The sequence below is a fragment of the Leptinotarsa decemlineata genome, unplaced genomic scaffold (assembly GCF_025532065.1).
Source record: "Leptinotarsa decemlineata unplaced genomic scaffold, Ldec_3_MD MMD2_tig00000882_RagTag_RagTag, whole genome shotgun sequence".
In the NCBI taxonomy this organism is placed as follows: domain Eukaryota; kingdom Metazoa; phylum Arthropoda; class Insecta; order Coleoptera; family Chrysomelidae; genus Leptinotarsa; species Leptinotarsa decemlineata.
Window position 1 is genome coordinate 171,470 of NW_027412556.1, and position 120,343 is coordinate 291,812.

The 120,343-nt window shown below is 34.9% G+C and overlaps 12 protein-coding genes and 1 long non-coding RNA gene across 19 annotated transcripts; 6 read left to right on the plus strand and 7 right to left on the minus strand.

Moving 5' to 3' along the window:
• Window positions 1-711: 711 nt before the first annotated feature.
• On the minus strand, window positions 712-2,440 carry LOC111509951 (small nuclear ribonucleoprotein-associated protein B). Its single transcript, XM_023165808.2, is given in 4 exon segments — window positions 712-877; window positions 880-1,133; window positions 1,915-2,221; window positions 2,276-2,440. Coding segments are annotated over 4 exon segments (639 nt in total). The 5' UTR covers window positions 2,279-2,440; the 3' UTR covers window positions 712-802.
• Window positions 2,441-7,952: 5,512 nt separating this feature from the next.
• On the minus strand, window positions 7,953-20,096 carry LOC111502646 (uncharacterized). The gene is made up of 5 exons (XM_074174705.1): window positions 19,659-20,096; window positions 18,821-18,985; window positions 17,525-17,887; window positions 9,657-10,592; window positions 7,953-8,315 (listed from the first exon to the last, which is right to left on the minus strand). The coding sequence occupies exons 3-5, from the start codon at window positions 17,808-17,810 to the stop codon at window positions 8,257-8,259; spliced, it is 1,281 nt and encodes a 426-aa protein (XP_074030806.1). The 5' UTR covers window positions 17,811-17,887; window positions 18,821-18,985; window positions 19,659-20,096; the 3' UTR covers window positions 7,953-8,256.
• A 2,590-nt stretch (window positions 20,097-22,686) lies between these two features.
• Top1 (DNA topoisomerase 1) lies at window positions 22,687-35,022 on the plus strand. 3 transcript variants are annotated; one of them, XM_074174706.1, is made up of 7 exons: window positions 22,687-22,846; window positions 23,112-23,751; window positions 24,622-24,920; window positions 27,201-27,493; window positions 28,184-28,656; window positions 29,336-30,160; window positions 32,737-35,022. In XM_074174706.1, the coding sequence occupies exons 1-7, from the start codon at window positions 22,805-22,807 to the stop codon at window positions 33,117-33,119; spliced, it is 2,955 nt and encodes a 984-aa protein (XP_074030807.1). In that variant the 5' UTR covers window positions 22,687-22,804; the 3' UTR covers window positions 33,120-35,022. The 3 variants fall into 3 exon arrangements, with proteins under 3 accessions (XP_074030807.1, XP_074030808.1, XP_023012538.2); XM_074174707.1 differs by lacking the exons at window positions 22,687-22,846; window positions 23,112-23,751 and adding an exon at window positions 24,386-24,531; XM_023156770.2 differs by lacking the exons at window positions 22,687-22,846; window positions 23,112-23,751; window positions 24,622-24,920; window positions 27,201-27,493 and adding an exon at window positions 27,610-27,913.
• A 3,326-nt stretch (window positions 35,023-38,348) lies between these two features.
• On the minus strand, window positions 38,349-41,525 carry LOC111502644 (ATPase WRNIP1). The gene is made up of 5 exons (XM_074174708.1): window positions 40,468-41,525; window positions 39,793-39,940; window positions 38,891-39,074; window positions 38,582-38,827; window positions 38,349-38,445 (listed from the first exon to the last, which is right to left on the minus strand). The coding sequence occupies exons 1-5, from the start codon at window positions 41,361-41,363 to the stop codon at window positions 38,369-38,371; spliced, it is 1,551 nt and encodes a 516-aa protein (XP_074030809.1). The 5' UTR covers window positions 41,364-41,525; the 3' UTR covers window positions 38,349-38,368.
• Window positions 41,526-42,717: 1,192 nt separating this feature from the next.
• LOC111502641 (SET domain-containing protein 4) lies at window positions 42,718-45,368 on the plus strand. The gene is given in 3 exon segments (XM_023156764.2): window positions 42,718-43,010; window positions 43,850-44,269; window positions 44,272-45,368. Coding segments are annotated over 2 exon segments (1,260 nt in total). The 5' UTR covers window positions 42,718-43,010; window positions 43,850-43,851; the 3' UTR covers window positions 45,114-45,368.
• Window positions 45,369-46,243: 875 nt separating this feature from the next.
• Rsph3 (Radial spoke head protein 3) lies at window positions 46,244-55,020 on the minus strand. Of its 4 annotated transcripts, XM_074174709.1 has the most exons (8): window positions 54,755-55,020; window positions 52,908-53,364; window positions 52,108-52,375; window positions 51,471-51,557; window positions 49,504-49,558; window positions 49,136-49,186; window positions 47,897-48,184; window positions 46,244-46,849 (listed from the first exon to the last, which is right to left on the minus strand). In XM_074174709.1, exons 2-8 carry the CDS (start codon window positions 53,305-53,307, stop codon window positions 46,610-46,612), a joined length of 1,389 nt encoding a protein of 462 aa, XP_074030810.1. In that variant the 5' UTR covers window positions 53,308-53,364; window positions 54,755-55,020; the 3' UTR covers window positions 46,244-46,609. The 4 variants fall into 4 exon arrangements, with proteins under 4 accessions (XP_074030810.1, XP_074030812.1, XP_074030811.1 ...); XM_074174711.1 differs by lacking the exon at window positions 51,471-51,557 and having other exon boundaries at window positions 54,755-55,018; XM_074174710.1 differs by lacking the exon at window positions 49,136-49,186 and having other exon boundaries at window positions 54,755-55,010.
• Window positions 55,021-59,323: 4,303 nt separating this feature from the next.
• Window positions 59,324-62,408, minus strand: LOC111502638 (medium-chain specific acyl-CoA dehydrogenase, mitochondrial). Its single transcript, XM_023156761.2, is given in 9 exon segments — window positions 59,324-59,767; window positions 59,950-60,090; window positions 60,485-60,593; window positions 60,657-60,868; window positions 60,944-61,044; window positions 61,576-61,635; window positions 61,638-61,742; window positions 62,099-62,192; window positions 62,249-62,408. Coding segments are annotated over 9 exon segments (1,260 nt in total). The 5' UTR covers window positions 62,267-62,408; the 3' UTR covers window positions 59,324-59,347.
• A 2,318-nt stretch (window positions 62,409-64,726) lies between these two features.
• Ssu72 (Ssu72 CTD phosphatase) lies at window positions 64,727-66,217 on the plus strand. The gene is given in 4 exon segments (XM_023156762.2): window positions 64,727-65,164; window positions 65,166-65,216; window positions 65,535-65,793; window positions 65,842-66,217. Coding segments are annotated over 4 exon segments (585 nt in total). The 5' UTR covers window positions 64,727-64,991; the 3' UTR covers window positions 65,944-66,217.
• Window positions 66,218-74,565: 8,348 nt separating this feature from the next.
• Window positions 74,566-78,859, plus strand: LOC141482108 (uncharacterized). Its single transcript, XR_012465345.1, has 2 exons — window positions 74,566-75,374; window positions 76,167-78,859. It is a non-coding gene; the product is annotated as an uncharacterized lncRNA (long non-coding RNA).
• LOC111505712 (uncharacterized) lies at window positions 75,372-90,015 on the minus strand. 2 transcript variants are annotated; one of them, XR_012465344.1, is made up of 6 exons: window positions 89,563-90,015; window positions 89,394-89,509; window positions 88,927-89,230; window positions 88,366-88,571; window positions 82,072-82,230; window positions 75,372-75,510 (listed from the first exon to the last, which is right to left on the minus strand). XR_012465344.1 is itself a non-coding variant. In XM_023160565.2 (6 exons), the coding sequence occupies exons 1-5, from the start codon at window positions 89,843-89,845 to the stop codon at window positions 88,009-88,011; spliced, it is 1,155 nt and encodes a 384-aa protein (XP_023016333.2). In that variant the 5' UTR covers window positions 89,846-90,015; the 3' UTR covers window positions 82,091-82,230. The 2 variants fall into 2 exon arrangements, 1 of the variants encoding a protein (XP_023016333.2); XM_023160565.2 differs by lacking the exon at window positions 75,372-75,510 and adding an exon at window positions 88,009-88,254 and having other exon boundaries at window positions 82,091-82,230.
• Window positions 90,016-91,403: 1,388 nt separating this feature from the next.
• LOC111505713 (uncharacterized) lies at window positions 91,404-94,937 on the plus strand. Its single transcript, XM_074174714.1, has 4 exons — window positions 91,404-91,588; window positions 91,642-91,707; window positions 91,838-92,288; window positions 94,363-94,937. Exons 1-3 carry the CDS (start codon window positions 91,576-91,578, stop codon window positions 91,987-91,989), a joined length of 231 nt encoding a protein of 76 aa, XP_074030815.1. The 5' UTR covers window positions 91,404-91,575; the 3' UTR covers window positions 91,990-92,288; window positions 94,363-94,937.
• Window positions 94,938-98,445: 3,508 nt separating this feature from the next.
• Window positions 98,446-105,030, plus strand: LOC111505710 (polygalacturonase). The gene is given in 5 exon segments (XM_074174715.1): window positions 98,446-98,818; window positions 102,098-102,305; window positions 103,761-104,091; window positions 104,630-104,676; window positions 104,679-105,030. Coding segments are annotated over 5 exon segments (1,155 nt in total). The 5' UTR covers window positions 98,446-98,459; the 3' UTR covers window positions 104,889-105,030.
• A 529-nt stretch (window positions 105,031-105,559) lies between these two features.
• On the minus strand, window positions 105,560-115,581 carry LOC111505709 (uncharacterized). The gene is given in 16 exon segments (XM_023160563.2): window positions 105,560-106,951; window positions 108,056-108,451; window positions 108,454-108,492; window positions 108,495-108,542; window positions 109,098-109,356; window positions 109,358-109,695; window positions 109,698-109,940; window positions 109,943-109,990; window positions 109,993-110,106; window positions 110,232-111,172; window positions 111,707-111,947; window positions 111,950-112,116; window positions 112,118-112,245; window positions 112,247-112,367; window positions 113,265-113,534; window positions 115,443-115,581. Coding segments are annotated over 15 exon segments (3,585 nt in total). The 5' UTR covers window positions 113,408-113,534; window positions 115,443-115,581; the 3' UTR covers window positions 105,560-106,592.
• Between the last annotated feature and the right edge of the window lie 4,762 nt (window positions 115,582-120,343).

Consider the following 120,343-nt stretch of genomic DNA (forward strand, 5'->3'; position numbering starts at 1 on the left):
CCTATAATCTTGAAATATGCAGGTAGGTTCTTTGTGTAGCATAAATAAGCATCAAGAAAGGAAATTTCCACCCCTCAAGGGGGAAAAATAGTGGTTCAAAGGTTGTGTTGAATTTCGTCAGTTTTGAAGTTGGAAACGTGAAGTTCAGCTGAGCTTAATATTGTTCTGTCCATATACGCTGCTCTCGTCTTATTTTATAGCTTGAATTTGTTAATTTAATATCCAATATACACGTTTTACTTCACTAGGCTTTGCCAAGAAGATGTTCAAATCTTGATTTGAAGAGTAAATCAAAGGAAAGTTTCCTATTTGAGGAGATAAAGAAATGTTTTCTACAACTGAAATCATCATTCAAAAAACAAAAATTGGCATTTTTCGAGTTAAAGGCCAAAATTTCGAGTTTTAAAACTTCAAATACCAAGAAACAGGATTATGTGGCTCTTTTGTGTTTCGGTAATGATAATAATCTTCTTGAAAGAAATTTATAGATAAGTTGTGTTTTGTGATCTTGAAAACTAAATTGAAGCCTCATTAGTGTCTGAAAATACATAAATATAATTACAAATCTCCGAAAAAATTATATTCACTGAAACTTTTCTGAATTGGGTTTTTGGGTACGAACCTGTACGCTTTATGAATTTATCCGATTCCAAAAATAGTCTTTGTACTTTGAGAAAGTTGTGTGTATCACGTAAAACACCATTCAAGATTAAAAAGTCCAGAATTTATTTCATACACTCTACTGCGCAATCAGCATCAAAAATACATTGCTTATACATTTGAACTTAATAATAATAAACTCCTAGTATGGCCTTGGTGGCCCAGGAGGTCCTCCTCTCATCATACCAGGTGGAGGTCCTCTCATTCCCATCGGAGGTGGGGGCCTCCTCGTCCCATGCCCATTTGAGGAGGCATTCCCATCATTCCAGGAGGGGGCCCCATTACACCTGGTGGTGGACCGCCCATCCTTGGGGGACCTTGATTCATTTGGGGTGGGGCAGACACCTGTCCTCTTCCACCTGGTGTCATGACTTGCTGCGATGGTCCACCGACCCCTCTTACCGGTCCCTGCAAACCAACGGGTACTCCTCCCATTCCTGGGGGCATGCCTCTTCCGGAAGCTCTACCTATTCCTGGAAAAATTATAGTTATAATGCAGAGATGGAAACAAGATAAATAGCAGAGAAAAAAAGCAGTGGAGGCTAGTTATTCTTGAACGTTTCACATTCACAATTTAAAATGCAAAGGTTTCAACATTTACTCACAAGTATTATCACAAGTCAAAGAGTGAGTGCAAAAGAGAATTGAAAACTGCATCTTCTTTGAAATAACCAATTATTTCCGTCAACAATATTAGCGAGGTTAGGTTAATTCTTGCGCAAGAGGTCCATCTTCAAATGAATTCACGTTGGATTTGAGTCACAGTTCTCCAAATGAATGAGTCTTTTTCTTTCAGTTTGTCTCTGAAAGAGATTTCTTTGTACGCTGTACAAATCTCCATGAAGGTATATGATGGAATTGGTCGATACTTGATGAAAGATATGCCTGAAGAAGCCATTGTGGCGAAACAAGTGTTGCGTTTTTGTAAAACTGTTTAGTGAAAATCTCATTTGGCCAGCGAAACAAACAATTATAGATGTAATTTTGTAATGGTATGGAAAAAGGGTTTCCTATAAATTGATATGATGTAGTGGATACAATCTGCATGTGGATTGTATACAAAAGTCAAGTAACGACCACTCTTTATTATCAAGTATACATTTCGTAGAAGCTCTTAAAAAGCTGCCAAACTGAATCGAACCAAATCCAACGAAGAACATATCTACCCTAATTAGCTTTGAATTATATCCGATAAATACTTGTGATACGTTCAACGACAGGTATACAGTTCAAGTGCTTTCAAATTCTTATTACCTGGTCCAGGTGCTGCTCCTGGAATAGGAACTCTGGGCAAGCCCTCTTCAGGAGGTGGCGGGCCTTCCACAGTTAATGAGACAATACTCTCCCCTCTCACCAAAACAAACCCTAAAACTCGTTTCTCTTCCCTTTCCACTTTTGAATTCTTGGGTTTGATTTTACGAAATTCTTCACAATCACCTAGGATCATGTTCATATGTTTATCGAAAGCTTTGAAAGTTCCAATAAATGTTCGGGAGTCCTGTAAAGTTACTCGTACCCTGTAGTTGAGGTGAGCCATCATCTTATTATTCTTGCCGATAGTCTAAAAAAAAAATTATTGAAATACACGTATTATTAAATAAAGTACTGCATTTACCATTTTGAAAGGCTCGTATGGATCGCCGTACAAGTTAAATAGTCAAATTTCTGCAAAACTGCCGATAAAACCTAATAAACTGAAAATGAACCCTCACACATCAAACATTAATTGCCGCATTAACTATCGAATTCTTCTTCTGTTTTTGTACAAATGCCAAATTGCCAAATCAAAAACAAGAGTCTTCTAACGATTGGAATTTGACTCTCATGTACTGGATGAGATAAATGCCTTACTTTTTATTATGTAATTCTCACTTTGAACTCAAAATTCAGACGTTATCTCATATAACCCAAAAAACCTGATTATATTTATAAGTGATAAATCTGATATTATTCAGAGTTTAAAGTCAGGAAACTAGAAATCAATGTCGAAAAATATTAATTCGATATTGAAGTCATGACAGAAATGAAAACGAAAGCAGAAATCATTGTCAAGTGATGTATAACAAAATGAATGTCTGGAGTGTTTCTTTCCAAAACATGATGAACAAGTGACGAGAGCCAAATCTCAACTGTGACGCGAGCTGAGTTTCAAATATAAAGGAAGACAAGTTTCAACTGTGACGGGTGCCCATTTCCAACTATGACGGTGGCCGAGTTTCATAGAAAGTGTTATTGATTGTAGATTGTAGATCGGTGGCGAGAGCTAAGCTTCAAAGTCCAACTGTTTGGCGAGAGCCAGAGTCCAACTGTTACAGGAACCGAGTTACAATTGTGACAGGAGCCCAGTTCCAAATTTGACAAGAGCCATGTTCAACTGAGAAAAGGGAACAAGTTTTAATTGTTGCGGGAGCTGAGTTTCGACTGTGACGGAAGCCTAGTTAGGTTAGGTTGCGAGAACCGAGGTTCATAGAAAGTGTTATTAATTTCCATCAAGTAATGAATTAGTATGATGATAACAACCGAATAATTCTGTTGTAGGCATCTTCGACCGCTGAAGTGAGGCAAAAGTCATTGTGGCATTGAATTGTTGGCTTATGCATGAATCGCCTTGTATTTTCTGTGGTACATCTGAATCAATTCTTTTTTCTTCACTTGGATGAGAAAAAGGCTTTACTGTTTATGATATTATTGCAATTCTGAACTCAGACGTTATCTCAAATAATCCATATAAAACCCCTGATTATATTCATAATTTATTATTGATCTCAGATTATTTGAAGTTTAAAGTCAAGAAATCAGAGGCCAATGTCGGAAAAATATAAATTCTAGATTGAAGTCATGAAAAAAAATTAAATCGAGAGTAGAAATCATTGTGAATCGATGTATAACGAAATAAATTTGAATATATTGAATAGAAGAAAGTGATACGAATCATAAAATCGTGAAACAACCAAAAATGAATTGGCGAACTGAAAGTTGGGAGTAATTGTCACCAAATATTGTGAATCATTGACGAGAGCCGTGTTTCAACTGTGATAGGAGCCCAGTTTAAACTTTGACGGAAGTCAATTTTCAAGTGGCAAAAGCCAAATTTCAACTGTGACGGAAGCCGAGTTCCAGCTGTTACGAGAACATTCATAGAAAGTGTAATTTAATTTCCACCAAGTAACGAATCAGTGCGATGATAACAACCGAATAATCATTGGAAAGAAAGTGTTTGGCTTTCTACCACTCCATCTTGATACAAAAAAAATAGTGGGAAACTTCCAAAGAAAGGAAGAAAGCAATCAATTTCAAAAGTACTAACTCTGTACATAGATATGAATCAATCAAACCGTCATATATGAAAATGTCGTCGATCTCCTTTGAAAATAAACATTCCTTTCAATTTAACGCGTTACACAGCACGTAAGTGCTGAGATATTCCTAAATGAAATGGAAACAGATTTTTCAGTAGTTTCTCTTTTAAAGTTTGAATCGCGTTGTATTTTCTGTGGTTCGATTGAATACAGATATAAGTGAGAACAACATCATTTCAATTTTTGCAAAATGTCGAGCAAAGTTTCGACTGTGAAGAGGACCAGTTTCAATTTTGACGGGAGCCCTATTTCATCTGAGACAAGAGACAAGTTTCAACTGTGGCAGGAGCCGTGGATTTCGTGAATGTTTCTTCCAAATATGGTAAATCCGTGGCGGGAGCCAGGTTACAGCTGTGACGCGAGCTGAATTCCAACTGTGATGAGAGCAAAGTTTCAACTGTGACGTGAAGCCAGTTCCAACTGTGATGGGAGCCAAGTTCCAACTGACACAGGAGTTGAGTTTCAACTGATGTGAAAGCTGAGTATCAACTGTGAAGGGAGCTAAGTTTTAACTGTGGTGGGTGCTGAGTTTCAACTGTGAACGGAGCTGAGTATTCAACTGTGACGGGTGCTGACGGGTCCCAAATGATATGCTATTCACTGGCTCGTGTCATCGTTTATTCCTGAAAGAGATGGATATTGAATCATTAATAAATTGGTGGATGTAGCCGTCACTACGTGGTAGGAAATCATGATGAAGAAAAGAGAAATGAAATTTTTTAGTTTTTTACCGCTTTTATTTGTAACTAACGTTACTGCAGTTTCATCCTATACGGTGTTACGGTTTCATTTTGTCATTTGTTCTGTTTTGAGGTCGACGACTATTTAAACCTGAAATGAATACTTCCTTGAAAGTTTTGGGATATTTTAATACCTCGTCATTCGTTTAGTTCTCATTCACTGACAAACAACTATACAAGGATATATTCGAACGCATTAATTATATTTGAACACATATTCGAATCCATTTAAGGATTCTGTGCTCTGACGGAACACGGAACGGTGAATTGACGACTTTGGTTCCATGAATGTCTTGCCGCCGAGATTCAAAATTTGTTGTGGTACTTTTGGTAGCCATTTGCTCATTTTCGAATTTATGTCTAAACTTCTCGATTTTTCGGATTAACCAAGTAAGATCGTCTTTTATAAGAATAGGAATTTTTTATTCTTCGCATATGGATGCTGGTAAAACATTCAACTCACTTGTTGGATTCAATTTCTCATGGAGAACAGAATGTTACTGAATTGAATTTTGGCTTCTTGGGACAAAAGTAAACCTATAGGCCACACGATTATCTATTATCTCACGATCTATTATCACGATCTATTATCTCAACAAAGATTTATGTTCTTCAAACCTGCCCAAAGGGGAAGAATATTAGTGTAGGATATATGCTTTTATGCCTATGTAGATGAATTCATTCTCTCAACCTACTGTAAGCTGGCGATATAGCCATATCTAAGGTAAAGTATAACTTCAAAACAGCGACGTCTCAAGTATTGAAGAGACGTCCTCCTTTTTTCCTTGGGGAGCTTGGGTTCATTAAAGTCCCCTTAGAATTGAAACATTTGTGCTATAGGTGTAATATAATTTATATCTTATGAACATTTTGGTATTGTTTACAATTAGAAAAGTGAAATCTTCTCACATTTGAAACTTAGAGGCCTCAGGAGCTCAAGGCTCCCTGCCAGTATTATAGGGGGAGTCCTATAATAACGGTTGAATAAAATTTATAAACTGACAGATAAATCAAGGGATTTGTTAACAAATTTGGAATCAACTGAGAAAGGTGTAGATGTTAGGGAAAGGAATTATGAATATTTTAACTGGATTCGAGTTTGATTCGATCGGTTACCGTTTAGAGTAAATTTCCCGTTTTTGTTTTGTATAAGCTCCAGGGTTGATCAAGCGGGTGGCGCTCTACCCTCCATCTTATCCACGCCCTTCTTCACTGTTAAAAAGCTGGCGGCCTACCCTGGGAGCTACGATCTCTCTCTATCTAGTCTAAATTTTACTTTGTTGAAAGTGAAGTTCACGCGGACGCCACCTAGTGTTCACTAGCTGAACTTATTGGAATACGGATCCAATAGAAATGTAGAAATTTTTCTGGCTATGGAATGTTTCATTGTCGGGGTTACATAGTTCGTACCCTCACAAACAGATGGCAAAAAAGGTGCCAAATCAATTTTTTTCTTTCCGTGATTTCGTTTTTGGAAATTACATCCGATTACATTACTCAAAGCATTGGGTATCATTATGAAACTATACTGTGACGCAACTCCCTCTCCTAACCCTTGAATTTTTTTAGTACAGAAGAGTCATTGTAGAAGCCGAGTATTCCTATCAAGTATCTAATTCTTTTGGTTCGTTTACAAAATGATATGCCATTTAATGGCTTGTATTATCGTTCATTTCTGAAACAGATAGATATCAAGTTGACAATGTTATTGAATTTTAAAATAAGATTCGTTGATAGAAAAGTTTACGCGGACGCCACCTAGAGTTGACTAGCAGAACTTACCGGAATGAAGATCCAATGGAAATGTAGAAATTTTTGTGCCTATGGAATGTTTTTATGTCGAGGTTATATAGTTCACACCTTCACAGATAGATGGCAAAGAAGGTCCAATAGGTCATATGCATGTAATATAAAATAGCTCATTTTTATTTGTTTCTTAATCTATTTTGATACCAGATCAATGTAAATGGGTTCACATGACTATATACTTTATAAATTTTGAATAGTTCATAATTGAACTACACACATACAACAGAAGTACATCTATGTTGATTCTCTTCTTTTACTTGTATGAGACTGAAGCTTTACTTTTCATAAAGTTATTTTGTCTGAACTCGGACGTAATTTTACAAAACCCACAAAAAATCATAATTACTTTCATAATTGATAATGATCCCATGTTATTCAAAGTTAAAGTCAGGAAACCGAGATTGAAGTCATTGAATAAAATGAAATCAAAATCATTGTGAAATGATATACAACAAAATAAATGTCAGGAATAATTCTCCCAAAATATGGTAGATCGGTGACCAGAGCCGAGTTTAAACTGTGATGTGATCTAAGTTTCAACTGTCACAGGAGCCAAGTTTCAACTGTAAAGGATGACGAGTTCCAAATTTGCGAAGAGCCCAGTTTTAACTGAGACAAGATTCAACTGTTGCAGGAGTCATGTTTCAACTGTGATATGAGCCCAGTTTAAACTCTGACGAGAGTCAAGTTTCAGCTGTGACGGAAGATCAGATTCTACTAGTCATGCCGTGTCATTCGATACCCATATTGATGTAATTGTGCAACAATTTTGTAGCTGCGGCAATCTTGGATGTATGATGCCAAATAGACAGAAAACAGAACAAGTTGAATAAAACCCTTTAATAATTTTATGAGTAAAACGAAAGTACGTCACAAGGATATCTTGATATCTCAATACTCATGGTAATATCTCAAGGGCATCTATGGGATGTAACACATTTTTGTTTCCTGCCAGTCACTTGAAAATGTAGTAAAAAAAATATTCCTACTGAATATCGTCAATCAACTCTGCATAGTAGCTGAGGTATAGAAAGCTGAAGATTTATTAGCAACAAATGCCAAGTGACATTACAGAGAATGACTCCTAAGAAAATGGTTCTATTGAAACATTCACAAATAGTTAGTATCAGTTTGATTGTAACTCGCAAAACGAGTGGATCAGCTATTTGGTTTTGTGCTACTGATATAAAAGGTCTACGAATTATCGTAGCTGAGTTTAAGAAATTGTTCACAGGAAAGATTACCAGTGAACTGATTGTTACTAATGTAATGGTGATGTAAAGTCAGGCAGTTTCACAAAGTCATTTCATTTATTCTATTTGCAGCTCTGACCTAGGAAACAATCTGGTTTTGTGTAATAAATACTTTTTAAAAAGACACTCTCTCGCGAGTTATTTAATTTCTATATTATTCAAATGAGGCATTGTACACTATTTTCACATTTTTTGTTTGTTAGTCCACCCGCTAGAACTCTTCTTCATGCTTGTTTCACCAAATTGTCATGATGTTGAGAGCGAATTTCATCCCTTTTTTCTGAATTATGTTTCCTTCGGGGAACTCTCAAAGACTTCAAATTTATAAGAAGTTGAGCAGATAATACACTGAACGAACGGCCTGATGTTCAATCAAGTGGTAACTGCTCTTGAAAGTTTTCATGCATATCTTACATTCATGTGATTTTTTTCCTTTCATTTAAAAAAGGCAGGTTTAATCTCTATATCTTCTGTTACGAGCTTCAAATTAGATTCTGTAAAAGACAAAAAAACATTAACATGATCAATGTTTTGTACAAAATAGGGAGATAAGTTGTATGCATTCAGAAATTGATAATGCTATATTCACATTAAATCATAAAGCATTGATTATAGACATTACATTAGTTTATTAGTCGGTGGGCTATGCTTGAAGACTGGCAGTAAACAAATCTAAAGAAATTAACTTTAAATGTTCAAGCCAGTCTCGGATATACCTAAACAGTAGGTTGAATAGACTGACGCCTATCAGAAAACAAGGACTCCCCTGGCTAATACCACAAGGGCGTTGGATTATATCCGACAGGCGTCAGTGCAGGAATTATCACAGAAAATTTCCTGCATATGCAATTGGCAATACAACTGAAAGAGTCGACTTTCAATTTTGGAACGGGCACACTTGCAGACCGGTTTCGGGCTCAATAGACACTCATCAGTGCAAGATAATGGCCATCATCGACCTAAAGTCAATGATGTTCCATAATTGAAAGTCGGAATTCTTTCACAGTATTTCATTCTTCTTCCTAAGTTGGAGCGAACCACAAAATTTCACCCCATCTAGTGGATGAGGTACTAACCAACTGCATATCCGAAATTTGCCCGATTCCTCTGAATAAGGAAGAAAAACTTTCTTATTAGTTAGAGGGCTATGTTTGAAGACTGGCAGTAAACAAATCTAAAGAAATTAACTTTAAACGTTCAGCCCATTCAACCTACTGTGTAGGTATATCCAAGACTGGCTTGAACGTTTAAAGTTCATTTCTTTAGATTTATTACATTAGTTATTGATTTTAATAATTCACAATTTTTTCTATGAAATTTACACCGCTAAATTTTTTAATCAACTGATGATTTAGGTCATTGTTCAATATTCCAAGTTCATTTAAGTTTGATGCCATATTTGGTATAGCATCAATTTATTTAAAAAAAATCAATAAATGAAAAAACTTATTAGAGTGGTTGTTATTCTTTCAGAAGAATTGATCAACTCGAGCAAATAAATCAAATTTTAGTGAAGAAGGAACTTTATTGACGTTTTTTACTATTTTTCAATCTTCAACTGACAAATCTTGTTTCCAAATCAAATGAACACAAAATAAACATACAGAATGAGTAAATATCCAGTGATTTTTAAAAAGTTCTATTCTTAAAGTTTGTAATGCAGGATGAGTGCCAGTTTTTTGATGACTTGGACAGTAATATTAGAACAAAATAAAAATTATGATATATATCTACATTGAAAAAATGTTTCGTCAATTTTTGATCAAAAAAATGTGTGAGTAGTTTCAAAAAAGGATAAGACTTGATGAATGTTTTGGTTGAAATATATATTTTACCTCGTGAATAATTGGATTTCACATCCAGTGTAACTTTCTCATCTCCTACATCTTTGCTTTTATATTCATTCTCTTCATGAATTTTCAAGTCATCCTTAATAACTTCTTGAACATTCGAATCATCCTTGACATCTTTTTCATGAATATTCAAGTCATCCTCGATAACCTCTTCATAAATATTAAAATATTTTTCATCCAAATTCTCAACTAATATTGGTTTACATTGATTTGTTGATGGATCCATGGAAAATAGTTTTTCATCTTTATGAATAGTTTTCTGGTGTTTTTTGAAACCATTCATGGAAAAAAAAAGTTTGGTGCATATCTCGCAAAAATATAATTTTTTTTCTAAGTGAATCTTCAAATGTTTTTTGAAAGATTTCGATAGATGGAAAGTTTTGGGGCAATATTGGCAAGAAAATCGTTTTTCTGTATGAATCCTTTCATGATCTCTCAAATAAAACTTATCAGCAAATGCTTTTGAGCAGATTTTACAAACAAATGGTTTTTCTCCTGAATGAACCTGTTGATGAGTTTTCAAATGTGATAGTTGTTTGAAAGAGTGAGGGCAGATTTTACAAACAAAGGGTCTTTCTCCTGTATGAACCCTTTCATGACCAACTAACTGATTGTTGTTACGGAATGATTTGAAACAAATTTTGCAGTGAAATTGTTTTGTTTGCGAATGAATCTTTCCATGCTTTTGCAATAAAGCTTTACTTTTATAATTTTTCGAACATATTCTGCAATGGAACTGTTTTTCCCTTTCGTCAGTCTTCCCAGGTTGCACACAATTATTATCAGCAACCGAATTTTCACTACATTCTTTGTTTAAATAGTTGGTATCATTAGAAATGTTGGTAGACGTAACTACTGCTTCTATTTCTTTGGATACTGTTGCAATATCTACTTCTGCCACCTGCTGCAATTCAATACCTGAAAAAGGTAAGAACAACAATACAATAAAATAGTTTTGACTGAAATATTTCATAACTGTAATAGTATATTTTTATTTTTGTAGCTTCAATCAGGATTTGACAAACACTCAAGAAACTCAGATTGATGGTTTGTAGGAGGAAACATTATTGAAAATGGAAATATTTTCAAATTCAAACGTTATGTCTCTAAACAAAAATAAAACAAATAACATCACTTTCACAAAAGATCGGCAAGCACTCGACAATTAAACAACAGTTAAGCTATTGGGTTTTCATGTTGATGCTCAACTGAATAGGAAAGTACATATAAGTGAAACTCTAAAAGGCTCTATTTATTTTGAGAAATCTCAGGGAAGTACTATCTAGCAAAGTATTGAAGATTGGCAGTAAACAAATCTAAAGAAATGAACTTTAAATGTTCAAGCCAGTGTCGGATATACCTAAAAAGTAGGTTGAATGGACTGACGCCTATCAGAAAACAGCTACTCCCCTGGCTGATACCACGAAGGGCGTTGGATCATATCCAACAGGAGTCAGTGCAGGAATCTTCACAGAAAATTTTCTGCATATGCAATTGGCAGTACAACTGAAAGATTCGATCTTCAATTCTGGAACGGGCACACTTACAGACCGGTTTCGGGCTCATTAGACACTCATCAGTGCAAGATATTGGCCATCATCGACCTAAAGTCAATGATGTTCCATAATTGAAAGTCGGAATTCTTTCACAGTATTTCATTCTTCTTCCTAAGTTGGAGTGAACAACAAAATGTCACTCCATCTAGTGGACGAGGTACTAACCAACCGCATATCCAAGATTTGCCCGATTCTTCTGAATGAGGAAGAAAAAGTTTCTTATTAGTCGGTGGTTGTGCTTGAAGACTGGCAGTAAACAAATCTAAAGAAGTGAACTTTAAACGTTCAGTCCATTCAACCTACTGTGTAGGTATATCCGAGACTGGCTTGAACATTTAAAGTTCATTTCTTTAGATTAAATACATTAGTTATTGATTTTAATAATTCACAATTTATTCTATGAAATTTACACTGCAAAATTTTTGAATCGACTGTTGAGTTAGGTCATTATTCAATATTCCAAGTTCATTTAAGTTTGATGCCATATTTTGTATAGCATCAGTTTAATAAAAAGGTTTTCAATGATTGAAAACAGTTATTAGTGGTTTATCAAACGGTTTTATTCTCAAATTCATCATGAAAAGTGAGTACCTGTTTTTCAATCACTCTGTGATATAACAAAATAAAAATTATTTTTTTAGTCAATTCTTGATCACAAAAGGCTGAGTAATTTTAAAAAAGGATAAGAGTTACCTGATAATTTTTTGGTTCAAATATATATTTTACCTGCTAAATGATCAGAAGATTTAACATCCAGTGTAACATCCTCATCTCCTGCATCTTTGCTAACGACTTCCACTTTTATATTCTCTTCATGAATTTTCAAGTGATCCTTAATAACTTTTTGAACATTCGAATCATCCTCGACATCTTTTTCGTGAATATTCAAGTCATCCTTGATAACCACTTCATCAATATTAAAATATTTTTCATCCGAATTCTCAATTGATATTGATTTATATTGATTTGTTGATAGATCAATGGAAAATAGTTTTTCACCTTCATGAATTCTTTTCTGGTGTTTTTTCAAACCTTTCTTGGAATAAAAAGATTTGGTGCATATCTCGCAACAATATATATTTTTTTCTTTTTCTAAGTGAGTCTTCAAATGTACTTTGAAAGATTTCGATAGACGGAAAATTTTGGAGCAATATTGGCAAGAAAATGGTTTTTCTGTATGAATCCTTTCATGATCTCTCAAATAAAACTTATCAGCAAATGCTTTTGAGCAGATTTTACAAACAAATGGTTTTTCTCCTGAATGAACCTGTTGATGAGTTTTCAAATGTGATAGTTGTTTGAAAGAGTGAGGGCAGATTTTACAAACAAAGGGTCTTTCTCCTGTATGAACCCTTTCATGACCAACCAACTGATTGTTGGTACGGAATGATTTAAAACAAATTTTGCAGTGAAATTGTTTTGTTTGCGAATGAATCTTTCCATGCTTTTGCAATAAAGCTTTACTTTTATAATTTTTTGAACATATTCTGCAATGGAACTGTTTTTCCCTTTCGTCAGTCTTCCCAGGTTGCACACAATTATTATCAGCAACCAAATTTTCACTACATTCTTTGTTTAAATAGTTGGTATCATTAGAAATGTTGGTAGACGTAACTACTGCTTCTATTTCTTTGGATACTGTTGCAATATCTACTTCTGCCACCTGTTGCAATTCAATATCTGAAAAAGGTAAGAACAACAATATAATAAAATAGTTTCGATTGAAATATTTTTTTTTTATTTATTTATTCACGGGTAACTCCCATTTAATGTAAGTTATACAAATATCAGATTGTTAACACAAATCTTATCTAATTTAATTATAAGTTATAACAATTTAAACAGTCATAGTAGAGAATCGAAATGAAGCGAGAATAAAAGTAAATGACAGATACAAGCAATTTAAGAATAAGTAAATCTTAACTTATTTCTAAGAATATCCTCGGAAATATGAAAGAGATCGAATTTTGTATTATTCCCGTTTATGACTATTCTTGATAAAGGAGAATGCATTCCATAGTTACACCTATGGTAATCTATTGCAAAGGTTAGATTATTTCGTGTTTTTCTAGAGGGAACATGAAGGTTTACTTGGGCAAGAAGAGTTGAGCAATTAATTCTAAAATTAAGCAATTTATGAAGGAATATAATATCTATATGTTCTCTGCGTAAACTAAGTTTCGGTAAACCAGTTACAGACCGAATTTCTGAAAAAGAGTGATCACTGAGAGGTATAGACAACTTAAAGGCAATATATTTTATAAATTTGTTTTGTACTTTTTCTATAGTGTACTTATGAATCTCATAAGTTGGTGACCAAACACAGCTACAATATTCTGTAATCGATCTAACCAAAGCGAAATACAATAACTTGATAGAGTTAATGTTGGTGAAGTCTTTTGTAGTCCTACATAGAAAGCCTAACATTTTCATTGCTTTGCTAGAGATCTGTTCATACTGCAGGTGAAAATCCATTTTGACATCCACCACTACACCAAGATCTCGTATGGATTTCACCGTTTCTAATAGTTTGCCTGCTATAGTATACATATTGTTGTAATGAGTAAGTGATCTAGAAAAAGACATACTTTTGCATTTAGACACATTCACGTCCATATCATTGTCTACACACCATTCAGTAAAAGATGTAATGTCATTCTGAATATGTTCGTAGTCAACTGTGGATACAATGGTTTTGAATATTTTCAAGTCATCAGCAAACATTAATACTTCAGAATGACTAATTTTGGTTTTGATATCGTTGACAAATATATTAAATAGGAATGGCCCTAAATGGCTTCCTTGTGGAACTCCTGAGCTAACCGAGATTTGTTGAGATGTAAATCCTTCAATTTTTACAACTTGTGTTCTGTTACATAGATAATTTGTGAGCCATTTCAATAAATTCCAAAGAAACCGATTGCCTCCAATTTTGCACCGAGAATCCTGTGATTAACTGTGTCAAATGCTTTGGAAAAATCTGTGTATATCACATCCACTTGCTGTTTTTTCTCCAAAGCATTTAAGATATACTGAGAGTAGAGCAACAAATTAGTATTGGTCGATTTGCCCTGGCAAAAACCATGTTGCTCATCAATTATAACCTGATTCAGAGGGGTCTTTATATTATCGCATAACTGTAATAGTATATTTTTATTTTTTGTAGCTTTAATCAGGATTTGACAAACACTCGAGAGACTCAGATTGATGGTTTGTAGGAGGAAACATTATTGAAAATGGAAATATTTTCAAATTCAAACGTTATGTCCCTAAACAAAAATAAAACAAAGAACATCACTTTCACAAAAGATCGGCAAGCACTCGACAATTAAACAACAGTTAAGCTATTGGGTTTTCATGTTGATGCTCAACTGAATAGGAAAGTACATATAAATGAAACTCTAAAAGGCTCTATTTATTTTGAGAAATCTCAGGGAAGTACTATCTAGCAAAGTATTGAAGATTGGCAGTAAACAAATCTAAAAAAATTAACTTTAAATGTTCAAGCCAGTCTCGGATATTCCCACACAGTAGGTTGAATGAAGTGACGCCTATCAGAAAACAGCTACTCCCCTGGCTAATACCACGAAGGGCGTTGGATCATATCTGACAGGAGTCAGTGCAGGAATCTTCACAGAAAATTTTCTGCATATGCAATTGGCAGTACAACTGAAAGATTCGATCTTCAATTCTGGAACGGGCACACTTACAGACCGGTTTCGGGCTCATTAGACACTCATCAGTGCAAGATATTGGCCATCATCGACCTAAAGTCAATGATGTTCCATAATTGAAAGTCGGAATTCTTTCACAGTATTTCATTCTTTTTCCTAAGTTGGAGTGAACAACAAAATGTCACTCCATCTAGTGGACGAGGTACTAACCAACCGCATATCCAAGATTTGCCCCATTCTTCTGAATGAGGAAGAAAAAGTTTCTTATTAGTCGGTGGGTGTGCTTGAAGACTGGCAGTAAACAAATCTAAAGAAGTGAACTTTAAACGTTCAGTCCATTCAACCTACTGTGTAGGTATATCCGAGACTGGCTTGAACATTTAAAGTTAATTTCTTTAGATTTATTACATTAGTTATTGATTTTAATAATTCACAATTTTTTCTATGAAATTTACACAGCAAAATTTTTGAATCGACTGTTGAGTTAGGTCATTATTCAATATTCCAAGTTCATTTAAGTTTGATGCCATATTTTGTATAGCATCAGTTTAATAAAAAGGTTTTCAATGATTGAAAACAGTTATTAGTGGTTTATCAAACGGTTTTATTCTCAAATTCATCATGAAAAGTGAGTACCTGTTTTTCAATCACTCTGTGATATAACAAAATAAAAATTATTTTTTTAGTCAATTCTTGATCACAAAAGGCTGAGTAATTTTAAAAAAGGATAAGAGTTACCTGATAATTTTTTGGTTCAAATATATATTTTACCTGCTAAATGATCAGAAGATTTAACATCCAGTGTAACATCCTCATCTCCTGCATCTTTGCTAACGACTTCCACTTTTATATTCTCTTCATGAATTTTCAAGTGATCCTTAATAACTTTCTGAACATTCAAATCATCCTCGACATCTTTTTCGTGAATATTCAAGTCATCCTCGATAACCACTTCATCAATATTAAAATATTTTTCATCCGAATTCTCAATTGTTATTGATTTATATTGATTTGTTGATAGATCAATGGAAAATAGTTTTTCACCTTCATGAATAGTTTTCTGGTGGTTTTTCAAACCTTTCTTGGAATAAAAAGATTTGGTGCATATCTCGCAACAATATTTTTTTCTTTTTCTAAGTGAGTTTTCAAATGTACTTTGAAATATTTCGATAGACGGAAAATTTTGGAGCAATATTGGCAAGAGTATGGTTTTTCTGTATGAATCCTTTCATGATCTCTCAAATACAACTTACGAACAAATGATTTTGAGCAGAATTTACAAACAAATGGTTTTTCTCCTGAATGAACCTGTTGATGAGTTTTCAAATGTGATGGTCGTTTGAAAGAGTGAGAGCAGATTTCACAAACAAATGGTTTTTCTATTGAATGAACCCATTGGTGAGTTTTCAAATCTGATAGTCGTCTGCAAGAGTGAGAGCAGATTTTACAAACAAATGGTTTTTCTCCTGAATGAATCTGTTGATGACTTTTCAAATGTGAAACTTGTTTGAAAGAGTGAGAGCAGATTTTACAAACAAATGGTTTTTCTCCTGAATGAATCCGTTGATGAGTTTTCAAATGTGATAGTTCTTTGAAAGAGTGAGAGCAGATTTTACAGACAAAGGGTCTTTCTCCTGTATGAACCCTCTCATGACGAACCAACTGATTGTTGGTATGGAATGATTTGGAACAATTTTTGCAGTGAAATCGTTTTGTTTGAGAATGAATCCGTTTTTTCCTTTTCGTTGGTCTTTCTAGGTTGCACACAATTATTATCAGCAACCAAATTTTCACTACATTCTTTGTTTAAATAGTTGGTATCATTAGAAATGTTGGTAGACGTAACTACTGCTTCTATTTCTTTGGATAGTGTTGCAATATCTACTTCTGCCACCTGTTGCAATTCAATATCTGAAAAAGGTAAGAACAACAATATAATTAAATAGTTTCAACTGAAATATTCCATAAATGTAATAGTATATTTTTATTTTATGTAGCTTTGATCAGGATTTAACAAACACTCGAGAGACTCAGATTGATGATTTGAAGGAGGTATTCTAATCATTATCAGCACAAGCAGATTTTACAAACAAAAGGTTTTATTCCTGTAGGAACCTTCTCATGAACTAACCAAAACTTCATTGGTACGGAATGATTTAGAACAGATTCTACAGAGAAAAATTGCTTTCCCTGTACGAACTTCAAAAAGTATCACCGAAGCCGAAAAGAATCGCTGTGGAAACACCTCTACCTTCTAGCAGTATTTTTATTAAAACTCCAACCTTCGACAGCGAATCTACATGGTAAATTTATCGCGAACAATTTGAGACCGTTGCAGAAAATGATAAGTGGAAAAATGGGATGAAAGCAACAGCCCTGGGAGCAAAGACCTCTGAAATTCTGCAAAAAATTCCAGCGAATAAGCAGAAATTGTATCACCTTTGGAGGCCAGGTATGGTGGCGAGCACCTTCAACAAGTCTACCAGGAGGAAATACGATAGATTGAATTTAGCTCTTTTAAATGGGAATTCAAAAACGAAACAAAATTGGTTCAAATATTTGAATGTGTTACCCCTGAAAATGACAGGAGAAGGTTTTATATCTAGTGTAATATCCTCACCTCTTGCATCTCTGTTAGTGAAGTCGACTTTTATATTTTCTTCATGAATATCAATGTTATCTTCGACATTTGAGTCATTCTTGACATCTACAAGATTAGATTCATCCTCATCTGAAGTTTTGTTCAGTACAGCTTCAAAGCAATTTGTTGACAAATCATTGAAAAACTGGTTTTCTTGTGGTTGAATATTATTCTCACATTTTTTCAGTTTCTTTTCAGTATTGAACGTATCTGAATACATTTTAGAATTGAACGGTATTTCTTCTGAAATTTCGCTAAATAGCATTTCTTCTGTATGCACCTTTTTGTTTTTGTCCTCGGATATAGTTTTGTCTATTTCAGTAATCTGCTGTGAATTTAACCCTGAAATAGCAAGAACCCTTCATCAAACTTTCCCAAAAAAATAAATATTTCAAAAACTTAGTTGCAAATAGAAGAAATTAAACACATTTACCTTTATAGCTTCAGTATAGAGATTTAGAAATCTCCAATTTATAGTTTGTGAATTAGTTTAAGTTTTTAGTAGAGTTCTTCAACAAATAATAATGATAATAATAACGATGCATTTTCTTGCATGTATAGTATGAGAAAAAAATCAAAAAACAATCAAGTACAAACAAAAAAATAAATAAATTGAAACCAAAACAAACAAAAACTGAGATGATTCAATATATTGGGAGAGTCTTGAAAAAATTATTGATCATCAACATTGTACACATAAACCGGCACATCAGAGGGTGCATAACTTTTGAATCAATAAATAACTCTTTAAATTAATTCGAAATAAATATAGTTCAAAAAACACGCTTTTAAAGGACATCAAACTCAAAAATTGAAAATAATTTAAAAAAAGCTTAAAACAATAACGAACAATAACAAAAAAAATACTTTTTTCACATGAAGAAATACATATATCAAGAAAGTTACATACAACGCCATCTGCGCGCGAATAGATCAAGCAATATGTCGGTAGTTATGTGCAGCGCCATCTGCCTACAGGGGTTTCACCTCTGTATTTTGGGAGGAGAACCTTCTTTTTTAATTATTTTTCCAATAAGGGCTCTAGGAAAATTATTTTTTATTAGGTGATTCTCCATTAATTGGAGATTTTTTTATGGAATTCAGAATTGGAAATGGAATGGAATTGGAAAAATTATTAGATCACTAAACTAGTTAACTTTTTTTTTACTGAAATAATTTGAGAAATCGGCAAACCATCAGAACACAAAATGAAAAATCAATTTCACACTCTTGACCAACAAAAAGTCACATGAATTAAATGAATAATTATATTACCTGGAATAAGCTTGAAAGGTTTTATATCCAGGGTAATATCCACATCTTGTTCAGTTTGCAAATCTTGTACACCATTAGTTTTATCATAAGTATTACCGGTATTTGTAATTTCTTGGTCGGTTTCCCAAGTAACTGTTTCATTTTCGGTAATCTGCTGTGAATCACCTGGAAAAATAAGAACCCGGCTATATATATAAACTGTTTTTTTTCAACTTTGGTGCCGTTCTAAATTTTTGTCAACCTTATACAGGATGTGACATACATCTTTTTTACAACCCATTCAATACTTGTCATTAGCAAAATCATCAAACATGATGACAAAACAAGTCAGTAAGAAGTGTAGATTGAAAAAAATATAATAAAATCTACTGAATTGAAAATATGTTCCTGTAGATCCTTGTTACCATTTTTTTTTTTCAATTGTAATTACCATATTATTTAGCTGTACTTTTTTTTTCATGGAAAAATCAAATATTATTTACATCAGGTTTGTATCTCTCATATTCTTTTGCGTCACCACTGGTGATAGTTGTGTGTGTGTGTGTTTTTTTTTAATTTTATTTGTAACCTATTTGAAATGTTTGTTGGTTGTTCATATGTTTGTATGGCACAAACATTATTGTTGTGACTTGCTACAAATGTAATTTTTTCTACATAACGTGGTTAAATAAACTATAGGAATATAGAATATATATATATATATATATATATATATATATATATATATATATATATATATATATATATATATATATATAATATATATATATATATATATATATATATATATATATATATATATATATATATATATAAATTAGATATATAGATAAACTACCTGGAATAAGTTCAAGAGGAGGTTTAACATCTGATGTAATATTCTCATCTTCAACATCATGACTAGTGAACTCGATTTTTATATTTTGTTCATAAATATTAAACTCATTCTTCAGATCTTCTTGACTATTCAAGTCATCCTCGACATTTTTTTCCTGAGTATTCAAGCCAGCCTTGATATTTTCTTCAATAATATTACGATTATCCCCATCCGAACTTTCGATTTGTGTTACTGTACATGAACTTGTAGACAAATCGTTGGAAAATGATTGTTCTTGTGTATGAAATTCCGTCTGTTGGAATTGACTGTCTTTCAAATGAACCGTTTCATAACGTTTTTCTTCATCTGAATGAACCTTCTCATGCTGTCTCAGTCTTCCCAACACATAGAAAGATTTGGAGCAAACTTTACAAAAATTTTTTTTCACCTGTATGAATAATCATATTGTGTTCAATGAAATTACTCCTGCGAGTGAATGATTCAGAACAGATTACGCAGTTGTATGGTTTTTTCCCATGAGTAATATAATGTTTATTCAAAGAATCTTTATATTTGTACCGTTTTGGGCACATGCTACACTGGAACTGTTTTTCTCCTAAGTCAGACTGTGGGTGGTTTACATGATTATGTGCATCAACACACATATTACTGCATTCTTTGTTAGTAGGTATAGTCTGCGGTAATGTATAACCTGAAAAAGTTGAGAACTTCATTTTAATAAACTGAGTTCAGCTCTTAAAAAATATTTATCAAAAATATTATCTGCACTCTTTTTCTCACAGTCCTAAACAGGCTTTTACGCATTTACATTCAATATTTATTTTAGGGATCCGCCGATATACTCATATATAGGCGGATCCCTAAAATAAATATTTTAGGGATCCGCCTAGGAAAAACTACCTATTTTTCATTAATTGAACCTTACTTGTGAAATAGTGTCTCTTTCTAGGGATTTTGTAATAAACAAATTGCTATAGTCAGCGTTTGTCATAAACACAAATTTTAGTGGGACATTCCTAATAGTTTATTCAAAGGATTATAGTAGATATTGTAATTCGAAACTGCTTCATATATAAACTTTTACTATATCATGTCACCAGAAGTTGAGGAATAGGTTTGTAGCACTTACTAGATACTACATTTTTGTAGAAATACTTCGTCTTGGATGAGTTTGAGATGTTTTAAATCAAATTTTATTTGTTTTGCTACATAAAGATTTGCTACATAAAATTATTCAGAAAATTTCAGATGCTCCAAATTACCTGATATACTGGTGACAATAAATTGTGGTTTATTACTTTTTTGTATAAATGTTTGGAAAGCCCTGTTGAAGTCATATTTGTCATTTTTTTTTTCTGTACCATCAACGCCAAATACCATTATGAATTCTTTCAATTTCTACTAGTTTCCACACAATATTTTAACAAATATAATAGTAGAAAGCTAAATAAGACACTTTCCACTATGACTATAACCACAACCACACAACATGGAAACAGTGACACAGAACCAGAAAGTTACTCTTTGCACAGACACACAGACACAGAACAAGTACCTAATCTGTGGCACAGAATATACTATTCTGTGACAGTGACGTCTTAATATGGACTGGACTGAAAGTTGAAAAAAGAATACTGATTGAAACAACAACAAAAATTATGTATTTCGTCAGTTCGAACTTCCATTGTCTAATATAATATAAATTGATTTGAAAACCCTGAAGAAACAATGAAAAAATTAATAAGATTAACCGAAAATAACAATTTTATTAAACCAAAAACTTCGGGTTATCAGCCGAAGACGATTGTGGATACTAACAATCGAAACGTCGTAACATAACTTTGTTTGAAATCTTTTAATTTTTCATTTTTTGTTAATAATAATTTTAAATTTTTATTTTTCAGCTTCTATTAATATTTCAATTTTTATTTGTTTGGTTGTTGCTTGTATGTTATTTCTTTGTAATTTCAGTTCTTGGTTTAATAAAATTGTTATTTTCGGTTAATCTTAATAATTTTTCAATTGTTTTTTCAGGGTTTTCAAATCAATTTATATTATATTAGACAATGGAAGTCCGAACCACGTCCGAACTGATGAAATACGCTACGCAACGTTGTGAACCACCTTCAAACAAACAAGAATAATATAGAGAGATTTTTATGTTTTGGCATTACGTCATTTTTACCGTTGAACGTTAGTTTCGACGTCAAGATGTTATACGTGTTCCATACTGATGAATTGTTGAAATGAATAAGTTCCGCTAATGAAAATCATAACGATTTGTAAAAGCACACTCGTGACTTTGTTTTTTTTTTCAATGTTCAATGTTTTGTTTTTCATTTCTAACATTTTTGACAGACATCGTATATAGCTAATGAGCGTTCCTATTTCCTATGGATAAAAAATCATTCGTTATTTTTAACACTGTTCATCTGATAAAATGACCTATTAATATTAAGAATAAACTATGAGACATATAATTTTTACTCCATTCGACACGTTTACACTAGCTGAGAATCTAAAGACAAAATTTATCAAAGAAATAACACGATTTATGTTACACAACCAAATAAAAATAATAGAAAAGGAAAAAGGTATCCCTATCCTTGAAAAAAAAAAGAATGCCATCTAACAAGAGAACTGGCTAATTGCGTCTGCCCGAAAGCAATAGCCAGCAAAAAAGAGAGAGAGAGACAGAGAACATGTGCAACTAAAGTTGCATCGTATTGTAACGTATAATGATGTTGAAAAATATTTTTATTTTATATAATATTTATAACATAGCTGTGTATTAGGGGTACAAATGTTTCAAGTAACATAGTATAAAAATCAAAACAATGACGTTCAAAAATGATTGTTTTACAAGAAATGTACTTAATTGAGAACCGAGTCTGAGAAATTGAGTGTGCATTTCAAATACTATACCTGTGACTATAATTCAGTTACCTACATTTCCAATTAAGTATTTGAATATACCGCTCTAAAGGTTATTGCCTTTTATCGAGTTTGCGCATTACTGAAAATCTGAACTTAGACGGAGTAGCGTTGCTTGTTGCTTTCTCTCCATTCTCTTTGACGAGGTAGATACGAATCAAGCCTCGTTATAGAATCGGCAAAGTTAATTTCAAAGTGCAATCTGTGTAGTTATGGAAGAGGATAACTCTGTATTTGAGGGTAATTCGAGTCCAGTAAGTACATATTTTATTGTATTTTTTCGATAGCTTCAAACGTACCTTCATAAAATTAGCGGATTCTTCAAATTAAAGCCAGTTTATACGTGGTAAGATACAAAGCGAAATTATTCTAAGTCCTAAAATGGCGTCAGAAACTAAGTCCCACGTATTGGTATCAGGTAATGATTGTGAGTGGATATTTATGAATGTGAACTATTTTTCGAGTTTCCTTGTAATTCGCAGGATTGTAAAATTTTATTAATACTTTTTTATTTAACAGAGCAATAAGGCCAAAGAAACTGATACAAACCATGTGAATGGGTTGAATGGTTTCTCTGAGAAGCATAAAAGTCACAAGTCTGACCACAAAGACAGGCACAAAGATAAAGACCGAGATAAGGACAGAAGTAAAAGCAGAGACCACAAGAGCAGTAGGGACAAAGACAGGGAAAAGGACAGGCACCATTCCAGTTCTAAGGAAAAGGATCGTCACAGCAGTTCCCACAAATCTTCCAGCAAAGATAAGGACCGCAGTGACCGGGATAAGGATCGTAGTGATCGTGATAAGGATCGTAGTGACCGTGACAAAAATCGTGATAAGGATAAGGACCGCCACAGAGATGAGAAAAAATCATCCAAAGACAAGGACAGGGACCATAAAAGTTCCCTGGACAAGGATCATAAATCTAGTTCGCGAGATAAAGACAGGGAGAAGGATAAAGAACGACGTGACAAGGATAAAGAGAAAGACAGGGACAAGAGCAAACACAGTTCCTCTCGGGATAAGGATAAGGAGAGACACAGTAGTTCGAAAGACAAGCACAGAGATAAGGACAAGGAAAGGGATAAGCACCACTCAAGCTCAAAGGATAAAGACCGAAAGGATAAGGAAAGAAAAACGGAAAAAGAGAAAACTTCAGGTAAAAATAACTGTGGATGGATAATAATTTATTATGTAATTTTTGCAACTTGCACTTGGTACGTGATATTAACTTACCTACATGTTTTCTGTTTTGTACCATTGAAAATCGCAAAGGAAAGGCAAATGTTGAATGTTGCAATATAATTCAACATAGCTATGAAATTTGGGTATAATGGAGTGAAAATTGGTTTGTTGAAAAAATATCACTTTCTTGCTTGTGAGAAAATTTGAAAAAAAAGTTTTTTTTAGGAAAATGTGTCTAGTTTTAGGAAGTGAAGGGAATTTTTTGAAAAAATATGTATGCTATGCAAAAATCCACAAACAAATTTCAAGTTACCATATAATTAACATCAGGTGAAACCAATATTAACTATGTTCATTGGGTAGACATTCAATTTCCACAAAAACCATTTCAACAATGTGAAACTAGTGGTACTGTCGATTGACCCTAAAAGCAAAGACTCATTCACGAAACTTGGTGTTCTGAAAAACAATTCATTCCAATTGATTGAAAAATATATGTTTCATAAAAGACGTTTTCATTTCAAAGGATTACACTGTACATTTTTCTAAATCAGTTTCACAATTTTCTTGATATGACATGACTTTTCACATTCACCCAGTATTATAGAATTATAGTGACACAATGTCATTTGAGTCACTCACATCAGTTGTGAAATTTGCACTAAATTTACAGTTTTCATGTACCTATCTAAAATTATATCATAGAAAATGTACTGTTGCAATGAAAAAATGAAACTCGTGAACAGCTCTTTAGGTATTTATGGGTTTCTAAAAGTTCATGAAAGAAATTGAAATAATAAAAACCTAAAAATGAATAAACCCTACTCAATAAAATCTTATTCAGATGACAGTCATAAAATAAAATCGGATATAAAAGAAGAATCAGAAGCACTAGATAATCCTACTAAGGAAGAAAGCACAGACGACGATGAATACAAGTTGGTTATCAAGGATGAACCTGGTAGCCAGGACGAAGCAGACGACGCAGGGGACGTCAACATTTCTGCCGCTAGTAGCTGCGACTACAACTTGTCGCAGTTTAAGAAAGAAGAATCTCAATTTTCGGAAGGGGAAGATCAATTAGAGGAGGACGTGAAAGTCGAGCCAAAAGAAGAACCGGATAGTGATGAGGATATACCTCTGGTAAGTATGAAGGTTGTTTTGAGAGGCAAAAATATTTGCATTTCAGTCTCTACTGAAATTGGTATCATCTGGCTTCTTTTATAGAATAGAAATATTTTTTTTCATCTTTTGAAGAAGTAAAATATGTTACAAGACAATTGAAGGAAATAATCATAAAATCATTTGATATAACTGGCTAATATTTGAAGAAACTCCATAGATTTTTCAAGTAACAAGTTGTGGGATTTTCACTGTCCAGAAAAGAAAATAGGCCGGATACTTTCTAAATATACATTGATATATACAATATACATTGATAAATTGACTGCCATACCAGTCAATTTATCAATGAGAACCTTCCCACTAAGAAATTTCCAAAATCTAGTAGTTTAGGTAAACACAAAGAGATACAATTCAACAAATTATCAATCTAAATCCAATTTTCTGCAAGATGATTTATAAACAATTTTATTTTATATTTTTTCCTCATACCAATTACACACTTAATTCCATTATCACACTATTTTTTCTGTTTCATTGATTACTTAACACATCTATAGGTAGTCATTAACAGATTTTAACAGATGGCTGATTAGTTATCATTATTGTTCTCTCCTGAATATTATTTTAATGATTGTGGCTTTGTTGTAATCATTTCAGAATATCAGCAGAAGTCTATTGGTAGGTGGCTTCTTTACATTTTGTTGTGTGATAGATAGTTATCGTTATGTTATTCTTTTGAATGATTTTCTCTTATTAAAACGTAAGGGAGTTTATGATATTGGAATCCAATCATTTTGAATGAAGTTTTGCATGTTTATCTATCTGGAACATTGACCGTTTCAATTTTTAATCAAGGAATTCTTTGGTTACTTTGATTTTATTAGCATTTTTAGTTTTTTATGTTATCTTGGGAATAGTTTTGAGTATGGTCCTAAAACGTTTACATTTTATGTATCTCCACCCTTTGTTAAAATTGAGGATCATGGCTAAGTATAAAACTATATCACATTTAATATACATCCACCTTTTGTTAAAGTTGAGGATTATGGTTGAGTATTCATAATTTTAATTTGATTCCTGATTGATTCTGCAGTTACTTGATGAAGACCCATAGTAATTCATGAAATTTTAATGAGGTGAACATTTATTCTGGTTAACCCTTATTTCTGGCACACCTACTGTTTAGAGGAACATTTTAATAAAGTTAAATGATACCTAAAGGTTTAACCTTGGTCAAATATACTTTATACAGATCAGATGAACAGAAATTAATATTGGGATGGCAACTATCTGTGAAATAGAGACATTGATGGTATTTTTCAATTTGAATGGTTCGCCCTCCATATCAGATAATAATTTTAGTACAAAACAAAATGTGACGTAAACTAATGTGTCCTTATTTTAAAACAAATTGACTGCTGATTAATATTGAATTTTTTCAATTATTAGAAGTATATATACATATAGAGGGAATCTAAACCTCATAAATTGTAACTATCAATATAATCCATTTTTTTTTTAATGAGATTGCTTTCTAAAAGGCAGAAAAAATTAGGAAATTGATCTCAAGTTGAAATGTTTAAAAAGTAAATCCACTTTTTACAAATATCAATGAATTTATTGAAACTATTTATACAGTGTCATTTTGGTATCTTTAAAAATATTAAGAAAAATATTGAAATCCCAATGACGGGACTGAGTTTAAGAATTGAAAGGGGTGTTTCTACTTTCCCATCTTTATCAACCTTTTTAGGTATTTTAACCATCCACAATCTAATAAAAAATTGAGAACTTTTTACAGATGTATCGGAAAAGTCAATAAGCGTAATTGTTGATGTCACTCAACAATTAATAGAGGGTTTAAAATTTTTGGTGATCATAAATATATCGTTAATAAAAAGATTGACATGCCGCTTATATTTGAAAATTTGGAAAGTTCAGTTGGTCAATCCCTTTGAAAATGTGTAATTTCCATATTCATGAAAAGAAATGTTATATCTCTAAATCACAAATACCAGGAATTATGCAAATGACAATAGGAAATTCCTTTTTTATCTTGAAGTTTCATGATATCCTGTTCAATCATTTTTCTTTATCATTATTATTTGTTCATTTATTCACGGATATTCCTATTCTTCTTATTATCTCTCATTGTATACCATTTTGGCATGTTTTTGTTTCGTCAAGTAAGAAACGTTTGTTTTGTTTGATCTGTCACAACTTTAACGTGCTGAGCATGAGCCTTGATCTTTGATCGAGTACATGAAATTACCCTAAAAAATATTTTTTGATCTGCAGTCGGCCCGAATGAGTTCGAGCAAGAGAAAGATGGAATCGGAGGAAGATGACGATGACGATGTTCCATTGACGGCCAGAAAAAAACCGAAAACGGAAAAGAAAGAAAAAAAGAAAAAAAAGAAAAGAGACTATGACGACGAGGAAGAAGAAGAAGACGATTACAAGCCAGACAAAAAGATAAAGAAGGAAATCAAAAAGGAAAAGACAAACAAAAAAATCAAGATGGAGGTGGAAAGTCCCAAGAAGGGCGGTAGGAAAAAGAAAGAAGAAGAAGAACCAGAGGTGTGGAAATGGTGAGCTAATCTTTTGATACTCTCCTTTGAGATATTTTTGAATTTGGCGCCGAAATCTAGGGACATTTAGGTTTCTACAGTTTATGGTCACATTGGTTGGTTATGTCATCAGTGAAATTTTAATGGCTGGCACATTGTGTTTTTTCATTCATAATTTTAGGATACCTGAGCGGCTGTTATGAATAGAACTTTATTTGTTTTTGTTAAAAATTATGTGAAAAAAAATGCCGGTTTTTATAACAAATATCTTTCACCTTTGATGCTTAGCAATGAATTATATTATAAGGTTAGGTTGGAGGGTGCATATCTACCAAAAAGTTCAATTGACTTGTGTGAATCAGTGTACAGAAATCCTAACGATGAAGAAACACATGAACTGCTGAATAATGATTTTCAAAGGGTTCGAAAAGTTCTGAAAAGGTAGAGTTTCTGCTTAAGGTGGGTCGACATGCTCGCTATTTTGACTGTGGCTGTATGTGCATCAGTGTGAAAAAATTCAATTACGGTTTCATTAATTTGGTGAAATACCGACTTTTTTTCGACCTCTTTATGTGTTTTCACCTGTCACAATCCGAAAAAAAATTGTAATGGAAGTTTATTTTTCTCTGTCACTGTTTCGATGTTAAATTTGACGTTGAGTATTTCTGAAACTTTTTTACTATTGTATTGATGAAATGTGTATTTTCTTAGGTGGGAGGAAGAGAAGAAAGATGATGGCGTCAAGTGGAAATTCCTGGAGCACAAAGGTCCCGTTTTTGCTCCGCCTTACGAACCCCTACCCAAAGATGTCAAGTTTTATTATGACGGTAAAGAAGTACAGCTTTCCCAAGACGCCGAAGAGGTAGCTGGCTTCTATGCGAAAATGCTCGAACATGATTACACCACCAAAGAGGTATTCAACAAAAATTTCTTCAAAGACTGGCGGAAAGTAATGACTGAGAAAGAAAGAGAATTGATCACGGACCTGAAGAAGTGTAATTTCAGAAAGATGCACGCGTACTTCATGGATCAGTCAGAGAAGAACAAAAACAGAACGAAGGAGGAGAAACAACAGCTCAAGGAAAAGAACGAGGCCCTCATGAAGGAGTACGGGTACTGTACGATTGACGGACACAAGGAGAAAATCGGAAACTTCAGGATAGAACCTCCCGGTTTGTTCAGAGGTAGGCTTGATTGTAGTAATACTTTAGGGAGTAGTTTATGTTCTGCACCGTGGTTAGTTCCGACATGTTATCTGCAAATGTCGAGATTACCTGACAAAACAAAATATCAATTTGAAATTCTAACAAGTTATGATTTGGAGTCGCCTAAAATGTGTCTGTCGGCCTATTTTTCAATTCATTTTCAGCAACACCAGAACTGCACTTGTTAAGTTTTTATTGTGGGAATATTAAGTCGTGGGAATAATTGATCTATGCATAATGTAGGGGAATATCTGATAACGTGAAATCGACAACCTTTGACTTAGATTTTATCTTTGAAAAGCTAAGAATAACTAAAATATTCGTTCCAGTTTTGTTCATCTCAAAAAATGTGCAATAGATTTAGGACATATTCAAGAAACTCCCTGAAAATGCTATAGTTTAGGAACTGTTTGTTGAAAATGTGTATTGAAAGTGAAAGTATTCAAATTATTGGTATCCAATTTTAATTAAAAAAATTATATGTAGTCTCAAGTTCATAATTTTCCAATTTATAGGAGATTTGAAGTGTAAAGATCATTCTAAATTGAATTGAGTTTGTTCAAAGGAGGCCGTAAGGCCTTCTGCCTTGTAGCATAATTTGGAGGCTCTAAAGTTTTGTGGGCTCAGAAACTTCAGTGTTGATTTTTATTTATTTCAGGCAGAGGCGAACATCCCAAGATGGGCAAGCTGAAAAAGCGACTGGAAGCGGAAGATATTATAATCAACTGTAGTAAGGACTCTGTCATCCCCGAACCGCCCGAGGGGCACAGATGGAAGGAAGTACGACATGTCAATACGGTGACGTGGCTGGCTTCCTGGACTGAAAACGTTCAGAACCAAGTAAAATACATCATGTTGAATCCTAGCTCGAAACTCAAGGGCGAGAAGGATTGGCAAAAGTATGAGACGGCCAGGCGGTTGCACAAGTCCATCGATAAAATCAGAAACGAGTACCAGAGAGACTGGAAGTCGAAGGAAATGAAGATAAGACAGAGGGCGGTGGCTCTGTACTTCATTGACAAGCTGGCCCTGAGAGCGGGTAATGAAAAAGACGAAGATCAAGCTGATACAGTGGGCTGCTGCTCTCTCCGAGTCGAGCACATAGAGCTGCACGAGAAGAGAGACGACAAGGAGTATGTGGTGGTATTCGATTTCCCCGGTAAAGATTCCATTAGGTACTACAATGAGGTGCCTGTCGAGAAGAGGGTCTTCAAGAATCTTCAGCTCTTTATGGAGAACAAGAAGAATGGCGACGATCTCTTTGACCGCTTGAACACGGCCATCTTGAACAAGCACTTGAATGAGTTGATGGAGGGGCTGACCGCCAAAGTGTTCCGTACGTACAACGCCTCGTGGACGCTGCAGCAACAGTTGGATCTGCTGACGAACGAGGACGATACGGTAGCCGAGAAGATCCTGGCTTACAATCGGGCGAACAGAGCGGTAGCCATTTTGTGTAACCATCAACGGTCTGTGCCGAAAAGTGAGTATTACATCTTTAATTTTCTTACGATCGATTCTAGAAACAGAAGTGGCCCCAACATTGACCCTTGTGGCACTTCTTAATTTATTTATTTATTTGACACTTTGGTACATTGAGTACATGTGCTAAGTCATAATTAAAAAACAAAAATAAAACTACAGAAGTTGAACAATACAAAAACAATAAATATGGTTCACGTCCACAAACTTTCACAACATAGAAGTATAATATAAAAAATCGGAGAAGCTCTAGCAAATACTCTCAAAATGTCATGAAAAAGTGTCGTGCAAGAATTCCTCAAGACTGTAGTAACACTTCTGTAAGAGAAGTTTCTTCACCTCAATTTTGAAAAGTTTATCTGACTCGATTTTCCTAATGGATGCGGCAAGTTATTATAACAGTTTGTTGTATTAAATAGTGGGGAGCATCTAAAGTGAGCCGTTTTGTGTGAGGGGGTTCTTAACAGTTTCCCATGACGGGTGTCTCTACCATGTATATCCGCATTTGTGACAAATTCAGTTTTATTGTTACGGGCAAAAGTGACACACTTCAAGATAAATAAAGAAGGTGCCGTCAATAGGCCCTCTCTTAAGAAAATTGGTCTACAACTATCTTGAAAATCTATATTAAAAGTTAGTCTCAGCAATCTTTTCTGAGCAACAAAAACTCGTGGAAATTCCCTTGCACATCCCCAAGAAATGATATTAAAGCTGATGTGAGAATAAGCCATAGAAAAATAGACATTCATCAATCCAAAATTATCTAGAGTGTTTTTCAATTGTTTGATTGAGTAATATGCGGAATTGAGTTTGTTGCAGACCTTCTGAATATGACCGCTCCAGGTCAAATTTTTCGTCTAAAGACGTTCCTAAAAACAAGACTTTGCTGGAAGATCTAATACCATTTATTGTGGAAGAGTCACTGCTGAAATTTTTTCCTAATAAATGATTTCATTGAAACAGATTTAGATTTATTCAGAATAAGTTTGTTACGTTGACACCAAGCACTGAATTTATCTATTATTTTATTTATTTTGTATGACAACTCAACTTCGTTTTTGTCGGCCACAGTAATTGCAGTGTCATCCGCAAACATGGTTATGTGACACTCAGAAAAGAATTCAGACAGGTCATTTATGAAATTGAGGAAACAACAATGGTCCCAGGACAGAACCTTGAGGCACTCCTAGTTTTACATCTTTGGGACTTGATAAAATTCCATTGCAGCTAACTATTAGACTACGGTTTTCCATATATGATTTCACCCAGTTCAATAGATTATTTGGGAAACCAAGGCCTGCAAGTTTAATTATAAGAAATTCGGAAGAAACGGTATCAAATGCTTTTGACAAATCGAAAAAAAGTGTTACAACTAGTTTATTCGAGTCAACCTGTGTATAAATGAAATTTAATAAATGGTATGAAGCTGATTCAATTGATTTGTTCTTCCTGAAGCCATATTGGTTATTACTAAAAAGGTTATTTTGATCCATGTAATTCAGAATTCTGTTACTAACAACTTTCTCAAACAGTTTAGAGAGGGAACAAAGTAAAGATATCTGTCTGTAGTTGTCTACCTCAGTTTTGTCTCCTTTTTTATATAGAGGAAATATGAGAGCTGTTTTAAATACATTTGGAAAACAACCTACAAAAAATGACTGATTCATCAAAAACAATAGTGGCTCGATTATAAGGTCTACAATTTTTTTCACAGTAACTATTGAGATACCATCAGTACCTGCGGAGTTTTTATTTGCCATTGTTTCCAGAGTACCTAGAATTTCTGTCTTTGTGAATGGGGATGTATCGAAGGGATACTGACTAACAGTATTCTTCGAATAGGTACAGGGAAGTAATACATTTTGACCAAAGTGCTCTGAGATGAGCAATTCGGCAGAAGATGAAAAATGTTGAACGAAAAGGTTTGAGATTTCTTGTGGATTGTTAATTTCCTCCTTTAATTCATTTTTTAGAATGATAGGTTTGTTTCCAAGTGTCCTTTTTTATTTTTCAATTCATTATTTATTATTTTCCAAACTTGTTTAGTTTTGTTACTGGATTTCCTGATTTTTGAATCGTAATAGTGGCTTTTTTCTTTTTTTATATTTAATTTGTGTTCTTTAATTTTTTGTTTATACAATTGCATAGCTTGATGGTCCACATTACAGTTAGTGGAAATTAACCAAAACAAATCTCTTAAGGCTTTGCTCTCTTTGACTGAATCATTTGAGATCCATAAGTTTGATTTATTTTCCCTAGGCCTAGTTCTTTTAAAAGGACAAGAAACATCATAACACCAGGAAATTTGTTCAGAAAAATAAGAAAATCCGCAATTCATATCAGTGAAATATAGTGAGGTCCAATCAATTGAGCTTAGTCTTGTTCTGAATTCATTGATGTTTTCAGGGTGCAACTGACGTTTACTTATAGATGCATTAGCCATTTCCCTAAATTTATTGGGATCACTGCCTATAACTTTTGGTATTTCCTAGATCAACAATTTGATGTTTCGTTGTGTTTCATCGTGTCCAGGCTGACACCTCATGTATTATTATTATTCATGTATGAATGTTGCAGGTCACGAGAAGTCCATGGAAAAACTGAAGGAGAAAATCGATGCGAAAAGAGAAGCCATCAAAGATGCCGAGAGACAAGTCAAGGACGCCGTTCGTGACGCCAAGCACGGCAGCGTCAAGGAAAAAGTGGTAGCTGACAAAAAGAAGAAGCTCTTACAGCGCCTCAAGGAGCAGCTTGGCAAACTCGAGATCCAGGAAACGGACAGAGACGAGAACAAGACAATTGCCCTCGGAACGTCCAAGCTGAACTACCTTGACCCGAGAATCAGCGTGGCGTGGTGCAAGAAATACGACGTGCCTCTGGACAAAATCTACAACAAGACTCAACGTGATAAATTCAGGTGGGCCATCGATATGGCCGGCCTGATTATCGATTCTAGATAGGTAGATTTTTATTTTTTTAAAAACATTATTTAATCAGACGGACTTCATTTAAATATACAGGCTGAACAAATTGGACAGATTTCAAAGGTGTCACGGAAGTCGGTGGATGACTGTTGAGAGATAGCATAAAAATTATTGGAAAGAGGAGTTTGAAAGTTGTTTTAGGAAAATGGATTTTTTTTGCAGTTCCAATTTTTTTTTTATTTCAGAACTTCACTGTCATTGAGTAAAGATTTTGAAAGATCATCAGAAAACTGTGTTGCATCGTTAGCTAATTGCTCATCAAAACCGTGGGTGGATTTTCTCAATTTTGCTGCAGAACGGAGGGGAAAGTTTGTGAATTCACTGAATGGCGTTTCAAAGTTGTGAATGTAGTTTCAATTTTGATTAGATGAATTTAAATACATTTTTTTATTCACGTTTTTCTTGGGAGAGCAACGATGGTACAATCGTCTCTGCGGGTGAAATTTTCAAAATGTAAAATGTTCAAACGTTATTAGTTGTCTTTTATTATGAAATATGAAACATAAGATCGTGCAGAAGACGTTCAACCAAAAGTACACTTAGTGTGCTTGAGTAATGAGAAAAAAATAAGGGGAAAGACCTTTCGAAGGTCAGTACCTAAAACATGGAAAGAAGGTCGTAAAATTAATCACTCAAATGAGAAAAGTGATGGTAAAATAGGAAGAAAACTTGATGAAATCTCATGAGAAAGTTGAGTAGAATATGTAAAGGTTCAAAGCGCATAAAAATACGGGAGAGCGTGATAAGATGAATCGAATAAATGACAAAATTTGTCAAAGGATGAGATGTGACAAAATATTGAGTCAGGAAAGCGCATAAAATGTAAAAAGAGCGCTCAAGAAAGGAATGCAAGTTCATGAAAATAGGGCAAAGTTAATGCTCTGTAATAAATTGGGGAGCATACAATATGAGGGGGAGAAATTTCAGAGCACAGTAAATATTTGATGTGATGAATAGATTGTATGACCGGTACAAGGAAAAAAGCAGGAAACAATTTTGAAGTAGGGAGAGATGGAGAAAAAACACTGAAAGATAATTGTTGAAAACAGAATTGACAAAAAATAAATATCTGACGTGGGGTTTCTGACTGCTCCCGGCTGGTTGGGAACATTTTGTTTGGATGTATCAATTTATTATTGTAATTTGTTAGAAACAGACTTATTTGTTGAATTTATTGATTCCAGGATACATAGAAAAGCTGAAAAAACTCGTTAGATGAAATGAAAATAATTGTAATTGATTTTTCAAAAACTATTCATTATATTTCTAGTAATTCTGAAGAGATAATCAATTTTTAAATCTTTGAAAAAGTTGACTTGACTGCCACTCAGCGAAACATAAAAATACTTCACTGACTAGGCATCATTTTGGATAAATTAATTTTCAAATGAATTACTCGAATCGGTTGTGTGAAATCTTGAATTTTTCTTTGAGAAACACCAAACATATCACGAAACTTTTACTAACATTGACTGTACAAATATATATATTTTTTAATTTGCTCCGAATAATTCGGCACATCCACCCACTTCCTTGGAAAGAATCGAGTGATGCTTTAAATCAATTGGATCCCTTCATATTTTTAAGATTAAATTATTGATAGTGATGTTTAAAGTTTTATTTAAGTGAACGACTATTTCCGTATTGTGAATGTGCGCAAGATATGAAATATCTCTGTACAAATAAATAGTATCAATTGAGTAAATTTTCGATTATGATTGAATTGTTATTATTTGTATTTCTACTTACGAAAGTGCGAGTGGGGGAATAGATTATTATTTTATGTGTAATGACCAATTTTTAGTTTGCTGTTGTCCAGACAGAGTTGTAGTATTCAATCTGTATATTACAGATTTTATTAAATGAAAACTATGGCAAACGGTGTTTTTATTTCAAAAAATAAAGTTCCTCTTGATTGATTGGTTCTTTGAACTGAAAAAGTAAACTGTTTATCCACAGATAACACTCCCACTCAAGTTGACATCATCAGGACATGATCTAGATTAGGTCAAAAGTGACACGAGTCTATTCGACCCTCCACCGCAACCCTTAAGGGTTTATTGTGGCTCACACTCTGCCAAATAAACCCAGCTTCCTAACGAAGCCGATTAGTTTGTATGGTGAGTGTTCTTTCAGGTCGGATGGTAAGAGAATGGCTCTGTCGAACTCTAAGAACCTGCTTCGGTTCCCAGCGGGGCAGCCACAAAGTATATGCTCTGCTGTTTCACCATTTTCCAGACAGAGGCGACACACACTGTCTTCCGACAGTTCGAGCCTCTGCATATGATGATGCAAATGACAGTGACCTGTAAAAAGGCCTGTTAGACATCGTAATTCATCCCTACTGTAGTCCAACAACTGTTTGATATCAACCTCCTTGGAGTAAGACAATCCTGGAAAATTCTGCCAGAAGTCCATAAATCTTGCCATCCAGGTATCTTTGCTGGGCAATGCCAATGACAGGTTCTGGTCTGATGAAGCTACTTGCAGCACCCTCCTTTGCAAGGGAGTCAGCAGCCTCAAGTCATACCTTAACGAAAGATATCAAATTGTAGATCTAGGAAATACCAAAAGTGAAAAAAAAAATGTTAAGAGGAGTGCCACAAGGGTCAATATTGGGGCCACTTCTGTTTCTAATCTATATCAACGACCTGCCTCACGTGATGAACTCGTCAGACATAGAAACTATATTGTATGCAGATGATGCAACCTTGAGCAAAGAATTATGTAAAATGATCCGTAACTGACATATTAGATAAAGCTCGATCATGGTTCACAGCAAATGACTTGATTCTCAATGAACAGAAACTCTTAACTTTTGAAACAATTTGCTTAAATCGAGGTAACAAAAATTCTACCAAATTCTTGAGAGTACAAATAGATTCCAACCTGAAATGGATAGACCATATAAATAAAATGTGTAGTAAACTTAGCAAGACAGTTTTTGCCATCAGAAGAATTAAAAAAATAGTAAATCAAAGTGCGGCACTTGCAACATATCATTCGCTTTTTCATTCAGTCCTTAGATATGGTATAATCAATTGGAGTAATGCATCAAAGGTACATCTTAATAGAATATTTGTCATTCAAAAACCTGCAGTAAGAAGCATAATCTCTGCCAATTATGATGAAAAGTGTCGACCAATATTTGCAAAACTTAAAATAATGATCCTATACTCAATTATTGTCTATGAAAATCTGCTTCTTGTTCAACAAAACTTGATGAATAAAGTTGCTCACAAGTATCTGTCTGTCTGTCTGTTTTTCCATTAACCAGCTGTCGCACCCCTACGAACGACAACCCTCAGAAGTCGAAACTTGTGCGAGTCTTACCTTTTAACGTGTGATTCCTAACACGGGTTGAACGATAGCAAGTGAAGATCGATCGTTCAGACTAGGGCTTGAACCACCGACCAACACGGCAGTCAATTCGAGTGAGTGAATAAAGCACCACGTCGAACCGCTTGGCTACCGACCAGGATATACACCAACATGATACAAGACATAAATCAAACCTTGTTCCTACAGCTAATTGGTTGAAAAGAATAGATAATATAGGAATTGACCTATACAATGCCTCATCTGTCGAATTTCGTAACTTGCCATTCAGAAGATTCAAAAACTTGTTGAAGAAAATATTAACCAAACATCCTTTATATGAAATTGATCAATTTTTAGAAGTTATTCAAGAAGAAAGAGGCACTTTTGTGGTCAGCTCCCAAACTTTTACTCAACTTTGAATATATATAATATGTTAGATATGTAATAATTTGTAGAGCTCTTGGCTTCAAATTTTAGTCAATTTTTATACGATTGAAATTTTATCTTGTTAACTTGTATTTTTTTGTAACTCTAATTTATCTACAAGCATTTTTTAGAAACTATATTAACGAATGAAGATGATCTAAGCTAATTGAAAAAGCTAGTGTACATAATATTTTGATTTTCTACGAGTATATCCACTCAGAGGGTACTCTGCTTGGGTAAAACCGAGCGTGATTTGTAGCCTACATGTGTTATTAATTTCTCATTACAACTTCGAAGTTTGACTACTCAAAAATTGAAAAAAAAGGACATTCTGCGAATCATTTGATTACCGACAAAATTAACATCAATAATAATATTTGTTCTTGTTAAACCCATATAGACATTAACCGCTATATTACATTACGTGCGATACGACCTCGTTAATCCTTAGCTCGTACAAGTTACTACTTTTGAAGGTTGTCGTTCGTAGGAGGCGACAGCTGGTTAACAGATATTGAGTCTTCCAAATACTCATCAAGAGAGTAATAGGCTTCATCAATTAAACATTTTTTTCACTGTTTTAAGTCTCTCAGCGGCTTTTCTCCAACATGGGTTGACAACTTACTAAATAATTTGATACTCTTACGAATAGGACTTGATTTGGACCTGGTTGGTCTGTGAATTGATATTTCCAGTAGAGTAGAATTTATTTTATTATACCTGTTTTTATTCAATGAAGCAAATAATCGTGATTTTACAAAGATCAGCAGCTAGTGAATATAAATACAAGATAAAGTTGAAATTTTTAAGACTGCCATAGTTAACCACAGTTTGTACGTTTCCTAACACTACAAATGTTTCTAACAGATTTCTTTTGTAAGATTAACACCCTTTGCACATCAATAGATCAATTCCAAGCTGACACGCTATGGAATTATAATACATGATTAACAGGTATTTGTCCACAATTTCATTGAGTCGATAAAGGCAGTAAGAAATCCCAAGGATTTAACTTGCTCTAAAAACCATCTGCTGATTTGAAAAAGCAATAATAATAACATTGTGGGGTATAACTGAATCTTACAAAAGAGGATTCATCCAAGAAATTATGTTAAAGTCTCCACACAATGACTAGCGTACGACTAGTATGATCTACAAAGAATTTCATGACTGACCTTAGATATTATCTTTCTTGAAATATACAGAAAAGCATGAGATCATAATAGTCATTAGAATCGTAGTATTTTGGCAGAGAATGTTAAAAGGCAGTATTTAAGAATATGTCACAGACTCGCCTAAAAATATATTTCAATACTTAAAAAATGTCTCTGCCTTACATTATTAGTTCATCAATGTCTACTGGTCCTCGTTATATAAAAGATCCCAAAAATAATTTGACTTAGACAATTTGAATGAAATAACCAACAGATGAGCTGAGACTCAAACAAATCGGGCAGATCATGAGGAACATATTTTACTCAATCAAAAAAATTTACATCTTTCAATTCAGGCGGCATGAAAACGAAATCTCCACCGTCTTGTAGCTTGCCGTAACCTAAAAAATAAAGAGAATAATTTGAAATAGTTCGATGTGTTTCGTATTTCGAGAAATGATAAAAATTCTTGACATTCTTTAACCTCTTTTGTGATTTCAACATTGAGTAAATGCAATAATCTAACAGCAGACATACCTAATTTCTTCATCAGAGTAGTGGGAGCATTTCTAATATGCATGGGCACTGCAGGTTGAATCCCTTTGTGATTCAATATCAGAGCTTTAGCTCTTCCCAATGCTTTGTCCACCTCCCTTGATTTCGGGGCCCTAGCTAGGTATATTACGCACTGAGCCAGCAATACGTCTGCTTCTGGCATTCCCAATAACTGACATCCCTCCATTGTCGTCACTGCTAGCTGTAGAGCTTTAGGATCAGCATTACCTTGAAAAGAAAAATAGAAACTCAGTTCACTGAATTTATATATAACTAATTAAAAAAATTTACCGATATCTTCACTGGCTGCTCTTACTAATCTACGGGCTATATACCTTGGATCTTCGCCACTCACAATCATTCTGGTGGTCCAATATAAGGCAGCATTCGGATCAGACCCTCTGATCGACTTGTGCATAGCAGATATCAAATTGTAATGTTCTTCCCCTTGTCGATCATATAACATATGTGATTTCTACAAAATGAAAATGTTTCCTCGATCAAATCAAATATTGTTAGTTCCTGTAGACAATTTGCTTGGTTCAAAAACAATATATCACATTTTCTGCAAATAAGACATGAATAAGTATACAGGGCACAATTCTGTTCACTGCACATGAATCTGTACATGGTAAAGTAGTCATAATTAAAGTTAACAAGGCACAAAATTGTTCAAAACTATCTGTTTGAAGGTGATTGACAATGTTTGATGATTAATTTCATTAGTTCGGACTTCCATTATCTAAGATTATATAAAATGATTTGAAATTCCTGAAAGAAACAATACAAATGAAAAATTAAAAAGAATAGCTGAAAATAACAATTATATTAAGCAAAAAAACCCTGAAATAAAATTACAGTGAAATAAAATACATATTATATAAAATGATTTGAAATCCCTAAAGGAAACAATACAAATGAAAAATTAAAAAGAATAGCTGAAAATAACAATTATATTAAGCAAAAAACCCTACAATTGAATTACAGTGAAATAAAATACATATTATATAAATACATATTATACAAATACATATTATATAAAATGGTTTGATTTTTAGAATGACACCTATATAATTTATTGTAGATGTTGACAGAGGTTTAAAATAAAAAAAAATCGCTAATTGATGTCGATCAAGATTTTTCCCAGTTTATAGTTGTAACATTTACCATAAGAAATACTTTGAACAAATTACCTTGAGGTTTTCTTTAATATCATCAACTTTCAACAATTTTCCTTTATCTGCATGTTGTAGTATGAGTTGAAGATTATTCAAAGCTATTCTTGCATCTCCATCACTTATGTCTGCTAACCATTGAAGAGCAGAACTTTGTATTGTTATACTGCAAGAAAAATGAATATCTTGAACTACTCATTTATTTATCCCAGGAAACAAATCTGTTTATATTAGGAATTTCAACAGAATAAAAAAAAATAAAACAACACTCAACAACAATTTTTCAGATAGTCAAAAATAATCAGTATAAAAAACTTTAATAGTAAGAATTTATTTTTTTGCAAATGTTTTCAATTCGCTTTTAATTTTCTCAGTAAGCTTCAATAAATTATATTGTTATAGTATCAAATGATTTTTTTTTGATATTTCATACCCTCAACTCAAAAATAATATTCAAATAATCCATATAAAAATAGTGCTTGCATAGGAAGTAGTGTGATAAAGTGTCACATTTTTTCATATGATCAGGTTTAATTACATAATATAGGGTCTAGTGAATCAGGACAGTTTATTGCTACCTTTATTAGAGTGTTATGTGAGGGTTTTTGAACCTCTACTTGGAATGATACACTCAAAAAATTATGATATTTGCAAATAAATAAATAAATACATAATGATCAAGATAAGATTTACCAAGAACTATCTTCACTGGCCGTGGTGATATCATCAACTATTTTAATTTTATAAGTCAGAGCAGCTCTTTTCAGTATCGACAACAGTATATCACAATCCAGTTTCTCCATTACTACCACCCTGCACCTGCTCAACAGAGCGGAATTTATGGAAAACGAAGGGTTCTCCGTTGTAGCACCAACCAAAATTATCTCACCCTTCTCTACGCTAAGAAGCATGGTATCTTGTTGTTTTTTATTAAAAGCATGGATTTCATCCATGAACAGAACAGTCTTTCGGCCGAATTTCAATTCGTTTTTAGAAATGGTTATGAGATTTTGTACTTCTTTTACTCCACAGACTGCAGCACATACCGTTGAGAATTTCAATTTGGTGGGATTTTTACTGCATATTTCTCTCAATATTCCTGATAGAGACGTCTTTCCACAGCCTGGTGGGCCCCACAAAATCATATTTGGTATTTCTCCTTTTTCTAGGAGTGATCGCAGAACAGTGGACTTCCCTAAGACTTTGTGTTGCCCCAAAAATTCTTCAAATGTCTTTGGTTGAACTTTTTTCGCCAAAGGAACAACAAAGGACATATCTGGTGGCTTCTCCAGTATTTTAGAGGTTGCACTAGGGCTCGGTTGATTTTGGGAGGAATTAATAACAGAGTTTTCATGATGAGTAGATTTAGAGGCCACTGTATATGCAATTCTTGGTGACTTTTGACCAAAAGATGTTTTTTGGTTGCTTGGTTGATTTAAGTTTGGTGAGGGAGATCTTTTCCTTTTATGATGTTCGTCTTCATCGGGACAGTTTAAAAATATACACCTATTAGCATGTTGCTCTATATCATTGAATGGAAAGTTTTTATTGCAAATTGGACAATTAGTTTCTTTTTTCTTGTCGCTCATTTTTGGAAATACATACAAATGAATTGTAATCGAAGCTTAATCAGGGTTGTCATTCGGTGTATTTTGAATAGGTACGAAAATTATAAATGATAAAATAAATAACCGACATAAATTTAAAATGAAGGTTAACTTTGGGATGACGTCACTGAGGTTGACACATGTCAATTATCATTAATTGTTTTACTGGCACACGGAACTACTTTAATTCCAGAGTGGGACATTCCAAGCAGTGTTAAGTTCGCGGAATTGCATCAGGGCCACATATTTTCATGATTTGGTCCTGGGGTTTATAAAGTAATGTAAGTCTAAACTTTGAGATTGATGTCAAAATTTCTACTCTAATAGCGAAATTTCGACTTTGACCTTGAAATTTTGACTTTAAGCTCGAAAATTCGAGTTTTGAAGGCTCAATTTTACAAAAAAAATTATAAAAATATGTGGTACTTCTGTATATTTACTCGTTTTTTTTGATCAAGCAAAAAGAGAGAGAAAGCTAATAACTTTTGGCAAAATTCACAGATCTGAAATAAAATTAATGCAAACAAAACGCACCTTCCACGTTTCTTTTTGGCGGGTATAATTCAGTTCGAAATAAGATAGTGCCTTAACTACATATTACAAATATTACTTCAGGAATTAATTTTTAGTTTCTTGCGTAAATACAACTACTAAGCTCTGTGATATCATTTTGAATTGAATAGATATCGAGCATATCGATTAGGAACTTCATTTGGAGCTCATGCATTTTTCTGAGTTGGCTACTCTGTATATTTACCATTAGTGGAGTCGTCATTTAAAATGAACTATAAGAATTAATTAATTTTTATTTGATTTAAACAAACGAACACAGCTAATGAGAACCACTATATGTTAAGTACAAGAGTACAAGAAATCACAACGAGTTATAAAAACAGCTCACAAATTGTGAAACAGCTGATAGTTCGCCTTAGTTCTAATATTTTTCATAGATGATAAAGTGAACGATATTGTTAATAAACGATAAAATTCCCAATTCCAATTGTTTATGTTTTCAAAGATAATTAAATGAGATAGGAGTTGTACATTCATAAACCATGGTACTTTTTTTCGGTCTCGTGTTCATACAGTTCATAGATTGTTGTTCTGGGTAGGTACCTAGACAGCATCATAACTATTCGCAGGCCCGTTAGCTATGTGATGTAGCAAAATCAACGAGCTAGACAAATACTCGAAAGAAAAATATCTGGTTGATTAGGATTCGAGCTGACGGTCTTTAGATTTTGATACTACCACAGTGCCAATTCACCACTTGCCCATTTACCACTTGCATCGACGATTACAAAAAAGAAATGAAGAGATTCACTCCTGACATTTACGTCAGTCATTCACTTAACGTCTGATACATAGTCACGATGTCTTACGTGTTACATATTTCCATGTGAAAATTTTTGGATTTGATTTGTCATATGATGCTATGACGCAGTGGCCAAGATGTCGTGTGATGCGAAGGTAGAATATATAAAAGTGACGTCACGTCCAGTCTATATATTATTATGTCTATGGTAGTACTAGTTAGTAATAAATAAACATAACCTAACCTAGCATGAGCATGGGACTTTTGTGAATTTGTGTAACATTCTCAGTATTTCACTCTATAATTCTCTACAGGTAAGTCTGTAACTATAAGAATTGCTTTCGAAAAACATCTACACAGTGGAGAATTAAATTTCAAGAGTTAATTTTTATAAACATATTTGACCTCGGACTAAAAAATCATAGAGAAGTGTCTATCAGAGAACATCTATATACGTGATTTGTGGTGTCTATGATCCCGGATGCTACGTACCCTATCAAATAGATAAAATAACGATTTTTCATCAGATTGTATTCTCTAACTACCTGCATGCATAGTTGCGAACGTATGCAAATAGTATTTGTTTCCAAATTTGAAATTCTTCCGAAAATGAGCTTTTTCCACATTTAATACAGATCCAGCTTCTGGCAATTTGAAAACTATTTTTTATTCGCTTGCGTTTACGCAGTTATTTTTATTAGGTACTTGGTTATTCGCATTTTGTCTTCAATCGAGGACCGCCTGCCTGGTACTGACGATGCCCGATAGGCTGAAACAGCTGTCTACCGGTGGATCTTGAATTGAAATCAATGTGGGAATGATCAAAATAGTCCTCATGACTAGTCCCATGATTTTCATGGACTTATTTTCCAACAGCATGACTGGATGTTATTCCTGCCGTAGTACGATATATTTGACGCGATATGAGAACGACATTCATAAACATTTGTGATTTTTTTAAATTGTCTTCTCCAGAGGTCATACATATCTACATTTTCACTTTTATTGTTAATATTACCGACATTTCATCAGTGTAAAGGTAAGCACTTATACAATTATACGGATCGATGTTTTTTTAATTATATTGGCTTTCACTTTCACAGTAAAATAAAACGCACGATATTATCAATCTTATCGCCCAACTTGTTCACAGGAATGGGTAGGACTAAAAGAAGAAGGTCAAAGAAGGTCTCGCATGAGCTTTCATCAACCGCAAACTACCAATCGATAATATGTTTACAGAAATGGCTTGCGAGAAACGGGTGGAAAAATAACACGAAATTGGCACTGAAATATTTTCCCGGAACAGGAAGAGGCCTTTCATCAAGATTGCCAATAAAAACCAATGACATTCTGATAACAGTCCCTCACGATCTGATGGTGACTTATGCCACATTGAAAACGCATTCAGAGAAACTCCTAGCATGCATCGACGGTAAGCTCACAATGCACGAGCTGCTTTCTCTGTTCTTAGCATTCGAAAAGAATAGAAAAGGGGAATCTTTCTGGCGGACTTACATCAATAGTTTGCCTGTGACTGCCCCCCACCTTCCGTGGCAAGCTACTTCAGATGAAATGAAATCATTTCCCCAGATCTGCGGGTAATTAGCAAAACAATGCATGAACATTTTCAGAAAAGCTTTGATAGGGCCAAGAAATCGATAAGGAAACCTTTGGATTGCGTGCAAGACGAAAATTTATTCAAGTGGGCGTATATAATGGTAAATACCAGGGCGGTATATGTTGACCCTAACCTCGAAAGCAATGACTCATTTCAGGAGTTATTGCTAGATGAGCCTTCGATAGCCCTTTGTCCTTTTCTCGACATGTTCAATCACCACTTTCTGGCTAATACCGAGGCAACGGTATTGAAACGGGAAGGATGTGGCTTAGTTTATCAACTGAAAACCTTAACGACATATAAAAAGCATGAGCAGCTTTTCATCAGTTACGGATCTCATGACAATGTCAAACTTCTCACGGAGTATGGTTTCTTTATTCCTGGAAATATTCACGACACGGTGGGGTTTCAGCTGGAGGAAATCCTCAATTTGCTCAAGATCGAGTTCAACCAGCAAGAATACAAGTTCCTTAAACAACACGGATTTTTCAACGACTTGTACATTGGACTGGATGGCTTGTCCTATAATCTCAAAGCTTTGCTGTACGTAGCTTCTGCTGGAAAGACTAAAAATTATGGTTCTGTGATATTTGCAGATACATATTCAACTGCTTTTGACAATAGCCTCACGGAAACTTTTAAGAGTCTTCTACGCTACAAACGCTGTATCTTCGAGAAAGACCGGGCAAATTTCAGACTTTTTGAGTCTACTAGTGTGATAGCTGAGCTTATGGGAAGTTTCATAGAGTATAGACTAGCCTTCGTTGATGATTTGATGAGAAAATTTTGTGTATGAAGATAACTGACCTGGATAATTGAAACTGATGCACATGAATAACGGTCTAAGCTATCATTGTGGTCCAAAACAAATAAGACACTATGGATTAAGTAATTCGATGGATTACGTAAGAATCTGAATTGGATTTTAGTTGTGGAGGCTGTTGATGAACAATATGCGTTCCTGTACGTGTATATACGACATCTGATAATAATAATAAAGGCAATTTTTATGACTGTATACAATTAAAAAAGTTATGGACAACTGGTAGCATACGTTTTTTTATTTACATCGTTCCCAATTCAATTCCCAGAAAACCAGTTATTGTTCTAAGCTTGAGAAAGAGGCGTTCGTTATGAATGTTCTCCAAGAAAGAGTTCTCAGGTTGTGGTACTAATATTATTATTGCTCACTAAAAAACCTTAAAGTTAAGGGTTTGCGCCTTTGCATTACTTTTTTTTGTGATTATAAGGCCTCGACGAAAATCATTGTCCTAATTCGTTAATTAACAACGTAATAAAAACAAATCCATGCCTACATTATCAAGTTTCCAGTGATTTAGCTGCTTAACCGACCAAAGCGGGACGGTAATTGCTGAATTCAGCTGTGATTTGTTTTGCGTATTATCGAACGCAATTACATTTCTCTTGTCATATTATATAAGATGTCACCAAGATTCATAACACGTCCCTGGTATGATGACTTTAACCCATTCCCAATGTAAAATATTTTGTCGATGTCATTGACAGCACTTCTGTATTGACATAAATTGTTTGTCTAAGCTTATATAATGAGATTCCTATATTTTAACTAATACTGGTACCTCGGTTCATCTACATATCAGGAAAAATTATTATTTATTGTCATTTGGGGTACAATCAATAAAAATCACAGAATTCATAAACATATATGACTTGAAGACGTATTCAAAATGGTGGCATTCATAACATATGCTCCGAACAGTAGCATCGAGACCTGAGGAAGAGATTAATTATATGATAGACATTTCTCATTGCAAAAAGGTTCATAATGCGTTTTTCTCTACCACCAACTGTTGCTTTTGAACATTATCATCCGGATTTGTTATCTGACATGGGACCATGATACATAAAATTCGGAATGTCAAATGGAAGTAGTAAATTAATGAACTCATTGATTCACCGTTTAATTGAAATATTTAACAAAACCTTCTAGGCTATCATCTAAGTGTACTTTTGATACCCCCACTGATAGTAGTAAGTAATCTATTAAATTTTACAGAGTAATTGCACTTTTATGTTACTCATTTATTTCTGTAATAACCTATTTAGTAAAAAAACTCGAGGTTTTTTAACCTAGTTATTCAGAAATAGTCTGTCTATGACTCGGCGGTCATAATAGATAGTATTTTCTGACATTCACCAAGTCTCTTTTTCAATCTATACAATGAAATTGAAGTGAAAGTAACGTGTGCTTCACTTGGACCACATGCCCTTATGAACTCCAGAAAAGGAATGAGCTTTCCTTTTTTGCATTCAGGCACTGGTTATCAAGTTGGACCCTCCATGTTCGGCGAGTTCTTTTAGTAATTTCTTCTCTTTCTCCAATCTTAAATTCTCCGCTGTCTCCGCAGACATGAATTCCAGGAATTTTCTTTGCTGCTCTTTCAGCGAAGCTAATTCTTCCTCTTCAAGAACTTCTATGAGTGCTTGTTCGATGGTTTTACCAACTAGTATCTCGATTACTGGTTGAACTTCTTTGTCAAAGTCGAAAAGCTGAAAATGAAAGACAATAAATGATAAACTGTTGTATGCTAGCTAAAATATAGACTATGAGATGTCAGATATAAAACTAGTCTCAGAAAAATTGAAGAGAAGATGTTTCGTTATACCAAATATTGTTACTTCACCCAAATTTTTGAATAGCATGGATCTAGTGCGAAAGTAGCTCCTGCAAAAAATTCAGATTGAATGAAGAAAGTTCAAATGAATAACTTCAAGACAAACGGTATGAAAACCGAAACAAATAATGGGACGAAAATGAGCAGTCCATGATAAATTTGAGAATATACTGCTTGAAATCTAACCAAAGTGAGGCCATAAGTGCTCCTGGCGATGCACATTCTTCAATGAAGAGAAATATTCGGTTGAAACATGATTATATATTGGCTATTAAGAAAAACATTGAATCATCGTTTCCATCTGGGGATACACCTACTAGCAAAGAAAACATTAGTGACATAGCTGGAAAATAGTCACTAGAAAAAGTACCAAACGCAATGCTTTTTGTCTATAAGTTACTTGCCTAACCCTTGGTAATAACTCACATAGATTCTGAAAAAAGCACACCCCAAGTAAAATATAACATTGATTCCTTCTTCCAGAGAAAATCTTAAAGCTAGCCATTGATGCAAAAATGGCATTTGAATACCTGTATAAAAACACTTGGAGGTTATGGCTATGCGGAAAAATGCTTGCAAATCAATAATGTTCCTCTTATATCCTGACTTGTAAAAAGACCTCTTACTGGTGAGCTTTGCTGCCTGGGGCCATCAAATGAATTGAATTTGATGGCCCCATCACCGCAAGTCTAAAACTAAGTGGTTTGAACTATGCATTTGGGGGTTAATTATGGCTACTCCGAAAAATGTTCCGCCAATATCCTAACCTCAAAAAGAACCACTACTGGTGAGCCTTGCTACTTTAAGCCCATCATATGAAAAATTGAATTGTTCATTGTGACACAAAAAACCCCTACCCTAAAACTAAGTATGGTAACTGACTTATTAATTCCCTGTCAGTGATTTCTTTCTTAGAACTTACATCTCCGGGATAAATCTGAGTCTGAACGTCACTTGAACGTACGTCATTGATGTTAGGGTGAGAAACAGGTTCGTTATTATCTTCAGTTTGAGTACAAGCATCACTGAGTTCTCGGTTAGCAAACAACTCTTGAAGTTTTAAAATTTGCTTCTCGTCCTTCTCTTGGAATAACTGAGACAATGCTGTGGTTAGGTGAGAAGATCTTATCTGCTGGTTCTTGGCTCTCTTTCTTGCCAGGGCTCTCCGTCGTGCTTCCGCTACTCTGGATGCTGCTGGTTCCTCTTTTACCTGTGGCGAAAAGTATATCTTTTGATGTTTTTCTAAGGTGGAAGAACCATGCAATTGAAAACATACATTTCTTAGATTCGTTGTCCCTTCGAGTGAGTTTTGGACGTAGTTCAATGAATTCAGACGTATTCTAGAGGTATTCAGTTGTGGGAATACAAATTAATTTAAAAATAAGATGTGCTTCTGAAGGAAATATGGAGAGTTACGAATCGGCACATTTTTTGTTTTCTGATTGAGTTTGTTTTAAATTTCTGTCCGATTTTAAATATCTAACATCATAATATAACATATTGCCATTGAAAATGGGGTAAATAGGACCCTTCAATACTCGTAAGTGTATCTGCCACTCGTTTACAATACTCAGGGCCGTAAAAATATAATTCGATGATGCAGTAAGTTCATAGGCTACTAATATAGTAAGAAAGTTCACAAAGAAGCTTGAACCAAGAAATATCAATGCCATTTTTACGCCTGTTTCTACTATATCATATTGAATGCAACAGAAACCAATGTTATTATGTTCTTTCTTCTAATTTTCAACATGACCTGCTTTTAAAACTGTAATAATTTTCGAATTATTCCGTTGAAACTGATTCGAGACATGAAGGCCAATTGTCTCAAAACTGCAAAATTTGCGTTATTTTTTGGGCATATTTTCGTTTGTAGTCAATGTCTTAATATGTTGTAAATCATGCCCTAAAGAAAATAACGTCGGCCGCCACTGCTAACCAGAAACCAGTACAGTGCGGTACGTGAAGTGATTTATTAAGGCGATATACATTCAAATAATAGTTGAAGTTTTAGTTGAAGTGTTTGTTGTATTTAAAGTGAATTATTAATAAATAATCAAATGAATTCCGATAAGCAAGCATGAAAAATGGGTTCATGAATGAATGAATGAGTGATTCATAGTGGAGTGGGTGTAAAGCGGAAGCGGAAGTAAGTACATACCTCGTTTTGTGACAGAAGTTTAGCATAGGCAAAATGTGGGTTCCACTTAGGCTGCCAAATATACGTATTAAAAAATTAGCCAAATCCTCAATACAAAATTTATATTCTATTGATCAAATTTAGAAATAAAAAATGAGCCGATTCGTCTGCTGGTAATATTAAATAAGAAAAATGATAATCTATAATGAGCCCATAAAGTCAATTTCTCTATTTCTTTATGCCATATCCTCGAAATATTCTCTGAATTGAGACCAAAAGAATTTGTGAATTCTACAGCAAGGCTTGTATTAGTGAATTATACTATAGGAGGAATTACTTTATGGATATATAGTGTCAAGTTTTAAATATGCTTAGAAAGAGTCACTTACTTGTTCGTTATGCGATGTGAAATCGGTTGACCTTTTTTCTATGGTATGTAAATGCCTGAAAATAAGCTCGTCGTTAGTCCATGACATACAATATATGAGGTTGTTTCAAATGTTCTCTCCGTTTTTATGAGTCTACTTTCAACTGTACCTAATATCTCGATAAATTCTTATTAAATGTATTTATTGGCACGTTGAAAGTGAAATTTCGTTAATCCTCAATAGCTCGAACAATACACGTGCAATACAATTCAAGAAAATGGTTTTTTAATGTACTTCGGATGTTCCGAGAATGTTTTATGTTATTCATGGGCATTGATTTTTCATTTATCTAAGAAGAATGAATTTGGTTCTGATTATGATCGATACGAGTAGTGATTTGTCACAGAATCTACAATCTTAGTACAATCGTTTAAAGAAAACAATAAGTTGTATTTTGAGATTTTAATTCATGTATAATGGTATTGTTTATCATTTTAAATTACTTGCGTGATGACATCAATCAAGTAGTTTCATGTTATGTTGACCTTGGTCGAGGACGATAGTCACAGTAGCGCTTGTTAGTTTTTTTACATACACCACTTGGTTATTTTAAAAGCTCCGGCATCATGCAACTTGAAATATTAACGACTTTCCAAATTAGTACGGATTATTTGATATCTCAATGCATATGCTGACAACAAAATCAAAAGAGTCGATATTTATTTTCTCTTCACCATGTTTTTCACATATTATTTTTTACTATTTCAAAAGACCAGTAAACAGAATTAATATTCAACTCAACAAAGCCTTGATAAAATCTACCGGAGACTCAGGAGGAGGCAACAGGAGATAGTCGAAAACCATTTCTGCGTATGTTAAGTCTATAAAAAACTCTGAAAGGAACACCAAGTCTTAATAGATAATTCAAGAACAAAAACCTGGGATTACATGAAAACGAGAGGTTAGAAAGCTTTTTTGGGTGCACTTCCTCGGGTAAGATCTCACAAATGTATCACCTAAACAAATTCAGCACTGCAGACTCCTAAAACGACGTTCAGGGAGGGATTGGCAGTTGCGAAATCACCTTCCTTTCTTTTTAGTTAAGATTTATTGAATGTAGTATGTATTTTCAGCCATACCGCGGGAGTCATCAGCATGGATATGAATATAATCTCAGGGCGAGAAAAAATGTCAGCCACTCTCAAATGACGAAATGTTGAGAAACATCCAAACAATCCCGAAAAACTTAATTATCTGTTTTATTTGACAGATATGTGTATATGCTTTCCACTGTTGGTAAACATTCAGTTTCAATCCATAAAAGTTCCACATTAGAAGAATATAAATATTTTTTTTATTTGGGTTACGGTAGATTGACTAAAATTAGTTGGTTAGATAAAGTTTTTCTATTATTGGAAGTTGAATATCGATTTTGTGATAAATAAATATAGGGTAATGAATAAATACAATCGGTACAGTGATCTACTGCATAGAGGATACATACAGTATACGCCAAAAGTCAGGTAACGGTTAAATACATCCTTTGTTTGCATTCATCGGTAATCAAATTGTCAGTTATTTGGTACTTTCAGATTAGTCATCAGTTTCCACAGTTTTATGTGAGCACTCTCTATATTTATTATTTTCAAATACGAAGTGAGAAATAATCTTCAAATCTAGAAGAGCAGTGTTTGAAAAAATTGAAAAAATTATCACTTATTTGTAGTAGAACTACCGAATTTATTATTTTAACGATTAGACAGTTATCTAAGATATCTGATCGTTTTGATCTTTTGGTGTACCCTGTATATGGAGAAAAGTCGATTGATATTGGGTTAGGTTTGAGCAGCTATCGACCCTATACGAACGACACCTTCAAAAAAAAAATCTTATTATTATTATAGTTATGTCGAATGAGGTTACCGCCACTATTTAGATAGAAAGAAAACAAAGAAATCAGAGAAAGTTTGTGACTCGAAAAAACGTACCTGGTCTTGTTCGATGTCTCATCTATGTCACTCAGCCCAACTATCGATCCAATAATTTTGACATGAGTCTTAGCTGCGGCATCACATCTACATTCAAAAAGAAAGTTATTTTAAATATTGTCATTGTCAGTTTGGTTCATAAATTTTCAATTGATTTATGGTGACTCGTAAATGAACTCAGTTCTCTGTAAATTAATTACAATTTTTAACGCTAACCCAAAATTTCAATAAACTATAAAGACGTTAGCACCAAAATCAAAGTATTGAATAGCCCTTTTTGAATTTTTACTAAAGAAAGGGCGCATCTGAAATAACTACTTTCCTACCGGATATTAAGTTAGAGAAAATTCACTTTGTCTGTGTGGAAAACGATGCCTTGAGCATTAAATGAAAGAATATTGATATTGTTCTAAATGTATCTTGTAAAGATTATTCATTGCCTTTGAACAGGCTGTACATAATTATTATTGACAAATGCTAGGGTTGAGGCTTTCGTGGCAGAATTTTTCAGTACCACTATTTTTATTCGGGTTTGAAGGCCGTCATTTGAAATTTCTTCCTGACGTTTCGCTGGCTTGAGTGGCCACCTTCTTCAGAGGCTCATACATTATTATTATTGAATAATATCTTGACTCACCTGGCCTGGTGTAGACTTTTAGGCGGAGTTCTACTAAGAACTCTTGGTCGACTTGCAAACGCGTACAGTTGCTTCGTTTCTTTCGGTTTTTTTCTGTAGGGTTGATCTTCTACCTTTATACCGATGAGGGATGCTATTTCCGGGGGTGGCTCTAAGAACTGTCCCTTTTTTACTGTTGTAACGAACGGTTTCTTTAAAGTTGTCGTTTCTGGGGTCGGTTTCTTGTTTTGTTTGTTCTCCTCTTTTTCCAGTCTTTTCAGTTTCCAGTCTGGAAATATGATGGATATACAGGATGTTACTTAAGAACATATACCATATACCATATACCATATACCATATACCAGCCAACTCAATTGAGAAAATCATCTCCAATTAAAACCAAAAATTGATGTTGAATCAACTATATCTAAATCACGAAGAGCATAAAGAAGCTAAGAAATATGCTAGCATGAACATTTCAGTAATGAGAATATTCAGTATGATACCAACTGATGGTATATTTATTTTTTTTGCATATCTTTAATGTAACATTTCTAAAAGTGAATTTTTTTCTATCAATCACTCAGTATTTCGTAAGTTTGCCTTCTTAACATTTATTTTTGAACCCTGGAATTTAATAATTGATTGGAACAGATTTTTTTTGCTTGTTAGAGAGTCCTGGTCCATATCTCTGGTCTGAAAACTGTCGTATCGTTGTACGTTGGATTCTTGGGCATCCACCTTTTAAGAAACAATGATTGAAAACATAGGCAGAGACTAGAGAGAAATGAATCAATGGAATGGAATTAATAAACATTTACCTAAAGTTTTCGTGAACTTATTCACATCCTCATTCAAATCCTCGATCTTCAATTTGACACCCCCATTGTGGTACAAATTCCCATACGAACTACTTATATTCTTCCTCTTATTCTTATCATTATTACTCAAGTGACCACTCGACTTCGCAAAAGGCTTCCGTTTGTTCTCCTCGAGATTCGTTACCACCCTCCTCGTGGGGTGGACTATGACGTTAGGCTTGAGCTTCTGGCTGTCCTTGTCGAAGGGTTTGAGAATGGGTTCTCCAATCACTGAAATAGGAAGATTGTCCTGGTTGAGAACCTTGAAAGCGACGTCTTCCTCTGGATCGCCAGATGAAACTGGTGGAGCTGTAGGCATTTCTATGTTGGTCATTAGGATGTGGATCTTAAAGTTGACCATATGGGGTTGAAAGTGCTTGTTGGAGAGGATTCCTCATGAGGAATAATTATGAGTTGCCTGTAAAAATATACCTCTATCAGTATATTTAGACGATCAGTTCATGGAATTACTAGGATGCTGTATACGAAACTGCTACGTCTAACTGAAGTACGAATTATTTACGCAAGATGAGGGACTGCCAATGGGATCGCCACTTTCACCGGTTATAGCCAATATATATATATATATATGGTTTGAAACTCTGGCCATTGAATAAGCCCACAAGAAGCCCCGATCTCCACCAACAAAAGTTGGTGGAGATCAAATCGTTTAGGTGTAGTTTGTGAAATTACTATGGATCTTCATCAACTAACGGCCGAATCAATCAGAAAATTATCAACATAACGTCTAGTAGTCTCAAGCTGAAAGGCATCTAGTTGTGGATGTTACCAGTCTGAACCTTTTATGGTTACATCAGGTGTACCACACGGAAGTCACTTGGAACCATTATTCTCTATAATTTATATTAAGAATATTGTTGAAGGGCCTAAAGATTCATCGAACCATCGAAGAAATCTAGGACTGTTAGAGATTGCAAAATGACCTTGATGCATTTGCAGAAATCTGTGGCAATAGATACGATAAATGACTCAAATAACTTTTGCTACAAATAGAAATCCCATTGATTTTCATTACCAAATAGGAAATCTTACAATTAAAACAGTAAAAGAAGTGCGCGATTTAAGAGTAATAATGGTTTCCAAAAAGCTTTTCAAGTCTCACATAGAAAAAAACGTTGATATGTGTAATCGTTCATTGGAATTCATTATCAGAAGACATTTCAGGAACTTTCAGGAACGCAAAAACTCTGCTAAATCTTTATTAATCTTACGAGAATATATATGGTCGTTTGAACTTTGCATCTGTCGTTTGGAGTCCGCAATATACGATTTATCAACAGGGAATTGAAAGTGTTCAAAATAAATTCGTCAAACAAGTAGCCCGTAAAACAGACATTTCTATAATCAATCGAAATGTTTGTCCAGTATTAAAAAAATATTCCCTGTTATTTCTTACAGATAGCAGAAAAATATCAGATATATAAATGTTGTACAAAATATTCAATAATCGTGTCGATTGTCCAGAGACTTGCGAAACAAGGACACCGTTTAAAAAATCCAACTCAGGTGAAAACTCCTAAACCTGTTCAAGAAACAACAAGCGTTTCTTTTAATTTTGATCCAATTTGATGTGACTGTATAAAACTTCCTAAATTCCTGTCAATGAACCCGCTCGTTCCCGCCCCCATTACCGCCTCACTATAACGGAAATTTATAGAACAACACATCGACTCATCAATTTTTCAAGAGTACTTTCACCCCCAATTTAGGCGCTTGAGATGACATTGGAGACAAGTTCAAGGACATTTCAAGGGTGATTTTTAATTTTTCACTGATTTTCTTCATACCTGAAATCTACATGGAATCGCTACGCTTAAAGGACCTAGAAATTTCCGCACGAGAAAGTTGAATCGACGAAAAAGTGACGGATGAAAGGCGCCGCGACGCTATAGACGGAATACTCAGACTGACCGCTGTCCACTAGAGGTTAGTAACGGCTATTTTAGCGCATGTCCCTCGAGTGGAATTGTTCGAATTTTACGGCGGACGTGTGAGAGACGTATATTTTCTAGAGATATCGATTATTTTTGTGACTGCAAAGTCACCATCCTTGGAATAATGAAAAATTTCAATAGTGACAGGATAATGATTACCATGGATTTGTACAGGGAATTTAAGAAAGGAATTGAAGCATACATTTCACCAATAAATTAAAATTTATTGATATACAGTTACAGATAAGCACTAGAGGAAAGTACAGATTCACATTGAATTTGAAACGCTGGATATCAAATCCATTTGGAAAAAAGTTCTCAGGAAGTTTGTTTCACATAAACGTAGTTCTCCAGATGAAAAAGTTCTTGAAGACTGAAGTTTTAGGTGTACTGAGTTGAACGTCAAAACGATAAGCAGCAACAGTCCGTCGCGTATTTCTGATATGTGCCGCTCTTGGTGGAATCTTTTCTGGATTTAATCCAGCAACTCCAGGGTATGTTTGGAGGCAGAGCTCCCTTCATGAGAACAATAATTCAAAGACGGTCTAATCTGAGCTTTATAAAGCATCAGAAGCTGCTGAGATGTGTACAGTTTTCTGGTTCTTAACACTGTTCCAAGCTTTTGTGAAGCAGCCTTTGCAATGTCTGCGACAGGATTGTACCAAAACGTATTGATGTCCATTTTAACCTATAACAAACTTATCGAAGCAGAAAATGGAAGTGTTTGACCTGACATTATTACGTCCGGTTCGGAGAAATTTATCTTCTTAGAGGAAACCGATGCCTGGGTTTTTGTGGCATTGAATTGAACGTGGATACTTTTACCCCAATTCAAAATCACTTCTAGATCCTCATGAAGATATTTAATCTCCTGCTGCCGATGAAGATGTACCTCCGTAGTTTCCGAAAGTCATATAGATGATCGCTCAAGAAAACCCGGAAAAACCTGCAGCACCACATCATATGAAGATCTTGATCTGACAATATCCTCTCTCTCATAAAACAAAATGTAGGGTGTCTTCAGAGGCTCCAATAAGTTCAATACATCGCCAGAACACTTAGTGACTAGAGTTTGACTATCGTCAAACATTTGCCAGATCATTAATTGAAAAGTTGACCTTTGGGCACGTTTCTTGGTTTGGCTATGTTGTCATAGTAACTTTACAAGCGCGTTTTTGGAAGTTGGATTCAAATACACTGTGACGTACTTCAAGTCAGTAAACTAGGGTATCAACAAAAAAAATCCTATATTTATTTTGGCTAGACTCTGTACAGCCCGAACGCCATGTACATAGAACGAAAAGGAAAGATAATATTATTATGTAATGCCTACAAGATGACTCCTTTCTGAAAATTTGTTGTTCGAATCAAAAGCGAGTAATAAATTAAAATAATATTTATTGAATTATGTTCTGTATTGCCTATGAATCGAAAAGTCAACTGTAAAATTATTTTCTATAATATACTCCCAAAGAAATCCTTTTTACAGGTGAATGAATTCCACCTAATGGACTTCCTACCCTCACATCATATCATTATTATTATGTGTAATATCGAGGAGTTTATGACATTCATTGCTAAACCGTGCTTATTAGACTCCAGTATAGTGATAGTTCGCCATAGAATGACACATGACACGTCTATTGAACAACGACATATTTCCTAACGGTTTATCTAATAGGTTCAATCCAATAATAGCCTGAATAGGTAAATAGGTAATAAAAGTGTCGCCGCCAGAAATGAGAACGCTATACAAATCAATAAATCGTTAGTATTTGTAATAGGTCATGATCAGAACGGCTTGTTCTTCCAAAAAGGAAAAGATCAAACCTGGACTGACATCTGCAAATTTGATCACTTGATAGGCCATTCATTATAAAGGGACACTATATTTTCGAAGTTCATTACAATAATATTCTGTATTTCTGCATCTTTTACGGTCTGTTTTGTTTGGTTGATGATTAAAAATTTTCCTCATTATTTTACCTACAAAGGATTTACAGAACATTACCCCAAGCTTTGTAATATTCGGAGGACGCACCAACAGCCTTAACCAGATATTATGCATGTGCATTAGAAGCCTAGGAGAGAACCAAATGGTGTCACAACAGTGACACAAGGAACAACAATATTAGAAACAACAAATGCAATGAAAACTGGTCTGGGGGTTAACACAAAAAGATCTTTCAACAAGTTTGTCAACCACCATTGACAATGTAGCGTGATATCAGATATGCCGTTCCAGAACTGCACTGAAAACACGGTTTTTGAATTCAAACGTGTACATTCAATTTCTTCTGCACCAGCGGCTCACGCGCGGTATATTACAAAGTTGTGGGTACCTAAGATAATAACGTTTTGACCAAGAGACAAAAATTCCGAAAAATATATTGAACGAGGCCAAAACCCAAAATTCATTTACTTGAGAACACCCGTATGTTTGCACAGGGTTTAACGAACCTAGACTAGAGTTTCCTTCCATCAGATGACCTTGGAAGCTAACTAGCCATATATTTATTCATGATTCGTGATAAGTATGGGGCAGAAACTTAATGGATTCTTATAGAGAAAATGCGAAAATGTCAGAGATGACTATCAACGAACGTCTCTGACCTTGAATTTCTTGGAATAGCTTTTCTGATCGTTGGCGTATTTTCTTCATTAATGCGATTGATATGCTAATGAAAACATTTTTCTGCTAATGTTCTAGGTTTATGAGGTATTATACGGGGTTGCTAGAAAAATGGAAGTTGTTTTACATGGTAGTGATTATTTCTAGTTTCTTATCGACTTTTCTGGGAATTTTCATCTTCCATACATACTAATAGATGCCGCCACCACATTAAACCATCATGCGAATGTTCAGGAAGGCATAATAATAAGGAAGTATAATTGATAAAATCTACTCCGGAAGGGAAGTCTTATCCAGATTCCTTCGTAGATTTAACAATAATGGCAATAGAAAATATACAGTTAATTAAAAACCAACTCACTCTAACAAAAAGCAACACCTATTCAACAATTACCAACTCAACAACCACCGATTTCTTTCACAACTAACGTTATACCTTATATTCCAGTACTTTCTGAAAAGATATGACGAACTGAAAATAGATGTTTTAGAACTTCTCATGAAACAACAAAATGTATACATGATAATATATACAAATGACACTTATTTAGTGTGAGATTTTTATTAAACAATTCACAAAATCGGATCACGTGTTTCGCCATACAATGGCTTCTTTAGGCATGTTCACATTCATCAGTATGAACAGAACAGATACGACTTTTCAAGATGAGTCCAAGGTATTGGGACCTAGAAGTAGATGAGATGTTCTCCGGCTTATTTGGATAGGTAGTCCTTGAAATAAAAGAGGTAGATCTGCAAGCTTTTGCAGATAACTGTCATATGCATATCTGACATATTCTCGATAAAAAAATTCCCCTGGAATGCTCACTTGGAAAAGGTTTGACACAGCCTATGGATATGTCAAAACAGGATTTGTCAAAAATCTTAGGGTCAGAATCCAAACAAATCGGATATATGTAATAATTGTCAGACCAATGACACGTTCAAGGCATGTGTCGGGTGGCCGAAGCAAACGCCCATGCAGAGCTCTTTGGTCAGTAGAGATAGATAGATCTAGCCATCTCTCAACACCTTCTGCAGCGGCTACAAAAATTATTCCAGACCTGCCTGCTCTCATCATTCTTGGGAGAGAGCTAGATGCGGAGCATATTATACTGGCTTATACTGAAAGACAGAACATTCTGGGAATTACTTCCCAGAATGTTCTGGTTAACGGAAAATAGACGTTTACAGTCAATTATGACTACCTTCGAGAGGAGCAAATACTAGGAGTAGATAACTGTTGGTTCAGAGATGGATCAAAAATATGATCAGTATCTGGTGTTAGTGTAGTTGCAGGACGGAGATATCAATATTTCTAAAGAAGTCCCATATTTCAGGCAGAAATCTAGTCTATTAATTTGTTAAGGAATTTCACCGAGGAGTCTTTTTTGACAGTTAACTACCCACTTGGACGTTGCTCAGGTAGGGCCAAGTGCTTCCAGAGCCGTTTCTCTATCCGGGAATATTTTTATTGATTTATGTGGGAGTGGATTCCGCCAATATGTTCACACATAAAACAGTGGCGTAGGCCCCTAGACAGATTGATATCTCCGTCCGGAGTTTGCAACTATATATACACCTTTACCGGACCTAGGAGTTGTTTTTGATCTATCTGTGGACTAATAGCTATCAGATCCTGTCCTCTTGCAGGTTCTAATTAGCTCTTCTTGAGATTAGAACTGTATAAAGCAGGTCGTAGTTGACTATTGGAGGTATGAGTCAAGCTGTGAAACATTACTTTAAAATGATGAATGAGTGAAAGTATATTCAAATAAAAAGCATTGCCATTCATAACCCATTTATTCAGAACTTCACAAACTCTTCGCCTTCTCAATGATACTCTTGGCAATGATGACCCTCTGGATCTGCGCCGTTCCCTCGTAGATCTGGAAGATCTTCGCGTCCCTCATCAGCTTCTCGACGGGATACTCGCTGTTGAAGCCGTTGCCCCCGAACACTTGGACGGCGTCGGTGGCGCACTTGTTCGCCACGTCGGCGGCGTAGCATTTGGCTATGGAGGCGGCCAGAGTGTTCCTAATCCCATTGTCGTATTGCCAGGCGGACTTCATCCAGGCCAACCGCGACGTGTCGACACCTATGGCCATGTCGGCCAGCATGAAGGCTACGGCTTGGTGTTGAGCGATGGGGACCCCGAAGGTCCTTCGTTCGATTGCGTACTTGGAGGCCTCGTCCAGGCAGCGTTGGGCCAGGCCTACGGCCCCTGCAGCGACCTTCAAAAAAGGAAGTTGGTGGTAGAGGGATTAATTATGAATTCAACTTTTGCGCTTTTACGATGAGATTATGGAATTTTGAGCCGCGAAGTCATTTTTTTCATTGCATAGATAAAATTGGCAATGAGGTGTAGGTAAGCATAACTATGATGAGTCAAGTATATAACGAAAAATTATTTTACCGGTGTTCTGGTTATGTCCATAGTTTCCATGGCTATTTTGAATCCTTCACCTTCGCCTCTCAAAACGTTTTCTTTAGGTATACGAACGTCTTCGAAAGTTAAGCCTCTCGTATCAGCTGCTTTCTGACCCATGTTTATTTCCTTTAAAAATGGGAGAAAAGTAAATTATAAGTTTCATCAATAGAAGAGGAAATTTCATCCTTAATCGATTACAATATCGACAGATCTAACAATCTAAAATTTTGTGTGACATGAGAACCACGAAGTGACAAAGGTCCTAATACCCTTAGTCCAAACAGCCCATTGGTTACATTTATTTGAATCACTTCGTTGAAAATGATCAGGAACTCCCACAAGGAAATTTCCTGGCAAGTTTAATCTCAGAAATCATTGATATGTGTTGAATGAAAAAGTGTACCCTGTTCGATATGTTTACATATTACGTAGATGAGGTTTACACAGAGGAATTGGTCACCTTCATCTTCTGAAAAACGATATGTCTTCTAATTTCCTAGAAAAAGTTATCACCACTAACCTTTCTACCGGGCACAACTCCCTCCCAATCTCTTTCCACGATGAAGCCGGTGAAAGCTTTGCTAGCGGAAGCCTTTGGATCTGGGTTCGTTCGAGCTAGTACAAAATACCTGGTAAAAGTTAAACTCTGATGAAAACGGCAAAGTGCCAAAGCCTTTATTTCAAGTTTTTACCAGTTGGCCACCCCACAGTTACTGATCCACATTTTCTGACCGTTCAGAATCCATTCGTCTCCCTTTTTTTCAGCTCTTGTTTTGATGGCGTTGGTATCCGATCCAGCACCGGGCTCAGTAGCGGCGTAGGCAACTACAAGTGGCTCGTCCATGAGTCTGCCAAGGTACTTTTTTTTCTGTTCGTCGGTGCCAGCCACTATCACAGGAGTTTGCTGAAATAAATAGTAATAAGCGAATATTTAAGGTTATATTTCCGGTGCCGATGCCAGTGGTCATGGAATACCCACCCCTAATTTACTAGATTCGAAAACACTCATTATTCCAGCACAGCCATAGGATAATTCTTCTGACACGATACACGAGTCAAAAACGCCAAAGCTCATTCCTCCTGCAAAGAAAATGATTTGCAATGATTTTTTTAATTAGAAGGTTTTGGGATAGTTTTCATTGGTGAATCGTTTCCCTTTAAGTTACCCTTTACCACCCCCTACAGCGGAGGCTTTAAAAAACCTTTGCCGGGAAGAGTCGCCCATTCCTAAGGTGTGTGTAGCCATGCCAAAAGCATGTATGACCCTTTGAGCTCACTCAATGTCACTAACAGAACCTTTGAGATACCAAGCACCTTCTCCTGCCTTGTCACGGTAATGCCGGGATCTGCCTAGCTACTCTTTGGACACTTTATGGACCATGAAGTAACCAATGAATCCAACCTACTCTTACAGAAGAAAATATCTCATGAATCCGCCTTGCGCCATATCTTTGAGCAGCAGAAGCAGAATCTGAATCAGAAGGGGAAACAAACTCTTGGGTCAAACAATGATTCACCTAATCCAAAGGCAAAAAACGCCCTTCAAAAAAATGCTGCTTAAAATCGATCCACCATAACTTTTGTTTTGAATTACGAACTGAAAACCATTACCTAACTCTTCTGGGATGTGTCCATGCATCAACCCCAAAGAATGGGCCTTCTTTACAATTTCCAAGGAAATTTTCCCTCTCTGTCATGCTCTGCGGCAACCGGCATAATTTCCTCTCTCGCGAACTTCCTGGTAAGCTCTTGAAATTCCTTCTGGGTATCATTTAAAGCTGAAAGAAATATTCATTATAGACCTTCATATGGACTGATGTGAAATATTCAGAATTATAGATACAGACGGTGACGGGAATGTTTGTTCCCGTCACCGTCATAATAACCACGGCTTGAGTGTGTAAAATCCGAATTTTCTCATACCTATCTTATTTTTTTTGTAAAAAAAAAGTATATAGAGGTGGTTTGTAAGAGAGGAAAAAATTAAAGATTAGTTCTTGCTTTCGAATACCAAACGGCGTGAATTAAATGAAACTTTACTGCATTTTCTTAACCAGCCTAGAATGTCTAGTTTCTCGTTTAATAAAAGTTAAAATGTATCGCCCAGACACAATTTTAGTTATTTATTTCTCACCGAAATTATATCCTCCTTCTGATGAACTTGAAGAATAGTTACTTTGATGAGAAGCTAGGAGTTTTGACCCTTTTCTCCAAAGTATCCGAGGTAACTGAAAAATATTTGGAATTTTAATTCCATGTCTTTAGAATGCAAATCAAAACTAACCTGCTGCAAGCAACTCATTATGTTGTGTTCCACATGAAATTTTGTTCAGAAATGAATTTATAATTATTTTAGGTACATTAATATTCAACAGATAAGATATCTTATAGCAAGAATGTTCTATAGTTGTTTGTCGGGATAAGAAAAAGGTCTAAGTTCAAGGTTGAAAAAAAATGATTATATTAAAGTAACTATAATATACTCTCTCATATTTGGAGCAGGAAATAATCCAATTTGGAGTAAAATAAGTACCAAAAAAACGCACCTTTCACTCCCATCTTGCCAAATTAGAGAGAAAATCCAAATTATATAAAAAATAATTTGTTAAACCACAAAGGCTTGATTGCTACCAAAACTTACAAAATGATTTAATGTTGGATTAGAAAGTTGAAATTTAAAAAACGAATTGGAAAGTTGTTTCAACAAATCAATTTCTTTATTTACAAGATTTAAAACTACAAACCATATATTGTAAAAAGAGATACTCTTATTTAATCAGATATTTTCAATACATTTTAAATAACCTATAAATGAAAAATCTCTTTATCTACTTACTAACTAAAAATTAGGGAACAATATATGCTGTTTTTATTTGAGACTTAAGATAATAGTTGTTTGAAATGATTAACATCAGTACTATCTACATCACGTTTTTCTCCTCCAAGCTGCATTCACTATACTTAAACATGTAGCTTCCACATTCACATCAAAAACATCTGTGGACATTTCATTAAAACTCTTTTCATCTCTAATCCAAGACACGAACTTGTACAATTCATCAGGTATTTCAGTTTCACAGTCATCTTCAGTCTTCAAGTGCGTCTTCATTTTCTTGCGTAGTATTTCTGAAGCTCGAAACAGTATTTTGGTTTTCCCATCAAGTTTTAGTGTCTTCTGCTCAGGATTTTGCTTGTATCCGTGTACAGACGACGATATATATCAAACTTAGCCTCAGTTGGATATACTATTGTAGGTTTATAAGGATGACTAGCAAAAGACAGTTTTTGCCCAAAAAATACTTCAAGTTTTGTCTTCAGCCTGGAGAGACTCATACTACATGAAAAATTCATTTCTTCCACAATTTCATCGAATCTATCACTAAGAAAGTTCATTGTTGTCGACTTTTGACCTATCAGTACATCTTTTTCAACTTCTGAAAATAATTTTGAAAGTGCTTGTTTTACTTGAGCTTCATCAATTCTTTCCATCTATTTCTTCTTACACGATGCAATGTTTCGAGGGTTTACATATGTAGTAAAACAGTTAGGATGATATTTTGCATTTGCTTTGCTCAAATCAGCACAACTTTCTAATCTTTTCTGCATATCAATATCTGCTCGATCCGAGGCTGCATCAATTAACTTCTTTTTTATTTTGGAGGATGATGCAGCTGAAATACATTTCATACTTTTTCATCCAAGTCTGAATTCCTTCTTTTGCCACAAATTAAACAGTCTGTTTTCATGTCGAATTTGTTTGTATTGAGTTCACTGTGAGAGACTGAATTATTTTCAGGAGCATTAATTTCTCGTTTACGAATAAAATCTTTTCTACATTTGCCGTGAAACTTGAATTTGTGGGGATTGTTGATGAGTTCATCTTTAATAACCAGTATTTTAGCAGCAATGTAATCCTTTTTAATTTCAGCAGTATTTAATATTGAAGCAAAGCCTTTGGAACCAGTTTTCCTTTGTAGATCTTCAGCTTCCGTTACAGGTTCAGAACAAAATATACAATGACTTCTTTCCATATCTGAATTTTATAAATGAAGACCTATTTGTAAAAATAAGATCCTTTAATGAAGAATCAAAAACTTTGTTCATAAACTCTCATTTCTTCATTCAAAATAAACTAAATAACACAACACAAAACATTATTTGTGTTCTATGGAAAAAATTCTACCAATGTCGCCAACACATTTGTTTCCGACTGTGTGACTTCAAGCTGTTGGCAACAGGAAACGTTTTTTAAACGAATTATTATCACATTTATAAGTCACTCGCAATGCTAAGTAGAATACATACATACATACATACATACAGTAATTTTTAACGTGTAAACTTAGAACAATAATTTAACTTTACCATACAGAGAATTCATTGTGGGTTTGTGAATTTATTGTTCATTACGTACTATGTTGGAATTTTGGAATGAATTTCATTCTATTAATTTTTGAGATAAATTAGTGCCCACTGTTCTCAATTGGTTTGGTACTAGGTGTGTTTTTTGACAATAATCTTATTCCAGATTGGGTCACTCCTGAAATACCAGTTGTAATTCTGGTACAAGCAATTGGGAACAGCTTCATGTTAATGTTCAAGTTCTGCAATGCAAATAATGTTGAAATAATCCAAATCTTGGTCAAATGATCCTGATTAATAATTTGGATAATCTTCATAATCGACTCGATATCTCGAATTATAATGGTAATCGAACTATCAATTATTTTCAATTAGAATTGTCTCATCATCACAGGCATCACTTTGGCAACCCTGGTAAAGTGGTAAATGGAAGAAAATAAAATAATTGGTGAATATTTGGCACATGTCACATTAGAATATTCCAAGAAACTACGACATTAAGCCAAGCCTTAAAATTTTATTTTCAAATTCAATATACTCCTAGTTTCCTCTCTCAAGTATAATATTTTAAATAAAATTTCTCCCAAAACAATTTCAAAACTACTAAGTCCTTTGCCAAAGTGGAATTGCATCTTAACTCATCTAATCTTCTGAAAGGTTCACAAATGGGCTATGTTAGTGATTTACGCATTGCGGTGATATGTTCTAGCAACATGAATCGCAGCATGGAAGCCCATGCGTTTCTATCCAAAAAAGGGTTTGACGTTAAGTCCTATGGAACAGGCGAGAAAGTGAAGATACCTGGTTCTGCAGCTGATAAGCCAAAGTGTACGAATTTGCACTTCTTACGATGATATATATGTGGACCTACTCCAAAAAGATAAATCTTTGTATCCTTTTCAAATAGGCATGTTACACTTAATGGATTTCCTTATTGTTATTACAAAAGTATCTTGCAGAACATTTCGATGTTTCTGGGATTAGGTATGCAGTTCATCAACTAGCAACTCGTACAATTGATTCGTCTCTGCAACGTTTGGATGATTGATTCTAAGGACGTATTATTGAATGTGCCCTCGATATCCAAGAAAGCATCAAAATCTTGAGCCAAGAGTTAGATGGATGTATTTGCAAAATTGAATCCTATAGAACTGTTATTTTTTTTCAGAATCAATTATTTAAAGACATTTTCCTATCCAATGATTCAGATACACCCAAAATGGTTTACTGCATACCCTAGATAGGAACCGGAGGATTAAAACTCATCCTGAGAAATTTCAGGAGGCAGATGAAAAGTTTGACATCCTCATAACATGCGAGGAACGGGTTTACGATCAAGTTCTAGAATATATGGAAAATAAAACGCCAATCGACAACTCAATAGTTCATGTTATCAATATTGATATTCAAGATAACTTGGAAGAAGCCACCATTGGAGCCTTTTTAATCAGCGATATGTGTCTTATGGTAAGTGACTCGTTTGATGTAAATATCGAATAACCCATTTTCTTACAGATGGCGAAAGCTGAAGATCTAGACAATGATATTGAAGAAGTCCTTCACAATTTTGAAGAAAGGTGTCAGCGATCGATTTTACATAGCATTGTTTTTAACTGAATTTTAGGTTTAGACAAATAATTTTATTGATATAAACGATGTGGGGCAAGTGTAAACTTGTGAATGAATAAAAGGTTTGAATGTTTATTATTATATAACTAGACTTGAGTGAAATAAAGTATATTTTGTATTGTATTAACTTAGCTTTTCGTATTATTTTTCGATGGTCAACAAATGTAATTATAATTATGATTTTTGACTGACGAACTCGAGTGTATCGTATCTGTTATACAACTACTGACACTATCTTCAAAAATAAATTAATATAATTATTTGTGCTAAATTTTTCTTACATTCAAAAAATAACGATTGTTACCTAAATGTGGGATGAAGTATATGCAAAAAGCAAAATAAATAATCTTAACTCCTGAATTGCAACAAATCTTTGGAAATCGATATCTTGGGCTCTGGTTTCATATAATAATAATAATATTATGACATTGAGTATGTCAAAACGTGTACAAAAACAAACTTTGTGCACTTAGAGACACAATATACAATTTACATAGATAATATGATATATAATAGTCAAAGCCTAAAATAATCTGCTATTCGTTATTAAAATCGGCCTAAAATGTTGGACATGTACATAATATATAATAGTTGAAACCAAAAATAATCTGTTATTTATGTAACAGCATCGTTTTTAAAATATTTCTAAAATGTTTCACATGTACAGGGTCATATATTCTTTGAGGGAATAATAGGATTTATCCAGAAGCAACTCTTTGATTTGATAGTTATACTGTTTTAGAGCCTGATTTTTTATTGTACTTGAAAGTTTATTGTACAATTTTTAGATTCTGATTAATTTCTGCTAACCTCTACATAGTATCTACCCTCTAAGTAACTTTCAAACCATTTGTGGGTTATTCACCTGATTCCATACCTTTCAAGCATTGTTAGGAGAATTTTGTGATCTACCAGATCAAATGCCTTACTTAAGTCTATGAAAATCCCCCTTCATCCAACTCCCTGTACACGTTGTTGAGGAACTGTGTAATCGCTTGACCTGTTTACAATCTCTTGCGAAAATCAAAATCATTTATTAAAAAAAGTTATCATTAGGCTTCAAATATATTTCTCATATACTTTTGAGAATGGGCTAATGAGGGAAATTGGTTTGAAATTTTGTGTCTCTGTCACAGTTAAAACACGGCTCCGTCAACAGTTGAAACTTAACTCTTGCATCAGTTGAAACTCGGCTCCGTCAACAGTTGAAACTTAGCTCTCGCATCAGTTGAAACTCGGCTCCAACAACAGTTGAAACTTAGCTCTCGCATCAGTTGAAACTCGGCTCCGTCAACAGTTGAAACTTAGCTCTTGCATCAGTTGAAACTCGGCTCCGTCAACAGTTGAAACTTAGCTCTTGCATCAGTTGAAATTCGGCTCCATTCACAGTTGGAACTAGGCTCATGGTACAGTTGAAACTCAGCTCGCGTAACAGTTGAAACTCTACTCTCACAGTTGGAATTCAGCTCGCGTCACAATTGGAACTTATCTCTCGCCACCAATTTACCATATTTTGGAGAAATGTTATACATCATTTACAATGATTTCTGCTTTCCTTTTCATTTTCTGTCATGACTTCAATCTCAGATTTATATTTTTTCGACATTGGCCTCTGGTTTCCTAACTTCAAACAATTTGAGATCAATATCAATCATGAATATAATTAGATTTTTTGGGTTATATGAGATAACTTCTGATTTATGAGTTTGAAATCAAAATTTCGTCATAAAAAGTGAGACTTTATTCTCATCCAAGTGAAGAAAAGAGAATCAATTAGGATGTATGTTTCTGTTGTATGTTATGTCGATGAGTAAAGACGATAATTGTTATCAATTTATTAATAACAATCTATTGAAATTATAAAACAACAATGAAAATTGATTGGCGCTCCGAGGTGACTTCATTGATTCCAGTGATATCAGCACCACATCATCTGAAGGTCTGCCAATGTCTTCTCTCTCTCATAAAACAAAATGTAGGTTGTCTCCAGAGGCTCCAATAGATTCAATACATCGCCAGAAAACTTCGTGACACGACTATCGTCAAATTCAAACCAGTCCGTTTCGTCTTTGACCAAGGCGTAATAATGACCAGATTCAACACCAGAACTACATTTCCCTTTCTTATGAATTGGTACAATTTTTTAAATCTTCAGGCACTCAGTTATTAGGTCATTGAAAAAAATGCTTACTCCTCTTTTTCAGAAATACCTATTATTTTTGTTACATAAAAACTTGACTTCCAAATCATTTAATATAATAGAACTTAGAACATTTACTGAAAATTAAATTTTTATACTTACTTGAAATTCTGTAATAAACGTATTTGATACACTTTATTGGAAGATTTTCACTAAATAGTTCACAAAACTGCAACACGTTTGACTAGGTTAGGTTAAAAGTGGGTGGGCCCATTCGACGCTCCACCGCAACCCGCAAAGGTTTATTGTGGCCCACACCTATTCAAACTCGACCAAATAAACCCAGCTTCTTAACGAAGCCGATTTGTTTGTATTGTGAGTGGTCTTTCAGGTCCCCAGCGGGGCAGGCACAAAGTATATGCTCTGCTGTTTCATCATTTCCAAACAGAGACTGACTTCCGACAGTCCGACTCGCTGCAAATGATGATTCAAATGACAGTGACCTGTAGAAGGCCTGTTAGACATCGTAGTTCATCCCTACTGTAGTCCAACACGTGTTGAGGTGTTAAAATAACGGTTTGATGTTGGGAAAAAACTCCAGTAATATTCATTACTACATCAAAGTTTCCAAACAGTGCATCACGGGCCTTGGAGTGAGCCAATCATGGAAGATTCTGCCAGAAGTCCATAAATCTTCTTTCCATCCAGGCGTTCATCTTTATTTGGCAAAACCTAAAGCAGTCCGATGAAGCTACTTGCAGCACTCTCCTTTGCAACATGTTTGCCTAGAAAATAGCTTCTTCAGACGTAATTGATGACAAAATTATTTGATAATATTAGTTAACAATCTAGTGATCCAATATCTTATTTGCAAAAATGTTAATAGGGTAACAGGATCAGTTATTCATAAAAAACTGATTTTCTTGCCAACATTTCGAATTTAATTAAATTCTTCAGGGCTCGAAAAGATTTTTTGTACTATAAATATAACTCAATTTAAGAACCATCAGATATATATAAAATGACAGACATTGTATACTAATCAGTATTGATATTAAACACGTCTCTTAATAAAGTATGAAATGCAAATACATTTATTGTGATTCAAAAATGAGTAGTTGTGGTGCAAGCCGAAAGTGAATGTTGTGTAACTGAAGAAACACGAATAGATTGACCGAGTTACATCAACTCCAACTCAACTTCTGAACAAATCGGTCAGCATAAAGAATGCTGGGGAAAACCCAAAAAACTCTTTGAGAAGTCTTCAGAATTGCTTCAATAGAGCAAATGCCGGTTCCGAATAATTTCAGAACGACTTGCTACAAGTACGTGTATAGGACACCTAAAAGAAATGAGATGATTTAATAAAGGAACAGCGACAACTCATCATGTTTTATACAAATGTCGAATAAACAGTTTCAAGTTACAGCAGAATGTGTCAAACTTCCACAAAGTATTTGTACAGAAGAGTACAGGAGTAGTTGCTATCGGTGTCATCAAAAGTCGGGAGGAAAGAAAAATCAATAAACTCTCGAAGCAGGAGTATTTTTCTGAGACTCGCAAAAATGTACAAGTCAGATGATTTCCAAATAGTGAAAATGAGTTGAAAAACTTAAACACCTGTTCTAAAAATATATATATTTATATATTATCTGCACTCCTATCTCAAGCAAGTAACACATACTATGTCATCACATACTATTTTTACAACTTATAAAATAAAAATGGATGCTACATTAAAACCTACTGCTGCAATCAAAAGGAAACAAATACAGTTTCGAATAACAAGTGATTCGCACATTCACATTTGAAATATATTGTGACTTTCAGGCTTCTTTTTCCAAGACTGAAGAATGCTCGTACATATTGCCGTAACGTTTTCATCAGAAAGTTCAGGTGACTGTTCGTGAAAACTCTTTTCATCCAAAATCCATGATATGAACCTGTATAAAGCATCAGGAATTTGATTACCACCATTCTTGAAGTTCTGAGCTATTTTTCCTCGTAAAATTTCTGTAGCCTTATGCAACACAGCAATATCCTTTTCAGGGTCAGTCTTTGACTCTTCAGGTCTTTTGAAACACTGCTGCACAGAAGAAGCCAAAATATCGTATTCTGCATCTGTTGAATACACTATGCTAGGTTTACCGGACCAACTCGCAAACGACAGGGTCTGTCCGAAAAACATCTCTAGTTTTTTCCGCATTCTATATGTTCCTTGGTCAATGTCTTCTGGTACATTCATTTGGTCTAAAATTTGATCGAGTCTATTACTAAGGCTTATCACTGTTCTAGAATTTTTGTTTATTAGTATGTCTTTCTCGACTTCGGCACATAGAGCTGAGAAAGCAATTTTTACAGGATTTCTTTCTGCTAGTTTCTTCTCAATTTGAATGTTCTGTTTTTTGCATATAGCAATGCTAGCAGCACTAGTATAAAGGCGGTAACAGGCATTGTGGTATTTGGCACCGACTTCAGACAAGTTGGTATACCTTTGAAGTCTACTATGCATAATTTGATCTCCACGTTCTATGGCAGCTTTTAGAATTTTTTGCCTCATTTTCAATGAAGCGCTTTTACTGATTTGATGAAATTTTTGTCCCTTCTTTCCTTGATCCTTGCCACAAAAGAAGCAATGCTTCTCAATATTGAACGCCTGTTCATCAAACTTATCACAGAAAAGCATTTTACGTTTCGTTTTAATTCTATGATTACTCAAATAGGTCTTTTTACATGTAGAATGGAATCTGAATTTGTCAGGTTCTCTGATAATTTCATCTTTCAGTGACATAATTTTTATGGATATAAAATCGTTTCTTTTCTCCGCTGATTCGATTATTCTTTTACATCCTTGTGGAACCAGATCTAGATCTTCCACTGTATTATCATCCTCTGTAATGAATTTGCAACAGAAAAAACATTTCTCTTCATTCATTTTAGTCATATCTTTTTTTTCTGTACTAGTTTTATAAATTAATTACAATTTTACATAGCATGGAGGATTAATTCATTTTATTATTCGCGGAATAATAGATACGATAAATATGAATTTTTAATTATTAAACTAAAAATACAATATTTATATTTCTGACCTTCAAGTACTGTCAATTCTTTGACAATGACAGTTGACAACAATTTAACCTGCATATACTTGATGGAAATATTCTTCTGTGAACCTCGGCTCTAGCAACAGTTGAAACTCGGCTTTCCTAACAGCTGAAACTCGGCTCCAAGCACAGTCGAAACTCGGCTCTTGCTGCAGTTGAAATTTGGCTCCTGGAACAGTTGAAATTTGGTTCCTGGAACAGTTGAATCCTGGCTCTCGCTACAGTTGAAACTCGGCTCCAACCACAGTTGAAACTCGGCTCCAACCACAGTCGAAATTCAGCTCTTGCATCAGTTAAAACTCGGCTCTTGCTGCAGTTGAAATTTGGCTCCTGGAACAGTTGAATCCTGGCTCTCGTCACAGTTGAAACTCTCACCACTGATCTTTGGTGAAAATTACTCATCAAATTCGAAATAAATTCTGCTTTCGATTTCATTTTCTGTCATGACCTCAATCTTGGATTTATATTTTTCCGATATGGGCCTCTGGTTTCTTGACTTAATTCTGAGTTTGGAGTCAAAATTTCAAAATGAAAATGAGACTTTTTATTCTCATCGAAGTAAAGAGAAGAGAATCAATTCAGATGGTATTTTCTGTTGTTTGCTATGTCAATGAGGAGACAATAATTGTTATTATTCGTAATTTACTTTTCGATGGAATATTATATATGGTTATATATATTTATTTGCAAAAATAGAAATGGTATTGTGCTTATGTATTTTCGAATTCACTTGAACCACAGTAAATGCAACGCGATTCAAACTTCAAAAGAAAAACTATTGAAAAATCTGTTTTCATTCCACGAGTAACGTTTTAAATTGACAAGAATGTGTATTTTCAAAGGAGATTGACGATAGCCGGTTCGATCGTCTCTTCCAGAATTGAAAATGCCACAATGAATATTGCCTCACATTGGCGGTCGAAGAAGGCTACAACAGGATCATAGGTCATCATCATTACAATGATTCGTTACCTGATGATAGTAATTAGTTACACTTTCTATGAACCTAGCCTCTCGCAACAGTCGATAATTGGGCACAGTTGAAATTTGGCTCTCGCAACTGTTGAAACTCTGCTCTCAGCACAGTTGAAACTCAGCTCGTGTCATAGTTGTAACTTGGGTCCCACTACAGATTCACCATATTTTGGACTTTTTTCGTTTTTCCTTAAGGACAGTGTTATCTGTTCAGATATCTTTCCTAACAGGGTAGAGAACGGCAACCGTCGATTAGCCGCTCAGACAAGATCTAAGGCAAAGGTTATGTCGATGGTCTAAGGTTAACCGTATCTTGGGAAATATCTAGAAATTATATCCTGAAATTTGGCAAGAGTGTGTATTTTGGTATGCTCGTAGGAAACTAACGATATTTTGACATCAGCTGGTTCGATTATCATTTCACCAGACTTCAATAATAAGATTTATAATTTCGAGAAAATGATCTATTCAGAGTATGCTTGGTTCGAAGGGAAGGTTTATATATTTCATGAGTTTTCTCCTTTTTTCGATCAGAAAGAAAAATGTCACAATGACTATTGCCTCACTTCGACGGTCAAAGAAGGCTACAACAGGCTTATCCATTCATTATCATATCACGTTGATGCTCAACTCGATTGAAATTAATAACACTTTCTCATAGAAAGTGTTATAAATTTCTCTCTCCCATCAATTGAAACTCGGCTTCCGTCACAGTTGAAGTTCGGCTCATGTCACAGTCGAAACTGTGGTCACATAACAGTTGAAATATGACCCCTGCAACAGTTGAAACTCACCTCCCGGAACAGTTGAACCGTGGCTCGCGTCATAGTTGAAACTCAGCTCCAACCACTGATCTTCGGTGAAATTTACTCATCACGTTTATATTATTGTATTTCAATTCGAAATGATCTTTGCTTTATATTCCATTTTCTGTCATGACTTCAATCTCGGTTTATATTTTTCCGACATAGACCTCTGGTTTCTTGACTTCAATCTGAGTTTGAACTCAAAATTTAATCATAAAAAGTGAGGCTTTATACTCATCGAAGTTTGAAAAATAGAATAATTTTAGATGTAATTTCCTATTGTTTGTTATGTCAATGAATAGAGTCGATAATTGTTATTAATCGGAATTTTCTTTTCGGTGGAAAATTATATACGGCTTGTGAATTGGTTTAAGGTTTTCGCGGCTGGGAATTTCAGTGTTACGATCTTCATTCGGGTTTGAAGGCCGTCGTGGTTCGGAATTGTATCATGACGTTTTGCCAGCATAAGAGGTTGTCTTCTTCAGAGGTTTATTCACCATTGACGGCCTTCAAACCCGAATGAAGATCGTAATACTATATACGGCTTTTTGCATGTTATTATTTTTTCCTAACTTTCTTAACGTGCTGCGTAATGTGTTAATTTGGCAAGAATTTGTATTTTCAAAGGATATTGACGACATTTTTACATTAATCGGTTTGATCATCATTTCACTAAATACTTCAGTTACCAGGATAACCATCTCGAGAGAGTGATCTAGATAAAGTATGTGGAGTTCAAAGAGGAGATTTTGAAATTACATATGTATTTTTTTCTTTTTTCGAACGATATGCGTTCTACCCAGAAATGAAAATGCCACAATGACCATTGTTTCTCTTTGGCGGTCGAAGAAGGTTACAACATGATTATTCGGTTGTTATCACTACACTGATTCGTTTCTCAATAGTAATTAATAATTTCTCTGCACCTCGGCTCTAGCAACAGTTGAAACTAGGCTTCCGTAACAGTTTAAACTCGACTCCTGCAACAGTTGGAACTGAATTCCTGTCACAGTTGAAACTCAGCTCGCGTAATAGTTGAAACTCTGCTCTCACAGTTGGAATTCAGCTCACGTCACAGTTGGAACTTGGCTCTTGCTGCAGTTGAAATTTGCCTCCCGGAACAGTAGAATCCTGGCTCTCGCTACAGTTGAAACTCGGCTTTCCTAACAGTTGAAGCTCGGCTTCAATCACAGTTAAAACTCGGCTCTTACCATATTTTGGAGAAAAAACACGAAATTCATTTTGTTATACTTCATTCACGATGATTTATGCTTTTCTTTTTATTTTCTGTCATAACTTCAATGTATATATTTTGGGTTATATGAGATAACGTCTGAATTATGAGTTTGAAACCAAAATTCTCATCCATGTGAAGAACAGTGAACCAATTAGAATATATTTTTCTGTTGTATGTTATGTCGATGAGTGAAACGATAATTGTTATCATTTTATTAATAACAATCTAATGAAATTATAAAACAATAAAAATTAATTGGCGCTCCGGGGTGACTTCATTGATTCCAGTGGCGCATTGCTTTTTCAGCTGCAGGAAAACCTGGAAAAAGCTGCAGCACCACATTATCTGAAAATCTTGATCTGCCAATGTCCTCTTGTTCACTGCATTACCCAATCTGTCCATCCGTCATATTCAAAACGTTTTCTAGTCGCGAGATATAATTACGAGTTGTAAACTACAATCAGACCCTCTATGCCTAATTTTCGAGTCATGAGAATAATAAAATGATGTATTTTTTTATGGGGAGAGTTTCTTCAGACTCAAGTTTTATTTATGCACTTGTTGAAATCAAAATATTTCAAAGTTGATACATATGTTGTTTCCTATTCTTTTCTTTAGCATTGACAGTCGTTCAATTTGTTTATGTTGTCAAATTTATAGTTCCTTTCAAAACTTTTAACAAGTTCGACATTTACTCCACTCTAGTTTCATAACAAAGATATAAACAGCTACAAACAACAACATTCACGTTAGCATATTGTCTCTCATTTCCCACCACGTGGAATATACAAGGTGTATCATAAATGCAGATTTAAATATAATGTTGCAATTTTTTCATTTTATTAAAAAAAATATGCCCTAACTTGCTTCATTCTCAAGAAGTTTAATGTTAAATCAAATGATACTTCAATTATTTCGTCACTGTATAGCAGTTTCTATAAGTCTGTTTTGTATCAGGCTAATCATTCAAGGAAAAAAAAGTGGTTTATTGTATAACCATGTTAATTATCAAAACTGAAATTGTGTGACAAAAATCTTTGATGGTGGGTAAACATTTTAGAAAAAATCAATGTTTTTGATATAAATCAATGGATTTGAATGTTCTCTCCTTGGCAAGCCACTTTGGAAAGTCAACCATTCAAGAGAAAACCTAGGTAAAAGTTATTTATTTTGATTAAAAGATTGGCATATACAGAGATATATTCTCAAGCTAAACTGGTAAAGTATATGTGTGAGGATCAAAACGAATAGTTCTGTCAGGTATGTTGTAACAAAGCATGCGTTGACCGCCTGTAATAAAATAAAGAATACAATTACGACAATATAATCTGAAAACAAATTGAAAAATAACACAATTATAAGCATTCATTAATAGGGCTTATTAGAGAAGTTAAATATCGAAAGCATCCAACGTAAAAGATGAAATCAAAAAAAATTTGGTTTATAAACCCAATTGCTTATAACTTCAACAAAAATTGACCCTATGAGAATAAACAGTAGTGTTTATACACATTTTTAGTTTTTTTAAGGACACTATTTTTGACATGTGTTACATTTTACAAGTAATGATAATAAACGTTTATTGGAACTTAAAAACACAATTCAGAGATTAAAATTGGAATTGGCAGTTTGTGTTTCCATTTTCATTTTTATACTGAGGAATATAATCATTACTCTCTGAAAAAGCAAAAATAGGTTTATGAACCAAGTGTTGATGTTAGTAAGAAAGATCGTTAATGAAGAATTTGTAATAAAAAAAGCGAAATGTTCTACAGCTGGGATATCTATTTCAGACAAGTGCATTTTCATTCCAGAAACTATTTTGATCGTGTAAATGTGTATTTTACAAGTTTTGATTAAGCAAGTTTAGCAAGTAACAGTTAGAAAGTGAAAATTAACAATTACAAGTTCGCTTCAACAAATTTTTTACAGTATTTTTGTTGCAGTTGTGATCATGAACATGAAAATAAAATGGACCCAGTTATTTACCCCATGAATAGACGTACAAATAAAATGGACCCAGTTATTTGCCCCATTAATGGACGTAAAAATAAAATGGACTCAGTTATTTGCCCCATTAATGGACCCAGTTATTTACCCCATGAATGGACGTACAAATAAAATGGACCCAGTTATTTGCCCTATGAATGGACATAAAAGTAAAATGGACCCAGTTATTTACCCCATGAATGGACGTAAAAATAAAATGGACTCAGTTATTTGCCCCATTAATGGACGTAAAAATAAATTGGACCCAGTTATTTACCCCATTAATGGGCTTAAAAATAAAATGGACTTAGTTATTTACCCCAATCATGGACTTAAAATAAAACGGACCCAGTTATTTACCCCATGAATGAACGTAAAAATTAAATGGACCCAGTTATTTACCCCATTAAGTAAACATTTTGAGAACGAGCTGTTGAGCTGGGGATTGTCAAATATCCACCAATACTGAGCTAAACTTTATCGCCAAAGAGTTCCATTCAGTAGCTCAAAATTACGACCTTTTTCATGAAGTAAAAACCGACAACTAACATTCCAGAACATAAATGTGTTTTAAACATAGCATACTAATTGCAGGTTGCGACGATCATGCAAAAAACCCAATTGTAAAAACATGTAATAATAATAATAATCTTCCACCAACCACATATCCTTTCAGGTGCCTTCCTCCCTTAGTATCCAAGTGCTGTCGTTAGAATAGGAAGCTGAACGAAGGACAGGGTGGTATTCCCAAGTCCAAAAATGAAAGCAAGAAGAAACCCAGCTAGTAATAGAGTAAATTTATTGTATAAAATATAATATTAAGTACAATGTTATTCACAGATTGTGGACGGATCCGTTCCTGAAATAGATATAAGTACAGTGAAGCTAAAATACAGCTACGTCCTTAGAGGCACATCTTATTGATCGCGTTGATCAACTGCAGTCAGCTATTCAGTAAATTAAAAAATAAATATATTTTCTTCAGTCGTTAAACCGTAAAACATCAATACATGCCTATAGGGACCAGCCAAAATAACAAATACATAAAACATTCGAGTATATTGTAGTTCATAAATCGATATTTATTTCATAAATTATCAACCCATTCATGAACTTTTTTAGAAACTACTTAGTCTACTTTCGCAACAATTTCCTTACAGTAATTAAACAACCAACTCTTGATTCTTCTTTAAAACTTGACAACCTCAAAAGTGTATAAGTACAATTTTGGTGTTTACTTTAGTATTGCTCTGTGAAACACCACTGCCCTAATTAACGGAAATGATTTGATTATTGAAGTGTACGGCGTTTGAGAGAAAAAAAACGTTATACAGAACTTTTGTGAAAATTTCTCTTGAAATCGAGCTTTCATGAGCAATATGTTTCTTTGAGTTGAACGGAGATTTAAGAAGCCTATCCAAAAGACACTCCAAAGTGATGATTGGAAAAACAAATATGTTGAAAAGCAATGGCCCTAAATGAGAACCCTGTGGTACATCCGATGAAACTGTGATTGAGGAAGTTACTGAGTAACCATATTTTACAAATTGTACTCTGCAGATTGGATAATTTTCAATCCATTCCACAATGTTTTCTTGGACACCCAAAGCTTTTAGTTTATGCAACAACAAATTGTGGTTTACTCGTTCAAATGCCTTTGAAAAATCTGTGTGAATAGACTCCACCTGGTGTCTATTTTCGAAGGCGTTTATTATACAGTGTAAGCGAGACATCTGTCTATCATAACATTGTTTTATACAATAGATTTGCGAAAATATGAAAAGCAAAAGTGATCGAGAACGGTTTTCAAAATTATATTCTCAACTGACTTATATAATACCTACACATCAATGACGTTCATTATAAATACTTTACAAAAATCAACTTTTCCCAAAACAAATTTCTTCCAACAAACATAACCTCAGAAAAAGTTGTTTTTCCCGCAAGAGGGCGGCAAAAAGAAAAGTTACGTAGTACTTTCCCAGGGGTAGAAAGTATGACAGCTGAGACTATGATAAAAAATGTATTCATTGAACTGAAAATCGACTTGTTTTTTGCATCTATTTTTTTGACATTTGATCTGTTTCGTGTAAGGTGCCGCACACTGTATAATTTTTTCTGGGTAACATTTCAGTCTAACATTCTAAACAGACTCAAAGTCACTTCAAGATAGACTTTCAGACATTTACTTGGATGGATGGGACCAAGTCCAACGGTTTTAAAGAGAGTTGAGTTCTCATATTGATAATAATTGTGGTATTCCCTATTCATTTCAAGAATATCTCACTTCAATATCATTCCCAGTTCATTAGGATAACTCAGAGCATATTTTTCTAGAACCTAATCATCAACTTCCTCCACCACGGATGGCCAAAGCTTCGTAGTCAAACCAAAAAAACTTTTGTTATATACCCCTGATACTAGTTATTAGTAAATTCTTCAAATTCAACAAAATATAGTACATAAAACAATTATTCAAATGAATTCACATGTAAAACTCATCATTGCATAATATTGCTCATGATTTTTTTATAAAGATAACCATTATAGAGTTTTTTTTTATTGCGATTATTGACAATTATTCGCAACTCTTATAAACACCAATAAATGATTAAAAAAAAACAGATACAGTGTATGTCTAATACAACTATCTCAGTTTGCGTAAATATTTTAAAATTTCATATAACATATTTTTTTTAGTTTGCCAACAAAAACCAAGAAAGAGATATTACCTTTGACTGAGATGCAATACATTCATTTATAGGGATATGGAAGTATAACAATAACAAAAATACCCACCACCAATATATCTAAGTAAATACAATTTACATTTCCTGATTCTAACCTTTTTTAGATTCATAGCTTATATTTACAAAAGACGGGCAATAAAGTTACTCAAGAGTATTCAGATAAATAGCAAGCAGATCACTTATTACTTGTAAAAAAACGATAAAGTTAAAACAATAATAATTTCACCAATATAGAGGACAAGTCTGGATAAATTTCATTTCTATATAAGTTTCACAATGGGGAATGTTCCTCCTGACGAAAATCAAATACTTTTCATAAAAGAGCTCTAAAACAACGCATTTTAAACTTATCATTTCAACCTTTTTCTTTAAAAAATTATTTAGATACTTAAAAAAGAGGAATGGAATAATGCATTCAACATTTAAAGGGATTCGTTTCTATTTCACCATTTGGCAACATCGGTTATAGCTAATGAAGGACAATGAATCTGTTAGCTGTATGAGACAAACAAAGATGACATATTTGAGAGTTCCAAGACATTCTGTGACATATGACATTTTGTGCGCCTAACCTATCTTCCTCTATATAAATAAATAACAAAACAACTGTTGTTTATGTGGATTGTGGAGGTGGTATTAAACTATAATTTATATTTTGCCTTTATTGTTGATTTATAAAGATACTTTTCCTTTTCTAAAGTAGAATATCTATGTACCTATAAATTATTTCAACTTGATATAGGCTCTGTTGCCAATATGTGAATTAGAAACAAATCCCTTTAAAAATTAAAACCCAACATTTGAAACATCAATTTGAATACTTTTTGAAGTGAATTTGAAAAACTCATGAATTAAACTCAACTTTAATTTGTTCAAACTTGCATTTGCTGTAATAACCCAAATTGAGGAACATTCCCCATTCGACACAGAACAATTTCTATGATTTATTTGATTTGTAAAAGAAAAAAATAAAAACCTAATATTGATGATAGTAAATAGTAGAAACCAAACTTCCAGTTGTAAATTACTATAAATTTCTAGTTTTTCATGCTTTCTTATATATCCTAAATATTGTGGGATGTTTTTCAATACTTCAATACTGCAAATTCTACAACAAGTTACAATTATTGAAACTCAACAGTTATGAACAGTTTAAAAGAGTTAACCGAAGAATTGTTTGTGCTCAGGGCACACGATTCTCGAACCCAGTGCTCATTCATCTGAAGTAAGTGATCACTGAGTTCACGAATTTTGTGACCTGAGAAGTTTTCAACAAAGATCAACAATCTTCTGCATTTATTTTTGAGATTGTGAGAGGTTATATTCCCCAAAAACCAGTTAAAAAGTATCGAGTCCTTGAGCCAAAGAATATTTCTGAAATTACTTGTACCCCTCAATATATTACATATTTAAGACACAAGGAGGGTTTCAATTCAATATGAGCACTGAAAAAATTGAACTGGATGGTTAGAGAAAAAAAAAAACTAAACTTTCATAACTCTGCACGACATTGCAACGGATTTCATTAAAAAGTATCAACTGTGGCAAAAAAAGTATCAACAGTGACAACAAAAAGTGTATGTAGTATATTTAAGAAAATAAGCACCACAAAATCATCGTTTTGTTTTTTCATGACTCTCATTAAAACTGTTTTTTTAATTGATACAGATTGAAATTTTTGTTAGCCAATGTCACATCCATTAGGAACTACTATAAATGAATTGAACCTACCTAAGCATATGGTTGGGCTAAGGTAATATTTTGCAAATTGTGAAGATCAAATATTAATTTTTTTCTCAAATTTTGTCAGAGTTGCATGCTTTTCAAATTCAGCTGCGATAAAGAGATTCCACTGCCAAGTAAAGAGTATATTACAAATAACAATATCTAGATAGGGTGGTCGAAAGAAAACAAAACAGAGCCATTATCAGGAATTGAATCAATTCTATCGTGAATTTCAGGAGAGGGAAACATAATTTGTCTTGAAGAACGTATTCTTATACAAAAAGCAATAACAGATATGCTCAGGATCTGGTAAAAATACCAAGCCCTTGCTTACGATTTTGTAGGTACGCGTGGCAGATACCCACCGGAAAAACAACAGCTAACCCAGTTATTACCGTGCAGAAAGCTGAAGTAAAACCATCAGGCACGTGTACAATGTCTTTCATTTGGAATATTAGTCGCGAGATAACTTTCTATATGTGAAAAGCTGAAATTAATTTAGTAGGGTTGTCCATTGACAGACCAGTTTCGGAGTACTAGCTCCTCTTCACTGCTGGGTGGGTTATTTCAAACGGATTGAACCAGAGTTGCTTCCGGACTTTGTCTGCAGGTGGCGCTGTAGTAAGTCCTACTAAGTCAACTGCAGACAGAGCTCATAACTAGTTGGAATTAATTCTGTTTGTTTGGAATATCCAGACGGTTTTTCGGAAAATTAAAATCGAACAACCTTTTCAAAATGGTTGTTTGTATCTTTCCAAAAGTCGAATTTAGTTTTCCTGCGGCTAGAAATGCCGTTAAAATATTACTGGACGATTTTTACTCACGCTTATGGGGTGTAGCTGGAGGAATCACAAGAAAGGTGTTCTTCTTTGACAGAAGAATCGACGAGTCCTTGTGTTTCTCAAAATATTGAGGCACTTCATGATAATGAGTCCGTTACGTTTAAAATTCGACTACACTGTATACCAAGGATGAAAATTCAAACATATTTGTCAAGAGTAATGAAGAGGTGAATTGAATATATCACTTTTAAAAGCTCTATATATGTTAGACATATCAACATACACTTATAGATATTATAAAAACAAAACAGAGCTGCTAGAATAAAAAAAAAACAGGAGATTTCGAAAATCAGTGCCATTGTTCATTATTACTTTGGTAAAGACGTATAAAATGATAATTTCAGAAAAACAATTCACTGAAATATGTGTTGCGCTCTATTCGAAAATTCTTCAATTCATTCTTGTTCGCTGGCTAACGAACAAGAAGAAATTGAAGATATCAAATAATAAATGAAATACACAAAACAAGTAACAGTTTCATTGAATATGACATAGGTCCGTCGATTGATTTGGAAGCGAGAAAAAAGATTTGCATGTCAACTTGCCTGGAGGTTTACAGAATAAGTGCTCTTCGATGAACTGGCATGGGCATGTAAGACAAGAGCAATGGCGGCCGCCTGCCGCCGGAGGGCTTACCAAACGACCCTTGGCCAGCTCACCCCCCAACGTGATGAATAACGTAGAAATAGAAGGGTTGCTCTTTCCTGAAAAGTAAAATTTTCGTTGGAGAAATTCAGAGGCTGGCTTTAGATATTTACATCTGTCATACAGTGCTTTTCTTTAATGTCCCCCCCCTTTGATTTTTTTAACGGGTCAACTCGAAAAATGGCGGAACTTTTAATAATTGCCTGACTACATTGACATTTAACTACATTATATAAGGTAACAAGCTTTAGGTCAGTTCAGAAGATGCTCGAAATGGTTGCCTTGAACTTCTTGACATATGAACAGCCTATCCGATATTTCACGCTGAACATTTTCGAAAACAGTAACGTCAATATCTCTACAAATATTTATTATTCTCTGCCGTATATCCAATAGTGAAGCAGCTTCAGTTTCGTACACCTTTTGCTTCAAATAGCCCCATAAAAAAAGTTCAAAGGTGTCAAATCTGGCAAGCGGGCTGGCCATTCTGTAGGACCTCGACTATTTCAGTGATGAGAGGGTCAACAGTAGTTTTCAGCGTATCAAATACAGTTCCCCTGTTAAATTTTGATCAATAAATAGAGGTCCTACAATATGGTTTCCCAATATTCCTATCGAAACGTTATTTTTTTCTGGATATAGGCACCAATTATTTGCACTTGACTTCATATTCTAGGGTTGTGAAGTATTCGTCAGAACCTTCAAGAAGTCGCCATCTTTAAAGTTTCATCTGTCAGTTTCACTTCAAAATAAAGTATTCATGCGTTGATTTCATTATCCCAAATTTCAATTTTTTGAGTTTGCCTGTTAAAAAAATAGCAGTGCGGGGGGGGCTATAAAGAAATGCACTGTATAATGGTATCAAGTTAACGTACAGTGAGTCCCAGTTCAAGCAACTTTGTCAATATATTCTAGATAGATAGATAGACAGATATTTATTTCTATTTCCAATCACAAAGATTTTACACATGTCAAGAATATGGTTGAAGTAACATACAAATTGAAATTAAAATAAATCAGACAAGACAAAAGTAGACTCTATAAACAAATTATGGTCAAATTATTTAAATGAAGGTAATCAAATTCCGTTTTGTAACCATCCAGATCAGCATTTAAAATGTCATGGATTGAGTAATAGCTTTCCCGTATATGTTTAATTTAAGTTTTGAATTTATTATAAGATAACCACTTTAAATGTAAAGGAAGCTTATTACAAAACCTAGGCGCCTATTAATTTATAGAATATATAACTGACTTTATATATAGAACTTGGATTTCCACATAACGTATTATCTTGGTTAAAATCCTATATAAGTGGTCGTCATTTGAGTGTCAAATATAATAATATCGTGTCCAAGGAACATGACGTAACATTAGGAGTTCCTCAGGGATCAGTATTGGGACCTTTACTGTTTGTAATATTTGTTAATGATCTCGCGCAATATGTTGATATTGATAATTGTTATATTACTATGTTTGCAGATGCTACCACAATGACAATTACTGGAGCCACACTTGAAGATATACTAACAAGGGTCAAAGATGTTATTGATAGATTTACTTCATGGTGCCAACGTGATCATTTAATATTGAATACCTCTAAATCTGTCTCACTGAAATTTTATAACAGAAAAAATAACATCCCAAGGGAAATTGACCTTACTGATGAAATAATGATGTCAGGTGACGTAAAGTTTCTAGGAACTATACTAGATGAATCTCTAAATTTGGATCTGCACATTGACAGTGTCTGCAAGAAATTAAATTCAGCTTTTTTTGCAGTGAAACAAATGAAATTGTGTGTAGATTCACAAAGCCTTCTAAGCATATACTTTGCAAAGGCATATCCACATGTTTCTCTAAATATTATGTCACGGGGATGTGGTAGATATTTTAATAGAATATTTGTTGCCCAGAAACGTATTATAAGATTCATTTTTGATATGAACTATCATGATAGCTGCAAACCTATACTCATAAGGGAAAACTTGTTATCAGTTCCACGCATATATATACTGAAATGTGTAACATATTTAAGAAGTAACCTTGCATCTTTCGAAGTGAATGCGGCTACTCATAACTATTGTACACGTCATGGTGATATGTTGAGAAAACTTTCTCACAAACCAACCAAATTAAAAATTCTCCACCATATAACTCGATCACACTGTACAATAAACTACCAAATGCTATTAAGGAGTCTAAATCGTATGAAATATTTAAGAATAACACTAAAAAATTCTTAATAGAAAAGTGTTTCTATAGCGTACAGGATTATTTAGGACAAAAATTCTAATTTTAATATTCTTATTATTAATTTATACCTTCTCTAACTGTGATACCCATTCGCTGTTGTGATATTTGTTTTAGTTTTTTTATTTATATATGACAGATCATGTTTTTAATTGTTTTTATATTATATAGTACTTCTAATGACTTACCATATGTACATTAAGTACCAAAATGGCTAATAAATATTATTATCATTATTATTGGTTCCTCTGTATCAACGAAAGGGTCTTAAATAGAATTGAAATTTCCTATAATGATTTATTGAATTATGCAAATCGAGGGTCGAAGAAGAATTCAAAAATAATAATGATAATTTCAATAACGATATTTATTATTTCATAAAATCTTATAACAGATATTGACACTGTCATTATCATTCCAAAGGGCCTTACAGACTTGACTATTTTGAATTTGTGGAATTTGTCATTGCTCAGGGCACATTACTATCGAACCCAGTGCTCTTTTATCTGAAGTAAGTGATCGTTGTGTTCACGAATTTTGTGACCTGGCTAGAAGAATCGAGCTAAGAATGACAGTTTTTTACATTTATTATCGATATTGTTTTCAAGAAAATGGTTTGCTAGACAGATCCTCTACAAAATTAATTACTATTATTACCATTGAATTATTCGGTATAATTATCATGTATTTTAAATATTTCCCTAATCCAGAAGAAGTTATGGATTTATTTTATTGTGAACGAAAGAAATTTATGAGTAACCACTCTACTAATATTACAAATGTAAAAGTTTTATATGTTGTTACCCAATCGCGCAAAAATACCAGATTTGAATGAAATTCGACCAAAAAAAATTATCAGAATGAAAATTTAATCCAGGTTTTTTTGAAGCACTTATTTTATGTTCATTCTATGTCTGTTTTATTTCTCTTCCTAATTCTGAAGTCTACGCAGAGGAAAAAACATGTAGAAGTTAATATTGATGCTATACATTGTTTCAGCCTGTTTAAATAAATAAATATTGGCCATAACGTAAAACTGTACTTCCTAAGTCGTTGTTAACTATTGAACAAAGAAGAAAATAAGGTGTACTGAAAAAAAAAAAAACTGGGAATCACTTTACAAAAGGAAAGATTAGAAAATTAGAGATTATTTCAAAACACCTGAAAAGAATTTGGTTTGTTAGGAGCAGCTGCAGTAGCAATTAAGTTATGACTAGAAAGCTATGTCAATACAATTTATACATACAGGGTGGTCCTCGATGAAAGCATTAGCACAAGTTTTATAAACAAAATTAGTGGGACAAAGACATTCCGGATTAAAACTAGATTGGACACGTGATTAGACAACTCATAGGAATCCGAGATGTGTCACAAATGTTCCATTCAGGTTCTCAATGTTGGCACTAAGAGTAAGACCTTTAGATACTCATTCAAATAATGTAAAAAAAAAAAATTTAAAACCATTATTCAAAAATATTTTTTACTTGTTTTGGGAAACAAAGGATTTCTACTATGTACTACACCTTTTGAAATGGCCAGTTGTTTAATTAGCTCAATTTTATTCAGATCTACAATTTTAAATGAAGTTTCTTTTGCATGTCGTTTATTTTAATGAGTTGAAAAATTGGGTTTTGAAGTGACGTATATGATGATTATCAAGTTCTATAAACTATGTATAGCTTTGTTGTAGATGTAAACTTTTGACAAGAACTAAATAATGATGGGAAATAGTTTTTGGCTTTCTACTACTCCATCTTGATACAAAAAAAAGGATGTGTGAATCTTCCAAAGAAAGGAAGGAAGTAATCAATTTGAAAATAAGTAACTCTATACATGGATGTATATAGTTATAGATGTATAATTCAGTGTTCATAGAGAAGTATTTGTTTCGAAAGAATTTGTTTCTTTCGTGTAATTCAATGTTTATATGAAAGTAGCTGTTTCAGGAGGACTTTCTTTCAGTTTGTGTCTGAAACTTACTTCTTTGCATGATCTACACATCCATGTATAGAGTTACTTATTTTCAAATTGATTACTTCCTTCCTTTCCTTGGAAGATTCCCTCATCCTCGTTTTTTGTATCAAGATGGAGTAATAGAAAACCAAAAACTTTCTTTCCCAAAAATTAATCACTCCTAAAAATATAACCCTTCAATTCAAATAATAATGATAGTTAATAATGTCGACAGGTGATTCACCTGTTTCAATAATAATAACGGTAAAATTACTGTTGGCATTCAAGGTTGCAAAAAAATCGAGATCACATTTTCAAAAGTGGATATTTGTGTTTTGTCAGCTGAATGAAAAACTTTGACTAAAGTTGATTCATAGAAAATAACAAAATATTTTTTCTGAATCCTATCTTTATGCTAATATCGTTAATCTGAATGAGTATTTGAAAATTCGAGTGATTATCAACTGAGGATATTATAAATACTATTTTGTGACTGCAGTTACTACAAAAACGTCCCAAGTATAAATGAAGTCTGATGATTTAGATCAAGTAGATGGTAGCACAGTAAAAGGTTCAATTTAAAAAGAAGAGAACGCCTCTTTTGATGATTTACTATCTAGCTGATGAACCGTGTTAGGAATCACACGTTAAAAGGTAAGACCTCGTTAGTCCTTAGCTCGCACAAGTTTCTAAACTTCTGAGAGCTGTCGTTCGTATGGAGGCGATAGCTGATTAACGGAAAAACAGAGTTTTAAGCAGAAACAAGTAAGAATTCATCAATTGAAAAAAAATGATCCACCTGAAGTTATATATAGTTGCATATTTTCCAGTAATTTACTGTAACCATCTTTCTTACAAAATTAACAATACTGTTGCAACATTAGGTGTTTAAAAACAGTAATTGAAATTTTTTTATAGCCTACACCATAAACCTTATCTATAGATTATTCATAATGGAGGTGTTAGTTTATGTGGCAATAGTAGATTGTAAACAAATAAATCATTCATGTGATATCATGTTTTGAATGAATCACGTTTTTTATCAAGCTGAATTATTTGAACATGACCAGAAATTTATTTCGTCACAACTTTTCCTGTTCTGAATAGAAAGCAGAGTTTTTTGAGATATTGCTTTCTTGGCATTTCTGATATGCTCATTCTATTCACGAATTTCAATGTATTTTTTCAATTTAAGCTTGCCATAACTCTGACTTTGGGATTCATCCTCTATAATAATCAAGCTCATTTCTTTCATTACATGAAAATCTGCAATAAAAAAGTACAATATGTACATGATCGCAAAATAGATATATGAATGATACAGAGTGCTACAAAAAACCAGTTTTTCTATTAATTGTAACTCAGTTAAGTTTCGTTTTCTGCATGAGAATAGAAAATATTATTTTGAAAAACAAACAAAAAATACAAAGCCATTTTTTGTGAAGGAAATGGCCAATCTTCTAATTCACGGCGATAACTTATGTAAATTAAATATTTTTTCCACAACTGTTAACCAGTTACTCGTAAGAATCACCCTGTATATACGTGGTTTGCAATACCGTAAGTTCCGCATCACAGAAGCCCCATAACCCCACGAAAAAAAAAAATAGAAAAAGAAAACAGAACATTACTCAGTAAATGCCCATGCGTATCATCAACCTCGACCAAAGAGGGCAGCAGTCTCTGGAATTGTCCCCTCTAGGCGGTTTGTTAGTCATGATCTCTTCGACATACTGACAGGGACAGATCGCCGAGTTGATATGCCTCGGATTCGATGGGTTACCCATCACTTCGTCCAAAGTCCAATCTAATCTTCGCCTCAGAAAATCTTTGCCCCACCTTTGTGAGTACCTCAGGAACAACAGTTCGGCCTGACCCTACATCAATAAAAATGTTTCAGGAGAATCACTTTTCCCGAAGGGTATGGGAATCTAGAGCAGGGGAGAGTTTTCTTCTGGCACTATTACAAGTTAGCCTGAATGACTCACCTGTTTTCTTGACAATCTCGTCGTCCTGCTGCCCTGTATAACGATATCATTAGCGGTGATATCCATTCTCTGTTCCCATCCGTTGGCTTGGTCTCGCTCTTGTTGCTCTACACTGGCATGCAGCTGAGCTATGCAGGGGGCGGAATCCATGTAGATGAAACACAGAGTGACTTTGTGACAGCTTATTTTCCCTCGATCATCCAAAGCTAAAGTAAAAATCATTTGCATGATGAATTATCATTAAATTTCATTTATAATGTTCTTATTACCTGTGGGAGATCATAAGTTCATATTAATTTTCATGTAACATCTAGAGGGCGCTGTGTATGTTGTCATTATTTATTTCAAATGAAATAAACTACGCAGCGCCCTCTAGATGTTGAGTGAAAATTAATAAGAAATTATGATTTCTTACATCAAAAAAACCCGGGTACCAAATTTCGTGGAAGTAACTCAAACACCCTGTATATGAGTTGCTATAAAGTTTACAAAGTTATGATTCTGATATTTTTTAATTAAAAAATTTCACACTGAGTCTATAAAAGAAAAATATCAACTCACCTATTACGATTTTGTGTCTCAACAAGTGCTTATTTACGTTGGCCAAACATTTCTCCAGGTTCCTTTGCAATCGAAATTTCAAATATATCGACAGAAAAATGGCAGCAGCATTCAGAAACAGCCAACCTATACCTAGACCGAAAAGAGTAAGACCCGTTAGACCAGAGAAAAGCAAACCAAGTAGGACCAGAAAAGCTACCGTTATCCAGACCACCAACACTCTCTTGTAGCAGATGTTGTACATTGAGAACCGAACATCGTTCACTAACAGTTCCAAGGCTTGAACGTATTCTTCTACAGTTAACTGAGAAAGAAAAAATAGAATGTATTTCTGAGCATTTTTTTAGAAAACTGTTATTATGTATCAGATATGTTCTAGAAATTTCCAGTTATATAAACTCATTCACATTTTAATGTCTTATGAAACCCAAATCCTATGAGGCGAACATACTGATTTTTATACTTACAGTTAGCCCCTGGGCCATTAGCTCTTCAGGCACTAACTCCGGACGGAATTGAGCTGGAGTAATCCAAGGAAAACGTGCATTGACTGGAAGTAGGGTGACAATAATATCCCCATTCGCTGAAAACCTAACATATAGAACTTGTTCAGGTGAGCAATTAATATGTTCTTACAGAATCCCTGTCTTATGGGCTCCACAGTTGCCACTGGTAGTTCCACATTACGAAGAGGCTTAGGATTTAGAACAGCCACATTCGGGCTGTCCAGGGACTTGCTCAGACTTCTTTCTAAATTTACTTGGACACTTTCTGTCGTTATGACAGCCGGCGAATTTTTCTGTTCCGACGCATCCTCTTCGAATTTGACCCAATTTTGGGGCGAAGGAGGTTGGGGAGTTGGAGAAATAGAGATGTCTTGTTCGTTTTCTGTTTTTTTTGGTGTAGTGCTATCACTCATTTTTACGATTTGGATTTATTATATTTATGGCAATGTTTCTTTGTAAATGATAATCACATAATTAAAAAAATATATACAAATGTAAGGTACACTGACACCTCCTGCACCTACTTTCTGTTTACCTTTATGTGATTTCTTTTTTTAATATTTCAATATTTTCTATTTCTACAGTGTTGTCTATTGTTCTGGGAGAATAATTTGGGGGGAGAAGAGCTGTCTAGAGACAGCATATGCCTCTCAGGATAAGGTTTACCTGTTATTTAACAGCTGGTCTACTGCGCTGAAGGGAAGCAAAGACCATAAAAAAAGAGAAGAAGAAGATACTCTGGTGGATTGGTGAATTAATGACTTTATCAATGAGTTGACCATACCACAGAATACCTTACAGAAGGGGCACTCACCATAAAAACACAAACCATGATATTTTTGAAAATCTTGAGAGTAGTATTGTCAACGTAAAAATTTCGTCGAGTTGATAGTGAACTTGAACATAGTGAAATTAAGCTAGTTTGGTGGGAATTGTTGAAACGTTGGCCCAAAATCCCGTCGACATGACATCGTAATGATTCCTCGATAGCAAACACAATATATAAGTGATTAGATACATATAATTCGAATTACCGCTAAAAATGACATTAAACACCTCGAACACAGAATATACGTCACAGAAACTTGACAACTCAACATTTGACTACCTTTTTTGACAGAAGCTTGATGATTAATATCGAGAAGATTCATTGATATAATATCGTTTACAGACCTGGGGAAAACTAATATTATTCAAATCAGAATCAAATAAGTCTGAAGACTGTATCGAGGAGAGATACATACGTATACTAACATAAATATTTCGAAATGGAATTGAAACATTCATCTTCCCCAACGTCAGCTACATAGTATGTTCTGATAAATACCTGCCGGAAAACAACTACTTTTCTGGCTCATACTACGCTGGATAGTCAATAATATCCAACATACATTCATGCAAGATATTTCACAGATAGCCTTGCAGTTTCTCATTCATCCACCAGCAGGACCATGCTGAAATCAGTCGAGTAGATCACTTACTGACCAATTTCGAATTGTCACCTCTCATCAGTGCAGGAAAGATCCGACCCAAAAGCAGTGTGCTTGAGACTCGATTATTTTCAACGCGGCATGACTGTATGTATGAAACCTTATTCTGAAGGAAGATTGTTAACTAGTAACAGTTCCATCTTTTGAACACAGTCTCAAACGGAGAAAGGATATTCTATGTACTGATACTCTAATAGAAATGAAATGAGCCTGAAAACTATATCAGAACCTATTGTGTAGGTACAATGGGAGAGATGAATGTTTCGAGATTCCATTTAGAAATATTTATTTCTCATGTGTATGTATTTCTCTCCTCCAATCAGGTTTAGAATATTTGTTTTGAAGATATGCATAGAAGTTTCTTTTTGAAACAAACTGGATGAAAAAGCCCTTTTTTAATTTCCTCAAGTTTTGAAGTGCCATCTTGCGCTTATTTTTTCACTCCAGTCAGGTGTCATTCTTCTGTTCTTCAAAGTTCAAATTGGTAGTTGTGAGTGTCGTCTGTCAAACGTGCTATTTTTTTGTATGGTCAAACAGAATAAAATATAAGGGATGTAAGACTTGTGTTTTGTTGAACTATTTTATTATTCTTAAGTGGTTGTTATTAATTGTTAATGATTTGATTTGACACTCGTACTGATTAAAGTATTCCAATGGAAAATCAAGGTATTGGTTATTTTACTTGATATTTATTGTTTTTAGTAATTTATATTTTTCAGAACCCAGAAAGTTCAAACTGAGGAGACTTGTGCCTATTCATACTCAAAGGCATGAAGATACAAATGGTAAGCATGGCTGATTTGAATATGTAAAATCTGTATATCTAACTAATAACCTTATTTTCATCTCTGACTTTTCACCTCATTTTACTGACAGTATTTTTATAGTATGCAACTTCTTCTATATCGTTTACAGGGTTCAACTTCATTTCGTTACAATTTCTCAAACTGTTTTGTCCAACAAGAAAGGTCACTGTTGAACTTCCAGTATTTTTGATGGACTACTTCAAAAGTTACTATCTCTTCCTCCCTTTATGTTCTAACTGTACTGCAGTGAAGGATGTTTGAAGTGTAGTTCTAAGATGAACATTCACCCATTGACCCCCATATCTCACACAATTCTTGTTCTTTCCCCTACATTATATTTTACAGAATCATCATTAGTAAAAACTTGGAGCCCTTGAAGCAGAACGTTGAAAAGAAGAAAGGGCCCAGGAGATATATTACGAAAATCACGCAGAAGAGTTAGGTGCAAGTCCGTTGCTCAGAGATTTGGGTAAGAAACCCGTTAAACAACGATTAGGTCGACGGGTACCTTTTCCAGGTACAAACACATCTGCTATTCCTCCCAAGCAAAGGTTGAAAAGGTAATTATTGTTATTTGAATGCTGAGTTATTAAATATAGAGTTGTTGATTGAAAAATGCCATAGATATGAATTGAACCAGTGATCTTGATGGCTTTACGAGGTTACTTACAAATTCATATAATATGTATATAAAGCTACATATTTGAGTTTCAAACCAATCTCAATTTGTTGTCGAGGAACCTTTCAAATTTCTTCTGGGTTACACTACATTACTTTTTGCATCAGCACTACGAAAAAGCAATTGAAATGATTCAGTTTGAATATTATAAATACGTGATTCGACCCGAAAACATAGATGGATGAATGGAAAAATATAAAATTTTCCATCTCTTCCTTTCTAATTCATTCTACAAAGTACAATAATACAAAAACAAAGGTTATTGAAATAAATTCCTGAATATTGATTAAGCACTACTGAATAATACTAATGGAAATAATAAAACTCAAGGAGTTGAATTCTGTGAGATCATTTCAGAACGTGTCAACCGAAACCAAGCTTTGTTGTACACGTTTTTCATATGAACGTGTCTCTTTTCTGAGTAAATAGTCAAAATTTCAGATATTGGAGTGACTCAAATCCCAATATGGCACGTCGAATCCACATGCAAACTAAATGTTTGGACAGAAATTTATAACTTGCAGGAACATTTTATGATGAAGTTTTATATTTCACAGCGATTCACTTATATTTATTATTATATGTATTTTTGTATATTCATGTTTGAATTGTATTCATATATTGAATGTTGAACTTGGTGGCATTGCCTATTTTTACAAAATAATTAACAAATTCACACATATGTACTATAACTATCAGCTAGATGTAAGGAAAAAAAAAGGGAAAAATGAGCCAATCCAATACAATTTTTCCACAGTGTATTTAAATGATTCCAAAGTAGAATTAGAAAGTTCTAAATCTACATTCTACATTCTAAATATCCCAGTTTGTATGCAGAGTACCTTAAAAACTTGTTTTGAACACTTATAAGCATATCAATATCCACATTATATGAAGGGCACCAAATTGTGGAGTTGTATTCGATTATTGATCTGACAATTGAGCAATACCTGATTTTTAAGGAAGAGAGAACTAATTCCTCTGCAGATTTGAGAGTGAAACCTACCATTTTTAGTGCTCTACAAGTAACATTTGCAATATGGAATTTGAATGGCATTTTGGGTCAAGAGAGATTCCTAAATCTTTGATTGTATTCAGAATCCATCCTTTACTTCCTCCGCAATGCACAGTGATTAGTCGCGATCCTTTGTTTGCAGACATGTTAGGCGTACACATTCTCGAACCATCAGTCCACCCTTTCGTAACTATGTCATTAGTGTCATACCAAGATTTGTCCAAATAGAAAATTTGCCGTTGTTCTTGTCTGTGTTTAGTTATTTGTCCTAAGTATTTGTTAAGCAATTCCACTATTTTCCTGCTTTCCATACCTGCTTGACGTTTGTTTATTATTTTAAATCTAAATCCTAGTTTCTTTATTCAATTATGAAGAGTTTTGTCACAGCAGCTCACGTTATGGCCGGAAGTATTCAATTTCTTCCTTATAATTTCAGTCGTAGGAATCTCATTGCTTTTGTAACAGTCCTTTATTGTTTTTTTCAATGATTTTATTGAATGAACATCTAAAGGTTTTGGTAATCCCGTATCACATCGGGTCTTGCGTTTATAAGGTTTATTTTTGACGTATTTTTTACATACAGTTGAGAAAGGAATTTCTTTCAAATCTGATGCTGCTTGTAATAGTTTGTTTCCCTCGAAATTCAAACTTGTGATGTAGATTCTTATATACATTGACTCTTCAGCCAATCATAAAGCTCGGTTAGTAAAAATTATCCAATAAGAGCCGGCAATTCTTCAGTCCACGTGGACTAGTTGACAGCGGCTTTTTTATTTCTGTATTAGTTTTTTTAGCCAACACTTTAAGTATGCACAATACCAGGTATTTCGATTATACAGGGTATAATAAAGCACAATTGAGTAAGCGATAAGTGATATATCACTTTCACTGTAATTGCTTCGTCAATAAGAAAAAAGTTGTTGGATTTTGTTTGTTTCAGGTTAAATAACACACAGAACAACCAAATAAATAAAAGGAAATCACGGAGAGTAACATCGCTCAACAACGCCTCAACCTCATCAGAGCAAGGTCGAACCAGGATGCCTTATTAAGACAGAATGGAGTTAAGAAGTTTAGATTGCGACGGTTGGTACCCACTGCTCTGACAAGCACACCGAAAAACTTCAAAGTCCAAGTCAGCAACAACATTGTATCGGTAGAAAAACAACGGTTCATGACGAATGTCAAGAGATTCAAACTGTGTTTGGACCCTGAAATTCAGTTGCAGATCAAACAGCTCCAGGTTATGTATCAGGGGGATAGTGTGAAATTCCCAATACAGGTCCAACCAACAACTACGTTATTGACGATGAATCAACGTTTCGCTATGCTAAGTTAGGGAACTGTAGGAACTACGATTTTATTTTCAGTTAACAAATTTCAATTTTATTACTGATGTTGCGTCGTACAATGTTATGAAAGAAGTTAGTTTATATGAATCTTTTATTTAGGGAGGAGAATACAAGTTTATTGGTAATTGTAAATGCATCAAGTAATAAAAATCATTTTCTATAATAGTATATTTCTTTAAAGTGGCAGCTGTATTTATTTTGTGGCTGCCTCTAAGGGCAGCCACAGAATGATCAAAAGTGGAGTTGCGTGAGTTACCTGACATTGTAAAGGTATCCAAAAAACGTGTTGGCTTTATATATCATGAGCATTTGACTATGAGAAAGCTCTATGTCAAGTAGGTGCCGAGTGAGCTCACTGTTGACGAACAACAAGAATGTTTCGATGGTTCTGAGCAGTGTTTGGCCACAGTAAAAATCAACCAGTAAGTCCACTCCAACTACTTTCATTCATAGTTCACAAAGTTCTCGGTGACCTCGAAATGAAGTGCGGAGCCAATTTCGTTCTTTTACCATAGGCGTGCGCTCATATAAAAACGAAATTTAAGGATATTATAGAGATTTATTTATTTATTCATTCATTTATTCATTATAAACGGGAAGCCCCTGTTTTATAATGATTGAACACAAAATTATGTAATTAGTACCCTACACAATAAAAACCAACTAAAACTGATATATAATCGCATTAACAACCAACCTAGTGAAAACACAATTAAATTGAAAATACATAATCCTTGGTCCTGTTTGAATATCTCCAAAAAGTTATGGAAAAAATTGAGACTGACTCGTTAGTGGTAAGTTACTTATTACTAAAAACAATAATAACAACAGCGAATAAATAAACACAATATCAATTTCCGACTGTTTATAACTAATCGATGTCCGTGGGACCGTCGAATCCTTCGATACTACAGCACTGAACGTGTTGGATGAGAATCTCATCCTAAGAGCAGTTGAAGGTATCCGGCAACTCGGGCGGATCACGTGGTAAAAAAGCCTACTGGTTGTATTATTCTACTGTGATGATAAAAAGAAAGTGATGCTTTATCAAGATAATGCACAGTGTCACAAATCGATGAAAACAATGGCAAAATTGCACAAAATGAGCTTTGAATTGCTCCCGCATACACCATATTCGCCAGAGTTGGCTCTCAGCGACTATTGGCTGTTCACAGACCTCAAAAAATGCTCATCAGTAAGACATTTTCCTCGAAGGAAGAGGTTATTGCTGAAATTGAGGTGTTAAAAAATGAAATAAATTGTATGAAAGTGTGTAGCATGCCAACAAAGGTCAATGGTGAGTCTGCTATGAGTAAAACAAGAATTTATGAGCTCTATACACGTTTCCAAGCTGGCCGTGTTGAATATGACGAACGCCTCGGCTCATCATCAGTTGATTAAAACGCTGAATCACAATTAGAGAATTCGCTGATGATTCCCATGACGCATACTGATAAAAACGCCCGGATTTGTGGCTTTTGCACCACATTAATGAACTGCTCACACAGCATCCATACTCGCCAGACATGGATCCGTGTGACTTTTTCCTATTTCTATAAATGACGGGAAGTTGTTTTACAAGCATATATGACATTAAAAGTGCACCGCTGAGAGAGCTGAAGGTTATTCTCAAGATTGAATTGTAGAGGCGTTTTGATTGGAAGAATCGTTGGCACAATATCCGATGAGGGATATTTTGAAGGCGACAACATTGATGTAGGTAGACAAATGAATATTTTTTCAAAAAACGAATATTGCCGCTATTTTCTAAATACACTTCGCAACAGTTTTTTGTTTCAAGAATAATAGCCATGTTCAGAGGCATTATTAAGAAATACTTTTAAATTATGCCCGGCATACACGATGAATTTTGTGATATGGAAGAACGTGTTCAACGTTTTTTCTCTTCTGAATATTGATCTGCAACTTTCTCGATAATCCATATTGAATGAAAGTCTATTTTTTTATGTGCTTTGAAGATTCCTGAAAATTTTCTCGCTCTGGTCGCAACTATTTTATAGCAAAGTACGCTTCATTTAAATTTAAACAAATACAATCAATATGACCTGGAAGTCATAAAAACTCTGTCGAGCAAACACAATTTGAAGCTGAATCCTAGCAAATGCCATGTTCTTCGGCAACATAAACCAAAGACAATATGCTAAAGATAATATGGAACTCAAGATAGGCGACCAAATACTCAAATCGGTTGACTCTGCAAAAAACTTGGGAATCACTTTTGATCAAGATTTAAAATTCAACGCACATGTAAAACAGCTTATGATCAAATCCTATGCCTCTCTCAAAGTTCTTTATCCATATAGACAGAGCTTGTCCTTTAGCACAAAAAGCTACTTTCACAATCGCTTATCCTTTCAAAAATCAACTATGGAGACCCTGTCTATGGTCCCGTCTTGGCTTCCGCTAATCAATACAAAATACAATGTGTGCAAAATTCTTGTGTTAGCTTCATTTTGAGAATACGTAAATTTGAACACATTTCCCAAGTTCGTGCCAACCTTGGTTGACAAAGAGCCATCCTTTCAACCTTCGAACTCACGAAAACTTACACATCCCTCGTCATTCGTCAGCCATGTTCAGAAAATCATTTTCCTTCCTTGCTGTATTTTTTCGTAATACGATTACTGAGGATCTCATGCAATTCTCAAAATCCACATTCGAAAAGAAACTAAAAGCAAAATTCAATATGTGATCAGAAGAATTAAATGTATAGATTAAACTATGATCTTGTTGTATACTTCTAACAATTCGTTTCATCACACAATCTATTTTTATTTGGTCCAGTTATTTTTAATTTTTTTCTTATAATGCATATTAGGTTAAGTGTAAGAGTAGCTAATAGCTAAACTTCGCCTATTATGTAATATTAAATACTGAATAAAGTCGATTATTATTATTATTATTCTTCTGTTTCCAATTTAGATTTGACTCAAGATAAGTTCTGATGAATTTCACTTCATTTTCAGGTTCAACAATTATAGAAATGTCTTTTGTAACATGTTTAAAATAGCATTTTACTGAAATTGATTTGGGGGTTGAGAACGAGAATGGGTCCTCCAATAGGGATTTCCCTATCTTGTTGTAACTACATCTGTTATATTATTTGTCACTTATTCAGTCTTTTTTGAAATGTGGTGGGTGAATTTGAGTCCACTGGTTCAGTAAACGATATACCACCACCGTACGTCGACAAAACGCCAGACCTGCCGAACGCATCGCCGCTGTCTGTGAGAGTGTGCAAGAGAATACGAGGCAGTCAATTTCACGTCGCTCATAAGAATTTTGCGTCGTGACTTGGCCCTGTGTACAAAATTCAACTGACCCAGGAACTGAAGGTAAACGATCATAGATAACGACGTGTGCTGCCTGAATGGGTTCTGAAGTAGTTAGCAACTGGCCTTAATTTTTAACAAAAAAACATCTCTGGCGATGAGGCCTATTTCTGGATGAATGGGTTCGTGAACAAATTGTCGAATTTGGTACCATACGAGATCCACACGAGATCCAACAACGTCCAATGCATCCCAAAACAGTGACTGTTTGGTGTGGATTTTGGGCTGGCAACGTCATCGATCCACTCTAATTTTTCAGTTGCAAAAACATCCTATCCTTATCTTTGATCAGTATCTTATCAGATACGATATAAATAATGAAACTAGCTTACATGTTTCAATGTTGTACACACCTAACCATGTGTGACACTTTAAAATTTTTCGGAATCTTAGGATTCTTGGTACTCACTTTTGCTCAGCCTAGTCTGAATCAAAGTGCCTCTTGCACGATATCGAAATTTTCTGACGTGTCTGCGGTTCTCAGTAGATGTACTGATATTGTCGTTTCCAATCTGACAGTGCCCGGCGGAAAAATACTGGACCTGGATCTTCAGAGTGGCTCCACTGTTACATTCGAAGGAACTACCAAGTTCGAACATGCTCTCTGGGCAGGACCTCTCGTCAGAGTTAAAGGAGAGAAAGTTTTAGTACAAGGAGCAACAGGTAATTTGATCAAACATTAAAGAAAGAAGTATTTCAGAGTATTAATATTTTCCAGTTTTTCTAAATAGTAACATTTGACATGTACCTATCAGAAACAAATTTGAATATTCTCAGATATAATCATCTATTCTTGAAATAACTAACCATGTTACTTTAACTGCCTTGAAAAATAAGATTTTCGTTTTTTTTAATATCTGAACGATATATTTCTTGGTTACTGGATTGGGAGGTGTTTTATTCATGCACTCGAGATTACCAGATTTACCTCCAATGGATTTCTTTACGTAGAGACAAGTGAAGAGTTGAATGCTATCAATCCTTTGCTGCTAGTGGGGGCATATTGTCGTGTATTCGAGAAATAATATTCAAAATTTTGAACTCATTCACTCATATAGAGTTTAAGGCTCTTCTTGAGACCTTGGAGAATACTTTAGCCCTTCCTTTTTACCAATCGTCCTCATAGAGGAAACAGCACTATTTTAGTGTAATCAGATAGTGTCATTTGATTCGTTTGTAAACATGAGAAAACATGATTGATAAAACGTCATAGATCGGGATCATCTTGATTTTTGGATTATGTACATTGCACTTTTATGTTTTTTTACAACTTACATAGGTACTTGATATTGATGTTGGGATATGTCATGATCTTGCTGCAATTTGATAAGTAATTTTTGATTTGATTGATGTCTATAAGTGTCCTCTCACTTCTATTAACTGTTCATTAGTTGGTTCTATTCCAACATTCAATAAAATATTAGGTTTTACACCAATCAGTGGCTTATCCAAGGAATTAGTTAAGGAAAGTAATAAAATGGAATTTTTTATTGAATTCAAATTATTATAAAATTCCATACGATATGAGATAACAAATTGTAACTAAACATGAAATCTCCTTGTCTGTGTGGGCGAAATATCGCCGATTATTTAGGCAACCAGTAATTCATTGATTCGGAAACCATTAATGGTAGTAGTAGTAGTAGTAGACTTTATTTTAGGGATCCTAATATACAATATATAGTTATGCATACATGAATAATTTATATACGTATATAATTGTACAGTGCGTCATGTATTACAATTTGATATATTCTAATAATAACTTTTTGAGTACTTTTAAGGAATTTACATGTTTTATTTCATCAGGTAAGTTATTGAAACTATCTAAACCTTTGAAGAACAATGAATTCATTCCACTCTTATAGTTTGTTCGAGATCTATAAAATGTATTACATGTTCTTGTGTTATATGAATGAATGTCACTATTTCGAACTAAATGTCTGCTAAGATAGGCTGGTGGTATCAGAGAGTGCTCAATTCGAATGATACAAAAACCCGGGTTAATATTCGCCTACATATTCACATATGGCACCCCATGGATCACCCTATATTGTTTCGCATTAACAGATACTCCATGATGAGCAGATTTCAACAAAGTTTAAAACATATGGTCTGAGTCTACAGAAGATGAGCTACAAATTATAAATCTGATGACTGGACAATGAGAAGAAAAACTTTTCTATAGTAAATGTTCAGAAATGTTTCTACCAACGTCCATACAATGGTACAAACGAGCTTCCATTGCCGCTTTTACATGGTTGAGAATCTCGGGAGTTATTTCTCTGCAATGCCTCATGATATTCTCTGTCAAATCTTCTAATGTTGTTGATTCTATCCCATACAATTTAGACTCCAAATGACGCCATGAAAAGAGATCTACAGGAGTGAGATCCGGAGACCTTGGTGCCCATTCTATAGGACCTCTTCTGCTAATCCAGCAACCAGGAAAATGATCATCCAAAAATTGTCGCACTGGAGCTGTATAATGAGTGGATGCACCATCCTGCTGAAAAACTAATTCGTTTGCGAATAAATTTGTATCCTACTTAATTGCCCTATTTATGCACGGTATTATTTGATTCTCCAACATATCCTGCCCAAACCAGTTTTTGAGGTCGTTGGGTATGAACTTGACGGTATAAATGAGGATTCGTATCACTCCAATATCGACAATTTTGCTGATTCACCTCTCCATTCAAACTAAACGAACATTCATCTGAAAAACAAATTTTATACAAGAAATTCTAATGCACGTTGATCCGTTCAGTGAGACTTTCACAAAACTCGATACGTCTATCGAAATCATCTTCGTTCTATTCATGAACTAGTCTAATCTTGCATGAATGGAATTTGTACAAATGAAGGATCCTGAAAACATCGATTTCTGATTCTCGAGATAACTTAGTAAGAGATCGCGAATTTTCCATTAGTCCAAGGTGCCCTAAAACTGCAGTACAAATAGCTTCATCGTTAACAACTCCTGAGCGGTTATGCTTTTTATTGTAAACAGGTCCAGTTTTTATAAATTTGTTCAACAATTCCGAAACGTATTTGTGTCGTACATTTCTTCCAGAATGGAAATTGTGCTAGAGCAAAATCTGGTAGTACAAACTCACTATTTCAATCTGTTCCCGTAGTGTAACTATAAACCATTGCTTCTCAAGAATTCACAAAAACAGAAACACCAATTGTAACTTCACCTGGTAGGTAATCGTTATTGTAGAATGAGACACAATGAAGAGAATATCGAATTCAAACCTGACTAGGTAAAATATTACCTATGAAACTTAGGTAACAGATTGTACAGAAGTTCATTCATTGTGGCTCGTTTTCAACTCAAATAATTTTAAGCTTCCAAACTATGAGCTTCAGACCATAATATATTCTACTTTGTTGAAACCTCTTCATTATGGAACATCTGATGGGTGCGATAGGGGAAGTTACATGAAATGTGAATATGTCAAAATGTGTCGCCCTGTATACTATGGTTGACGTGTTTTTCTATTTTTCATGCAACTCATTGTACCAAAAGTTATTCATGGTGGCTCGTGGCACTGTATATTTAACTTACTGATGACCTGATAGTGTGTCGTAGTGTGATTTTTGCTTTCTTCGCAGGAAGCTGCTCACTTTCACTTTATAAATTATCACTGTGAGACATATTTTAATTTTAATCATTTTCAAAAAAATTATTCATTCAATAAAACGCAACTGTATACACTATAGGTATCCGAGCTCAGTGTGCTGAGAGAGATGTTTTAAAGCCGAACCAGTGGGAAAGAAAATCGCACAGTCACTAGCGCATGGCAATCCGTCGCCACGGTATGCGTCGCCATGCCAGCAATCGGTGTAGCTATAGATGTTTCACATCAATAAGACGATACTTTGATTTATTTCTGATTTTATTGTTTCAGTAATTCATCAACATTCTCAGAATAAATGACACATATGCTACAACTTCTTTCAGGTTCTTGTTTGATGGTCAAGGAGCTCTTTGGTGGGACGGAAAGGGAGGATCGGTTGCAGGCAAGCCTTACTTTTTCGAAATAGATGTATCAGGAGGATCGCTATTCAAAAATGTTTTCTTGCTGAATTGTCCCCATCATTGCGTCATCATCGCAAGTTCTGACACAACTCTGACTGGATGGACCATAGATAATTCTGATGGAGATAAAGTAAGTTAGCAATATACAGGGTGATTCAAAAGTACTTTGACAAACTTCAGGAGGTGATTCCTCACAATATTCTGATATGAATTGTCCAAATAAATAAATGTCCGGAAACGCTTCGTTTCCAAGATACAGGATGTTGGAGTTTTATTTTTATTTTCGTTTTTTTCAAATAACTTTTGAAATAGTGAACTTAATTGAACGAAACTTGGTAATAGGAGGTTTTTGAGGTGTCGAATTTGAACCTGATGTTCTTATTGCTCTTACTCGTAGGGGGCGCCACCTACACGTCTTTTTATTTTTTAAAGATTTTTTGGGCGTACTTCTAGCACATTTTTCAGTAAAAAAATCGATTCCTCTATCATATCTACGTAAATAAGCTACCCTTGTTACTAGTCGCTGTAAGCAACCGTTTTCTATATATTGTATAAGTTTGAAAATGTCCTTATAGGACGAAACTGCAGTAACGTTAGTTACAAATAAAAGTGGTCAAAAACATAGAAAGTTTAATTTCTTTTCTTCATTATGATTTCCTACCACATGGTAACGGCTACATCCATCAATTAATTGATTAATTAATCATCATCTTCATCACGAACGAGTCTCTGTGATCAGCTGTGGCGTCATGGCAAAAAAAATTCAGAGTGGGGACGGTTTGATACCTGACACAGCTGCACGCATTAAACTTTATCGACAAATTTTTGTTATTTCGGCTTACGGAAATCGTCAGATTATATATTTTTCGTTATCTTTGAATCATTTCCTTCAAAATGAAAAAAATTCAGCTACGCTCGAGAATGACGAAGTGACGTTATTTTTTTTTACAACTTTGCTGCCCTTCCCTTTCTTTACGTCTCAAATTGTCAGATTACTGGAATATACACTTTTTAGCAGGTAATTAAGTCACCCTACCTTAATCTGACGCGCTCGAGAATTTCTGACGATCAATTTTTTTTACTAATCTGATCCTTTATCCCTCACAAGCGGCCTTATATATGGGGCTCATATTTGGAGGAGGTACTTAACGGGTACAAGGTATCCCCTGTATATTAATCTGCCGCGCTTTAGTAAATCCCGAAATCCCCGCTTGGTCTCCCCTATTATAAGGACACAATGTAAATTTATTTGAAACTAGTAGATGAGGCAATATGTGAAATTAATTTTGTATAGCTATAATATTTCAATTATTAGATTCACCTTACCAATATATAAGGACACATTGTAAAATTAATTAAGACACTCAAGAGCAGGACAGCTTTGTAAGTATGATTAGTTTCATTTTCCTGAAGATGATCACTTGGTGATCGAAACACGTGTCGAGGTGTTAAAAATAACGATTTGGTGTTAGGAAAAAACTCCAGCAATATTCATTACTGCACCAAAGGTGCATCACAAGTATTTATAGCTTGTAAGCCTGTAGCTCATTCTTCAATTCATTACAACTATTGCTAACTTTTTCAGCACCAGCTGGGACACAACACTGACGGTTTCGACATCATCAACGGCCAAAACATCGTCATCACCAACTCCACCGTGAAGAATCAAGACGACTGCGTGGCGATCAACCGCGGTTCAAACATGCTTATCTCAAACTTGCACTGCTCCGGATCTCACGGTCTCAGTTTGTCCGTCGGCTTCAGCAAACACTCTTTCTCCCACAACAGAGTTACCAACGTTACATTCAGAGACTCTGTGATTGTGGATGCTGGTTCTGGAATTCACGTGAAGACGCATACTGATGGTGGGTTCGGGGAGATCAGAAACGTGACTTATGAGAATATCTATATGGCAGGTAGGAAGTTCCTTTCTTTGTTGTTATAGTGGGGAGATTGGATGGATGTGTACCGTGAGGGCATTGAAACTTGTTGACTTTTGCTTGAGTAAAGATGAGGAGTTTTTAAGGACAAGATACATAGTTAATACATAAAACAGGTTTTAAAACAGTCAGTTCCAGGAAACGCATTCACTATATATTTGAATGAATACAATGCTATTAGGATAAATGAAATTCTGATAAACGATAAACAATACTCAAAAATCTGTTTGAAAATGACATGAATAACAAACAGGCATTCAAGGAGAGCTTACTCCCAAATTTCTGCCAAAGCAGTTGTCGGTTTTAAAAATTGGTGTATCCACCAACGCCGCCACAACAACTTGGCAAGCTAACTTGTGTGTCAGACCAACAGGTGGTTCCACTTATGTCTTGCTTGCGTTTACGTAGTTATTTTTATCAAGTACTCTTGTTGGTTCTTTTGTTTTCAATCGAGGACCGCCTGCCTGGTACTGATGATGCCCAATGGGCACAAACTAAGCTCTTCTTATTTCAGGGATAACCAACTCTGGAATCAACATTCAGCAGGACTACGGAAACGGAGTAGTAGCACGGGAATTCTTAACAATAATATTCCTATAAATTCTTTGACGCTCACCAACGTGACTGGACACGTTGTAGGCAAAAAAGCTTTAAGAGTCAAGATTTATTGTGCCAATGAAGGCTGCTTCGATTGGAAATGGTCTGGAGTTGAAGTTCTGGGGGGGAGACAGAAAAACCAGTGTACTTATGAACCAGAGGGATTTTCCTGTTGAAGTTTTCTGGTTTGAACAACATTTATAGCTGTTTCGTCTGGAAAATTTCATATCAACGCTGACTGTTCAAATAATAAGGTGTATTTTCAGTCTTCACACAACATTCATTAGCTTTTACAAGTAAAATACGACGCAAGAAGAATTTTTTCATTCATTTGCTGACCCTAGTTGCCCCCCTGAATAAAAGTGGTTCACACAAATTGACACTTACTTAAATAGCATTATTCTCTGCGTTGAGATTTAGATTGAAATCAAGTTTATTCGAGTTGTTCGTCCTTGCTTACATTTCATTGATATATTCTCTTTTATTTATTTCTCTTTTTGGATACAGTACATGCCCTGCTTCTTCACCGAATTAAATTTGGTGTGTATCTGAATATTGACCATTCCCGACGACAGCCAAATGATCCATAAATAAATTGTAACTTGCCTATCGCTAACACAAATATATATAAATTACACTAATAAATTATTGAAATCAACAACTCAGCGAATGTGTACCTGATTATGAACTGGAAACTTCGAATAAATTTTGAAGATGAAAAGAATATGGAAATACGAAACTTTGAATTGATAACTGTTACTCATTTCAGTCAGCTCAGTTCCGAATTGGTTAGCCATAGTTCATGAGACTAACTTTTATAAATTCGGTATAGAAAAAAAATACACTATACAAGTACAAGCTAATTTACTACCACATAACTCATAACAACTATCACAAACCAGAAACTATGTACATTTCTACAATCACCTCTATTAGCATTCACTATTTTTGCAACAAATGGTTCTACGTTATTCTTATTATAATTTTCAAAGTACCAGTCGTTGCCGCTTCTTTGAACATCTTCCTCGGATGCCATAATCAGCTCTTCCTCTTCTTTCTCTTCTTTAACTTTTTCTTCTGGTGGTAAATCCAATTCATCTGCAACTCCCAACTTCGAAAGCAGAGGAGCACTGGCGGAGTTGTGAGGGGAAGCTACCTTTGTGATTGTAGACTTCGCAGACGGTCTTACGTGTACAGGCTGACCTGCAGGAACCAGGAACGTTGACAAGATTGACCCAGTTGAGTTCTCAACTAGTGTTGCAGCTTTTATAACTTTCCTTGATTCAGTTGAGTTCTCAGCTGGTGTTGCTCCAGCTTTTATAACTTTCCTTGATTCAGTTGAGTTCTCAACTGGTGATGCCTCAGTTTTCATCTCTGTTCTGGCATCTGTTGGAATGATTGGTCTAATTTTTGATCCGGTTGATATTTCTTCCGTGGTTTGAGTTGTTTCATCTATCAACTGCAGGGATGTTCCAATTATTCCAGGCCCGTTGGTTACTGGACTGTAAGTTGTTGTGTCGTAAATTTCAGTCTCGACTTCTTGAGAACTGCTGGGTAAAACGCGAGTCGTTGTAGTTTTTTTCACAGAAGGAACGGTGGTTTCGGAAAATACAGTTCTCTGCACACTCTGCTCAGCTATCACATTCTTCTCTGTTCTGTTGATGGGTTGTTCCAGTACAACGCGTTTCTCAGTCTGATTAGATATTTTGACGTTCGCAATATTTTGCAAGTGGAAAGCAGTTTTGGTTAACTCGTCAGAAACCAGCTGGCTCTTCATGCCCGGTTATTGGATTTAGTACTGTTTGCAAATTGGATGAAGGAACTTTCGTTTGAAACTACCTCAGTCCTCTCTACATTGACTTTCCTCACCCCAGTATTGATTACCGCTCTTTGCATTGCCAGATTAGGATCAGGAATTGGTTTGAAACCTCCGTAAGCTGGCAAAATTGGTAGAAAACCGCCCTGTAGCTCTGGTAGTAAAGATGCGGGTGAATTATTCGTTTGAAGCAAAGACTTCCTCTTCTCCTTCGTTGGCTGATTGACGATAGCAGTTTTCCTTTCCATTTTCGCGGTGAGCGAGATGTGGCTCGCTTATTACCTCCAAAGAGGTTGCTGACGTTGAAGCTTGGGATTGGTAGACCGAAAAATGTAAAGCCGCTGGTACTCGGAGAATGGCTCACCTTCGGAGGGATCGATGGCTTGGGGTTCTTTGGAGCTGCGTATAATGTAGGGGTGTTACCTGAAGCAATAATTGCAAGGATTTAGTCAAGAAATTTTGGAATATGTAGAATGTTTTCCAATTCAACGCCGAAATTTGCTTCAGAAGCTAGTGGATGAGCTAGTTGGATAATTTACAGTGAGTTGGCAAATGGTGAGTTCGCGTTTTAGATCCAAGTGGGGTGCTCCTTCACTAGTTAAGACCGTAAACGTAATGCATATCAGCCCTTTCCTCATTTGTGTATGCCATTTTAATAACAGGTGAATTATTAAAATAACAAATTAAGAACAGAACAACAACACACAATTAGTATTAGTTCAATTTCGAAAATTCATAAACTGACAGCGTCATATCAATTTAATTGTCACTATCGCTAATAGCGACCTAAGTACTAGATAGATTAGTTTCGTATTTTCGCATTTATGATTATGTACCTCTGTAGTTGTTCGTTAAAATAATTTTTTGCTGCCAACTGGTTTATTTTGGGCAAAAAACCCAAGAGACATTTTTTGTTTAGAATGAAAGGCTAAAGGAAATAAATTTTCAAATGGTAAACAAAGGATAAGACAAAAAGTTACATTGGAAATACGTTTTAGGGGTTGCGTTTTCCACCAAATAAATTTCTGGCTAAGGGTCTTTTTGGTCGTACAAAACGTCATGTTAATTTCAATATTGTAACTTTTTTAGTGCTTGTGAAAAAAATTGTTATACAAATTTTATGAACCCCTTTAAGGGGCTGTATCTTAACAAAGGATGCTCCAATGAAATTTCTTTATATGAAAGATCTATTTTTTTTCGATGAGGAATCACTTCCTTAAATATTTTACACTTATTTAGTTACACCCTGTATATTATTTTGAAAAACGAGACGTATGTGTTGTTCGTATTTTGCAACTGTTCTAATTATCACAAAGATGATTTTTTCATCTTTCAGAAGTTAGGTTATGTTTCAATCCCGTTATCTTTTGTAAGAACTCAGGAATAATGAACATTTTGTTGGTAAATAAAGTTAAGTTTAGGTTTCAAAAAACCAAATAACGTTCAGTCAGTTCAAACCAAAGTTGAAGAGCTATTGTTGAGTTCTCAATTCAATTACAATTAAGGTAATTAGTTAATTCTCCCTACCTGTTGTGTTATCATTTGTCGATTTTGTAGCCATCTGGAATCTTTCGAGAGAACTTGGCGTGCTTTGTTCTTTATCTTTTCCATTTCCTGACGCAGCAATGGTTTCGTTGAAAGGATAATCAATGTAGTCATCGTAAAAATAATCGGAATCTTCGGGAGAAGGAGCTAAGAAGTTCTTATTTCCAGAACTGCCTTTGGAATTGCCATCCAGTGTGTTCTTGGAGAAGTTCTTGAAACTATACTTAGAGTTAGATGAGATCTGAGAGGTGGAGTACAAATTTGGCCTATCCGAAAAACCTGCGCCACTCAGAAGTTCCGAGTCGCACTCATTCCGAATTTTTTTCGATCTTTCCGTGTCTGGGCAGTCTCTGGGGTCGAGTCTCATTTCTCGAAGAAACTGCCGTCTGAACATTGGGGACCCTCTTGGGATGATTTTTTAGCCAAGCTTGCAGCCAGAGCATACTGCAGGAACATAAAAGGGGGTTCCCTATAAAATGATCTCGAATGAGGCTTGTGAAACAAGAAATAACTGCGGCGTGTATGAAACATTCGTCTGGGAGATTGTTAACTAATAACAGCTCCATCTATTATTATTATCTTATCATTATTGTATCAGCCGAAGAAGTAGTTGTTTTCCAGCAGGATACAGCAGTGCTTGCAGCATAGATAAGTTGAGAAAGATGCAAGTTTCGACATTATATTTCAAAATATTCATTGCATAAATCGTCATAATTATTGTTTAAATTATTGAGATAAGAATTAGGTCAAAGTGATACTTTTTTATCAAACTTTATTGGGTTTTTTTACCTTTACAATCTGGAAAGTGTAATGATTGTAATGGGGAACTATATGTAGGTGTAGAAAAGGCTTTTAGATCCCCTTATAAGTTACTGCGTTAATTCAAAGTATTTTTCACAAAGAAACTTGTTTTATTAATAATTTTGCCTATCAAAAAATTACTATGTGCGGAATACGCAACGGAAAATATTACTAATTTTTCTATCAGAAGGTTTTGGTACAAGCACCACGTATCAAAACTCACCCTTCATGTCAATTTTTGCAACGTTACTCCTGAGTCTTTGAACAGCCATCTCAGGAATGTGCATAATTCTGTTATTCTCCATACTGAGAGCTCTCAGACGCAACATGTTGTCGAAAACGCCTTCCTCAACTTCGCAAATATCGTTGTTATCTATTCTCAACTCTACTAGCCACTCTAATCTCTTCAAATTATCTCTTTTTAGCCTGGAAATTTTATTGAAACTCAAGTCCAACAGCTCCACAGAGCTCAACCCCGTCAAAACCCACGTGATCAAAGCTTTTCAGCTCGTTATGACTCAAATTCAGCAAAAGTAAGTAAGGTACCAGATTGAAGGCGTTTGGTTCGATATTCCTCAGCTTGTTCTGCTGCAGTTCTATACTTTGCAATGAAGGGAGGTTGTTGAAAGCCATGTTTGGCAGTTTAGTGATCCTATTTCTATCAAGTTTGATCGACTTTAGTGCTGGTAACATCTTCAGGGAATTGGGCTCGACGTATTCAACTTCATTATCGTCCAAATGAATGTTCTTCAGTTGCTTCAGATTGGTGAAGGTATTTTCTTCGAGAAGCTTTATGAAATTCCTACTTAGTTTGAGCTCCTTAAGCTCGTCAAACTATTCACCACAGTAGCGTTTATAGTTTTTATGCGATTACTCGATAAATTTAGTTTTTTTAAGTGTTTATGACCATACAAAGCTTGGGGAAACTGTACCAGTAGATTATGGGAGCTGTCTAATATTTCCAGGTTGTCAATGTTATCCAAAGTTCCAGGGAAAATTTCAGATAACTTGTTTCTGCTCACATTAACATTCTGGATGTTTTTACTACTGGTAAGCAAGTTGGGCCTAAAAGGCTCACTTCGTTGTCAGCCATATTCAAGTGTCTGAGTGTCGCAGGGCTTTCATTGATGCTGGATGGATCTGCACCAACCTGTTTCGGCTTAGGTCTAAGGTTTCAAGTTGGTTCAAACCATCGAATGAAGAATCTTCAAGGGACTGCAGTAAGTTCGAACCTGTAAAAAATGAAGCCAATTTGTGAAAAGCTCATTTTTTTTTTGATTCTCAAGTGTTCTTGAGTTATCAATTGGGTAACTAAACTGACACAAGACTCTAAAAAAACAACTTTTCATATACTCACTCATATAAAGCCGCTTCAAATGCACCAAACCCTTCAACGACCCTCTCGGAATACTGTGTATCCTGTTAAACGACAAATCTAATAGTCTCAAAGCTGGCAAAACTAAATCTTGAATGGAAATCTTCGATATCTTATTATGATGCAGATGTAAATGCTCGATATTCCTCGGCAAATCCGTTACTAACATTTTTAAAAAGTTGTGACTCATATCTAGCTCATACAGCTGCGTGAGATGTCTGAACGTCACGTGATGTACATTCTTCAGGTTGTTGAAAGAAACGTTGATATGCTCGAGAAAGGGAGTGGGTTGAAACACTTCAGGATGCAAGAAACTCATCTCGTTGTGGCTTGCATCTATTCGTCTTAGAGATCCTACGTTTGCGAGAAACCTAGGCTCCAGCCTTCTGAAGATGTTTTTACTGAGATCCAACCCTTTCAGTGATGGCAGGTTCCAAAAAGGTGTTTCCAAAAGGTCAGTCAGCGAGTTGTTCTTCAGTCCGAGTTCTCTAAGAGCTGGCATCAGTAGAAATGCCTCTTTGTCAATGCCACGCAGCAGGTTATAACCCAAATTTAGCTGTTCAAGAGTTGGATGGCCTCTCAAAGCCCCAAAAGGTATCGATCTCAACCTGTTGTAGCTCATGTCTAGGAACACCAGTCTCGGCAATCCATCAAGAATCGAACGAAGCTCCATAATGTTACTGACATCATTGTACATTATCAAAAGCTCCTCTACCATGCTCTCTGAAGGGTGCAGGAAGCTCCTGGGATGGAAGTGCCTCAGCATGTTTCGAGTCAGATCTAAACTGCGAAGAGCTGGCAATCTGTGGAAGGCACCGTACTCGATTTCCTTGATGAAGTTGTTCGATAAGTGGATCTTCTTCAGAGATGGAAGGTCAACAAATGTTGCTTCTGCGAGCCGCTGCACTTGATTGTGGTCTAGTCTGCGAAAATTAGTTTCATAATGGGCAAATGTATGTAACTATATGATGTAATGAATGAGAAATTAGCAAAAGAAATTATTTTACAACAGTCTTTATTTCAAGAATGTAAACCTACTGTGGTAGACATTGTCAAGGGCGATGAATTAACAGTCGAAGTGCCTGACAGAATTTGGAATCTTAACTTTCAGACTTCATGAAGATTTAATGTGCCTTGTGAAAAAAAGAATTAAGTTATACGTTCAATTTAACAATAAAAATTTGAATCTGACATATACAGATACTTTCTTCTTCTGTGAAATGTGTTCATACAAAAATTATACCAAAGAAGTGTCTGATATGAATTATGATTCAATTTCAGTTGTGATCAGAAATATGGTGGATTCAACGTGTGAAACAATAATTGAGATATGAATGGTAAATTACAAACTGCAGCAGAAATGGACCAGATTGAAACAAAGCTGGAAAAAGAATTGATTGTTCAAAATTGAAATTTACTGATATTGGGGATATATGCTAAATTGTATCTGATCTAACCTGATTATTTCCAGTTGTGGCAAATCTCGACTAGCCCTGCCTACTAATCCGGCATCAGTGAACTTATTTCCAACCAAAGACAGTTCTACTAAACTGGGAAGTCTTCTCATTGCTCTAGGATGTAACCAGTTGAGACCGCATTTTCGTAATATTGATGAGATCAAGTTTGGAAGATCATCGAACAGATTAGCCTCAAGCCTGGTCAGCCTAGGGCTGGATACAATGTGCAGCTTTTCAAAGAAGGATTATCTTTGAAGTTAGCTGATGATAACTCCAGCAGAGAGTTCGACTCAACGTGGATGTACTTCAATTTAGGAAGCCCCGAGAATATTGGTAAACGCTTCATAGATTTGGATTGTATAGTGACAGCTCGAAGATTCTTCATGAGCGAGAGGGATGATTCTGGTACACTGGAGAGTTGGTTCCACGATGAAAATTTCCATTATGCTCGATTCAAGACCAGCTAGCCAATCGGTTGACACTCTTTCGAGGCTGTTGTGACGTAGCATCAATCGGAGCACTTTGAGTGGGGAAAATGATTCTTCCTGGTAGGGAAGGGAGGAAGTTATTCTCCAAGATCAGTTCGTCTATGGGATCTGATATATATCGACCTAGGGATTTTAGACCTTCTAGTATGTTCGGTAAGCTGCTGTGGGAGCACCTGTAAGTGAATAATAATGTTTGAGGACACCTGGAAGTGTAACTTTCAATTCATGTACTCTTTTCTATGGAAATAGCAGAGATTGGGTAAAACTGAAACAACTAAAAAAGAAGAATTAAAAACGAATAGCTGAAAATAACAATTACATTAACCAAAATAAACCTGAGATGAAATAATAGTGATATTAAACACAAGTAAAAAGATAACAATTGAATAAATAAAAATAAAGAAATGGAAAAAGAAAATAAAAATAAAAGTGGACAGACTCCAAGTCACGTTAGTTCTGGACGTTTCGATTGTTAGTATCTACAGTCGTCTTCGGGTGATGACTGGACTGATTCCTGAATGAATGAATGAAAATCGTTTATTCAAATTTTGTTGGATAATAACAATTCATTAGTTGGGTAAGTTTGTGTGGGGCCCTGCTATAGGCTAATGCCTCTTCAGGGTAGACTGATTCCTCCGAGAGATGACTATTTATAGGTCGTTCGAGTACTTTCACTTATCCCGCTTTCCATTTTCCGCTTCACTGGTTCCGTGGGACATGACCGTTTGGCGGGAGTTGGCCATTTTTCGCTTGATGATGGGTTTCCATATGTTGCGTATCTCTACGCTGGTTTGGCTGAATACGTTGTTGGACAACATGTATGCGGCATGTATTAGGTGTGAGCCATAATAAACCCATGCGGGTTGCGGTGGAGGGTCGAAGAGGATCCACTCACTTCGGACCTAACCTAACCCAACCATCGTGGAAAGCGAAATTAAGCAAAATATAGATTTGAAACCAGAGGCACTTTAAAAAAATTGAGGTTGTGTTTGTAAAAAGGAAAAGTACAAGTTTTCGATGAACAATGACACTGTCTATTCATTTTTCCAAATAGATTCCCGTGTACTTACCATATCTGAAAATCCTGATCCTTCACCAAACACCGACAAGGTAAAATGGTATCCAAGGATGGACATTTCCTTTCCTGGCTGTTGACTTCTCTCCATATATTCGTTAGCAGTAACAGAAGAATAACTTTTTTAAAACCGATCATTTTGACGTTTCATTTTTGATGAATACACAGTGATGATTTCCTACCAGGCGAAAGGATTAGTCAGAATGGAATCCAAGTAAGGAGTTTTACTTTTTCATTGTTTCTTCATTCGAGAAGAGGTACTTTACTGAAAATATACAAAATTTTCAAATAAGTATATTGGATTAAAATGGAAATGGATAGCCGAACTTTTCACCAAACGGTGTTTGCTAATGAGTGAACCATTGGTGAACCCTGAATCGGCTACGGAGATACCAACATTTCTGGTACGAAACCAGATCAAGAATTGGATGAGAAATAGAGAATACCGGTTAAATATGTTCAAGCATCCATGCTAACACAGTTATTGGGGGATCTTATGCAGAGTAAGGATCATCACAGGGCTACTCACAGGATATTGTAATGGATGTATTATGGATACCTCAGATGTAGGCCATACAATAGGATGAAGATGGGCCTTAAGTGGAAGTAAAGTCAATTATATTCAAGCAAAATTATGATCAAAAGAATATGAAAAACGTATAATCAAAAACTAGAAAAATCTTTACATGCCAGAAATGGACAAGTTTAGGGGCTCCAAAGCAGCAATAAAAAGGAGAGAATATCGTTATATTTGCTTTTTTTGAAAATATTCTACTAGGATAAGTTTAGGGGTTCCAAAGCAGCAATAAAAAGGAGAGGATATCGCTATATCATTGCTTTTTTGAACATAATCTACTAGGAAAAGTTTAGGGGCTTCAAAGCAGCAATAAAAAGGAGAGAATATCGTTATATCATCGCTTTTTTTTAACAGAATCTACTAGGACATGTTTAGGGGATCCAAAGCAGCAATAAAAAGGAGAGAATATCATTAAATTATTGCTTTTTTTTAACAGAATCTACTAGGACATGTTTAGGGGATCCAAAGCAGCAATAAAAAGGAGAGAATATCATTAAATTATTGCTTTTTTTTTAACAGAATCTACTAGGACATGTTTAGGGGATCCAAAGCAGCAATTAAAAGGAGAGAATATCATTAAATTATTGCTTTTTTTGAACATATTCTACTAGGACAAGTTTAGGGGTTCAAAGCAACAATAAAAAGGAGAGAATATCATTAAATTATTGCTTTTTTTTGAACATATTCTACTAGGACAAGTTTAGGGGTTCCAAAGCAACAATAAAAAGAAGAGAATATCGTTAAATCTTTGCTTTTTTTGAACATATTCTACTAGGACAAGTTTAGGGGTTCCAAAGCAACAATAAAAAGGAGAGAATATCGTTATATCATTGTTTTTTTTGAACATAATCTACTAGGACAAGTTTAGGGACTCCAAAGCAGCAATAAAAAGGAGAGAATATCGTTAAATCATTGCTTTTTCTGAACAGAATCTACTAGGACAAGTTTAGGAGCTCCAAAGCAGCAATAAAAAGGAGAGAATATCGTTAAATCTTTGCTTTTTTTGAACATATTCTACTAAGACAAGTTTAGTGGTTCCAAAGCAGCAATAAAAAGTAGAGAATATCGTTATATCATTGTTTTTCTTTTAACATAATCTACTAGGACAAGTTAGGGACTCCAAGCAGCAATAAAAAGGAAAGAATATCGTTAAATCTTTGCTTTTTTGAACATAATCTACTAGGACAGTTTAGGGGCTCCAAAGCAGCAATAAAAAGGAAAGAATATCGTTAAATCTTTGCTTTTTTGAACATAATCTACTAGGACAAGTTTAGGGGCTCCAAAGCAGCAATAAAAAGGAGAGGAGAGAATATTGTTAAATCTTTGCTTTTTTTGAACATAATCTACTAGAACAAGTTTAGGGGTCCAAAGCAGCAATAAAAAGTAGAGAATATCGTTATATCATTGCTTTTCTTGCACATAATTTACTAGGATTTCAAGAGAAATCACGTTCATCTGTTTGCAATTAAGGTTATGTAATAGTTTAGTATTCCTACTCAATATTTAGTAATTTCCTCAAAACAACCAATGGAAATGAAATGGTTTTTATTCTCGAAAGAATTTCAATAAAAATATCGACGGTTGATTGTGACTTACCGAAAATGTATAATTCCTTTCCTTCTGGTATCAATGACCAACACGAACCGACTACCAAAACGAACCGCCAAATAGTAGTTATTTCCTCAAGGCACGCAAAAACACGGATACCTAACAAGAAAGTTTAGGTAATTGTAAGCACCGAAGACTGGCGTAAACAATAAGAGAGAGTAAACACTGAAAGTTTCTAAAGAAGAATCGCATTTCGAGCCAAAGTCACACTCTGGTAATCACCTATAAAGAGGATCATCGAAAATACTCCGTACGGTGTTACGCCATCATAGGTGTTTTAATGAGTATATTGCGAAGTCGGTGAATGGGTCGAATTAGATAAGGTATGCAATACTTTTGCTGGTCTTCGTTGTCTTCAGGATGATCGATGACTTCCTAGATGCCTAAAGACTGATTTAACGAAGTTGGGACTAGCTCAGAACAATCACGGGGCTACAAACCGGGCACTGTTCGTTGAGAGGACACCTGAACAAAATAGGGTTGTATAACAGAGGCTTCAGCAGCAGGCAATGCAGCAAAAGGACAGAATCATCATGTACGGAGGGGGAATCCTTGGATACCCCATAATTTATCAATCGTTAAAAAAAGCTCGCGTCAAGTGGTGCGAGGAAATTTTAAAAAGTGCGACCGTGATGCTTCAAAAGACGAGTACAAAATTGTGACAGGTGATGAATCATGGACATTACGTATGAGCCGGAAACAAAATAGCAATCGACGTGTGGGTATTCGAAACGAGCTCAATCCAAAAGTTGTTCGTGACATTGGCACAGAGAAGCAAATGGTCGCCTCTTTCATCGGCCGAATGGGTCATGTGGCTACTTTTCCACTTAAGCAACGTAGAACGGTCAATTCTGAGTGGTACACTACCATTTGTTTGCGGAAGTCTTCAGAGGAATTCGTAAAATCAACCGCTGAGGACGAACCATTCTGCAACATGACAATGCAAGCTCTTACATTTCTTCAAACAGGTGAGTTTTTGAGCGTCAAACATCGAAAGATGTTTCTCTGAATTGAAAATCAACAAATGTGTCTTGAAGAAATCAGATCTGTTTCGTTTTCGATGCTGCACATAAGTATTTTTTGAGTGAAATCTGGATTGAGTGAGTAATAGGAGGTACAGATTGTTGAAAGAAACTAGATTCGATTGTCACGGAGCTATCCCATGGCCTGATTCACTGCGAGCTTTTCAGATTTATTGTGATGCTCCTTGGTTGTTAGAGCTCATTGTCTAGCTTGATGTCTTTGATGAGACTCATAGCCTTGACACTGACATCTTCATATAGCTGGCAGCTTGGTTTCCGCATCTTGCGTATCTCAGCCTTGCTATTGCTTCGCATTCAGAGCACATGCAGTGTGGTTTCTTCCTCTTCTTGACAGAACCTGAATTGGGTTTTTCTGTCAGACCATGTTTCTGATAGTTTCTTGGCTATGCCCCGTTAGTAGACCCTACTACCTTTACAACTTTACGGTTGTGGTTTAGCAGGTCTTCCGTGAATTAGGTGATGGTTTCTCTATGAACCCTATCACCTGCCACATTCCTGGGAGCTTATTCCACCAATATATCGATTCGACTTGCATCCATGAATTTATGGATGTCTTTATACATGCTTTCGTTACCCGCAGAAGGTTCTGGACCGATCATAGCTTGGCTGTGCCTTCACGGGCTAGAACATCGTCTTCGTCATTACCCTTGGAACTCAAGTCGGGGTACCCAAGCTAGAGTGGCTATTTTGGGTACGTAACTCCTTGAGTTCGCTCATACAGCTTCCTACCAGTCTTGAGAATACTTTAAATGAAATTAGAGTCAGAGTCAGAAATGCTTCATTGTCATAAAAGTTTAGGTTTTGTTCACAAGCAGGCTCAGAAACTAAAACTATCTGAAACATTAACATGAAGGTCAAGAATTTAAATCAAGATATTAATATGGCTCAAGCACACTTCAAAAAGTTTATGGTAAAAGTCTGTGATAAAATTTTTATATGTGACAAAACAGGCTTGAAAACTAAAACAATCAGAAACATTGAAATAAAGGTCAATAATTGAAATAAGATATTAATATGGCTTAAGCCAAATTTTAATTTGTTGTCTATGTTGAGGCCTAAAAATTCGTTCTTTAATTTATGATCAATGATGTGTTCTTCAAGAATTATATGGTCCAGGTTACATTTAAAGGACATTATATTAGTCTTTGATATATTGAAAGATAATAAATTGGCATCACACCATTGTTTAACTTTGCCTGTATCATGCTCTACCCTAATTTTTAGTGCATCAGTGCTTCTTCCATGCCAAAGTATAGACGTATCGTCAGCAATATATGCCAGATCATTTATATATAATAAAAACAGCAAAGGTCCGAGGGCAGATCCTTGAGGTACTCCGCATTTAATGCTTTTTTTTCTGATGATGAACTTTTGAAATTCACTACTTGAACGCGATCTGATAGATATGACTCAAACCACAACAAGATGTTTCTTCTAAATCCGTAGATTCAAGGTTTTGAAGCAATATTTTGTGATTCACACAGTCGAATGCTTTTGTTAGATCACAAAATACTGCCACTGCAGCCTCACCAACATTCAGTCGATGGTAAAGTTCTTCTGAAAAAGCAAACATTGCATCATTTGTGCTGTAGAGGCTTGAAAGCCATATTGATTAGAGTGAAGAATATGATTTTTGTAAGAAAATTTAGGATTCTCTTTTTCATGAACTTTTCCACGATTTTAGATAGAGTTGGCAGTAAAGAAAATATGCCTGATCTCGCAGGTATATTACAATCGCCTCCTTTAAATAATGGGATAACTTCAGCAGTTTTTAGTCAATCTGATCTGAAAAATACCATTTATGAGAGATTTACACACATCGGAAAGTCTAGGGATATTTTTAAAATGGCAATAATTTTTTTAGATCGCTTTAGGGAAAACAAGTTGAGGGTGATTATTAAACGAATGTAAATTACAACAAAATTTATTAAATGGTCAAAAATACTGAGTGCGCATATAAGCAAAACTAAAAAAAAATATGGCTTTCTTTGGCTCCCCGAAAAAAATCATAAAACAAAAAAAATTGGAATCAGTACAAAGTATGGCTCCACGCTGGTTTATTACGGCCCTACATCTATCGTGCATCGACAAAATGAGATTGTCAATGTCTTGTTGAGGTACATTTGCCTACTCAACGATTAAAAGCTCTCTCAATTGAAACGTTGTGTGAATGTTCCCCATATGCGGAGTAATTCTTGTTGAAGCATTTCCCACACATGCTCAATGGGATTCAGGTCCGGTGATTGTGCTGGCCATGGCAATACATCAACTCTTCGTTGGTGAGCCAGTCAGTCATAGACGCGCGACATGTGGGACGAGCTTTATCGTGCATTAGGTGGAAGTTTTCACCACAGCACCAGCAAACGGACGGACGATAGGTACAAGAATGGTGTCGAGGTACGTCGAGTTGTGAGGGAGCGATTTGGAAAAACGAGATGGGTTCTGCCCGCCGATCATGATTCCGCCCCATAGCATTACTGTACCACTCTGTATGTGTGGACTTCTGGACGTGTCTCAAACGTTCATTATTTCCAGGTCGTCTCCACAGTCTTACTCGACGAGAATCTGGATGAAATCCAAATCTGGATTCGTCTGTAAACAAAACTGTGGCCCAATCATTTGCATCCCGGTTTTGATGTTCTTAACACCACTCTAATCTTCTACGCGATTGCCTCTCGACAAAGGTGGACATCTAACTGGCCTTCTGTTGTGGAGATCTGCTTCATGCAGTCGATTTCTGACAGTATCACGACCAATGGTTACCTAGTGCGTCTGCTGCAACACGTTAACCAAGTCAGGTGCTGTGATTGTCGGTTGTCTTCTTGCGGTTAAGACCAAAAATCGGTCTTGAACTGCAGTTGTAGCGCTGTCCTGCTGGATGTTGTTCGGCTGGACTGCCAGTTCACGGGAAACGCCGCCACAATCGACTGATAACACTTTGGGGACCCCCAAACGAAGAGCTACATCATTTTGTCGCATGCCACCTTGAGAAGCCCTACAGCTCTATTCATCTCAGCCAATGGTAAGTGATGGCGTTTCATGTTAAAGCACAATATTTCCAGTTTAATTGCTGAGCAAGAACTGCATAGAATGTACAAACTCGGACACTTTCAGATTATTCATTTTAGCCGAAAACCTACAGTTTGTAAAAAATTATTAAAAGATTAGTTACCGTTTTTGCAGGCTTTGTTCAACCCATAGAAATCTACAGGGTGGTCGAGTGTACCCATTTAATCGAAATTAAATGACCTCATGCATTTATTTTTATGATATTTAGTATGTTATAAAAATATCCCTAGACTTTTCCGATGTGTGTATTTATTAGCTAAGATACAGTGTTTATCAGTTTAGGAAATTTTAAGTGAGAGATCATCCCATCCTGAAGAGTTCTTATTTTTTATGCTAGAGAGGATTTCTTTCATTTAATTTCCAGAGGTTGTGGAATAGTTAAATGCGTTAGATATGGATACATGCCTAAGGTTACTCATATAGGTTCTCATTTGTTGATATAATTTTTGCTATTTTTTTGAGCAATTGAACAGTAGTAAGTGTTTAATTCGTTTGAAGTCGGTTCAATCTCAACAAAGATTTTTTGTTTCCTCTTAATTCGTTAACAATTTTCCATGTTTCCTGCTGTTTATTATTTGCAATTGATATTCGATTGCGCAAAAGTTGTTTTCGCATTTTTTATGATTTTTCTATAAATGTTTCGATAATTGTTATAGTAAGTGATGAAGAGAACATGATCTCTGAAATATTTGCGAATATAGTGGAGACACCTCAAATTTTTAGTTGAAACTTTTATGCCTTTGTCATCCCAGCCTTCTTCTTCTTAAGTTTAATGTT

What these genes read in the sequence shown, in the direction of transcription:
- LOC111502646 (XM_074174705.1), bottom strand. Translation starts at nt 17,810, where the DNA reads ATGCTATTTAGCGAAATTTCAGAAGAAATACCGTTCAATTCTAAAATG. An exon ending in CACTAACAGAGATGCAAGAG is followed by an intron (nt 10,593 to 17,524) that starts GTGAGGATATTA and finishes TACCTTTTTCAG; the next exon opens with GTATTGAATTGCAGCAGGTG. An exon ending in GAAATCCAATTATTCACGAG is followed by an intron (nt 8,316 to 9,656) that starts GTAAAATATATA and finishes TGTCTTTTACAG; the next exon opens with AATCTAATTTGAAGCTCGTA.
- LOC111505712 (XM_023160565.2), bottom strand. Translation starts at nt 89,845, where the DNA reads ATGAGTGATAGCACTACACCAAAAAAAACAGAAAACGAACAAGACATC. An exon ending in GCCCATAAGACAGGGATTCT is followed by an intron (nt 89,510 to 89,562) that starts GTAAGAACATAT and finishes TTAGGTTTTCAG; the next exon opens with CGAATGGGGATATTATTGTC. An exon ending in GAGACACAAAATCGTAATAG is followed by an intron (nt 88,572 to 88,926) that starts GTGAGTTGATAT and finishes TTTTTACTTTAG; the next exon opens with CTTTGGATGATCGAGGGAAA.
- Top1 (XM_074174706.1), top strand. Translation starts at nt 22,805, where the DNA reads ATGGAAGAGGATAACTCTGTATTTGAGGGTAATTCGAGTCCA. An exon ending in GAACCAGAGGTGTGGAAATG is followed by an intron (nt 27,494 to 28,183) that starts GTGAGCTAATCT and finishes GTATTTTCTTAG; the next exon opens with GTGGGAGGAAGAGAAGAAAG. An exon ending in ACCTCCCGGTTTGTTCAGAG is followed by an intron (nt 28,657 to 29,335) that starts GTAGGCTTGATT and finishes TATTTATTTCAG; the next exon opens with GCAGAGGCGAACATCCCAAG.
- LOC111505713 (XM_074174714.1), top strand. An exon ending in AAGGCATGAAGATACAAATG is followed by an intron (nt 91,708 to 91,837) that starts GTAAGCATGGCT and finishes TATCGTTTACAG; the next exon opens with GGTTCAACTTCATTTCGTTA.
- Rsph3 (XM_074174709.1), bottom strand. Translation starts at nt 53,307, where the DNA reads ATGGTCAACTTTAAGATCCACATCCTAATGACCAACATAGAAATGCCT. An exon ending in GAGACATCGAACAAGACCAG is followed by an intron (nt 49,559 to 51,470) that starts GTACGTTTTTTC and finishes GCTTATTTTCAG; the next exon opens with GCATTTACATACCATAGAAA. An exon ending in TCACATCGCATAACGAACAA is followed by an intron (nt 49,187 to 49,503) that starts GTAAGTGACTCT and finishes TATATTTGGCAG; the next exon opens with CCTAAGTGGAACCCACATTT.
- LOC111502644 (XM_074174708.1), bottom strand. Translation starts at nt 41,363, where the DNA reads ATGAGCGACAAGAAAAAAGAAACTAATTGTCCAATTTGCAATAAAAAC. An exon ending in GCCAGTGAAGATAGTTCTTG is followed by an intron (nt 39,941 to 40,467) that starts GTAAATCTTATC and finishes TTTTTCTTGCAG; the next exon opens with TATAACAATACAAAGTTCTG. An exon ending in ATATTAAAGAAAACCTCAAG is followed by an intron (nt 39,075 to 39,792) that starts GTAATTTGTTCA and finishes TTCATTTTGTAG; the next exon opens with AAATCACATATGTTATATGA.